At 40.7% G+C, this 134,943-nt stretch overlaps 6 protein-coding genes and 1 non-coding gene across 13 annotated transcripts; all 7 read right to left on the reverse strand.

Annotated features, from left to right (window-relative positions):
* Positions 1-5,683: 5,683 nt before the first annotated feature.
* On the reverse strand, positions 5,684-5,765 carry TRNAS-GCU. Its single transcript has one exon. It is a non-coding gene; the product is annotated as a tRNA-Ser (tRNA).
* Positions 5,766-12,678: 6,913 nt separating this feature from the next.
* LOC113881616 (pre-mRNA-splicing regulator WTAP-like) lies at positions 12,679-32,931 on the reverse strand. Its single transcript, XM_027524686.1, is given in 7 exon segments — positions 12,679-13,738; positions 13,741-14,719; positions 17,779-17,946; positions 19,709-19,814; positions 21,286-21,433; positions 21,952-22,400; positions 32,831-32,931. Coding segments are annotated over 3 exon segments (1,452 nt in total). The 5' UTR covers positions 17,872-17,946; positions 19,709-19,814; positions 21,286-21,433; positions 21,952-22,400; positions 32,831-32,931; the 3' UTR covers positions 12,679-13,358.
* Positions 32,932-40,464: 7,533 nt separating this feature from the next.
* On the reverse strand, positions 40,465-70,465 carry ZKSCAN8 (zinc finger with KRAB and SCAN domains 8). Its single transcript, XM_027524781.1, is given in 9 exon segments — positions 40,465-41,871; positions 41,874-42,186; positions 48,536-48,559; positions 54,929-55,884; positions 57,605-57,728; positions 58,057-58,148; positions 61,840-61,981; positions 62,629-63,140; positions 70,166-70,465. Coding segments are annotated over 8 exon segments (2,478 nt in total). The 5' UTR covers positions 63,046-63,140; positions 70,166-70,465; the 3' UTR covers positions 40,465-41,461.
* A 5,405-nt stretch (positions 70,466-75,870) lies between these two features.
* ZSCAN16 (zinc finger and SCAN domain containing 16) lies at positions 75,871-92,185 on the reverse strand. Of its 3 annotated transcripts, XR_003508112.1 has the most exons (6): positions 91,393-92,185; positions 88,595-88,801; positions 87,370-87,839; positions 85,752-85,890; positions 78,291-78,414; positions 75,871-77,408 (listed from the first exon to the last, which is right to left on the reverse strand). XR_003508112.1 is itself a non-coding variant. In XM_027524709.1 (5 exons), exons 3-5 carry the CDS (start codon positions 87,754-87,756, stop codon positions 78,401-78,403), a joined length of 540 nt encoding a protein of 179 aa, XP_027380510.1. In that variant the 5' UTR covers positions 87,757-87,839; positions 88,595-88,801; positions 91,393-92,185; the 3' UTR covers positions 75,871-78,400. The 3 variants fall into 3 exon arrangements, 2 of the variants coding, with proteins under 2 accessions (XP_027380510.1, XP_027380509.1); XM_027524709.1 differs by having other exon boundaries at positions 75,871-78,414; XM_027524708.1 differs by lacking the exons at positions 75,871-77,408; positions 78,291-78,414 and adding an exon at positions 81,317-81,973.
* Positions 92,186-92,266: 81 nt separating this feature from the next.
* Positions 92,267-101,363, reverse strand: LOC113881620 (zinc finger protein 239-like). Of its 5 annotated transcripts, none has more exons than XM_027524695.1 (3): positions 101,108-101,363; positions 98,182-98,317; positions 92,267-96,789 (listed from the first exon to the last, which is right to left on the reverse strand). In XM_027524695.1, exons 1-3 carry the CDS (start codon positions 101,144-101,146, stop codon positions 95,765-95,767), a joined length of 1,200 nt encoding a protein of 399 aa, XP_027380496.1. In that variant the 5' UTR covers positions 101,147-101,363; the 3' UTR covers positions 92,267-95,764. The 5 variants fall into 5 exon arrangements, with proteins under 5 accessions (XP_027380496.1, XP_027380495.1, XP_027380497.1 ...); XM_027524694.1 differs by lacking the exon at positions 101,108-101,363 and adding an exon at positions 100,753-100,878; XM_027524696.1 differs by lacking the exon at positions 101,108-101,363 and adding an exon at positions 100,678-100,780.
* A 7,424-nt stretch (positions 101,364-108,787) lies between these two features.
* ZNF165 (zinc finger protein 165) lies at positions 108,788-119,166 on the reverse strand. Its single transcript, XM_027524685.1, has 4 exons — positions 119,070-119,166; positions 112,426-112,908; positions 111,763-111,901; positions 108,788-109,769 (listed from the first exon to the last, which is right to left on the reverse strand). The coding sequence occupies exons 2-4, from the start codon at positions 112,834-112,836 to the stop codon at positions 108,862-108,864; spliced, it is 1,458 nt and encodes a 485-aa protein (XP_027380486.1). The 5' UTR covers positions 112,837-112,908; positions 119,070-119,166; the 3' UTR covers positions 108,788-108,861.
* A 6,070-nt stretch (positions 119,167-125,236) lies between these two features.
* Positions 125,237-126,178, reverse strand: LOC113881647 (olfactory receptor 1F12). Its single transcript, XM_027524722.1, has one exon. The coding sequence runs from the start codon at positions 126,176-126,178 to the stop codon at positions 125,237-125,239; it is 942 nt and encodes a 313-aa protein (XP_027380523.1).
* Positions 126,179-134,943: the final 8,765 nt, after the last annotated feature.

Consider the following 134,943-nt stretch of genomic DNA (forward strand, 5'->3'; position numbering starts at 1 on the left):
ATTTCTCTTGTTTATTTTTATAAGTATATTTAGCTTTATAAACAAATCCTTGGATACCTTTATATAATTTTAACTCTTTTCTAACTTAGTTCTCATTAAATGCATTGTCTAGTTCCTGCAGAGCAATATAAAATAATAGTAATCAGAATGGACATTTTTCTAACATGTTGCTAACTTCAAAGAGAAGCCATAAGATGTTTCCTCTGAAAGCAGGATGGTGTTGATGTAAGTTAGATATGTTTATCACAGTTAAGTAAGGAAATATCTATTCTTTTATTTAAATGTTTATCAAAATGGATGTTAACAAAATAAAATGCCTTTTCCATATCTAAATGTAGATGTTTCTAGTGAGATATGCTAATATGGTGAATTGTGTTTAAAAGTTTTAAAATTTTAAACAATTTTAATGCTCATCTCCATCTTGCCATAGAAAAAATTTTACTCCTCTAATGTGCTGCTGGATTCTGTTTACTCTGATTTTATTTAGGATTCAGCATAAATAAAAATATGTGGTTTTCTTTTTTAATTAATTGATTTTTGGTTGCATGGGTCTTGTCTCTACTCAATAGTTGTGGTCCACGGGGCCTTTGCTCTTTGGCATGTGGAATCTTCCCAAGACTGTGTCCCCACATTGGCAGGCGGATTCTTATCCACTGCACCACCAGGGGAGAACTAGGTGGGTTTTCTTATTGGTAATCCGTTTTAGTTTAAAGATCATTATTTGTTCCCCATCCCCATCCAAGATCGAATGTTCTCTTCTTTTTCTATATTCTAACAGTTTTAAATGCATTAGAATTATCTGTTCTGTAATAGTTTATTAAAATTCATCTGTGAAACTTATGTCTGATATTTTTTCAGGGTAGTTTGTTGACAGCTTTATGTCTTCAATTGTAACTGGTCTGTTCGGATTTTTTATTTCTTCTAGGGTCATTTTATATTTTCCAGAAATACACATATCCAGGTTCTTAAAATTACTCTGCATAGCGTTGATTAGGGTAGTATCTTTTAGTTTTACCTGAACTTGAAATTATGAACATTCTTTCCACACTGGACTGTGCCCTGCGACCAAGAGAGTTGCAGAAACTCTCCCCAAAGAGAAAGCGAACCTCTGGACTGAATGAAACTGGAGTGGACGGGGCAACGCATCTCCTCTAGACTCACACCGTTTCAATGCCCGCGCCGTTCCAGCCAGGTTATTTGAAGATTCGCGGGAGCTGGAGATGCAAGAGAATGAAGAACCCAAAGAACTGGAGCAAATAAGGGGGACTGAGAGAGCAGACGGCGCAGGTCAGGGGATTCCTCCAAGGCAGTGGGAGAGCAGGAGCCGCAGCCAAGGCTGCCAGTCCTTTTCACTTAAACATCACAAACACCACCTGATAACTGTCCTACTGTGTAACAGCGTTCTGGTCTTTGAATCTGACGATCGGAGTTCATATCCTCCATATCATATCTCGAAGCGACCTTTGGGTCCAGTTTAGCTTTGGCTCTCGGGTAAGTGACTAGGACGAGCTCGTTTCTGCGCCCCTCCCCCGCCAGCCCACCCCGCTTTTTATTTTTTTCCCCCTTTTTGAGTAACACCCCGTTCCGACATAACAATACGCTTAGTTTCAACGAGAGAGTTGTATTTCAAAGCGAAGGAGTTCTCAAGTCATCATTTAATGCCTCTTTCTGTGATTCCCAAGTGGCCCGAGCCCTGGAGAAGTCAGAAACGAGCATTTTCTCTTGGAAGTTTACAAATTCCTGGGGAGCCGGTGAAAAGGAAGGGTGAGTGAGATTTCCTGAGATGAAGACGCTCTCTGGCCTCAGAATCGTCAAGAACCCTCCTCGCCGCCCGCCGTGCCCTGAAGGCTGCTCACAGATGTGCAACCACTATCTAGGTTTTCCACACCTGTATACAAAAAAATTGCTCATTATCTGAAAGTCACATATAGCTGGGCGTTGTATTTCATCTGGCACCCTATCGCCTACCTCCAGCGGGGGGCGCTTTCTTCTCCGCGGGGCATGTGCGGGAAGCGACCTCCCTGTTCGCTGGGATAATTCTCGAGAGGCGGCCTTCGGTTCTGCTTTCCTTACCGACCCCCACCCCAACCCTAGCCTGGAAAGACCTCAAAGCAGCAGCAGGCAGAGAAGGCGGGAGCGCAAGTTCGTCCCCCTCTGCAGGCCGTTCTCCCGCGCCTCCTCTCTTAGGTGCTTTGGACTGGGGTTAAAAGGAGGAAATCTCGGCCTGCTTCCTCTCCGAAGTCTCCTGAAAGTCCACAGTCAAAGCAACCTCCCCTGAAAGAGTAAAAGCCTGTCTAGATGGAAAGGAAGAAAACCTACTCCGATTGAAAAAGGACAACAACAAAAAAAGGAGGAGGGTGGGGATGGCTGCTGTTATCAGGCTGGGAGGAAAGATACAGGTAATGCCAGCTACAAAGTAAACAAGAATCAGTGTTTTCTCCAAGATCAAGCAGCAACTGTGAAAAGCCACCACGGTCCGCTCTTTGAGTGATTACTGCCTTCTTACGATGTCCCAGACCCACTCGGCTACGTCCCATCTATTACTGGAATACCTAAAACCACCCTCTTTTCAAGACTATACCTAATCCCCAGATAATCTGCGCTTCTTCTAATCCCTCCTCAGAAATAGCTATCAACCCAGACCCGCTTCTCGCTCCCTTTAGAGCCTCTTTAGAGTCATCCGGGAGTTGGTGATGGACAGGGAGGACTGGCGTGCTGCGATTCATGGGGTCGCAAAGAGTCGGACACGACTGAGCGACTGAACTCAACGGAACTGAACTGAAAGTAACTAGGTTCTTAATAAAGGAGGTTTTCTCTCACTTCTCTTGTTGAGCGGTGTTTCCCGGAGTATCCTGTCGCTGTATTAATTCATTACACTGATTTTGTCAGGTTTGTTCCTGGTGGTCTTTGGCCGGTGTCTTTAACACCACCTTAGCTTGCTCTGTGAGTCCTAGCTGTGTGGGTAGAGGAGGGGTTAGAACAATTAATCCTGGCAGAGCAGGGAAAAAATCAGGATAGACACTCATGTTGATGCTGGAATGACAGGAGAAATGTGGGTCTTGAGGAAAAAAGATTTTACCAAGATGGACAGCAACTAGGATAACCATGTTTTAAAACAAAACAAAACAGAATAAAACTAGAGTTTCAAACTTCAGCATTTATCAGGATTACCCCAGAATTTGTTCAAGCACAAATTGTTGGGCCCCAGTCCTGGAGTTTGTATTTCTAACAAGTTTGCAGGTGACGATGATGCTGGTGTTGCTTGGGAGAAATACACTTTTGAGAACTGTTGAACTAGAGTAATCTCTTGGATTGCATAGGAGTTAATCCAGTGATCCAACATGAGACCTCTGATTCAGACATTTAAAATTTTCATTCTAATAAAACAATCCACCCTAAAACCACAGAAAGCTCAATTTCACCAGTCCCTAAAATCCATTAAATCATTAATCAGTCCAATTTATAAACTGCCACTGGACATCCAGAAAATCTGTAATAAACAAAAGCCACCAAGCTTATGAGAAATCAGGACTCCTATTTCCTTCTCACTGCGGGTGCTTGTGCTTCCATTTAAATGATCTGTGACAATGCTAGTTGAAATAAAAATTCCCCTTATAGGGCTGCAGGAGCAGATGTGGTCTGGTCTCCTTTCTACTTATTTGGTTGGGGGGCTTCCCAGATGGGGCTAGTGGTAAAGAACCTGCTTCCCAATGCAGGAAATGTAAGAGACACGTTCTCCATCCCCATGTTGGCAAGATCCCCAGGAGGAGGGCATGGCAACCCACTCCAGTATTCTTGCCTTGAGAATCCCATGGATACAGGAGCGTGACAGGCTACAGTGCATAGGGTCACACAGAGTCAGACATAACTGAAGTGACTTAGCAGGCACTGCTGCTGCTACTAAGTCGCTTCAGTCGTGTCCGACTCTGTGCGATCCCATAGATGGCACATGTGCATAAATTAATATAATCCCTATGGAGGAAATTGGAAAATATCTTACAAATGACTACACCCTAGAACACAGCTTATCTCCTAGACATTTATATTACAGCTATAGACACATATGCAAAATGGTGTATAAATTTAGATGCAGATATATTTACCTTTTAAAATAAGTAGCATTATATACATTGTCTTGCACTATGCTCTTTTTCATTGAACATTATATTTTGGATACATGCACTCATATGGTCAAAGCAGCACTATTCACAATAGCCAAGACATGGAAACCACCTAAATGTCCATCAACAGATGAATTGCTAAAGAAGATGTGGTACTTATATACTATGGAATACTACTCAGCCATAAAAAGAATAAAATAATGCCATTGGACCAACGTAGCTGGAACTAGAGATTATCATAAGTGAAGTAAGTCAGAAAGAGAAAGACAAATGTTATATGACATCACTTACATGTGGACTCTAAAATATGATACAAATGAATTCATTTACAAAATAGAAATGGACTCAAAGACATAGAGAACAGACTTGTGGTTGCTGGGGATTGGGGAGGGAAGGATTGGGAGTTTGGGGTTAGCAGAGGCAAACTATTATATATAGAAGGGTTAAAAACAAGGTCCTACTGTACAGTACAGGGAACTATATTGTGATACACCATAATGGAAAAGAATATATGAATAAAAAGAATATAGATATGTAACTGTATCACTTTGCTGTATAGTAGAAATTAATACAACATTGTAAATTAACTATACTTCAATAAAAATGTATCTTGGAGAGCTTAGTACTATATATGCATACTGTGTTTCTGGAATGACACATTGGGGCCAATAATGTCCTACTGGTGGGAAGGGTAATTGGTGACAAAATTTGCTATATAGATTTTTATAGTTTTTGAATCATATGAACATAATACTTACTCCAAAATGGCAATAAATAAAATAAGTAATAAAATGAAAAAGTACATTATATTTTTTCCTCCCAAAGTCTGTCAAGATGGAAGTCACAAGTAGAAACTGCATGTTACTTTGGGGGGGAGTGCATCACAGGGCATTCGGGGATCTTAGTGCTTTGAGCAGGGATCAAACCTGTGCCCTCTGCAGTGGAAGTGAAGAGTCTTAACTGCTGGGCCAACAGGGAAGTCCCAGATTTTTATGACCTTTTCTCAGGGAGAAATACTTAGCTTTAACTGAGAATATTGTAGTGTGTACTTTTTAGTTTTGTCGTATCTCTAAGAGATACATATTCTTCTTCCTTGTCAATGATAGGAATCCTTAGAAATGGTTGCTTTTAAAGTTAAAAGATAGTAGACAAAAATTCTCTAAAGATAAACCTGATAATGCCTTAAATAACCCATAATTTTGTGTACACTTCTCTATAAACAACTTTATACGCTCCTCTAAATTTATTAGGCAATGTTTTTCTATGGTCTTCAATTAATTCTTCAGTGATTTCCTCAGTGGAAAATCTCTGCTAAGCAAAACTTGGAATGAAAATTTCACGGGAGAATGGGAGAATGAAACACTAATCAAACGTATCATTTAACAAAGTTCACAGCTATGACAAAATGCTACCAAGGAAGTCGGGAACGGGGCGGGGCGGGGGTGGGGGTGGTGGGGTAGGTGGAATAGAAGGAATTAATTTACTTCACTCAACTGAATGAGTAACTCAGTTACGAATTACCTCGCCAAAACAAGTAACCACCCCTCACAAACTCAGCCAGTCGACGAGGATGGGATTCGAACCCACGCGTGCAGAGCACAATGGATTAGCAGTCCATCGCCTTAACCACTCGGCCACCTCGTCGCATGTTAAGTCTTCCTTTTTCAACATCTTCTGGCAGGCGTTTTATAGTAATGCATCTAATCGTTCTTTTCCCGGCTTAATCGTCACAACCACAGTGTGAGTTAGGTGTCTTAAAGTAAATTTCACAACGGACAGTAATTGACAGCGCTTGGAGTGGTGAAGTTACTTGGCAAATACCTGATAACAGGTAAAACCAAGCATAATACACGTTGTTGGACACAGGCCAACACTGTCTTGTCAACTCAGCTCTGCGTCCCCAGGGAAACACTCAACCGACTTTCACAAGGTCCCTCGACCGCTGCATTTCGCATTGAAGGGACAGATTTCCCCACCTCTTGATCAGAACTCCCAGGATTCCCGTTTTCTACGTGGTACCAGAATCCCGATTCCTTTCTATTTACTTTTGTGATATGCTCGCCAGCCAGGAGATGCCCTCATTTGTCTATTGTTTTACTCTCTTGGCATTGATCAGTCTGAAAAATCAGCAACGCAGGAGAACGTGTTTTGGAAAAAAAAAAAAAAGTAGAAAAGAGCGAGAGTCCTAATGGGAAGTCGTTTGCATCGTAGCACAAGATTGGTTTAGCCTGACTCCTATCAACCAACGGGGGGGTGGGCAAATAATCCCTGATGCGGGAGTCAAGGTGCAGGTCCCGGTTGTGGCTCTTTCCTAAACCCCACAGTGCGGGCCGGATTGAGTAGCCCCTAATGTCCCTTCTGGTTCTGACAACCTCTGAGATAAAATGACAATCAAGAAACCTTTTCCACTCATAGGAGTTCGTGTACTTTTAAAGGTGGCTTAACGGTAAAGATTCCGCCCGCAATGCGGGAGATGAAGGTTCGATTCCTGAGTCAAGAAGATGCCCTGGAGAACGAAACGGCAAACCCACACTTGCCTGAGAAATCCCACCGATAGAGGAGCGTGGCAGGCTACAAGCCTTGGGGTCTCAAAAGTCAGACACTAGACAACGAAAAACAAAATGTAGTGCAGAAGTTTGAAGGTTGAAATGTTCTTGTCTACCAAAAATGTTGGTCCCTTTTTCCTCTCTATTAAATTTCTTAGCTCAGCCCTTAGCTTTGTTGGGAGGAACTCCTTTCTCAACTGATTCACCGAATTTCCAAATGCCATTGATGGGCACAAAACCCTTAGAGGTACTTCATCTAAAATACCAAATAAAACCATCTTATTTATTCCTTTGAGTGGAGCGAGTAAATTGTTACCCTTTGTGTCATCGGCTACCACTCACACCTACCTTTCAGAGACTCAAAGGCAACCTTATTTCACACCAGTGACTTCAGAACTATTCCTAGTGGAAGCTCAGGGGTGAGGGTGGATTTCTGCTGTTAACTAAGAGTTTCACTGAAGTTTAACTTAAACCACTCTCCCTGCAGCAAGAGGTCAAGGAATGTATTTGTTTTGGTCTTATTACACCAATGTCAGTGTAAGTAAACAATAACTATTGTTAACAAATTTAATAACAAATATAAGCATTAGAATTAAGGTAACTAGAAAGCATATTTTTAATTAATTAAAACTTTTGGGTTGATAATCTTAGTTTTTTTAAACCATAAAATTATGGTATTAAATTAGTGAAACATCAAATTAGTTAACATTAAATTAGTTAACATCAGTGAAATGCTTAGAAACTTGTTTTACAAATAGTTATTGCTGTGTAAATCATTTGCTATTATGGTAGTTGTAATACTAGCAAAATAAATAATAAACTAATAATTACATTAAATTGTATTCAAGTAGAAAATAAAACCCAGTGGGGGGAAAACCCCCCAAAATATTCATGATGGAATTCCTTGGCAGTCTAGTGGAGAAAACAAAATGATCATTGTAAGAAAATTAACACACTGATGAAAATAAAGTGAGATGAAGAAAAAAAAAAAAAATCTGAAGAAACCATCTTCCCCCTACTAGACATGTCCATAAATAAATGAGCAGGACATATATTTTAAAATTCTGTCTCCTTTATGTATTGAAGTCTTGATGGGTAAAATGATATTATGCCTTGATTTTCTTTAAAATATAGGAGGAAAAAGGTTGGGAAATACATATATGTATATACACATACATATATATTTAGAGAGAGAGATTGGCAAAAATACTAATTTTTACAGTTGGGTGATGAACACATTAGACTACGTTATATTTTCTTTGTGTTTTTAAATGTCCATTATAAAAGTTATAATATATTTAACCTCACTTTATTGAATAAGCAAGAAAGAATTAATGCAACGGTCAGGGAGTCAGAGTCAGTCAGTTCAGTCGCTCAGTCGTGTCTGACTCTGTGACCCCATGGACTGCAGCACACCAGGCTTCCCTGTCCATAACCAACTCCTGGAGCTTGCTCATACTCATGTCCATCAAGTTGGTGATGCCATTCAACCATGCCATCAGGGATGACCATGCCATCCAACGGTCAGGGAGCGTATAAGTAAATAAGCAAAGACACATATAACTGTGTTGACAAGAAAAGATGAAGTAGGGGTTAATACCCTATTTGTAGGAAATTCCTTATCCATAATTTAAAGGCATGTAGGTAAAAGTGCGAAATTGAAAAACATCTGCGGTCCACAGGCTGACAGCTCCGTGAGAAGTACTCACCCGCCCGCATTCCCCAAACTTTTCCATCCAACGACAGTGTAGACTCCTCGCCAGCAAAAACCCCTACCCCTTCCCCGCCCCACCCTCCAACCCACGCTCTAAGCTTCAGCTTTTACTTATTCCCTGGAAGTGCAGACCGTCGGTCGTGGAGCATAAGTTGGTGGCATTAAACCTGTCATGCTTCTTATTGGGGGAGGTGGGGACCTCTCTCTAGGTTTAAAAAATTTTGGTTTCCACCTTCTTTATAGCTGGGTAATGATAATAATGGCAAACTCCTACACAGCTCCTACTCTGCGGAGCACTAGCCTAAGTGCTTTACACACAGTATTAAATAAGAGAATTCCTAGCAGATGCAAAGTTATAAATAGAATGTATAAACAACAGTCTTACTGTACAGCACAGGGAACTATATTCAATATCCTGTGATAGGGCATAAAATAAAAGAATATATGTGTGTGTAACTGCATTACTTTGCAGTACAGCAGAAATTAATGCAACGTGGTAAATCAATCATGAAAGTTACTCAGTCATCTTCGACTCCTTGTGACCCCATAGACTATACAGTTCATGGAATTCTCCAGGCCAGAATACTGGAGTGGGTAGCCTTTCCCTTCTCCAGGAGATCTTCCCAACCCAGGGATCAAACCCAGGTCTCCCGCATTGCAGGCAGAGTCTTTGCCAGCTGAGCCACGATCAACCTTACTTCAGTAAAATAAATTAAAAAAAAATTAAGGCAATCCCAGTACCGCCCTTTCAAGATGGGTGCCTGCCCAGGGTCCCACGCAGAGTTGCCCGGCCGAGGTTTAAACGGAGCACTCTTGTCTCCACAGCCCAATGCTGTTACCTCTCATGCAGTATTTCAAACGAGAAGGTTGCAAATTATTTCCCCTTAAAATCCAGTGGAGACGTGATCAAGTTTCATTGACTGGTTTGTTTTAGGCTTGACAAGCAAGGGAGAAGGTGAAACCAGTGGTGTCAAAAGTCTTCAAAAGAAACAGAACGCTGGAAAAACCAGAAGCCATTCTTAGGACCTAAATTGCCAAATACCAAACCAAAAGCCGGGAAACAAAATCTGCTCAGTGCGCAGGTGAAGTCTTCCCTCGATTTTCCTGGAGGCTTTTGAAGGATGTTGCTCTGGACTTCGGTTCTCTAGATGGGGAAAGCCGTGATTACAACTAGCTCTATGACGCGCTTCTCTTGGCTCTTCTATCCCTGCTCACAATCCCCACGTCCATTCAAATCAGCTGCCCAGAGTTGAACCTTTCCCATCTGAAAGAGAATCTTAGCTAATATTTCAAAACTGCCCTCTCTGCATCCTGGAGGAATCAGGGGACCAGGAACTGTTCACTTTCTCCAAGAACTGTGTCCCCAGGCTCACGGAGAAGAAAAGGCAAGGCGGTGTGAATTGTACGAAATTTAGGCTGTGGTAACACGGTTGCAACCTTTTCCGCTCCCACTGGGATGCATGCTTGAGTTTCTGAGTCTATAGAAATTCCAGGAAAGCAGCCTCTCTTTGGCTGTATACCCTCCCTTTCTGTCAGTAGGTAAACAAGCCACATAAACAAGGTGTTAGACAATACTGGGATGACAAACTCAAGGTTGGGGTATTAGGGTGGATAATGACAGGAAGAGGTTCCAACATTTTCCCATGTTAAGATCTGGATCCTAGCAGGGTCATAATTTTCACCCATCCAAGTAGCTTTCAGCCATTCCCAAGGCCACAGACCTTTCTTTCAGATTGCCCCCCTCCTGTTTCCAGACCAGATATTGGGAAAATCTGGTGGGGAGTGTGGCTGACTTTTCCTCTTACCAGGGAATCCTAAGAAGCTGGATGCAGTAAGAGTTTCATGGAAACTGGTCTAGTGCTGGAACACTGCCTGGGTATTGCTTGGACCTTGAGATTAAGTCCCCTATCCCTCTGCCAAGGGAGACCTTTGTGGTTGAAGGAATTGCTTTCCTAGAGTCTCTAATGAATCAATGCTCTGATGAATCAATCTTTTAAAAAAAGATTATTTAATAATTGAAGTACAGTTGATGTATAATGTTGCTACAGGTGTATGATACAGCAATTTAAAAGTTTTAAAGGTTTTAAAAGTTTTAAATTCCATTTATAGTTACTATAAGATATTGATATAATATCTTATAGTAATATATATCCTTGTAACTTATTTTATACACAATACTTATAAAATAAGTACATAAGTATCTTATTTGATAAGTAACTTATTTTTTATAAGTAACTTATTTATAAGTGTTATAAAATAAGTAACTTATTTTATACACAATACTTATAAAATCAGTACAATATATCCTTGTAACTTATTTTATACACAATAGTTTGTACCTCTTAATCCTCTATCCCTACATTACCCTTCCCTGCTTCCCTCTCCCCACTGGTAACAGCTAGTTTGTTCTTTATTTCTGTGTTCCTTTTATTATATTCATTACTTTTTTAGATTTCACATGTAAGTAATATCATAGTCTTTCTCTGATTTCACTTAGCTTAATATCCTTCAGGTCCATGTTGCTGCAAGCACATATCTGTTGATGCTTAGGTTGCTTTCATATCTGAGCAACTGTAAATATGAACATTGGGGTGCATGTTATGTTTTTGACTTAGTGTTTTAACTTTTTTCAGGTATATACACAGGAGTGGAATTGCTGGGTCATATGGTAGTCTTGCTTTCTCAGAGTCTGATGAATCAATACAGTACTTGTTTTTTTCCCTACATTTACTTTTAAAACAAATTACAAACATTCCTGAAATTTATCTTTATCATCACTTTAAAGAGAATATAAGCTAGCCTTCCAAGGGTTAAAAAACAGAATCCCCCTCAAATCCTTTTTTCCATTTTCTGGAAGTGACTAGTTATCCTTATTGAGGGTCTTCAGAATCCCTTACAAGATTTTACTGTCCATGGGTCAGGCTGTGCCTATCAAGGGTTTGTGTTGGTTGATAACCCAGTGCTGAAGGCTGGGAACCAATATTTTCACTGAGGTAAGATCTTTTGAGAAGCTACTTTAGATTTTGACACTGTACTATACAATTCAAAGCAATCTGGAGATTCAGTGCAATCCCTACCAAAATTCCAATGATATTTTTCACAGATATAGAACAAACAATCCTAGAATTCATATGGAACCAAAATAGACCCCAAATAGCCAAAGTGATGTTGAAAAAGAAGAATGAAGCTGGAAGCATCACACTTTCTGATTTTAAACTATATTACAAAACCATAATAATCAAAACAGTATGTTATTTGCATATAACAGACATACAGATCAATGGAACAGAGTCCAAAAATAAACCCATACATATATGGTCAATTTATTTACAACAAAGGAACCAAGAGTATACAATGGGGAAAGGACAGTCCCTTCAATGAACAGTGTTAAGGAAACTGGAACATAAGCAAAAGAATGAAACTGGGCCACTCTCTTACACCATACACAAAAATTGTCAAAATGGATTAAAGAGTTGAACATTAAGACCGGAAACGTAAAACTTCTAGAAGAAAACATGAGGGGTAATCTACTTGATATTGGTCTTGGTGATGAAAAATGCCAAAAAAAAAAAAAAAGACCACATTACATTAAAAAAGCTTTTGCTCAGCAAAGGCCTGGCATGCTGGAATTCATGGGGTCACTAAGAATCGGACACGACTGAGCGACTGAACTGAACTGAGAACTCAGCAAAGAAAACCATCAACAAAATGAAAAGGCAACCAACCTACATAATGGGAGACAATACTTGCAAAACCACATGGCTGATGGGGGAGTTAGTATTGAAAAGTATAAAGAACTTATACAACTCAAAAGAAAAAAAAAACAATTAAATGGGCAGAGGATCTGAATAGACATTTTTGCAAAGAAGACATACAGATGGCTGACAGATAACATGAAAAGGTGCTCTGTATCACCAATCATTAGGAAAATGCAAATTGAAACCACAATGATACCACCTCAAATCTGTTTGAGTGGCAATTACCAAGAGACAAGAAATAAATGTTGGTGAGGATGTGGTGAAAAGAGAGTGCTTGTACACTGCTGGTGGGAATGTAAATAGGTACTGTCACTATGGGAAACAGTATGGAGATTCATCAACATGATCCAGCAATTCTATTCCTTGGTATTTACCCAAATGAACAAAAACACCAACTCAAAAAGATACCTGTACCCCCCTGTTCACTACAACATTACTTACAATAACCAACAGATGAAAGCAACCTAAGTGCCCATCGACAGATAAATGGATAAAGAAAAAGTGGGTGTGTATACAGTTCAGCCAAGAAAAAGGAAATCTTTTTTTTTTTTTTTTTAAGGAGTTACAATAAAAATCTTTATTTAAGTTTGGTCAGTACAGGTAAGATATACTGTAGTCACAGAGCAATATGCATTAACAGGATACAACAATTCATAAAAACTGAGTAACTATGCACACAAATTTCTTAAACATTCAATCACCTAAAGAGAAAATGCATAGATGTATGGTGGGAAAAACTGTATCTAACACTGAAACTACTATAGGACTCCTTCAACAAGTCCAACTTTTAGTGATAAAACTACTGTACTGGGCAAACTTGGCAGTCATAAACCCACATCTACTCTGACAAGTCTGAATGGTGCATAAGCATAGTAACAGCATGAGTAAGAATGCCCTCACACAGCACAGGTTCTAGGGTAGACACAGATTCACACAGACATCACTGTGTTATACTTTAAGCAAAAAGTTCCATTTACAACTTCACATTAACTCATATAAAAATAACCTGACCCTACACAAAATGTCCTTTTAGCAACATTCAAAGTAATTAACTGTTACAATTTCCAAAGTGGCAGAAGCATTGAAGCAAAAAGGGAAAAAAAAAACCACCCACAAAAAAGGCAAATTGTGACAAAAGTATGCGTTAATTAACTGCACAGTATCCTCTTCCAAATTAAATGACACTGTATAAAAATTTGCTGGAAATTTTTTTGTTTTTTTACAAAACTGAACCCTGTACATTTACACTTGAGTTCAAGCCATTCTGAACGTGGCGGGAAGCCGCAGTTCGGTTACCTTTCCCACTCACGGGTTTCTCCTCTTGCGGGTCATGACTGGAGTCTGTGTCATTTGAGTGGTGTGTGAGAGAGTTTTCACTGCCCGTGGGAGAGTCTACACTTTCATACCCCGCACTGAGTTGGTTTACGTAACTACTACCTCCTCTGCCAGTTCTCTCCTCCGAGCTGCTGGAGGCCTTATTCCCATTCCCTGGAGAAGAAGGAAAGTCATCTTCGGCTGTGTCCCCCTCCCTGTGAAATCCAGACCCAGACGTCCTCTGCCGGGAGGAACTGCCATTACTTGGTCCGTTGGCCAGACGATGCAGTCTTTACCTGTGGCCTCTGCCTGTCCTACAGGCTCCGAAGATGTAGTCCTGCTGGTACTCGGGCCTGCGGCTTGAGACTGCTGCTGTTGGTACTGAGCCAACTGCTGGCGCGTCTCCTTCAGTTGTTGCTGAAGAACTAGAATGGTACTCTGCATACCCTCTACTTCTTCGTCAAGTTGAATGATGAAGTCATTCAGTTCATCCTGACTGCTTTTAAGCTCCTCCCTATATTTCTTCTGTAAAGCCAACTCTGCTTCAAGTTGTGCAATACGTCCCTGGGACAGCTGCCTTCCAAGCTCTTGATTCTCCTGGATAAGCATTCGACACTTCGCCATTAACTTTTTGCCTGTTTGGCTATCAGGCGTAAACTTCCAGGCACTCAGTTCATTTTGGGCTTGTTCCAGTTTGTCTTTAGTCTGTTCCAGTTCACTTTTCATTTTTAGGAATAACAAGTTGATCGCTGGGTCCACCATTGCTGATCTCAGTTGTGCAACGCTAGGCTGCTGGACTTGCTTGAGGTACTGGATCTGAGTAGTACACTCTTGCATTTCTTGCTCCTTGGTTGCTAGTCGCATTACAAGAATGTTTTCCCTGCGTGCAGATTCTTGCTGCTGCTGCTTTAGTTTTTCTTCAGATTCCCTTAAGCCAGTTACATCATTAGAGTTGAGATCTGTGTACTTGCCCTCCAAAGCTTGCACATAGGCTTCATACTGTTTCCACCTTAGAATTAATTCATCTCGTGCCATAACTTTGAAGTCTGTTTCACTCAGTCGAACCTTTTTGGGAAGAGGTTCTTCGTTGGTCATCTTGAATCCTCTCCAGACAGAGGCCGCGCCGGCGCCCACCCAGTCACATAGGCAGACCCCGCGCTGTCCTCTCGCCGCCCAGGCCGTCGGACCGCGCCGCCGCCGCCGGCCCCCGCGCTCCTCCTCCGAAAAAGGAAATCTTGCCATTTCCAACAACTTGAGGACATTATGCTGAGTGAAGTAAGTCAGAGAAAGACAAATACCATATGATCTCACTTCTACATGCAATCTAAAACAACAGGAAAAAAATAAAATTCACAGAGAAGAGGTAGGTGGTTGCCAGAGTTGGGGGAGAGGGTAGGGGTGAAACGGGTGAAGGCGGTCAAAGGCACAACCTTACATTATAAAATAAAGTCATCGGGATGTAATATACAACATGGTGACTATAGTTAATACTGTATTGCATACTTGAAAGTTGCTAAGAGGGTTGATCTTAACTGTTCTCATCAAAAGAAGAAAATTTTGTTATCTGTGTTGATGGATATTAAATGTTATCCATGTTGATGGATATTAATGGATATTGACTAGACATTTTTGTGGTGATTATTTCATAATATATATGAATATTGAATAATTTTGTTGTAGATCTGAATATGCAAATTACACCTAAAAAAAAGTGTTGGACTAGTGAGTCACACTTGACTTGGGCTTCAAGGACTGACACAACATTTAATAACTTTTAATGCTCCATATTTGCCATTTAAGAAAACACTGTATTTATATGAATAGGCTGGAGCCTGAAGATAGTTAAATATCATTGGCCTAAAAGAGAAATGATAGTTTTATTCACCTTGGAAGTGAGAGGTAGTAACTACAAAAAGAGACAAGGGGAAACATTCTCTGTGAACAGGAAAGTTTTGAGTCTTATTTTCAGAGGATTAAAGGCAGTAGAGCGAAAAAGCAACAGAATGACAAATCAGCAAACTAGGTAGCTTAAGAGGGACTTAAATAAACCAGTATTTTTACCATGGTTGGGCCAGATTTTCTTGCTTTTGACAGGGAATTCTATTGCCCTAAAAATATTATAAAATCCAACAGAAGTCAAGTGCAGTCACAAAACCGAGGAAATATTCTTCCAGTGCTTGAAAGCTATTACCAGCTTCAGCAAAGTTCCTCACTACATTGACTGAGGGAGATAGGCAGTGCTGAAGCTGAAGGAGATTTCAGTTGTGTTAATGTAATTTGTAAGAGATGGAAAATGCTGAAATGAAAGGCTTACTTTATCCTCTTCTCTTCTGTCCTCTGTTTGAGCTCAAGGAGCTGTGTTCACAATAAAAAATGTGTGCTCTGGGCTTTAGCCATGATGGCCACACTAGATTTTGATGTACTGTGGGCCCAAACCTTTATGCCCTCCACATCACTTAGAAGGTAACACATCTTTTTCCCATCAGGAAATGCTAGTTTGGGGGGGGCGGGTTGCGGGGAAGAGGTCACGATCAGGAAGGGTCTGCAGGTCACTCAATTCTGGTCAGAGGCTTGGTTAGGAAGACAAGGTAGTAGAGAAACAGACAGCTGATCTCACACATTCCAAGCTCTTGGATACTCCAGTGACTGCAACTGGTACCGTGAAAAGCAATTTCAACATTAGACTAGGGTAAGGCTACTCAGAAATCAAAATGATTTCAAAAAGCAAAACATAAAAACTCATGAATTCAGTATAAAAAATAATTTTTTAACAGAAGCCCTTATTTACCTTTTCATGGTGTTAACTGACACTTCACTGCATTTAACAAAGGTAGTAACAGGTAAATTTCTTGCTAATGTTAATTTTCCCAAATTCTCAACTTTTCCAGCATTTATGACTTTTAAACAACTTTTCAACACAGTATCTCTGACATTCTTTAAGTAATGAAGTTTAAGAAACATTTCATCTCAATTGAAAAAAATTCTGAATTCTACTTGAAGTTGTCACCAGACATCTTGGCAAGGAGTCATTTTAGTGGATTCTCTGGTGACTAATCAAAGCTGAGCTTCTAGGCTTTACCTCATTCACGCCACTGCTGAGGCTTAGCAGGATGTGGCCTCTCTGATGTTGGATTAGCAATGCTCTCTGCCTAATAGGCCTTCCTACACTATTTATATGTATAGGATTTTTCCTCAGAGTGGACTCTCTTATGTTTATTGAGATTTGATTTACAGCTGAAGTCTCGCCCACATTCAGAACATTCAAAAGGTTTCTCTCCTGTGTGGATTTTGATATGATGACTAAGACCTGTCTTCTGACTAAAGGCTTTGCCACACTCTTTACATTGATAAGGTGAATCCCCTGATGTTCAATAAGATGCTCTCCCCTTGTAAAGGCCTTGCCACACTCAGGACACTGGGAAGTCTTATCCCCAGTATGGATTCTTTTGTGGTTTCTCAGGCCAGTTAACTGTGTGAAGGTCTTCCCATACTCATCACATGTGTATTTTCTTAGTTTAGGACGGTTTCTGTGCTTTCCTCCTAACTTGTGTTTGTTAAGGCCTAAGTGTTGACTGAAGGCTTCACCACATTCATCACATTTATAGGGCTTTTCCCCAGTGTGACTCCTCTGATGTATGATGAGGGTTGAGTTCACTCTAAAGGTTTTTCCACACTCAGCACATTCATAAGGTTTTTCCCCTGAGTGAATTCTGTGATGTATTATAAGTTCTGAGCTTCGGCTAAAAGCTCAACCACATACAAGACATTCAAAATGTTTCTCTCCAGAGTGGATTCTCTGGTGTTGGTTAAGTCCTGCATACTGAGTGAAGGCTTTTCCACATACTTTACATTCATAAAGTTTTTCTTTACTGTGAATTCGCTGATGCTCACTAAGATTTGAACGCTGCCTGAAGGTTTTCCCACATTCACTACATTCATAAGGCTTCTCTCTGTTGTGCAACTGTTTATGTTCAGTGAGGTCTGCACTATGGCAGGTTTTCCCACAGTATATACATTCAAAAGGCTTCTTTTCAGTGTGGAGACTTTGATGTTTTGAAAGAATTGATCTTTGACTAAAACATCTGCCACATTTATTACACTGATGAGCCTTTTCTACAATGTGGATTTTGAGATGTTGAGAGAGGCCTGCTTTCTGACTGAAGTCTTTGCCACTCTTTACACTGATAAGGCTTTTCCTTGCTGTGAAGCCCAAATTCTGTACTGGAGTATGGTTTCTTTCCATTGTGGATCCTTTTGTGCATATGAAGGCCTCTCATCCAGGTGAAGATTTTCTTACATTCATCACATTCGTGTATTTTTCTCACCTGTGGCATCCCCATTCTGCATTTCCAAACTTTCACTAGGCTCATTGTCTCCTCTCTGTATGGCATGCTGACATATAGTTTCATGATGTCCATCCCTACACCATTCTGTTTCTTCACAAGGTTCCCGTTTCACTTCTAATGTCAAATTCTCAGTCCTCATCTCACCATCTGAAACAATATACCACACAATTTGAGGAGAAAAGGCAACTCAAAAATGATTTAACAGACAGAGTGCTAGGAGGGTTAATGTGTATTTCAGATTTAACAGAGGACTTTCTATCTTTATTTAGTGTCAGGGATTCAGAGAAATAGGTGAGCCAAGTAAAAGGAATGGGAGTAATACAGGTGTGGGAGTGAGATAGAATAAAGCATGGCTGATTTACCAATACAATATGGTAAAATTGATAGGATGTCACTTCTGTGATTACCCAAGACTATAATTTCTACCTACCATAAGACTTTCTCTATTGACACCCTTCCTTCCTGGTTCGCTGGCTTTGATTAAGAATGCCACCATACAGAGAAGCCCACGCGGCAAGGAACTGAAGCTGGGTTCTGGTCAGCAACCAGGAAGTAAGGAAGGCCCTCTGTCTGTGTGACTGACAGAGAACTGAGTCCTGCCAACATCCATGTGAGGTTGGAAGTGGATCCTTCCTCAGTCACAACTCAGGTGAGAACCTATCTTTGGCTGCAACCTTGTAAGAGACCCAGAAGTGGAGGATCCAGCTAAGCCACATACCCAGACTCTTGACCCATAGAAACTATGATATAATAAATGCGTGTGGTTTAATTGCTAACTTTGTGGTCATTAATCAAGCAGAGAAAAATTCAACTACACTAAATATACAAGAGACACATCTAAAATAAAATGATTGAGTAAAGTTATGAATAAAGGATGAGCAAGAGAAAATTGAGCAAATGCAAATAAGAAAGGCATCATGATCTCAATTTCAGAAAAAAGGTGAGATTCAAGCCAAGAGCATGAAATGAGACAAAGAAAAATATAACGATAAATAAACATTACAATTTATAGTGATCATGGATCAGACCTGAATAATTATATAGAAAATAACAAAGGAACAAATTTTCTAGAGCAGAAATTATAGATGAGATAAAGAGACAAAACAAATAACAGACTTTAATCATTCTTTCTGTCTAGAAAAAAACCACCAAATGGACCAAAAAATAAACATTCAGAAGATTTACAAGATTATTAAATCTATGGATAAACATGTATATGAAGTTCTGTATCTGGAAAATAGAACATCTTCTCAGATGTGCAGTGACCTTTAATGAAAACTAATTTTGGGGTCATAGGAAAACCATAATAAACGCCAAAAGGTGTAAACAACACAAACATTCTCTGATAACGATAAATCTAGAATTAGTAACAAAATCAGAAAATAAGCCCTCCCATCTGAAAATTTTATAACTTTCAATTCTTGGTTCAAAGGAAAAATACGTTTCAGATTTTCTAGAAAATAACTAAAACGCTACATTTCAAAACATTTGGGATTCATCAAAGCCAGTGTTCAATGAAATATTTGTAGCATCAAATATTTATATTAGTAATAGATATACAGATCGATACAGCCAGCTCAAAATTTAAAAAAGGACAACTAATTAACCAAGAGAATCTGCTCATTTAGGAACACTTTTCTCTCTTCTGTCTCATTCCCCCTGCTTATGCTTCCTGGGAACACTTCCGATACAAACTACTACAATCTAAAATAAATAAATTTTAAAAACAAGGGAGAACATAAGGATGGAATTAACTAAAGTAAATGCAGGGACAAAACATGATATAGAAAAATAATGGAACATTGTAGTGGTAAAACAAAACTGAATACACCAATATGAACTCATAATTTTTAGAAAAAAAAAAAGTACATCTAGCTCCACCCATAAAATGTGCTAGAAGTATCGTTACCCGAGGGAAAAAGAACACTCCCAGCATCCAGATTTTGTACTTCAATAGCGTTCTCCATTATGAAAAACTGAAGCTCCTTCAGAAAGGGTTGATACCAAATCTGGGTCTAGGGAAAGTAAAGTACACGGTAAGCATGGAATAATTAATTTTGTTCAGAAAGCAAGGATTCAAAATTCATAGGGTCATGGCAAAAAGAGTTAGGAACAGGGTGGAAGACATCCAAACTAGGCAAAGATGTATCAATCTGAGCTTTAAAATAAGTAATAACTGTGGTAGATTGAAACACACTGACTCAATGAAAATTACTAAACCCATAATGATATTATATTAACACAAAGAAAGTCCTAAAATCCCATGTTGTCATTTGAGGTGCCTATTAAACTATTCTTTGAATTTGAAAATTGGTAAATACAGGGGGAAAACTAAGCATCAATCTTGTCTGTCTAATATGAAGTGATCAAACAGACGATTTGATGATTTCTTCACTATAAAGAAGACTAACAGTTAATAACATAGAAGGAATGAAAGAGTCACAAAATCATTCTGCAACACTTAATAAAATGATTGACCCATAGAAGAATTCTCAAACATTTTGTATTTTGTTGCTGGGAAACGAGCCAATCACATACTGCCAAAGTGACACCACACAGTTATAAAGGGGAAAAATTAGCTGTTCAATGGAGGGATCATATTGCCATGTCTTTCAATCTTTTTTCCATTTTATGGAAATACAGCATACATGGGCAGCAAAATAAATGATTCCATGAGGAAGCAACCAGGAAGCTTCACAGAGTAAGAAACTGGCCCAGGGTCATGAAAATGTCTGGGCCATGAAAGGGAAAATGGGAAAGAGAAACTGTTCTAAAGTAAAAGAGAATTAAAAGGCACAACAACCAGATGTCTCACACAGCCATGGATTCTATCCTGGTTTGCACAAATCAGCTTTAAAGACATTTTGGAAAAAATGGACAATCTGAATTTGCATTGAGTTTAGATAACATTAAAATGTATTGCCAGGGAAAAGGGAAATTATTAACTGAACAAAATAGATTACAAAATAGCACATAGAAATGATCTCTTTTCAGTGAAAGGAATGTGTGTATACACATACATGCACATAAAAGATATTCAAATATATAATAAAAAGTCACTGTAATCTCTGGATGATAGAATATTATGCTTGTTTTCTTATTTTGCAACTGTATTTTCTAACTTTCTACAATGCATATATACTTCTCTGGTAATAATAAGAGGTAACTTTCAAAAAAGTCAATATAGTTTTACAATGTTAATGTCCTATCAGAGTCTACTTAAGGATGTAAGCATCAAAATACTTGAAAGTAACACTTGCTACAGACGATCTGCAGAAAATTCAACTACGGATATTTAAAATTAACATACTACAGAAGCTGTTCTGAGATGACTTATCACCTTTTAATCATTATTACCTAAAATGTCAGCTTTGTCATATCCTTTAACAACTCTCATTACAAGGAATTAACATGTCATACTTCACAAAAAAAACCAATGGGGGACTTCATTTCACTCCAAATTTCCTAGAGAAATTCTTGCCTCACCTGTTTCCTCTGATGGTTGGGGCTCAGGTCTTTCGCCCTTGAACTGGACTGCTGGGGGCTGAGCTCGGGTATATGAAGATTCTTCATCTAGTGTTTGAAGGGTCATTGTCTGCAAAAGTATCTTCTGTTCCAGAGAACAAGCTGAAACCTAGAGACAAGTGGCACTCATTAGGCCTGAATTTAACAGGAACTAAACCTCAGAGAGGAGTTTCTAAGAAACATCCCTGGAGAGACTAGAAGAGAAACCAGGGCATTAGGGTGCTAAAGGGTAGCCAGAAAGGTAAGTGATGCTTACATTTTGATCAGAAAGTCTGATCAAATCCTGTCTCTATCACTTCATTTATTGGCTATGTCTCCTCTGCTAAGTTACACAACCTCTCTGAACTTAGTTCCATGTGTGATACCACCTAGTTCTTTGTTGCTGTGAATGTTGAAATGACCAGTAGAATACACAGCATGATACTTACAGAATGCCTTCAGCATCTTTACTCCATCCCCGAATCTCCTGTTTCCCACCCTTCCCCTCCTTACAGGACTGGCTTAGGAAGAAGCTCAGTTCCCTGCTGAATGCTAGGTTTTCCCACTGTTCTCAGAGCTTCCACACTTGAGAAAGTTTTGCTCCCAGTTCCCCACAACCACATCACACTTGTCCCTTCCTATATGTACATTTCTCTTTCTTTCCAGATTCTCCAGTATGGTCACTGCCTCTTCCCCACTCTCTGGATGATGCTCCCGAACTGGGACCTGGAACTCCTGGGGCAGGATGGACAGGAACTGCTCCAGCACCAGCAGGTCCAGGATCTCCTTGGTGTGTGTCTCTGGTCTGAGCCACTGATGGCAGAGCTCCTGGAGCCGGCTCAGGGCCAGCCGGGGTCCAGGGGAAATCCTGGTAGCATAAGTGCCTAAACTTTATGGCTGCCTGAAGATCTCCCAGGCAGGAGGCTGGTTCTCTGGAAGGCTGAGACCCTGATTCCTGGGGTGGTCTTCCTCCAGCTTCACTGTCACCATCATAGGGCCCTGCTGACCCCATGGGGCTTGGAACAGCTGACCAGTAGACTTTCTTGTGTCCACAGCCATCATGCCTGGAGTTTCAACTGAAGGCTTCTGAGGGCACCCTGGGGAATAAGAATTAAGTGATAAAGTGATACATGGCAAATACTTCAAAGAACCCACACAAGAAAGAAGACGACCTGTAACCAAGATAACTAGTTTTATTAATTCACTAAATCCACAAATATTTTTTAGAAGCGTACCTTGCACAGAAACTGTTCAAGGTATTTGAAATGCATTAGCAGAGAGTCCATTCTAGTTGAAACAGTAAAATAAACACAACCAATATGAAAAGTGTATAATATGTGAAGGAGATAAGTAAAAATATATAATTGCCGGGGGTAGAGTAGAATGAAGACTTGCACTTAATGGAACATTTCTCGAAAATTCGGCGTTAAGTACATGGATGTGGCCCCAGCCTAAAACAAAAATTTCTAATCACTTGGCACAGTTTCTCCACATTTGAGTACATACGATCCAACCTGTGGGAAAGGAAAAGTTACGAATCACAGCCAGAAAATTACTAATGTTTTCGTGCTAATCTTGCAAAATAGCAAAATTCTACTTCGTTCATACAGTAGTGGTGGCCCTGGTTTCGTCAGAGCGTGGGAAGCACGGTTGCCAAAAAGGGGACCCCCAAACCCAGGACAGGGTCCTGTATGAGGGGCTTGGGGTCAGCCTTTCCAAAGTCTCTCAGACAGATGCCTGCTGCCAGCCTCTCCGGGCACCGGGTGTCCCCGGGCTGGAACCAGGGCCGGTGCTGGCTGTTCCAGGCAGCCCAGTAAGTCTGGGGTCTCACGGTGCTGAACCCGAGAACAAGGCGGAAGGACGCCACAGGACACTCACCAGACAGCAGTGCTGGAACTCGGCTCCCGGAACTGGACGCTCAGATGCGCCTGGCTTCCGGCGTCTCCAGGAGGTCACGTCCCTGAGCGTGCCCCCGTGACCTGCCTCCGCGCACGTGCCCGGCGTCTCCCGGTTACCTTGCAGTGCAAGGACACTACATGTTCGTTTCTAGCGGTTCAGGACTAAAGGCGTTGACGGATACCACTAAACCCAGTTACTGGAGGAGAAGGCAATGGCACCCCACTCCAGTACTCTTGCCTGGAAAATCCCATGGATGGAGGAGGCTGGTGGGCTGCAGTCCATGGGGTCGCTAGGAGTCGGACACAACTGAAAGACTTCACTTTCACTTTTCACTTTCATGCATTGGAGGAGGAAATGGCAACCCACTCCAGTATTCTTGCCTGGAGAATCCCAGGGACGGCGGAGCCTGGTGGGCTGCCATCTATGGGGTCACACAGAGTTGGACACGACTGAAGCGACTTAGCAGCTTAGCAGTTACTGAATCTCTGAGAGTTAAAAAAAAAAATAAAGTTTTGGACACTCGCTCTTGTGAAACCGGCAGGATACGTTTCTTAACTGAAAGTGTATGGGAAGAGTGCTTGGTGACGACATAGAAAAAAATGATTGCCCTCTTCCTTAATGGAGGTAGGCCATTGGCAGTCGGCATCGCTACCAGTTTGTCTCCCTTCTGCCTTTTCCTGGGTGTTTTCATCTCCTCTGTCCTGCGCCCAGAACAGGGCTTCCCTCAAAGAGGGAACTGTGCCTTCCCTCTAAGGAAGGAACATGATGGCTATCCTTTAGGACCTCGTCAATATGCTGAAACCAAGAAGAAACACTAAGAAAATAGAGATGGTAGAGAAGAAATAAGTACAGATGTGGGAAAGAGCTTGGGCCAGAAAGCAATGGAAATTTCAGAAGGCAGTGGGAAGTTCAGGAGTTGGGGAAACCATCCTAGAACAAGAAATGGAAAAGAGGTTTGTGAATTGAACTAGTTCAGTTCAGTCGCTCAGTCGTGTCCGACTCTTTGCGACCCCATGAATCGCAGCACTCCAGGCCTCCCTGTCCATCACCAACTCCCGGAGTTTACTTAAACTCATGTCCATCGAATTGGTGATGCCATCCAACCATCTCATCCTCTGTCCTCCTATTCTCCCCCTGCCCCCAATCCCTCTCAGCATCAGAGTCTTTTCCAATGAGTCAACTCTTCGCATGAGGTGGCCAGAGTACTGGAGTTTCCGCTTCAGCATCAGTCCTTCCAATGAACACCCAGGACTGATCTTTAGGATGGACTGGTTGGATTTCCTTGCAGTCCAAAGGACTCTCAAGAGTCTTCTCCAACACGACAGTTCAAAAGCATCAATTCTTCGACCCTCAGCCTTCTTCACAGTCCAACTCTCACATCCATACATGACCACTGGAAAAACCATAGCCTTGACTAGACGGACCTTTGTTGGCAAAGTAATGTCTCTGCTTTTGAATATGCTATCTAGATTGGTCATAACTTTTCTTCAAAGGAGTAAGCGTCTTTTAATTTCATGGCTGCTATCACCATCTGCAGTGATTCTGGAGCCCCCCAAAATTAAGTCTGACATTGTTTCCCCATCTATTTCCCATGACGTGATGGGACTGGATGCCATGATCTTAGTTTTCTGAATGCTGAGCTTTAAGCCAACTATTTCACTCTCCTCTTTCACTTTCATCAAGAGGCTTTTTAGTTCCTCTTTCTGCCATAAGGGTGGTGTCATCTGCATATCTGAGGTTATTGATATTTCTCCCGGCAATCTTGATTCCAGCTTGTGCTTCTCCCAGCCCAGCATTTCTCATAATGTACTCTGCATGTAAGTTAAATAAGCAGGGAGACAATATACAGCCTTGATGTACTCCTTTCCCAATTTGGAACCAGTCTGTTGTTCCATGTCCGTTCTAACTGTTGCTTCCTGACCTGCATATAGGTTTCTTAAGTCAGTTCAGGTGGTCTGGTATTCCCATCTCTTTCAGAATTTTCCTCAGTTTATTGTGAGGAGGCTGGCAAACAGCAGTTGGCCAGAGGCCATCCAGATAGAGGAGATCACCAGCAGGGCACAGTCTGCATGAAGGCTATCAAAGGTCTGCTCTGGGACTTCCCATCATCAAGCTGTTGACTTTAAGCAAAGGATATTACCCTCCATAATGGGTGGGCCTCATCCAATCAGCTGAAGTCCTTGAGACAAAACTGAGATATCCTCAAGAGGGAATTTTGCCTTAAAACTGTAACATAGGAATCCTGCTTGCATTCCCTGCCAGCCTACCTTATATATTTTGAAATTAGTAGTTCCCCAGTTGTCTGAAAAAGAAATGCAAAAAAGCAAAATGGCTGTCTGAGGAGGCCTTACAAAAAGCTGTGAAGAGAAGCGAAAAGCAAAGGAGAGAAGGAAAGATATACTCATTTGAATACAGAGTTCCAAAGAATAGCAAGGAGAGATAAGAAAGCCTTCCTCAGTGATCAATGCAAAGAAATAGAGGAAAACAATAGAATGGGAAAGACTAGAGATCTCTTCAAGAACATTAGAGATACCAAGGGAACATTTCATGCAAAGATGGGCTCAATGAAGGACAGAAATAGTATGGACCTAACAGAAGCAGAAGATGTGAAGAAGAGGTGGCAAGAATACACAGAACTGTACAAAAAAGATCTTCATGACCCAGATAATCACGATGGTATGATCACTCACACTCACCTAGAGCCAGACATTCTGGAATGTGAAGTCAAGTGGGCCGTAGGAAGCATCACTATGAACAAAGCTAGTGGAGGTGATGGAATTCTAGCTGAGCTATTTGAAATCCTAAAAGATGATGCTGTGAAAGTGCTACACTCAATATGTCAGCAAATTTGGAAAACTCAGCAGTGGCCACAGGACTGGAAAAGGTCAGTTTTCATCCCAATCCCAAAAAAGCCAATGCCAAAGAATGCTCACACTACTGCACAATTGCACTCATCTCACATGCTAGTAAAGTAATGCTCAAAATTCTCCAAGCCAGGCTTCAGCAATATGTGAACCGTGAACTTCCCGATGTTCCAGCTGGTTTTAGAAAAGGCAGAGGAACCAGAGATCAAATTGCCAACATCCGCTGAATCATTGAAAAAGCAAGAGAGTTCCAGAAAAACATCTATTTCTGCTTTATTGACTGTGTCAAAGCCTTTGACTGTGTGGATCACAATAAACTGTGGAAAATTCTGAAAGAGATGGGAATACCAGACCACCTGACCTGCCTCTTGAGAAACCTGTATGCAAGTCAGGAAGCAACAGTTAGATCTGGATATAGAACAACAGACTGATTCCAAATAGGAAAAGGAGTTAGTCAAGGCTGTATATTATCACCCTGCTTATTTAACTTCTATGCAGAGTACATTATGAGAAATGCTGGGCTGGAAGAAGCACAAGCTGGAATCAAGATTGCTGGGAGAAATTTTAATGACCTCATATATGCAGATGACACCACCCTTATGGCAGAAAGTGAAGAGGAACTAAAAAGCCTCTTGATGAAAGTGAAAGAGGAGAGTGAAATAGTTGGCTTAAAGCTCAACATTCAGAAAACTAAGATCATGGCATCCGGTCCCATCACTTCATGGGAAATAGATGGGGAAGCAATGGTTGACTTTATTTTTGGGGGCTCCAGAATCACTGCAGATGGTGATTGCAGCCATGAAACTAAAAGACACTTACTCCTTGGAAGGAAAGTTATAACCAACCTAGAAAAATGGTTGCTCAGTTGTGTCTGACTCTTTGCAACCCTGTGGACTGTAGACGACCAGGCTCCTCTGTCCATGGGATTTTCCAGGCAATAGTACTGGAGTGGATTGCCATTTCCTTCTCCAGGGGATCTTCCCACCCAGGGATCAAACCTGGGTCTCCCACATTGTAGACAGACGCTTAACGGTCTGAGCCAAAGCAGAGACATTACTTTGCCAACAAAGGTCTGTCTAGTCAAGGCTATGGTTTTTCCAGTAGTCATGTATGAATGTTAAGAGTTGGACTATAAAGCAAGCTGAGTGCCGAAGAACTGATGCTTTTGAACTGTGGTATTGGAGAATCCCTTGAGAGTCCCTTGGACTGCAAGAAGATCCAACCAGTCCATCCTAAAGGAGATCAGTCCTGGGTGTCCATCGGAAAGACTGATGTTGAAGCTGAAACTCCAATATTTTGGCCATCTAATGGGAAGAGCTGACTCATTTGAAAAGACCCTGATGCTGGGAAAGATTGAGGGCAGGAAGAGAAGGGGATGACAGAGGATGAGATGGTTGGCTGGCATCACCGACTCAATGGACATGGGTTTGGATAGACTCTGGGAGTTGGTGATGGACAGGGAGGCATGGCATGCTGCGGTTCATGGGGTCGCAAAGAGTCAGACACACCTGAGCAACTGAACTGAACTGAACAATTGTCTGAGTCAATTCTTAAAAAATATATATACATATATATATATTTTGTCTGAGTCAATATATATATATATATATTTTTTTTTTCTGAGAATATTGACTAAAATACCAAAATCCTACTAATCCTTAATGTCCAACAAATGTCCACCTTTATATACTTTCCTAATTCTCCCAGGCAGAATTGTTTTTGATTTGTCTTTATCTGTCCTTTTTGTTTTGTATTATAATTATTTTTTCTTGTATATACGCTTAAAATGCATGACACATTTGTAGGCAATAACCATTCTTTAAACACAGTATAAATATAACACATCTTTTGTAAAAATGTCCCTAACTCTAAGGTTAGGAAGGCCACAAAGGTCAAATTATTGATATTTAAAGTACGTTTTTAGTATTTGTATTTAAACTAAATCAAGAAATACAAGTATCCCCTGCCTTTTGAAAATCTGCATTATGCCACTTTGCCTTTACAAATAAAGACCTACATTAGTATCTGCTTTTGCTAAATAAAGCTGAAGAGGATTTTACCAAAAAAAAGTGAAAAGTGAAAACAATGTTGAGCATTTGCGTTGCTGCCCATCCTTGTAGAAAGGCATCATGCACCTCAAGCAGCAAGAGTGATGTCACTGGCTCCTTCTCTGGGAACTATACTCAGCATCTCAGCATTAAGCCACTATAGCTTTGAACTGTGTCTGTGCCTTACCTTGATTCTGTCCATTTGTTAGCAAGATGTGTCCTAAGGTAACTCCCTCTGCTTTATGCCATTTCAGCTTATGAAAAATTTCATAGCTCTCAGGTATTTCCTACTTGAGCCGCGAAACAAGGCAGAATAAAATAGAAGTGGTATGATGGTAGTAAGAATGAACAACTAGCACCTCCAGAGTTTTTCTTGGGTGGCTATTTACTTATACCATCCTCATAAAAATATGAATATAGTAAATATCTCACATTTATACACTTTCTACCTTATAAACTTTCCAGTTTCTCAAGTCCTCACAACAGTGGAAAGTATATTTCATTCAAAGAAGACAATACGAATGTTTTTTAGACTGCCTGTTCCAAAGGTTGCAAAGTTAAACCAAAGCATAGTGAGGACATAAACATCCAGATGATTATGTGTGAAGGACAGTGATGGAGCTGAGCTTGAGATAACTACTGGTTTTTAGCATAAATCAGAAAGATGTAGGAAAAGCAGTACAGATACTCTGCTACCTGATGTCTCTTCAATCCTACTACCAACATGGAATCAAGTCCAACTGTCATGCTGGATGGTCAAAGGTATTTCTGAGATTTTTTGCTAGAGGTAACTGGAGGAGTGGGTATCACTGGGATTCAGAAAGAAAGGGAGAAAAAAGAGGACATATCAATAAAGAGTAGAATTTGAGGGCACAGATATACATTTTAACTCTTTCCTAAACACTATGCCTTTTTTCTAAGTTGACAAAGGGAGCAGCAAGGCCTAAAACTTCATATGCTGCCTTGACATCTTTGAGCCTCATGCATGTGTACTCAGTCGTGTCCAAATGTTTGTGACCTACGGACTGTAGCCCACCAGGCTCCTCTGTCCATGGGATTTTCCAGGCAAGTATACTGGAGTGGGTTGCCATTTCCTCCTCCAGGAGATCTTTCAACACAAAGATCAAACCTGCATTTCCTGTATTGTCAGGTGGATTCTTTCCCACTGAGCCACCTAGCCCTCTTTGAGCATCAGAGGGACCAAAAGCCTAACCATCAATTCCTCCACTCTTGCTGTATATGCCTCCCACCCAGCAGGAAGTGACCCCACTTGGCTAGTTCCTCATCAGCTGGACTAGCTACACTCTACTTGGTTCTCAACCTACTGGGTTTCACCACCTTGCCCACCCCCACAATGAAATTATTTAAACAAGCCAACCACATCCTCCCAAGGAAACCAGGCATCACCTCATCTTATTACTATGAAGCCTGTATTGCAAAGCTCCTGTTTGTTTATTCTGCTCCCAAGTGGCCCTCCTCCCCTAGGCTGTGAGTACACATGACTAATAAACTCTTGTCAATCCCGTCTGTCCAGAGTCAGGTGTCATGTGTTTGGCCATCCCCAGAATCTTAGGGTGGGACTTCCTCTCTCACCAATAGGGTGAAGAGGAGGCAAACAGCAAGCTATGTCATTGAGTAGTTGCTTTTAAACTTAACTTACCTAGTTAAATAAGTACCTAGCTTACCCCTAATTTAGGTAACTTTAAAAACAATGTCAGTCTCCTCACTCATCCTGCTAAAGTTCTCCTTTGCACTGTATACACACTTAACAGTCTCAGTGGTCCTCCGTTCAAAATATGAGAGCCACTGTGTCATCAGGATATTCAGGGTATGTGATGACAGTGACTTCAAGGAACAAAAGTGCTGAAGGACCACAAAGGAGAAGGATCAAAAGAATGGGAGAAAGAAATAGCAGCATCCATAAAAGACTCAGCCCAAAATGTGGTCTGCTCCAGTGACAAGCTACCAGCTTCTTTCAATCTGATGGATAATACCAAAATGTCTTCTAGTTTGACTACCTAGAATAACAATGATAATGAAGACACCACATCCCCAATTTCTTCAATTTATTACAAAATGATTAGGTCTGTATTCAGCATAGCTTTCAAAAGTGTTCAGTAAGGCCTGATTGAAGGCTTTCTTACACTTAGGATATAGACACAGACTTCTGCCCTCTGTGGATCCTCTGATGACAAACAAGGTTTGACCTCTGAATGAAGGCTCGGCCACGCTCCTCACACTGGTAGGGCTTCTCCCCAGTGTGGATCCTCAGGTGTTGAGTAAGACTGGTGCTCCCTCGGAAAGTTTTCCCACATTCCTTACACATGTAAGGTTTTTCTCCATTGTGACTTCTCTGATGTTCCATGAGTCCTGACCTCTGAGTGAAGGCCCTCTCACACTCATTACATTTGAAGGGTTTCTCTCCAGTGTGGATCCTCAGATGTCCAATAAGATGTGAACTTTGACTAAAGCATTTTCTGCACTCTTTACACCCATAAGGTCTCTTTCCAGTATGGATCCTCTGATGAAGAACCAGGCTTGTGTTTTGACTAAAGGCTTTCCCACATTCATTACACTGATAGCATTTTATTTTATTATGAATTTCCTCATGTGAAAGAAGGGCTGATTTATAACTGATGGCTTTCCCACATTGATTGCATTTATAAGGTTTCTCTCCAGTGTGAATTCTCCAGTGTTGAACAAGCCCTGAGCTCTGAGAAAAGGCCTTGCCACATTCCTTACACTTGTGTCGTTTTACTCTTGTGGGGTTGACCTTTTGGTGTTCTGATTTACCCCTATATTGAAAAGTTTCTCCACACTTTGGATCCTGGAAAGAATCCAGTGAATTCCTTTCTGCAGAAATCTGCTTTGGGGCAAATTCACCAGTTGTATTCCTGGCCTTATCAGCTGAAAGAGCAAGTCGATTATTTAAGAGTTGCATATCCCACATAAGGGTTTGAAAGTAAGGTTAGTAATAATAATTGATAACATTACTAAATGCTTATTAACATCAAGGATTATGCTAAATAATCAAGAACTATCATCCTAAGGGTTTGACAGTTACTGTACTTATAAGTCTTAGAGAATAAAAATAAATAAATAAAAGGCTTTTGGGCCTCAGTCCAGATCTAAAACCTCAGAATGGCAGGAATGAAATGTAAATTTCCCAAGAGTCTTCAAAGGGTCCCTAATGAACATACCCTCTTGTATTCATCCCTTGTGTAGTCCAACCCCTTCCCACATAAGATCTAGGCTGGCCTGTGACTTGCTTTATCCAACAGAATATGGTGAAAGTGATGATATATCAGTTCAAGGACTAAGATTCTAAAAGATGCTTTTGAGATCCCTGAGTTACCATGTTAAGAAGTCTAGTTACTCCACTAAAGAGATACATGGAGACTGAGAGAATGAGATAGCCTGAGGCCCATCCATCTCATAATCTTGCTAAGCCCAGTTTTCTAGCCATCTCCTGATCAGCTATGAGATGTGAGTGAAGTATCTCGAGCATCACAGTCCAGGCAAGTCCTCAATACCTACAGCTTCATTTGATATCACATACAGCAGCAGAACCACCCTCTTAATCCCAATCAATCCACAGAATTGTAAGAGATAACATAATGGTTGTTCCTTTTAGCCACTAAGTTCTGGAGTGGTTTGTTCCATGGAAATAGATAGCTAAAACACCAAGTGATCAGTCAGTTTGTGGTGATGCTCACAGCAACACAATAAGCTAGGTAATAGAAACAGAAACTGAAACACAGAAATTAAATAACTGGTCCGTGATCACATGACTAGCCTGGCCTGGAGTTAATCTGAATCTAAAGACTGTGCTCTTTATTTTTATTACAAAAAGAATAGATACTCAAGGTAAAAATTTCAACAGTATAAAAGGCATAAAAGTAGAAAGCCCAAATCACAATTCCTTCTCCATCACCTTGTGTAATCACTATAACCTTGTTGCCTATGTAATAAATAGCCTATTTTAATCTAATGACTGTTAATTTCTTACTGCATTTATAGAAATATTTTTCCTTCAGTATTTTCACACAATGGCCAAAAGATTTTTACATAAAGACATCCACTGATCATTGTTTAAAATAACAAAAATACTGGAAAAAGTCTAAATGTACATCAGTAGGAGACAATTAATTACAATACATGTATGCAACAGAAAACTAAACATTAAAAAGAATAAAATAACTCTACTGATAAGATTGGTGTGTGAAAGCTTGATAAAGGAGATAATTAGGGGACTGGGCTCTGGATTGGCTGGATTGTATACGAAAGGCCCACAGTTGTTAATTCTTAGGAATGGAACTTTTATTTTCATTTTATATCTTTCTACAGTACTTGACTTTTTAAAATATAAACTACCATTATTGTTCTATAATAGCTAATTAAAATATATAATACTAGGGCCCATTGTGGTAAATCTATGGTAGATCTGGGCATCAGTATTTCTTAAACAGTTTCATAATGATTTGGATTCACAGAATTGTAAACCACTATAACAGCCCAGTTAAAAAATACCACATAGCCCAATTCAAAGTGAAATCAACTCTAGATATGCTCACTTTGTAAATAACCTTTTGGTGTTAAATTTATTCTGCTATTTCTAGATAACACTTTTTTCCCCCCCACCAGAAATACTACTTTTAGCAGATGCTATACTCAGTGCTTCTAAAAGATCACAAAGATTCATGGTGTAAAGATTACCATTCTCTTGCAGAGGAAAGTGCTCCCAAGGATCACACTTTAGCTGGACGATCAGTGACTGATTTGTAAGGCTTGCAGGTCTCACTTCCTTCCAGAGCGCTTCTTGTTTGCAACGTGCACTGGCTTGGACCTAAGGACATACCAATAGATCTGGTTTTACGAAAGGACCAGAAAGATGGCAATAGCTAACTAAACCTCAGAGTTTGATTAAAAATACAATTTCATACAAGTATAGAAAGTAGAATAAAGAAACCAGTGTCTTAGTCAGCAGAGTTTTAAAGGGAAAACAGAAAGATAATGCTTCAGCCCAGAAAATAATGGTCATAAGTCCCTCTCCTCTTGCTTACTCATGGCCCCTGTCTTTGCTGGTAGACCCCTGGTGAGCTCACAAATGAACAATGGATTACCCTTTTCCCACCTGTTGTTCTTTGCCTTCAAGTTCTGTCTCCAGATTTTCCAGCACAGTCACCACTTCCTCTCTACTCCTTGGATGATACTCCCATACCCTGGCCTGAACCACCTCTGGCAGGATGCTCAGGAGCTGCTCCAACACCAGCCGCTCCAGGATCTGCTCCTTGCTGTGCCTCTCAGGCTGCAGCCACTTTTGGCAGAGTTCCTGGAGCCATCTCAGTGCCTCTTGAGGTCCAGGGGCCTCTTGATAGCAGAATTGTCTGAAGCGCTGACAGAGAAGCTCCTCATAAGTGTGCACATTCCCTAGACGTCCAGGCTTCTGCTCCCAAGTATGGTTCTCCTCTTCCTCTACCTTCACTATTCTCAGACCCTCTGGTTCCTCTGGAGTGTGGACCACAGGAGTCAAGACTGGATCTTCTCTCAACTTGGTAGACATCTTAGACTGCAACGGCTCAGGATAGGATTCACTTGGCTTACATCCCAGGAATCAGGAAGAACCTTAGAATCACATAACTCCTGTGGGAGAAGAACCCACTATTAAAACAGCAAAATAACCAGAGCAGTCAAGAACCTATGTTATTAGTAATGCAGACTCACTGCCAAGGTGATACTCCTGAGTAGTGAACTATTGTAAGACAATATTCCTGAGACGCACAAAAACAGATAATTATTGAGACAGTGCACTTTGCTGCTGATATACAAAATGCGACATAAATATTAGTATCAGAACTTCTATTATGGGAAATAAGGCCACATTCTTAGAATTTAAAGACTTTTTAGTTTATAAAAACTACATTACAGGAAGAAAAGCACATGAGCCAGAGGCTGTGGGATCACCATAGGCCATTTGCTAAGGCTTTCTTCCATGAATATTCATAACCTACCATCCCTTCCTAGAACTGCTTCAGCAGGAAGGGATGGATTTTGGGACACTCCTGTAGAGTCAAAGCACATGAGCAGAGTCAAAGTTATTTTTCCGGTAAAACCTTTATCATCTTTAGAGGAATCAAGTTACTTACACAGATGAGTAAAACACAAGTTCCATAAACTGGTTATATTCTTCGTTCAGGGAGTAAAGCAATAAGCACCTCACCGTCGGATGAGACACCCCCAGCATCCATAGTGTATGAAATAATGAGAATTAGCAAGCAAAATCTGAGTCGTTTGTGCTACACTATAAAGTTAAAAACAACAACAACAACAAAAAAAAAACAGCTACAAATCCGAATCTAACGATAGAGACAAATCGTCACTGAAGCTCATTACCAAGCACCGTGTACACTTGTTGGGGGGAGAACAGGACACCCACGCTGCAAAGAGCCCTCCCTGTCCCACTTGTGCCCCTCGGGACAACAGAGATTGGAAATTCTTCAGCTTGGCTGGGGAGAAGTACGACCGCTCACCCGCAGCTCAGGGGATGGCTGGCGCTCCCCAGAGACTAGCCCTGGCAAGTAGTTAAGAGAAAACTGTAATCACCATCTCGCCGGACCAACCAGGAACCAGAACCGCAGAGCAAAAGGCGCCCAGAACCACGAGGCCGCTTCCGATGCCCGCCTAGGAATACGGAGGCGTGGTCCTCTCTATGATCTTCTTGATCGCGGGTTTTGCTACCTTCTCCTGGTTCGGCCAAGGTGGGGGCAGCACTTGACTCTGGCAGTTTGAATTTTTACTCCCTTCTCTCTCCCACTGCCTCCTGAAGAAATCCGAGCCGATGCATAAAGGTTAAATCACCCACAAAGTTGCTGCGGGTTAGCTACCAGCCCTTTTTGTAGTGTATTTATTATTGATGAGTGAAAAGTTCTTTTTACATTCTGGGTATGAGCTGTTATATGAACACCAGATACTGGCTCCCACTTCCCTTTTTATTCCCAGTTATGTCTTTTTGCTGAAAAATAGCTTTAAAAAACGTTATAGTTTTTAAAGAGTACTTTTAGGTTTATAGAAAAAGCTTCCCGTGTGTCCCCTCCAAACCCCTTTCCTGGCTACATACAAACCCTATTATTAACATCTTGCATTAGTGAGGTATCTTTGTTACAGTTAGTGAGCCAATATTGATCAAGTATTATTAACTGAAGTCCATAGTTAATATTAAGTTTAATATCAACTGTGTAGTCCATTCTATGGGTTTTGGAAAATATACAACATGCATCAACTGTTACAAGTATCATACTCAACAGTTTAATTGTCCTAAAATTTCCCTATGCTCCACACATTGATCTTTCCCACACTCCCCAACCCCAACAGCCCCTGATCTTCCTACTGTCGCCATACTTTTGCCTATTCTACAATGTCATGTATTAATAGTTGGAAAAAGTTTGTAGCCTTTTCAGACTGGTCCCTTCACTTAGCAAAATGTATATAACCTTTTCCCGTGAGTTTTCTTCTTTCTGGCCACACCATGCAATATGTGGGATTTTAGTTCCCTGACCAGGGATCAAACTCAGGATCCTTGCACTGGGAACAGGGAGTCTTTACCACTGAACTACCAGGGAAGGAAGTCTCTCACCATGGATTTTCATGGCATGATAGTTTATTTCTTTTTACTGCTGAATATTCTATTATCTGGATGTACCAGTTTGTTAATTCACGAAACTACTAAAGGAAACCTTGCTTGCTTCCACGTTTTAACAATCATGAATAAAGCTTCTAAGAACACCCTTGTGCAGGTTATTTTGTGGACATGTTTTCAGTTCATTGGGATAAATACCAAGGAGTGAAAACTGCTGAGTAAAAGAGTATGTTTACTTTTGTAAGACACTGCTGAACTGTTTGCTGAAGTGACTACCATTTTGGATTCCCACCAGGAATGTATGAGAATTCGTTGCTCCACATCCTCATCAGCATTTGGAGTTGTCACTGTTTAGCACTTCAGCTCGGAGAAGGCCATGGCACCCCACTCCAGTACCCTTGCCTGGAAAATCCCATGGATGGAGGAGCCTGGTAGGCTGCAGTCCATGGGGTCACAAAGAGTCACACAGACTGAGCAACTTCACTTTCACTTTTCATGCATTGGAGAAGGAAATGGCAACCCACTCCAGTGTTCTTGCCTGGAGAATCCCAGGGACAGGGGAGCCTGGTGGGCTGCCGTCTATGGGGTCGCACAGAGTTGGACATGACTGAAGTGACTTAGCAGCAGCAGCAGCACTTTAGCTATTCTAATAGGTGTGTGGTGGTATCCTAACTTGCAATTTCCTAATGACATATGATTTGGAGCATCTATTCATGATTATTTGCCATTTGTGTATCTTCTCTGGTAAAGTGTCTGTTCAGATCTTTTGCCCATTTAAACAACTGAATTATTTTCTTATTGTTCAGTTTTAGGAGTTCTTTATATATTTCAGATGCCAGTATCTTTTCTTTTCTTTTTGGCTGCACTGCATGGCATGTGGGGTCTTAGTTACTGGACCAGGGATCAAACCCATGCCCCCTGTGTTGGAAGGGTGGAATCCTAACCATTGACCACAAGTTAAGTCCTCCAGGTTTTTTTTTTTTTTTTTTTAATCTATTTTATTATAGTTGATTTACAAAGCCATATTTAGTTTCAGGTATACAGCACAGTGATTCAGTTATATACATATCCATACAAAATAATGTATATAAGATATACATAGGGTTTTGTTCCAGTATGGATTTTCCAGTGTATAAGATAAAGTTTTTAAGTGAAGGTCTTCTCACATTTTAATATTGATGGGTTTTCTGGTAATAAACTCTGGCTTCCAAATGAAGGCATTCCCCCACTCACTATATTCATAATGGTGTTCTCCACTGTGGGTTCTTTGGTGAGTGACCAGACTTAAAACACAATGAATCCATATACTCTTGAACACCGCTAAGTTTTCTCTTCAGTGTGGATTCTCTGATGTTTAGCAAGGCTATCACAGAACTTAAAGGCTTTGCCACACTCATGACACAAATAAGGCTCCTGTCCAAAATGAATTTGCTTACGTTTAATGAGGTATAAGCTCATATACGGAGAAGGCAATGACACCCCACTCCAGTACTCTTGCCTGGAAAATCCCATGGACGGAGGAGCCTGGTAGGCTGCAGTCCATGGAGTCTTTAAGAGTCGGACACGACTGAGCGACTTCCCTTTCGCTTTTCACTTTCATGCACTGGAGGAGGAAATGGCAACCCACTCCATTGATCTTGCCTGGAGAATCCCATGGACAGAGGAGCCTGGTGGGCTGCCGTCTATGGGGTCACACAGAGTCGGACACGACTGAAATGATTTAGCAGCAGCAGCAGCAGCAAGCTCATACAGAAGGCTTCTGACACTGAAGATATCCCTAAAGTTTCTCTTGTCTGACAATATCATTCCAGTGTCTGAAGATTTTGCCACATTCTTTATTCTCATCAAACTCTTCTCAGGATGGCTTCTCTGTTGTTTAATGAGACTTGGATTACACAAAGGTCATTCCAAGTTGAGGATCTATAAGGCTTTCTTTAACTTTGGACATGCTGGTGCTTGGTCAGGGCTGCTGGGGTGCCAGGGTTCATTTTATTAGGGAGGGGGTATTTTTGAATGACTGATTTCCACTCCCTTTACAATGAGTGGCTGCTACTTTTATTACAGTTGAAGTTGGAAACTCTACACAAGCTGAACGGAGAATTTCCCACACCCGGAGCATTGACAAGACTGAGTGAAGCTAAAGTCACTCAGTCATGTCTGACTCTGACTATACAGTCTGTGGAATTCTCCAGGCCACAATACTGGAGTCAGTAGCCTTTCCCTTCTCCAGGGGACTGTCCCAACCCAGGGATTGAACCCATTTCCCACATTGTGGGCAGATTCTTTACCACCTGAGCCACAAGGGACTGAAATTCAGAGTAAATTCTCCCAGGTGTTCTTAGGCCTTTTTATCTGAGTACTGTTCTCCCTGGTTTGAGGCAAAGTAAATTGTGTGTCCACAAACGGGCTCTTCCCTCACTTGGGTAAATTATTCAGAAGCTTATGAACTTGTCCAATGTGGAGCCCCTGATGATGCTCCCATTTGATCTTCTGAACATCTCCTTCTGTGTTAGACTTCTGGAAAATTCTGCTTTGAAACAGACTCCTTGTTTAAGGCCAGGAGTTACCATCTGAAAGAACAGGTTGATCATGATATTAGCACCTTTTCCCAGAGCAGAAAAAGTGTCAAATGTAACATATATGAGAGTAGCCTACAGAGAGAAGTTACAAAAAACAAAACTCTTTCTGTGCTTAAGTTCTAAGTAAGAAAATACACTTGCTATTCCTTTAATTGCAGCTTTTCAGTATTTTCTTCTGTTTCTTGGGTTTATTTTACTGTGCTCTAAGATCTCAAAATGGATGTTTAGAGCAATTTTCTTTTTTTCAGCTTTGCTTTTAAATATAGCATCTAAACTTTTAAATGAAATAATTTAACCTAAGGAGCCTGAAAAAGTACCTGCAACAGATTAGATAAATGCAAACTACTCATTATTAGTATTATCACTAATGTAAAGCAGAAAGGAGGAACTGGTGCAGAGACTCATTTATTCAAGAGCTCTTGTGAACATAACAATACATAAAGTAGTAGATTAAAAAAGAAGTCATCACATAACAAAGCATTTTACAATCTATTTGGAGAGATTATAAAAATCTCAAAGCTGTAGGGGATATCAGAGAATACCTGGCCTCTCTCCTTATTTTTAAGGATGTAAAACTGAGACCCAGCCAGGTGGATTAGCCTAAGTAATCCTAAATGGATTACCTCTAAAAGTTACTTAGAGATAGAGACAGGTTGAGACTGCTGCTGCTGCTAAGTCACTTCAGTTGTGTCCGACTCTGTGCGACCCCATGGACGGCAGCCCACCAGGCTCCCCCGTCCCTGGGATTCTCCAGGCAAGAACACTGGAGTGGGTTGCCATTTCCTTCTCCAATGCATGAAAGTGAAACGTGAAAGTGAAGTCGCTCAGTCGTGTCTGACTCCTAGCAACCCCATGGACTGCAGCCTGCCAGGCTCTGCTGTCCATGGTATTCTCCAGGAAAGAATACTGGAGTGGGTTGCCATTTGCTTCTCCAGGGGATGTTCCCAACCTTTTAAGGCCCACTGTAGTATGTAAACATCTTTCAGATTCAGGTTGTAGCACAGCGGTTAAGAGAAAAGATTGTCAAGTTAAACTTCTGGTTTCAGTTCCCTGCTCTACCATTTCTAGCTGCATGACCTTGGACAAATTACTTAATGTCTCTGTTTCTCAATTTCTTTAGCTGTAAAATGGGAGTATAGTTAAGTCCCCTACATACAAATGAGTTCCATTCTAAGAGCATGTTTCTAAGTCCAGTTTGTTCTTAAGTCCAACAAAGTTAGCCTAGGTATCCGACTAACAGTCGGCTATATAATACTGTAGTGTAATAGGTTTATAATACCTTCCACACAAATAATACATAAAAACAAACACAAAAAATAGAACATTTTAATATTATAGTAAAGTATCTTGAAAAGTACAGTACAGCAACAGTTACATCACTGTTGCTTTTATGCTTGCTTCTGGACATTTTGGGCTTGAAATAAAGATACTATATTACTGTACTCTATACAGTACTGTAAAGTACACAAAAGCATAACCACTTGTAGAGGATGCACATACATGACAATGTACATCAGACAGGTGAACTAACTTACATGACTGGGAGAAAGTCAATGCTTAGGTAGGTTGATAAGGAGTCCAGGCTCCCAGAGGAGGAGGAGGAGGAAGGGGAGGGGGAGGGGGAGGAAGAGAAAGAGGTCTGGAGTTCTTGAGGAGTCATGTTTCTCCTTGAGAACCTTCTGACTAATCCTGTAATCTTAAAATGTAAATTGTGGGAGTGGGTCTAGTAAGACCTTTCTATTGTTAGTTCTAATCCTGTCATCTTAAAATGTAAGTTGTGGGAATGACCTTTACAATATTGGAGACATTCTTTTGATTTACTGTAATAACAATTGAAAAAGTATATAGCTCTCTTGCTAAGACTAGTGAGGGGGCACTCTCTGCCTGCTTCTAATGTCTATGTCAGAAGCTGTCTCTGTCCTTTTTCTCTGTAATAAAACTTCTGCCACACAAAAGCCCTGAGTGGTCAACCCTGGTCCCTGATCCTGAAGCTAAATTTTCTTCTTCAGAGATCATGAATCCAACACCATTCACTGTAAGCTATCAACTGGACATGTGCATGCATGTTCGAATCTTTGAAAGTTCGCAACGTGAAGGTTCATATGTAGGGGACTTACTATATAGTAGTATGTATGTCATATCATCATGTTTTTATTGAGAAAAATACACATATAAGGCACTCAGAGAAAGCCTGGGCACAGAAAACATTGCATAAACATTGGCCAATATGGTGGATACACTATTTCAACGATAGATTATATTACTTTCCTTAGGTATTCCCTGTCCTCTATATAAGCTTTACTTTTTTTCGACCATATGGATGGGGGAAAAAAGCTTGGTTAGCTGACTTGCTTTGCCTAACAAAACCTAAGGGGAATGACATATGCTCCTCCTGAGTAGATGTTTTTAAAGTCATCATGTGGTCCTACCTGTTTTTCTTTTGCCAAAAAGTATAGCATATTCAAGGCAGAAATATTCTTTTGGCCTGGATCCTAGAGCAGTGAGAATGTGTTGCATTATAACACAAGCAAAAACGAAACACAGTCAAGCCTTTAATTACTTACTGCAATAGCATTAGCAAGAGGCCCAACAAGAAAAAAGTGCTGGCTCCTGCAGTGCTTTTTATTCTCATCCATGGAATAGCGGCAGGCAAGGGTCATGTGAAATCAGGACAGGTGTGGGGATTGTCTCACTGCCAAGACAGCACCAAAAAAGACTCCAATATTTCCAGATTCAAAGAGGACATGTTAGTCCCCACCAACCAACATCACTTCCAATTTCAAAATTTAATGTTTCATCTATAAACTGGTACCAACAATAACAACAAAATGTTTGCACATAAAAAAAGTAAAAATTATGTTGGAAATACTGAGGTTGCACTTACTAAAACACAACAAACTACATTATTTACCTTATGATTTGTAAAGCTGCATTCTCAGAAGTGGGTATGATTATAGAGACTCAGTCGATCATTATAATGGTGAAGTCATTTTTCACTGACTTCTCATTTCTCTGGTATTCCAAGAAATTGAAGTGTCAACTAAAGCATTAACTTTTGTCATACCCTTCTTGTGGTGACAACTTCTGACTTGAAAAAAAAAAAAGGCCTTTGTAATGTCTTCACCATGTAAGTCATTGATCACACTTTCCTTTAGCGTGTATTTTCTGGTGTTTAGTAAGATTAGAGCTCCCACGGAACGCTTTCCCACACTCATCACACTCGTATGGTTTCTCTCCAGTATGGATTCTCTGGTGATGAATAAGCGTTGAGATTTGGCTGAATGCTTTTCTGCATTCTCCACATTTATAGGGCTTTTCTCCAGAATGAATCCTCTGATGATTAATAAGGGCTGAGTTCACATAGAAGGCCTTCCCACACTCCTTACACTCATATGGCTTCTCTCCTGTGTGGATTCTCTGATGTTTGATAAGGGCTGAACTCACACTGAAGCCCTTCCCACACTCATCACACTCATAAGGTTTCTCACCAGAGTGGATTCTCTGATGTTTGATGAGGTCTGAGCTCACACTAAATGCTTTGCACATTCATTACATTCATAGGGTTTCTCTCCATTGTGGATTCTCTGATGTATAATCAGGTGTGCCCTCACACTGAAAGCTTTCCTACACTCATTACAAGCATAGGGTTTCTCACCAGTGTGGATTCTTTCATGCACAGTGAGAGCTGAGCGTACACTGAAGGCTTTTCCACAGTGATCACACTCATAGGGTTTCTCTCCAGTGTGGATTCTCTGATGTCGAACAAGGCCTGAGCTCTGAGCAAACTTCTTTCCACATTCACTGCATGTATACCGTCTTTCTTCTGCAGACCTCGCCTCATGACTTTCTAACTGGTCCTCATACCAGTTATAAGAAGCTTTTTCATTCTCAGGAATCTGTAAAGTATACCCATTATATGTGCTGGGGACCTTCTGGTGTGGATCCATCCTTACAAAAATCTTCCCTTCAGAATTAACACCTTGTTCATACCTTTGGCCTTGATTCCTGAAACAATAAACACACCTTTCAAATGCGATTTATTCCCTGCAGCTAAAGCAATATGACTTGGGTTTGATTCCTGGGTGGGAAGATGCCCTGGAGAAGGGAATGGCTACCCACTCCAGTATTCTTGCCTGGAGAATTCCATGGACAGAGGAGCCCGGTTGGCTACAGTTCACGGGTTTGGAAGAGTCAGATATGTCTGAGCAACTTAAAAAAGCAATATGATGTGATAAAGACTTAACTAGGACTCTCACACATGTTCCACAAACCTAGGACACACTGATCAAATGTAGTCAAATCAAATGTTTAATTATTTGGTACTACCACTAAACTCCTGGAATGAACACCTGACTAATATACTATTTAAATATATACTTTAAAAGGGCAACTCAAACACGAAATCTGGGCTGTAAGTGAGTATATAAAATAACATAGTTTCTACTTAAAAAGACTTTTTGTCACATTTAATTAAATTGGGAAACAAGATAGGAGTTGAAGAGATTTGCAGATAGTAGAACAGATGAAGGAGCACAGGAATAGAGAAGGCAAAAAATTAGAAATTCAACTGATATTGAATTAATTTGGGAAAACAACAATAACATCATCATTGTTTTACCACTCACAAGTCCACACTATTTGTGTTAGAAGAGAGATATGGAGATTAAATAAGCTCTGTCTACTGCTACCACTATTACTGCTGCAGCTGATGAGGCTACGGCAGAGAGTATTTTAGCAACAGGGATGTTTTGTTTCCTCTGGAATTGTGACAGAATAGATCCTCCATCTCTCCAAAGAAGGGTCCATTCCATCTTTGTAATTTAGACCAATGTGTGGATAACTTGTTGTATTGTTCCCACTCTCTTATACCCTGACAATACTTTATCAATTCTATCTCCAAACTTAATAAAACTTTTGCTTCAAACTCAAATTCCACAAATTATCACCCTCTGCCTTTTTCCATTTTACAAGTTGTTTTATGTGTCAATGTCATAAGTTGACAGTGTGAACCCTTGATAAGAATGGCATTTCACCTCTGTGGTCTTCCTCCCCCAAATCTGTAACCTCAGTATAGTAATGACAAAAACATCAGTCAAATTTCAATTGAGTAGCATCCTACAAAAAACCTGACAAGTATGCCTCAAAAATGTCAAGGTCATCAGAACCAAGGGAAGTGTGAGAAAGTGTCACAGCCAAGAGGAACATATGGAGACATGACAATTAAATGTAACATGGTATGCTGGATGGGATCCTAGAATAGAGAAAGGACATTAGGTAAAAACTAAGGAAGTGTGAATAAAGTATGGCCTTTAATAATAATAATATGCAATAGTAACTCAAGAGTTGTGTTAAATATATTACATAAGGTAAGATGTTAACTATAGGGAAACTAAATGTGGGGGGATATAAGAACTCTCTGTACTACTTTCACAATTTTTCTGTAAATCTAAAATGACCAGATCTCAGAATCTACTCCAAAAGTTTTATTAAAAAATTTGTCTATGTTTTTGAACAGGTAATATACAATTCAAAAGTTAAAATGATCTAAAAAGTACAGAGAAAACTTGTTTCCACCTTGATTCCCCCTCAGTTTGCCACCTCCACAGGTAGCCAATTTTATTAGTTTCCTGCATCTTTCTAATGTTTCTTTACACAAACATGTATATTTTAAGCCTCTAACTTCCTTAATTCAGATTCAAGACCTACAAACCAGTCACAAGTTTATTGTCACATGGACACTACATTCTACATGGCTTAGGAACTGTGCCATTTATTTCTAAGTGATGCTGTTTTATCAAGTTTCTCTGAACAGTAAGTAGCTCTTTGGCAATACTGAAAAAGGCTCACTTGGTGCATAGTTCACAAACAAATGAACCCTTGCCCAAAGTCCAGAAATGTGGTTACCATGGAGCATATGGTGCAAGCTGCTTTGTCCTTAGCAAAACATGGAGAACTCCTAGTCCTATCCAAAGCCCCTTTGGTCTGTAGCTTGCTCACACCTGAATTAGACTTTCCTGTGGCTGCTTCAGTGCGCTTTTTTCCTCTGAGCCCCAAATTGCTGACATTGACTTAAGCAACTATAAAGGACAATATATACAATACTTTTCTGAATTATCTTAAGGCTATAATATGTATAAAGTACCTCTCTGATGTTGTTATCAGTTACTTTAACATTTTTAATGTCAAAGAAAAGGTATCAAGAAAAAAGAGGGACATTTGCTCTCATCTTTTAAACAGAAGAAAACGGCTGGAGGCGGAGGGGAAACGCAATGTAGATATCAAAAGAAAGGAGCTTTCATGAATGTTCAGCTAAACTGAGTTTTTTTTCTTTGAGGCAAATGAAAATATTTCAAGAACATCCAAATAAAACTGTCGAGTGTCGGTGAGCTACTGAAGTTATCACAACAAAGCAGAGCTGGGGACACAGGGTCAAGAGAAAAGGTCTCCATTCTCCGACTCCCCTTCCTCGCACCCCAAAATAGGGCTTTGCCAGAAAAGCGAGAAGGGGCACTCCAGCGACTGTCAGTCCTCCGGGACTCCGAGACACTGTAGGGGAATTTCCAGTGCCAGTATGGCAACGACCCAGAGGACAGGGAGGAGGGAAAGGACAGAAAAAAAGGACGAGGGAAAGGAAAAGGGAGTAAGAGAGGTGTGTGCGAAGAAGAGGCAGAGAGAGGAGGGGCGGCAGAGTGAGGGGCAGGTCTGAGGCAACCAGGTGGAGAGCTTAGTAACCACCCACCTAGGGGGCCCTTCGCCCAAGAGCTTACTCCACACCCAGGAGAAAGTCGAAGAAGTCTCACCCGGAAAACCGTGGTTTGACGAACCAAGGGGCCTTTGATGCCTGCAGTGGCCTCCAGAGGTCGACTTCCGCAGAACCCCGCCCCAGACATCAAGTCGTCCGCTCTAGGATCCTGGAGGCTTCCCTCTCAGTGGTTCGTGAGAGGAATCTCTGAAAGGAGCAAGAGAGGAAACGATTCTATTTATATACAAAAAAAAAAAAGCATTTTAGGCTTTTTAGCTCTTTTAATCCTGGGTAGCACAGTGGTAAAGAACTGCCTGCCAATGTAAGAGACGCAAGAGACTGGGTTCAATCCCTGGGTGGGTAAGGTCCTCTGGAGGAGGAGAGGGCAACCTGCTCCTATATTCTTGCCTGGAGAATACGATGGACAGAGGAGCCTGGTGGGCCACAATCCATGGGCTCGCAAAGAGTGGGACAAACCTGAGCTACTGCGCACACACAGACACAAACTTGCAGGGCAGACATTACAGTCATCCTCTCATGTATAAGAAATCTGAGAAACAGATAAATTTTCTGAGGTTGGGCAACTAATAAGAGAGCAGAGATGAAATTTGAACCTAGATCTGTTTAGTCTACTCTTTTCACTTGCCACCCAGGGCAACCAGTGAATGGATCTTCAAGGCTTAGGTCTCAGAAAGTAATTCTTACATTGGTTTGTAAATTTAACACTATTCCAATAAAATATGAACTTTTTAATAAGTAGATTTTAAAGTTAATATAGAAAACGAAACAAGCAAGACTCTGCATGGAAAAGCTGAAGAAGGGCAATGAAGGGGCAGTTGTAAGGCAAGTGCAGAGAAAAAGAGAGTAAGCTGGGAAGTCAGGCAAGAAGAGGGAAATTTATTAGAGGGAAATGACAGAGTGACTGGCCCTTAAAGAGAACCAGTGTCCTCCCTTTCTGACAGGGTCTCTCTTATACCCTGCCAATGAAAAATTCTCTGAAGGGATGGTTAATTTTTAGCCTGTAGTTGAGTCCTGTGGTCATAGCCGGAGGTCTGGAATCTGGTGGTCTCATAGCTTTGAGAAGGTAGGCGCCAGTGAGAAATCAGTATGTTGTTTGGGCAATTTGGTCAGTCTCAAGGATCACTGTGATTTTATTCTTTGTTTGTGAGGTCAACATAATGAGCCACCTTAATAATGAGACCCTATGTGGGCCCTATCAGCAGTTGCTCTAAAGAATTTTAAACATGTATTACAAAGCCTCAGTAATTAAACAGTGTGGCACTGGTGAGCAAGATAGATGTAAGGGAGATGTTACATCCAGATCTTCAGAAAACTGCAGAATGTCAAAGTTTAACACTTAACGATTCTCCAGTAGGGAGATTACTATAGGAAGAAGGGCCCCTATAATTAATATTTCAATGGTATATTCCTGGCTAGGATCTGGACAGTGGTTCTCCTTCTGTTGCCAGAGTTGACGTTTACTGATAGAGCACTTCTTTACTGTGTGCAAGATATGGGACCTAGAAAAAAACACGTGAAATTATGAGAGAATCACTGTATAAGCAAATAAATCAGCAGAGTAGGGCAAGTTCCAGGAAAGTAAGGAGAGGAAGAAATAAGTACAACAAATATCTAGATAGCACTTCTTATGTATTACATAATGTTCATGCAATGTAAAAGGCAGGTGCTTTTATCATCCTCATTTACAGATGAGGAAATGGAAGCATAGACAGTCCAACTTTAGACTTGCATGCCTAAAACGTAGGGAAAAGTAAGAATCACTAACAGGCTAAAAGTTTTAAGATAACAATAAATACCTCTCCTTTGCTGCTCTATCTTCTAGGTTTATCCAACTCCCTCTTGAGGTCCTCCAAATTAGCCACCTTCCCAACCCTCTCCCACCACCCGCTTCCCACAATGTGGCTCCCATTCCCAGACCTGGTATTACTCAGCAGAAGAGTCAGGAACTGGGCTCAGTCATTGTCAAAGGAGCTGCAGGAGCCAGCTCAGAGCAGAGTTTTCTAGTAACAGAATCCTTGGAACCAACAAAAGCAGCTCTTCTAAAAATTCAGACAGGCAGCTTTCTTGTAACTGGACAGTCTGCAATTCAGTAAGATTCCTCGCGAGGGCCTCCCTTTTCTGCAATACTTCTGTAAAAGAAACATTAATTTACTCAAAGAGAAAGCAGACTGCCATAGCTGTTACGCTGTTAATTACTGTGGGTGATGGAAGGGGGGTAAAAAGCCATGTCAAATAAGGGGCTAACTTGCAAAGGGCTATCTGATCACAGACTGGGATTAGCATGCGCGGCCCTGCTCCACAGGAATCTCCTTGGGAGCACTACTGGGAGAGCAGATGGAGAGGTGTGTCAGGAGAGAACAGCACCGCCCTTGATGGAAGGCGGGTCTGCCCTTTTTTTCCAGGTGTGGACGGAAAAATTACTGCTAAAGGGGAACGCCAAGCTGAAATAAAGATGTATTCTGCATTCTAAGGGAAATATGGACACAGAATGCAGTTGTGGACGAGGAAACCTTCTAAATTCAGATCTCCTAGTACTTATTTCCAAACATTTGCTGTTTCTCCCTTTTGTTTGGGATGGCAAGCTGAGGGATTTCGTGGTCATTGATTCCAAATGTACCAGGTGTACACGTTGTTAATGTGATTCAATAAAACTCTGAAGACCTCAGGAAAGATTGGAGTTTAATCCCAAGAGTAGTTCCAAATGTGTACTCCAGCAGCAGTAAATCGTTAAGAAAAACCCTTCCCCGGGAGTTTGCATCTGGGGTTATTGCTCACCGTCCCGCCTCTCGAGGTTCACGCCCACGATCCACCCCGGCCCGCCCAGGGAGAGGGAATCCAAGGGATTGCACCTGAGCAGTGCCCACCACACTACAGTCCAAGAGCAAAGGACCCTACTGCAGCCAGAGAAGCAACCAGCTCCGAGAATTCCTCGTGGGCGGAAGTCTCTCAGCACTTCCGGGGCGGGGCCTCACTTGCATCCTGACTGCCAGTCGTGGGTTCGGGGCCTGGCTGCAGGTTTCGTTCCTGCTTATTTTTGTGAGAGCACCTAAACCGAGTTTTACCAAGATTCGCAATCCCTGCCTCACCCGTCACAAAGGTGATTTTTTACTTCCTGATTTTACCCAGGGTAGAACCAGCCTTGAATATTGGAATTTAAAGACTTCAGCTGGGAAAGGACATCTCCAGTGTTACAGGATTCCTAAAACCGACACACTGGACGGCAGGAGCTCCGGTTTTCATCGTTAGTGTTCTGAATGCCAATGCTGCACATCCTATGTGCTTTCTCCAAGATTACGGGCCGACCTGAGAGAGCAAGACCTTCAAAAATGGGCTGCAATAATGCAAAATCCCTTGGACTACTCAGGCGTTCATTAAAGAACTCAGGACACCAGTGTACTGGTTTGGACATACAAGCTGATTAAAAACACTACAAGAGGCGGCACTAAGTATGAATACATTCTATGGCACTGTATGAATCAAGAACATAAAACAAGGGTCATAACTGGTCAAAGAAGCAAAGCCTCCGGAAGCCTGGATTCTGTTTCCACCTGTACCATTAACTTAATGGATCACCTGGTGCAAGCCACATGACCTCTTTAGGACCTTCCCTTACAGAATAATGGACTGGAAAATGATTTCAAGTCACTTCCAAACCTAGCATTCTACAGACTAATTAAACACATCCGAGCACAATTATTTCTTTGATGTATTACATACTTATTTTTCTAACTCTGGGATTGATCCTTTTAACATCTATCAAAAGTACCATTGAGTTGCAAAAAGAGACTAGTTTTTAAAAAGTTGTCTTTTACACTACTTAATTTCTTAATTGTATTTCTGACTAGCCATATTTCCCCCTACATGTGTCTTCTTAAGCAGGATTAAGAGTATGTTAAAAACTTTATGTGGGTCTGCTTGGGGTTTCCTTAGGAGTTAGCAGTCATTCCTGTCTAGTGGCTGCCCAAGGGGTGGTTTATGGTCACGTGTTGTCCCCAAAGCTAAATCTTTGATTTGTAGGCTCCCTGCTAAAGAGATAGACCCCAGTGTTTTATCTTTCATTTTATGGGAAAAAACAAAATACAGAAGGCTAAAACTAGACTTGTACTCCTACAACACCTTCCACTTTGGAAGGCAGATCTGATGCTGAGAGCAACCTTAAAACATACATGTATGTTGCTGTGAACTCCAAACATTAAGGCTTTCATAATATTACAGATTATAAAATATATAAACAGATTCTCATAAAGCTTGGCATAGCTGATTTTTCTAATTGTAAAAAAAATCTAGTATTTTCTCTCCCTTTTGCTATATACCTTAAATATACCTAGACCAGGGTTTCTCGGGCACTATGAAACATATAGAACTTGGGTATGTTTTCTTTTGTGGGGGCTGTCTTGTGCACACAGAACGTTTAGCAACATCTCTAGCCTCTATCCATTAGATGCCAGTGGTATCCCAGCCATCCCTTGATAGTACAACCAAAACTGTCTCCAGACATTGTTAAATTTCTCCAGTTAGGAACCAATGGTCTACCTGAGACACAAAAAGCCTATTTTCAAGCACTTTTGCAATGATAAGCAGTAATCTTTAGAGTTTCCTATTTTCCTTCTTAACCAACAAACAAATCTGAACAAATGAAAAGTTTCACATTTCAACTTTTCACACATACCCTAACATTAAATTTTTTTGTCTTCCATCTTCAATGCAGTTATTGATGTATAATGGAAATGGGTCTGTGCATAAAATGAAGAGACATATGTCCTTGAAAGCAGTGTAAATATTTCTGTAGATAGAACACCATAAATAATGCACACAATAATTTGACAAGCATTTATTAAACGCCTACTATGTGCTCAGCACTGTACTAGGCACTAAGGGGTGCAGAGATACAAATGTAAAAGTTATTATTCCTGCCCTCAAGGAGCTTACAATTTAATTTTGGAAATAAATACAAACATGAAACTACAATACAGAGTGCTAGAAAATAATTACAAAACAACATATTAGTAAGTGCATGGACCACACTACAAACTTAAAGGATCAGTGCTGAGGCAGCACAGAGTAAGGGAGGTCTCAGTGAGGTGAAATCACCAGGGAGAGCTCACTCAGAAGATATAATGGAAGCTAGGCTTTGAAGGGAGTAATGAACATGAGCTGGGGCCAAAGAGAAATCTAAGCAAAAGGAACAGCATGAAAAAGGCACAGAGGCAAGAGCTTTATAAGAGACATCAGTGGAAGGTCACAGAAGTGTGAGTATGATGAATCAAGGTGAATATGCTAGAGAGAAATGAGGCTCAGGTGGATTAAACATGAGGACAAGGTAATAGAGGACAAGGTTCTATCACTGCTCTGATAGGAATTACCTGATGTGAAAATTATCTTGATTATCTTGTGAAATGAGACATCAGAAAAATGGAGTTTGAGGAGGACAATCTTGGAAGCAAACAAGGTGGGGATCTTGGGAGCAAGGAAACTGAAAATTAAGAATTACAATACCCTGGGCCTCAGATGATATGGATCTGCAGAGAAGGATACGAAGAAATGGCAGAAACATGGGAAGGAAAAAAAAAAAAAATTCAGCCTCAAGGAGAAAACTAAGAATTGGAATAACTTAACAAGATATTGGACATGAACAGTGAAAACCAGAAAAAGACTAAAAGACCACTCCAACTCTGGGATAAGAAATAGGAAGGGTGGTAAGTCTGTTAAGGATAAAGATGTTAACCAAAGATGCCTATTTAAAAGGAAAATGGGGATACAGTAATGAGTTCTGTCTCCAAATACCAAGTTATATAAGTACCCGTGGAAAAGTTCACAAGTTAAGAGACAACCCATAGGGTAGAAAATATTAAGTTACTGAAATATAGAAGTATAAATAATCCAAATGGATAAAGAGGAGTATAGAAAAAGTAGTGAATAAAATTAAGACAAGGATATTTTTTTCAGTGGACAGGAGGAAAAAAAGATGCATAGAGAAAAGCTAAAAGTGAAGAAAAGCGACCAATTCTCAAAGGAGAATTCCCAAGATGCAGGGTCAATTCAAAAATTATGAAATATAAGAAGGACAAGAACTGCGGCATTTCTGGCAATCCAATGGTTAAGACTCTGTATCCACTCTGCATCCCAGGGGGCACAGGTTCAACCACTGGTTAGGGAACTAAGGTCCCACGTTACCTGGGTTGACCAAAAAAAAAAAAAAAAAGGATAAGAGCTAAGAAAAGGCATTAATATTTATCCACTGGTGATTCTGAGGACATTTCAGTGGAGTGAGTACAAAAGCCAAAAACGAGTTTTAAGAATGCATTAATAAGGAAATGGGGTTTAACAACAGACGACATGTTTGAAAAACCATGAATGATAGAATAAGAAGAAAACGGTAGTTGGAAATGAGCACTAAAATTGAAGCTTTTACACATCTTATGCTGTAGGTGAACTTACTGTTGTCATCCTAAATGTCCATTTGCTTGGGCTAAGACAAGGATATTTCATTTTCCCCCATAATGCCACTTTCCCTGGGGCAGTTTAAGGAGAAGTATATTTTGAGTTATAAGTTACTGCTTTTCCTCCCAAGTTTTAAACATGTTTTACTTGTAGAATTTAGCTTTCTAATACTACAAAGCACCAAAATTATCAACATTTAAAGATGATATACTAAACCAAAATGACATTTTCAACCAATTTTCCAGTAATTGTAATGGATTTGCACTATACTGCATATTTCCTTCCCCAGTAACTTTTCAGCTAAGCCTCAGTTTCCTCATCTATAAAATGGAGGATATCATAAGATATCAAAATATCTATCATAAGCACGAGAAATACATAACTTAGGGTTTGGCACACAGTAAGTGCTCAATAAATAAAAGCAATAGCTAGACCCTCAGAACCAAGAATAAAACTAACTGTTCTATATGGTAATCAACCACGACCACCTTACTCAATGCAAAAAGTCTTTGAAACCTAAGATGTCTCTCCTAGGACCATGTTGGATGGCAACTGTTACAGAAGAACCACTTTATTATGCCAGGTCTTAAAAAGTTGAGGATGGGAGAAGAAAGTACTGGTGAACAGTTAATTTCAGATTACAAGTATAAAAATAGAATCTGCAGGATAAAGGAATTTAGTGCTGTCACTCATAGTTAGGAGCTCAAAGTAAGGTCATACAGACGGATCAATGCTAAGAGTGAAAACTGTAGACCAAGAAAGGACTTCTACTTATGCCCACAAAGAAACAACAGCCCTTTTCTGCTGTCTTAAACTATCTGGCTACATCTATAGGTGTGCTGAATCAGCCTTGACATATATCGTTCTGTCAAGTCATAGTCTTTTCTCACATGCATTCCAGTATAATACTCATCTTTCTGGTCATATTTTCTTTTCTCTAAATTTCTGCCAGATGCTCAGTAATTCTAAGAGTTAAGTAATCTGGCTTTACTTTACTTTGAGTAATTACATTACTTTGAGTAATGTAAAGTGATGTTAGCTGGTACATCTACAGTCATTTCAATACCACGGTGCTCTGCTAACAGCTTTCACTGGAAGACTACTGTTCCTCTGAACTATTTGCGAGGACTGTGTGCATACATGCACATGCATACACACACTCTCCCTCTGACAACGTACCCATCTTGTATAATATTTATACACAGGTAACATTGGCCTCAGGCAGAATTAGTATTTTACGGAAAGTAAGGCACAACTGAAGCAGAGAGCAAAGATCTAGAGACAACTAGATTTGTTTCTGGTTTCTTGTAATTTCAAGTACAAAGGAGTTAGGAATAGTAATCTATAGGCTAAAAAGAGGGAGAAGCAGAGGGAAAAGAGAAGAAAATAAAAGATAAGAAAAGCATTGTTTTGAAAAAGTTAACCAAAGAAACCAGGATGACAAATGACAAGTGGATATCAATGGTTCAGTGAAATAGGTGTAGATAACTCTGATGTGATTAGTAATCAATATGTGCCATAGTGGGGTACAGAAGGGATGTTACAGAGAAGGAATTTATGATCCAAAAGGCAGACCTCTATGATGTATTATTTTATGACTGACTTTTACAAACATCAATCATAAAACATTATTAGTAAGTGCAGTCCTTGTTCAGGATAGTCACAGTGTGAAAATGTATAATTTCTCTTGGAACTTTCATTACAAGTATGAAATTACTTTCATTTCATTTCATATTCTTCTGAATAAGATTAATGGAATAAATTCCCATTCTGAAAGATGATTTTGGAAATAGCTAAAAGTTACTCAATTCCAAATACGGTGAATAAGTGCATAACCAGATGGTCAGACATGAGATGAAATTCGAAGAGTAACAGAGTGTTTTTCTTGAATGGTGTATTAAATGGGAATCTTGAGTGTGTTCCAAATATCTAGAGGAATGGTAGTACTGGGAATAACAGTACTACTAGAATAGCTAGAACTGCCCAATTTAAAAAGACAACCCAAATTTGGATTCTTCTGTAAGTTATTGGTGGTAATTTTAAACCAGCCTCATTACTTTATACAGTATCCCTTGGTATACTGAAAGCTTCAAATATGAAATATAGTGCCTGGTGATGATGAGTTTAATATTGTGTCTTTGCTGGATTATAGAGGGAATGTACCAGAATTCAGAAGAAAGAGGAATTGTTAGGTGAGATACTCAACCAATGAACACTGAAGATATGTAAAGCTAACGGCAAGAAACAGATAAAGAGTGAGTGAGGTGCTGAGGCCATCTAAGGAGGTGGGTTCAAGGTCAAGCAAGAGTGGCAGACCATCCAGTCAGGGGGTCTGTACAGACTGACAGGAACCTGAGAGAACAGTACTGTGATGGACCAAAAGAGATGAGTGTACATTCTTTGCAGGATTTTTAAGACTTCTTCAAGCACCTGTCTTTTTCCCCCATGTGATGTCTTATTGAGGATAGTATAAATACCTATTTGTACCACAGTGTACAGTGGGAAGGTGGAAAGGAGAGTCAAATTACCAAAAGGTATAGCCATCCAAGCTCAAGAGCAGCTGAGCTGCTGCTGCTGAGTCTCCACTCACCTCTTTCTCTGCATCATTCCCACAACCATCACTAATGCGTCCACTTCCTTTGCTGACACAGGTACTGGGGCTGGGGGTGGTGAAGGATACGTATGGATGCTCAGGGACTCAGGGGAGTCAGTGAAGGTGATATATGAAGAAAAATGCTGGAGTGCTGTTAAAAATATAGCATTCTGAGTTTGCATGGGAATATGGATTTCCACTATCAGGAGCATTAGAATAAAATAAAATGTACACTTAAGCATAAATACATTAAGTGTTTATAAAAATTTCCCTAGAACTAGGAGCTCAGAAAGTTAAATATAAGTGTAAGTCTCATACAGAGGCTGCTTCAAACTCTAAAACAGCTTCTTAGATCAGATTAGGAGCACAAAATGCACCTTTAGGGGAATAAATGGGAGACAGGGATCACAGGAGATCGGAAGAAGCAGAGGAACTAGGAGTAGCTACTCTCAAACCTACAGCTACTCACCAAAAAGACAAAGTTAAGTGCCTCAAGCCACACAAGCAGTTTTCTCTAATGCTATTTTAAGCTTCTAAAGGATCAGACCATCAGGAGCTCCATTCTATCAGACACCTCCTAAGATAGTCAAGCTAATTAATTTGTATCAAGGCACTGGACCCAAACTACTGAAGAGCTATTCTAACTTTGCCACCCCTATCAATCGGACCCTAGATAAGGTTGTAATATGTTGAACTTTCTGCCATTTTTTTTTTTTTTTTACAGTGAAAGACCTCTCACCAGCACACGGTTCCTCTAATGTTGAATTAACGCCCAATCTATGACTCAAGTTTTTCCCTAAACTCCTGTGGATTCAGATTTTTCTCCACTGTGGATTCTTTGATGTCGAATAAGACTTGACCTCTGAATAAAGGCTTTCCCACACTCATTACATTGATAGGGTTTCTCCCCTGTGTGAATTCTCAGATGCTGAATGAGGCCAGTGTTCCCATTGAAAGCTTTCCCACATTCTTTACATTTATAGGGTCTTTCTCCAGTGTGGATTCTCTGATGTTCAATAAGGCCTGACTTTTGACTGAAGGCCCTCCCACACTCATTGCATTTGTAGGGTTTCTCCCCAGTGTGGCTTCTCTGATGGCCAATAAGATGTGAGCTCCTCCTGAAAGTTTTCCCACACTCATCACACTCATAGGGCTTCTCCCCAGTGTGGATTCTCTGATGTCCAATGAGGTGTGAGCTATGACTGAAAGCTTTCCCACACTCATTACATTCATAGGGTCTCTCCCCACTGTGGATTCTCTGGTGCAGAATAAGGCCTGCACTCTGACTGAAAGCTTTCCCACACTGATTGCACTGATATGGCTTCTCCCCAGTATGGATTCTCTGGTGCAGGATCAGGCCTGTGTTTTGACTGAAGGCTTTACCACACTCCTTACAGTGGTAGCGTTTTACTTTGTTGTGGATATCCTGGTGGGAAAGAAGGGCTGACCTGTAACTGAAGGCTTTACCACATACATTACACTGATAGGGTTTCTCCCCAGTGTGGATTCTCCAGTGACGAACAAGGCCTGAACTCTGAGCAAAGCTCTTCCCACATTCATCACATTTATGTCGTCTCTCTTGGGTGGGATTTCCCCGCTGCCTCTCTAATGAGCCCAGAAGGTCTCGGGCTTCTCCAGGCTCAAGACCCCCGATAACATCCCCGTTGCATTTGGCAGCTGTCTCTCCATGTGGCTGGATTCCAGTAGATATTACCTGTTTTGAAGTTAATTCCCTGTTCTCATTCCTGGTCTCACCACCTGGAATAAAAATGTAATAAACATCAAGTGAATGTCACTTCCTAGTCTTTATGCTAGGAAAAAGAAATCAAATAGAGGAAAGAAAAATACACATGGAGGTTAAGAATAAATGGAAACTTCCATCTGTCTCCAAAATGCCTTCATTAATATGGGGAGAAAGGAGCAGGGACAAACTGAAGTACCACATACGCCAACTACGGAATAACTGCCATCAAGAAACAGGGTTGCTGGAAGGAGAACTAAAGTAGAGAAGGGGGTCCCCTGAGGAGAAGCAGAAACTGGGGAGTGAGAAGGAATATGGAACTACAAAAAGATCTAATGAGTGGAGTAGGAATGAAAAACGCCCCAGTCATTAAAAGGGAGGAGCACAGTGGGTCTAAGTATGACATGGGAGATGTATATGAATGCAGAGAGCACCAAAAGATTTCAGTATCCAACTGGCAAAGAGACCAATACCCAGTCTACGGCCATACTACCCTGAATGCGCCCGATCTCGTCTGATCTTGGAAGCTAAGCAGGGTTGGGCCTGGTTAGTACTTGGACAGGAGACAAATACTCAGTTACAAACTGTAAGATAAGTCCTAGGTAAGAGAGTAAAAAAGTTTCCTTTTATTTTTTAAAATTAATTTTTTCTGGTTATTTTTTTATTGAAGTACAGGAAATTCATAATATTGTTTGCTTCAGGTGTATGGTAAAGTGATTAAGTTACACATATATGTGTATATATATACTCTTTTTAAAATTCTTTTTCATTATAGCCTATTATAAGATACTGAATATAGTTTCTGAATATTGTTGTTTATCTATTGTATATATGGTAGTGTGTATCTTAAACCCATATATCCCATATTCTTAATTTATCCCTCCTCCCACCTTCCTCCTTGATAAGCGTAAGTTTGTTTCTGTTTTGTAAATAAGTTCATTTGTACTATTTTTTGGATTTCACTATTTTTAGATTCTCTGACTTACTTCATTTAGTGTGATGATCTCTAAGTCCATCCATGTTGCTGTAAATGGTATTATTTAATTCTTTTTACAGCTGAGTAATATTCCATTATACACACACACCCCCACCTACCCAACCTCCACATCTTTATTCATTCATCTGCTGATGGACACTTAGGTTGCTTCTAAGTCTTAGCTATTGTAAATAATGTTGCACTGAATATGGCGGTGCATTTCTTTTTAAATTAAAGCATCTGTCTTCTCTGGATATACATCCAGGAGTGGGATTGCTAGATCATATGGTAACTCTATCTTTAGTTTTTTAATGAACCCCATACTATTTTCCATAGTGGCCACAAAATTTTCCTTTCAGAACTCCAGAAGTCTCAATATTTTCTCTTTCTGTTGGATCCTGAGTTTAAACTCAATGGAATGATGCTAAAGCTGAAACTCCAGTACTTTGGCCACCTCATGTGAAGAGTTGACTCATTGGAAAAGATTTTGATGCTGGGAGGGATTGGAGGCAAGAAGGGAAGGGGACAACAGAGAATAAGATGGCTGGATGGCATCACTGACTCAATGGACCTGAGTCTCAGTGAACTCCGGGAGTTGGTGATGGACAGGGAGACCTGGCATGCTGTGATTCATGGGGTCCCAAAGAATCAGACATGACTGAGCGACTGATCTGATCTGATCTGATGTGTTTCAGAAAGCTCAAAGCTACTGTACACATAAACAAAAGATCTTTAACAATAACAACCAGAGCTCTCCTTACCCAGGGAGAACATGTTTCTATAATTCTCTGGCCTGTTATCTCTACTCGGATCTTTCTGGGATGAATCAAGAAGCCATTCTTCTCGAATTAGGGACACAGCCATGTCTTCAATCTTCTCTAAAGTCTGAAACAAAACAAGATGCTCATTTGGGGACTGGGACTGTTCCACAGCTTAAACCCAGAGTATCAGAGAGACCCATCAGGGGTGGAGAGGATCATGACATGAGAAAGTACCATGTAAAGGGATCTGCGAAGTTGGCTGGGAAGAGCAGGAAAATGCATCAGATTTACTGGGGGTGGGGGGGTAGAATCAAGGATCAATCTGTCTCTATGCATTAGGATGTGGAGCAATTTCTTAAGTGAGTACTGCTACAGACAGTCTAGACATGGGGTAGATGCCACAAACATTCTGAGTAGAGCTATGAGGTTTCAGTGAGAAGAAGCACACTCACCTGGAACCCTGCTGTAAGCAGTGTAGCTGTCATCTCCTGGTCTCGAGGACTTCCTTTCTGGGAAGGGGTAGGACTCTGTGAAACTGATATGGCTGAGAGGAGAAAGGAGATACGAATGAGACCAGCCTTGTCCTATGGTTATAGGAACCAGCACTAACATATTCCAAAATTTTGTATATTTCAGCAGATATGCATGCCAGAGATTTTGCATATGAAATTCTGTTAGTCTTCGACTACGTGTCCATACCTATGGTTGCCCACAAAACACCTGTACTTTGATGGTCCACTCAGCTTGAAGCTACCTGTCAAAAATAGAATGTTTACTGGTTTCCTAACAGGAATTGCTTTACAATTTCTTCTCTACCATCAAAGCTATAGTCCATTCTTGTGCTTGTACACAGTATTTCTTTAGGTCCTAATCTTTTGTCAAACTGAATATGGGAACAAATCTATCTCTACTAACTCTATCACTTTTTTGAAATGTCTACCATGACTGCCAGTATCTGCTTCCTATAGATATCAGACAGGGTAATAAAAAAATCAAAATGGACTACTGTGTCTTGCACAACAGGTATTAGAATTTTACATAAGAATTGTTTTAGAAACATTAAAAATCTAGTAATTTAAAACAAACTATGAAACCACATAAATAAAAAAATAAGAAACATAGTGCAAGTATGATATGAGACTAGAACATCTTGTTCTATAAAAAAGTAAGAAAAATCACAAAAATTATGGAGAAAAGTCAATAGGACGCAGGAGTGAGATGGAAGAGGCCTCCTATAGCCAACCCTGAGACAATTTAAGCATCAAAATAAAGAGAATAACAGAAAGAAAAAAAATGAATTTATGAGTACATATTGATAAATAAAAAATGAGTAAAATAAAATGGGGGAAGGAGGGAACACTCTCCATTACAGTAAACAAATAAATACAAAAACATTGTACAGGAGGTAGTGACCAAAACCATCCCAAAGAAAAAGAAATGCAAGAAGGCAAAATGGTTGTCTGAGGAGGCTTTACAAATAGCTGAGAAAAGAACAGAAGTGAAAAGCAAGGGAGAAAGGGAACGATATACCCAACAGAATGCAGAGTTCCAGAGAATACCAAGGAGAGGTAAGAAGGCCTTCTTCGATGAACAATGCAAGGAAGTAGAGGAAACAACAGAATGGGAGACTAGAGATTTCTTTAAGAAAACTGGAGATATGAAGGGAACATTTCATGCAAGGATGGGCATGATAAAGGACAGAAACTAATAGCGGCAGAGGAGATTAAGAGAAAGGAAGAATGCACAGAAGAACTATACAAAAAAGATCTTAATGACTCAGATAACCATGGTTGTGTGGTCATTTACCTAGACCTGACAACCTGGAGTGTGAAGTTAGGTGGGCCTTAGGTAGCATTACTACAAACAAAGCTAGTGGAGGTGATGGAATTCTAGTGAGCTATTTAAAATCCTAAAGGATGATGCTGTTAAAGTGTTACACTCAGTATGTCAGAAAATTTGGAAAACTCAGCAGTTGCCACAGGACTGGAAAAGGTCAGTTTTCATTCCAATCCCCAAGAAGAGCAATGCCAGAGAATGTTCAAATTACTGGACAATTGTGCTTATTTCGTATGCTAGTAAGGTAATGCTTCAAACTAGGCTTCAAAATCCTTCAAACTAGGCTTCAGCAGTATGTGAACCGAGAACTTATAGATATACAAGTTGGACTTAGAAAAGGCAGAGGAACCAGATATCAAATTGCCAACATTCACTGGATCATACAGAAAGCACAGGAATTCCAGAAAAACACCTATTTCTGCTTCCTTGACTATGTGAAAACCTTGGGCTGTGTGTATCCGGCAAGCTGTGGAAAATTCTTAAAGACATGGGAATACCAGACTATCTCACCTGTCTTCTCAGAAACCTGTATATGGGTCAAGAAGCAACAGTTACAATCTTACATGGAACAACTGACTGGTTCAAAATTGGGAAAGGAGTATAACAAGGCTGTATATTGTCATTGTTTATTTAACTTATATGCAGAGCACATCATCTGAAATGCCAGGCTGTATGAATCACAAGTTGGAATCAGGATTGCTGGGAGAAATATCAACAACCTCAGATATGCAGACGACACCACCCTTATGGCAGAAAGTGAAGAGGAACTAAAAAGCCTTTTGATGAAAGTGAAAGTGGAGAGTGAAAAAGTTGGCTTAAAGCTCAACATTCAGAAAATGAAGATCATGGCATCCAGTCCCATCACTTCATGGCAAACGGAAGGGAAAAAAGTAGAAGCAGTGACAGATTTTCTTTTCTTGGGCTCCAAAAATCACTGCAGATGGTGACTGCAGCCATGAAATTAAAAGATGGTTGCTCCTTGGAAGGAAAGCTATGACAAACCTAAACAACATATTAAAAAGCAAAGACCACTTTATTGACAATGGTCTGTATACTCAAAGCTATGGTTTTTCCAGTAGTCATGTATGGATGTGAGAGGTGGACCATAAAGAAGGCTGAGCGCCAAAGAATTGATGATTTCAAATTATGGTGCTGGAGAAGACTCTTCTAAGTCCCCTGGACTGCATGGAGATCAAACCAGTCAATTCTAAAGATCAACCCTGAACATTCACTGGAAGGACTGATGCTGAAGCTGAAACTCTAATACTTTGGCCACCTGATGTGAAAAGCCAACTCACTGGAAAAGACCCTGATGCTGGAAAAGACTGAAGGCAAAAGGAGGAGAAGGGGCAATAGAGGATGAGAGGGTAAGATGGCATCACTGACTCTATGGAGATGAATTTGAGCAAACTCCAGGAGATACTGAAGGACAGGGAAGCCTGGCATGCTGAACTCTATGGGGTCACAAAGAGTTGGACATGACTTAGCGACTGAACAACAATGATAGAAAATAATCACTTTAGCAATCATTGATTCAATGAAGGAGCATCAACAAATACTAAAACTAGTGTTTCAGCAACACAAGTTTGATGAAGACCAGGGTATTTACTGATACACAGACTCAACAGTATATCCCCAGAAATTACTTATTAATTACAAAGGGAAAAACAGTAACAAAAACCTAGCAAGGACAACCTTAAAAAAGTCATCGAAAAAAACACTACCAACAATAGACAAATTCCTGTCATATTCCTGAGAAGGATACAAAATCACTTGTGAGGTGTTCCTGCCAAATAGGCACAATTTGAATCTAAATAAGAGAAAACATCACACAAACTCAAATTGTTGTCATTCTACAAAATAATTGACTTGTACTCTTCACAAATTCAAGATTATGGAAGGCAAAGAAAGGCTGAGGAACTATTCCAAGTAAAAGGTGAGTAAAGAGACAGGATAACTATTTGCAAAGTGTGATCCTGGACTAGACTCTGGAAAAACTTTGGGACAGCTGGCAAAATATGAGTGTTTTATAACTGTGATCAATTCATTGTGGTATCTATGAAAATGCTCTTGTTTAAGAAAAGACATACTGAAGTACAAATAAAATGGCATGGGATACCAACAAAATCTAAAAATGCCTATGCCTATGCAGTAAATACACTGTGGTAACAGAAACATACGAAGCTATAAAATCCCCAAATTCTTTCATTTGTTCTTGAATTTACCACTGGGACTGACAGTCTGTATTTGAAGCTTAGATGAAATTTAAATCAGATCTTATGACCAGTCTGTAAACAGCAGATTCTAGTTCTTGGTTCAAGGAACTAGATAGGTGTCCTGAATGTACTTTCTTTCCTTTTCACTTCCTCCCTCCTCAGCAGTGAAATCTGGCTCCTCACCTCTATCATGTGGCCCTTGGAGAACTGCAGATTTGTGCTGCATTGCCACAGGTTGGAGCTGAGTATCTGGAGGCTCCGGTGCAGATTCTGAATGCATCAACTCCTCCCAGAGTACCCTATGTCCATGTGGACGAGCTGGGACCTAGAAACAAGACAGTTGCATTACAAGGAATCCCTCTGAGAAATGAAGTGAACAATGTAAGAAAAAGCACATCTAAAGGAATACATATGGGGGAAGGAAAAAGCAGAATCTTAATTACTTCAAAGGGGCAGTAAGGAACACAAACATGCTGATTCGCACAGAAAGGCATCATTTATGCTTAGCACTGAAGAAAAAGATTTCTGCTGATGCCCTCCTTGATGCACAAAATGCTGATACTTTGTACTCTCAAGAAAGGAGAAGAATGATAAACAGCAACTTAAAGCAGTACTCTTCAGCGGAAAAAATTTTTGATAAGAAACTAGGAAATCTGAGTTCTGGCCTCAGATCTATCTTTAGTTATTTGGTTGCCCCTGGAAAATAAGTTCTCTATGCATCAGTTTCCCATCTGGCAAACAGAACAATAATACAACTGCAGGGATGTTATGAGGATTAAAAAAAAATGGATTTATATCCTTTACAAGAATAAAAAGAACTCTATAGATAGAAGCCACGCCACAATATAACTATTTTCATTCTCCTATAACAAAACTCATGCTCAGCATTTATTCTCCCACTTTGTATCAACGTCCCTCCACCCAGCTCCCTGGACTCTCACAGTCACAGCATGCCCACCTCCTTCTACGTACCGGCCGTCCCAATATATCAATTTGCCTTTCCAAATCCTCCAGTAGGGTCACCACTTCCTCTCCATTCTCTAGCTGATGTTCCTTCACCAGAGTCTGGAGCTCCTCAGGCAGGATGGTCAAGAACTGCTCTAGCACCAGCAGCTCCAGGATCTGCTCCTTGGTGTTCAAATCTGGCCTCAGCCACTGATGGCAAAGTGCGCGGAGTTGGATCAGAGCTTCTCGGGGTCCTAGTGTCTCTTGGTAGCATAACTTCCTGAAGCGTAGGCGGAACAGCTCTTGGCCAGGAGGGTTATTTTCATGTAGACTTGATTCCTGGTCCCAACCATGATCTTCCTCTACCTTGACAATTACAAGGTCCTCTTCAGGAACCTGGTCTGGTGGGGATGGGGCTAAAGACTTTCTTGATTCTGCTGCCATTTAGGGCCAGAAAAGCTCAGGAGACTCGTTTCTACTATGTTTCTTTATCTTCTTAAGAGAAGAACCTTCTGAGGGCCTCTTCTTTAAGGGTACTTCTTTGGGGACAGAAAATGACAAATAGTGTAAAGGCAAGCCAAAGGTCACAATAATTTACTGAGATATCTTAACAAGTTCCCTACCATGACATGGATGTCATTTAAGTGATCCTCTCCAGAAATAACTCCTTGCCTTCTTAGCCTTCTGCCATGCCAATTCCATCTGGGAATTCCTTCTGCTTTCTCTCCTGGGGATGTGGAACATGGCTAAACAAAGTCAGGAAACCATGTAGACTGGGTCTAATTGAAATTCCATATTTAATCTCATCTGACACTCAGTGCTACTGATTTGATTCCTTTCAGCATTTGCTATACCAGCTATACTGTTTTGACACACTGCAGCTCTTAACCTGCCCCTCACTCTCAACATGAGACTAATTTCCACATAATATAGCTAAAGGTATTGTCAAGAAAGGTCCTAACACTTTCCTCTTCTCCACTTAACATTCCTTATCCCACATGTACTCCACCCCCAACCCCACTCCCAACCCCCTGGTCTCCACACTAACTTCCACTATGGACTTTATTTCAAGCTTTGTAAAGTCTTCTCTAGGGCACAGGTTCTGTACCTCTAAGGAACCTGAATGCCCTATCAACACTTGCAACCCCCAAACCTAGTCCCACAAACTAATGACACACAATGTTTTAGAAATAAAATTATACAGTATGTAGCCTTTTGAGTCTGGCATATCTTCTAGCATATTGTACTTGACTCATCAACGTTAGTATATGTATCAGTTTACTCCTTATATAGCACAGCATGGCAAGCATTCACCAGTGGACTTCCTATAACCATTTGCTTCAGTCGTGTCTGACTCTTTGCCACCCCAAGGACCATAGCCTGCCAAGCTCCTCTGTCCATGGGATTCTCCAGGCAAGAATACTGGAGTGGATTGCCATGCCCTCTTCTAGAGGATCTTCCCAACCCAGGGATAGAACCTGTGTCTCTTACGTCTCCTGCATTGGCAGGCGGGTTCTTTACCACTAATGCCACCTAACAAGCCCTCTTATTCCTTATATGGATAAATGTTCATCCATTCTCTAGTTTAGACTATCTCAGTTGCTTCCAGTTTTTGATGATTACCAATAAGGCCACTATAAGTATCTGCATATGAATTTTTGTGTGAACATTTCTCCTGGGTAAATATCCAGGAAAAAAAACTGCTGGGTCATAAGGTAAGTATATGGATAACTTTATGAGAGACTGCCCGACTGTTTCCCAAAGTTGCTATAATACTTTGCATTCCACTAGCAATATGTGAGAACTGCAATTGTTCTACATTCTGACCAGCATTTGAAACACACACATACACATATAGATAGACACATACACATAGATTTTGGTATTCTAAAAGACATAGTGGTATTTCATAAGGTTTTAATTTGCATTTCTCTACTGACTAATAATGCTGAGCATCCTTTCCTGTGCTTATTTGCCATTCATATAATTGGTCCTTCAATCCATGGGTTCCAACGTTCCTGGATTCAATCAATCATGGATCAAAGATATTTGGGGAGAAAAAATTCCAGAAAGTTCCAGAAGGTAAAACATAAATTTGCCACACATCACCAACTATTTACAAAGCATTTATATTTTATTAGGGATTGTAAGTAATCTAGAGATGATTTAAAGTATACAGGAGGATATGCATAGGTTATATGCAAAGACTATTATATTTTACATAAAGACTTGAGCATCAACAAATTTTAGTATCCAAGAGGGTCCTGGACCCAATTCCCCATGGATACCAAGAGACAACTGCATCCTCTTTGACTTTTTCCTATATTTAGAATTCGATTTTTAAAAATAATTGACTTTTGAGAATTCTTTACATATTTTGGATATAAGTCCTTTACGAAATATGTGACTTGCAAATATCTCCCCCTTTCCATTCTTTTAACAGTGCCTTTTTAAGAACAGAAATTCATAATTTTTTGAAATTTAATTTGTCAACTTTTAGGGATTGTACTATTGTTGTCATATCTAAGAAGTTTTTGCTTAATCCAAGGACACAAAGATTATAGTTTAAATTTTTACTTTTAGGTTTATAATCGCTTTTAAGTTAGTTTTTGTTCAGAGTTTGAAGTATGGATGGAGGTTCATATAGGTATCAAATTGTTGCAACACTATTTGCAGAAAAGATTAAACTTTACGTATTGAAGTATCTTACGTCTTTGTATCTTTGTCAAAAATCAATGGACTGTGTGTGTGGATCTCCTTCTGGAATCTCGATTTTGTTCCACTGATGTATATGTTATTCCTTTCGCCAATACAAACTGTCTTGACAGTTGTGGCTTTTTAAATCTTAAAATAAATTACTAAGAGTCCTGTAACTTTGTTGTTCATTTTCAGAATTATTTTAGTTTTTCTAGTTCTGTTGCCTTTTGGTATAAATTTTATAAATGTCTTCTAAAAAACAAAAAACAAAACTCCTGGAATAGGATTTGTGTTGATTCTATAGTTCAGTTGAGAGACAAGTGACATCTAAACAGTATTGCTTCCCATCTCATAAACATGGTATGTCTGTCTATTTATTTAAGTTTTCTAATTTCTTTCATTAGTACTCAAACTACCTATTCTCAAAGGACTGGATAAAATGCTTTCTTCTTTAAAATCCTTTCTTAATGATTCCAATTGGAAATGATTTCCCTCTTAGTCTACATATCTGTTACACAAGTATCACTTCAATGTTATTTTTGCCATAATTGTGTATTATTAGTTGCAAAGGAGTTTTGACTTTCTAACTTGATTCTATATTTCCTATGAGTAGAGATCTTTATCTTTTATCTTATTGATAGAATGGAAGAAGATTAGAGGACTATTATTTATAATACTCAACACAGACTGTATTTGTATTTGTTGAGCAGTTAAGTTTTACATATAACGCCTGAGTCTTTACACTTATTCAATGACAGGGGCCTGTTTCTTTGTGGGATATATATCTATGGCTTTCACCTTTGGTATCTGGCATCACTCTTGCCTGCAGTAGCAGTGGTAAGTGATCTTTCTGCCCTGTTATGCTTTTCTTCATGTTCCATAAAGCTGCTTATTGTGGGTTGAATTGTGTCCCTCCAAAAAAAAAAAAATGTTGAGGTACTAACCCTTGGTACTTGTGAATTTGACCTTATTTGGAAATAGACTCTTTGCCGTTTTAATCAAATTAAGATGAGGTTATATTGGAGTGAAAGTGAAAGTGAAGTCGCTCAGTCATCTCCGACTCTTTGCGACCCCATGGACTGTAGCCTACCAGGCTCTTCTGTCCATGGGATTTTCCAGGCAAGAGTACTGGAGTGGGTTGCCATTTCCCTCTCCAGGGGATTTTCCCAACCCAGGGATCAAACCCGGGTCTCTGGCATTGTAGGCAGACGCTTTTATATATTGGAATAGGGTGGCCCTTTAAGCCAATATGACTAGTATATTTATAATAAGAGAAAAGACATGGAGATTGACACATACAAAGAGAAGGCCATGTGAAGACAGAAGACAGTCATGTAACTAGGGCGGTAGAGATGGAGTTATGCAGTTTCAAGTCAAGGAACGCCAAGGATTGTCAGTAACGATCAGAAGTTAGGAGAGTATGACCCTGCTATCACACTGACCTTAGACTTTGGCCATCGTAACTATGGGGAATAAATTTCTGTGGAAGCCATCCAGTTTGTGGTACTATGTTATGGCAGCCCTATCAAACTAAATACACTGCTAGAGAGACTGTCTTAACACATACGTAATACAACTCACCTCCTTAAAATCTTTCAATAAGGAACTTAACTCTTCAGCATGGAATGTAAGGCCCTTTATGATATGTAAAACTGTCTTGCTTTATCTGCTATAAACTTTCCTTTACAGGGCTTCCCAGGTGGCTCAGAGGGTAAAAGCATCTGCCTACAATGTGGGAGACCCGGGTTCGATCCCTGGGTTGGGAAGATCCCTTGGAGAAGGAAATGGCAACCCATTCCAGTACTCTTGCCTGGAAAATCCCATGGACAGAGGAGACTGGTAGGCTACAGTCCATGGGGTTGCAAAGAGTCGGATATGACTGAGCTACTTCACTTGCACTTTTTTTTCTTTCTCCTTCATACAGCCTTTTCCAAATGTGGCCTTCTCCTATCCCCATTCTGCTGTAGAGCTCTTTAGCTCAGTGGTTCTCAATTCCTCCCATATCCCAGATATTTAGCAATGTCTGGAAACATTTGGGAAGGGATGCTACTAGTAGCTAGTAGGTAGAGGCCAGAGATGTGATTAAACATCCTACAATGTATAACATAATTCTCCATAAAAAGAATGATCTGGTTAAAAGTGTCAGTGTTATGGCTGATAAACCCTAGTGTTGCAGAAATCACTGAACTCTAACTTGAAAGTCTCAGCTTATCTATTACCTTTTAAATCAGGTCTTCCCTGTTGCCCCCACTCCTCAGCTGCCAACATCCCCCACCCTGGAAGATTCAGGTGCTCATTTTTGCCAAGTTATTTTTTGCAAGGTGTCCGCACAGGATTTATCACATTGTATAGAATATGTACTGCAAATGTCTGCCCATGGTCATGGTCTTTGTGACAGTGATCTTTTTCTTTGTATCTCTTTGTAACTTATATTACATATTTGTAGGCCAGAAAGATCACAATGGCAACACTGTGGACAAGGGCCTGGAGAAAATATAACTGAAGGCAGCACTGTAGAGAATAGAGAATAGCATAACTAAAGGAGGCATATCCAAAAGCAATTGGCAAGAAATGCTAATATCAAGATAAATTCACAGACCTGTAGTCCATCTAGGGAAAGAAGACGTCGGCACTTAGAAATCAGATTACATATTGTTACTGACATGAGTCTTCAAGTCAGTGTCTCTATCTTTCAGGCATCTGAGGCCAAGAGAGTAAGGTAGGGTTGGCTCAAAGTCTCTCAAACTAATGAAACACAGCGCTTCTTTCCATAAAAAAGCCCATACGCACAAAAGTTTACATTTTCAGTGTTCGTACATCAAACATCCTCCAAAGAACTCCAAGAAGGTTAAGAACCCCTATTTAGAGAATGTGGACAGAAAAGGAAGAGAATTTGAAAAATTATCTTTAAAATCAAGACAGACTGGTAACAACAGTTTGGTGAGGAAAGTACAGATGAAGAAACCAGGGAGCAAGAGATAAAATTAAATATGGTGATTAACAACAAAGGGTTTAATTCATAGATAATAACTTTACAGAGAAGTGGGGGAATTTTCTGGTATAGAGATTTGAGGGAAGAATGAAATCTCTGTCTTAGCAAAAGGCTGAGATTTTGTGGAGGGTTTGAGACAAGGGGTAAAGAGAGACACTTTTGTTTTGAACACACAGGACCAACATCCATGGTTTTTAAAATAATTCACTTAAAAAGTCAATAAAAATTTAATAAATCCATTACTATGGGACATGAATTCTAAGCTCTAATTGTTTTGAATGCATAGTCATAGTTTTAGGAAATTTAGACAAATTTCCTAAAGTCAAGGTTCATCTTTAACTACTGAACTACTGGCCACCTTCCACCTTATAATCAATACTCATTAATATTAGCTATAAAAAGTTTCAATGTTAAGTGTGCATCATTCAAGAACTTTACATTGTTGATATTAAAATAGTAGTATAGTACTAAACGATATTTTAAAAAGTCTCAACAGTGAAACTTATGGGAGTCATCTGTTAGGTTTGTTCATATTTCAAATCATATCAACCAACAAATCTTGTCCATTATCCGTTTGATTATTCTTTTTAGTAGCTCATTTTCCTGTTTTGGTCTCGTCCCTCTTTAATCAGACAGTTTTTGAAAGTTACAGCCTATAACCAAGTACAAAGATATGTACTACAAAATTAGTCCACTATAAATATAACACCTTCCTCTCAGTTTTGTGTATATGCCCCTGTACTTAAATTAAGTTGGTAAGCACCGTGTGGATAAAGACTGCTTCTTACATCCTCTTTTAAGAATACTTCATCAACTTTATTGATTTAGGAAATTAAAAAAATCTTTAAAGCTTCTTCTCATTTTTAATGCAATAATATTGTGAACTACTGAAGACATGTTTTAACACCATTACCTTTTTAATAGATGAAGAAAGAATGCTTTCTTCCTTTAGACTAATTTGTCTAATTTGGGATGTTTGGGAGCTGAAATAAAACCAAGCAAAGGTATTTTCCAGGCTTTAAAAATCAAGGTGAAGCAAACACTGTGTTTTATAGGTATCTCAAACTGTGTAAGTTGAATATTTTAACATCCACATTTTACACTTAACTACAGCAGAAATTCAAAATATGTATGCATTTGCTAAAACTATGATTACTGCATAAGTATACTTAACTTGAACTAATCAAACAACAGAAATATGTATTTTTTAGAGGTGGTAGTGACAAAAGTTATTCATGAGTCACCTGAATTTCAGAAATGGGGCCCCTCCTAAAGAGTTTTCAGGCATCTGCTTCAACTAGCTTTAATAAACAAAGTATTCTGAATAAGGTTGAATTTTATATTACCGCAAAGTTGTCAAAAACTGTTTCGTTGTACATTATCCAGTCAACACACTGTCATTTTCTGAATACACTACAGAAAGCAAAACAAACTAAGCAGGAAAAACAGGTTTCCAAGGACAACTGGGGTTTCCAAAAACAATATATATATATATATATATATTTTAATGACAATTGTGACGGAAATGCAAAACTGTTAAATAAAAACAATTCAAATAGTGGACAGTGGTCAATAAAAGATAACAAAGGGACAGTTTTCTACTTTAAGACAAATAAGACTGACTGCAAATAACACCACAAACGATTAGCGATGAAGAAAGCGTATCTTCACTGAAGGTTCCTTAGGAAAAAGTTTGGGCACGCGGACTCGGCCTGCGCTGGCAAGCAAAGCGACCCTTAACCGACCGAATCACCCCGGGGCGCAGACCTCGGCTCAGGGCCCCTCTCCAGACCCCTCAGGCTTGTCCTCAGCTGCGGCCTGGTCTGGCCACAAAGCGTTCCTGTTTCCTCCGGCCCAAGGCCGGACTGTACTCACCGTGAGTTCCAGGGGCGGCCCGCGGTGGGGAAGGATGCTACAAACGGTGGACAGACCCACAGGAACGGCTGCAAGAAGAGAGGTGCGAAAGCAGCAGCCGGCCCAGGACCCTCCAGCCCCTAACTTCCAGACGTGAAGAGGCACACCGCCGGCCAACATGCATGTTGCCCCAAGCCACTTCCGGGAGCTCTCTAGGAATCCTGGAGGTCTGAAAGCTCTATGGTCGGACCAATGAGCCAACTGGGCCACCACGCCCCTCACAACCGAACGCTAGGCCTCGCTGTCTTTTTGCGTCTACGCGTCGCAGGATTGCGCGCGGCTCTAAGGCGCCGGGAAAGTTGTGATAAATAACGGACTGTGGCGTCACTTCCGCCTCGCGCACTGGGGCCAACGACCCCGCTCCGCACACTCGCTGCGGACGTAAAGGTCCCCCGGAGAGCTGATCCGAGGGCTTGCGGAGGCCAGGGCTGGGAGCAGGCGGTAGCTGGGGTAGCGGTGGAGGATGCACGTCAAGGATCCTTATGATGCTAAGTAACTAGACTTGCGTTTGGCCGGGTTAGATATCCCTGCACTTTATTGTTCTCTCTCCATAAACATATCCAACCCTCCCACGTAGACTGCAAATTTCTTGAGGAATTCCAGTTTATCATGGTTCATAGAAAATATGAATTCTTTCGAGTCTTTACATATGTTCCACCCTTTCCTATTTTAATGAACTACAGTCTCTTACAAAATCTGCTTTGCAGTTTAGCTTTTTTAGTACTGAGTTAAGTTTAGGATTAACTTTAGGGGACTTCCCTGGTGGTTCAGACGGTAAAAGCATCTGCCTACAATTCAGGAGACTTGGGTTCAATCCCTGGGTTGGGAAGATCCCCTGGAGAAGGAAATGGCAACCCATTCCAGTATTCTTGCCTGGAAAATTCCATGGACGGAGGAGCCTGGCAGGCTACAGCCCATGGGGTCGCAAAGAGTCAGACACGACTGAGCGACTTCATTTAAGTTTAGGATTATGACGTAATCTATGACATAAACTTAAGTTGTAGACCCTATTTCCAATACCACAGATTTAGAAAAACCCCAATTCAAATCCATGTTCTTTCCTTATACACCCTTACAATTTTAACTTTTTAGACTACATAGGATTTGGGGGCGGTGGTTGTGGATGCTGGCCTAAAAAATCAAACAGCCAATTATTTTAACAGCAAAATGGGTTTGTGCAGGAAAAGCAGAGAATTGCTATTTGGGTCACGCAAAGCGTGGTGTTTCAGAGGCAAGATCAAGAAACAAAGGGAAGATCAACTTTATTAGTTTGGGGGAGGGCTGTCTTGAATAAAAGTTCGCTGGAGAAGAAGGAGGTTATGGCCGTTTCTTATTAGCTTCAAGCGGTGGTCAGTGCGTTGCCACTGGGGCAGGGAGGGCTCTTCTTAAAAGCAGGTGATGAAATTCCCTTGTGAAAAATGTCCTCTCGTATCAGAAGAAAAGTTATATTCTTGTCATAAATAAGTTGTGACAGACAGACTTTTATACAAAGAATTCCATATAAGCGGAAACGGACCTTGTTAAATATTTATTTTCCTTATTCTTACTGGTTATGCAGGCTGTAATACTAGTACATGGGTGAGAGCTCTCCTTCAGGGCTTCCTGACTCCATTTTAAAGGAGGTTTTCCTTGATTTATTTTCACATGAAAAATGTCTTACTTTTGTTGCTGTTTTGGTCCCCCGTTTTTATTCCTTTAACATTTTTTTCTAACTATCCATTTATGCTGGGTTTTCAGGTGCCCCTCCAATCTTCATCTTAATTTTCCCTCCTTATCTGATCCTGCTGATAGCCACCACCACCAATGTTTCTATCCAGTCTCCAACCTTAACTTAAAAATATCTTGTCTGTCCTCAAGACTAAGCCTTAGTAGTTTTGATTTGCTTGTAAGAGTTTTGTCAGCTAATCATCACAATAAAACAAATAACAATAAACACAGAAGTTACAGTGTTTCAACTCTTTCAAAACACTTTGGTTATTTCATAGTTTTTGCTTCCCACCAGAGATGAAAACTGAAAATAACTGTCAACAGATTAGAACTATGCTGTTTCGTTTTTACATTAAAAAACAATTTTTTAAAATAAAAGTTGTACACATAGGTAGTAGAAATGAAATAGTGTTGTAACCTAAGCAAAGATTTCTCATAAGGCACTAATAATAACAGATAAAATTGCTAAATTTGACTTCATCAAAATTTAAATTTTCTGCTCAGCAAAAAGCACCATTTAGAAATGAAAAATGGAATGGAAAATATTTAGGATGGAAATATTCCATTTAGAATGGAAAATATTTTTTCAATACATATTTCTGACAACTGGTATTCAGAATATATAAAGAACTCTTACAGCTCAATCATAAGAAAACAATGGTAAATAGGCAAAAGTTATGGACACACACTTTACCAAAGAAGATTTATGAATTATCAATAAGTTCATGAAAAGGTACTCAAAATCATTATTCATCAAGGGAATATAAAATTAAGACCACCACACATCGATTGAGTTCAGCTCAGTTGCTCCTTCTCCTCCTGCCCCCAATCCCTCCCAGCATCAGAGTCTTTTCCAATGAGTCAACATCCATTAGAATGACTAAAATGAAAATGACTGACAATACTGAGTGCTAAAAAGGATATAGGACAGCAAGGAAATCCAACCAGTCCATCCTAAAGGAAATCAGTCCTGAATATTCATTGGAAGGACTGATGCTGAAGCTGAAACTCCAATACTTTGGCCACCTGATGTGAAGAACTGACTCATTGGAAAAGACACTGAAGAAAGATTGAAGGTAGGAGAAGGGGACAACAGAGGATGAGATGGTTGGACGGCATCACTGACTCAATGGACATGAGTTTGAGTAAACTCCAGGAGTTGGTGATGGACAGGGAGGGCTGGCATGCTGCAGTCCATGGGGTCGCAAAGAGTCAGACACGACTGAGCAACTAAACTGAAGTGAGGATATGAAGCAACTGAACTCTTATACACTGCTAGTGAGAATGTAAAATGGTACAACTAGTTTGAAAAATAGCAATTTTTAATAAAGTTAAATAATGCCTACATTATAGCCCAGTAATTTCACCCCTGGGTGTTTTTACCTAAGACATAAAACCATAAGTCCATAGCAGCTTTATTCATAATTCATAATTATTCATAGTAGGCCCAAATTAGTTCATCAAAAGGAGAACAGAAAATCAAATACTGTTATGATCATACAACAGAAACTAAACTGATCATACAGTCAGAAACTGAAAGCAGCTACTGATAGATAAGGCTTTCCTGGTGGCTCAGATGGTAAAGAATCTGCCTGCAATGAGGGAGACCTGGGTTTAATCCCTGGGTTGGGAAGATCCCTTGGAGGAGGGCGTAGCAACCCACTCCAGTATTCTTGTCTGGACAATCCCCATGGAAAGAGGAGCCTGGTGGGCTATAGTCCAAGGGGTCACAAAGAGTCAGATACAACTCAGCAACTAAGTACAGCACTGATAGATGAACAACATGGATAAATCCAAAAATATTTGTTATGTTGGTTTATTTCTTTTTTTGGAGCAATGGACCAAAAAAAGTAGAACAACAGACAAAGGCAGATAGACCTTCCATTAGTCCAACACTCCTAAAGGAACCCTCCTCATCCTTCCTTTTGAGCCCTCTTGGCTTCCCTATTTTATACTTCCAGGCTCCTCCTTTTGGTTATACCCAGTGCAAAGTAGGGCTTGTACCCACCACCAATAAATGAAAGGGAATTCCATTGGGCATATACTCAAGGCTGAGTGACAATTATGTTATATGACAGTAAGTTCTGTTGTTTATGTCTTCCCATAATTCTATCTGTTATAATCAGATGCAGAATATTCATGAATCCTTAATTGGCTCCTAATGTCCTAAGGTTTCTCAAGAGGCAGGTCAGGTGGTCTGGTATTCCCATCTCTTTCAGAATTTTCCAGTTTTTTGTGATCCACACAGTCAAAGGCTTTGGCATAGTCAATAAAGCAGAAATAGATGTTTTTCTGGAACTCTCTTGCTTTTTCCATGATCCAGCGGATGTTGGCAATTTGATCTCTGGTTCCTCTGCCTTTTCTAAAACCAGCTTGAACATCTGGAAGTTCACGGTTCATGTATTGCTGCGGCCTGGCTTGGAGAATTTTGAGCATTACTTTACTAGCGTGTGAGATGAGTGCAATTGTGCGGTAGTTTGAGCATTCTTTGGCATTGGCTTTTTTGGGATTGGAATGAAAACGGAGCTTTTCCAGTCCTGTGGCCACTGCTGAGTTTTCCAAATTTGCTGACTTATTGAGTGCAGCACTTTCACAGCATCATCTTTCAGGATTTGAAATAGCTCAACTGGAATTCCATCACCTCCACTAGCTTTGTTCATAGAGATACTTTCTAAGGCCCACTTGACTTCACATTCCAGGATGTCTGGCTCTAGGTGAGTGATCACACCATCATGATTATCTTGGTCGTGACAGAACTGGACATGGAACAACAGACTGGTTCCAAATAGGAAAAGGAGTACGTCAAGGCTGTATATTGTCACCTTGCTTATTTAACTTATATGCAGAGTACATCATGAGAAACACTGGGCTGGAAGAAGCACAAGCTGGCATCAAGATTGCCGGGAGAAATATCAACAACCTCAGATATGCAGATGACACCACCCTTATGGCAGAAAGTGAAGAGGAACTAAAAAGCCTCTTGATGAAAGTGAAAGAGGAGAGTGAAAAAGTTGGCTTAAAGCTCAACATTCAGAAAAATAAGATCATGGCATCTGGTCCCATCACTTCATGGCAAATCGATGGGGAAACAGTGTCAGACTTTATTTTTTGGGGCTCCAAAATCACTGCAGATGGTGATTGCAGCCATGAAATTAAAAGACGCTTATTCCTTGGAAGGAAAGTTATGACCAACCTACATAGCATATTCAAAAGCAGAGACATTACCTTGCCAACAAAGGTCTGTCTAGTCAAGGCTATGGTTTTTCCAGTAGTCATGTATGGATGTGAGAGTTGGACTGTGAAGAAGGCTGAGCTCCGAAGAATTGATGCTTTTGAACTGTGTTGGAGAAGACTCTTGAGAGTCCCTTGGACTGCAAGGAGATCCAACCAGTCCATTGTAAAGGAGATCAGCCCTGGGTGTTCTTTGGAAGGAATGATGCTAAAGCTGAAACTCCAGTACTTTGGCCACCTCATGCGAAGAGTTGACTCATTGGAAAAGACGCTGATGCTGGGAGGGATTGGGGGCAGGAGGAAAAGGGGACTACAGCGGATGAGATGGCTGGATGGCATCACCGACTTGATAGATGTTGAGTTTGAGTGAATTCCGGGAGTTGGTGATGGACAGGGAGGTCTGGCGTGTTGCGATTCATGGGGTCGCAAAGAGTCCGACCTGACTGAGAGACTGAACTGAACTGAATGGCCTAAGGTTACTTGGGGAAGTCTCTGGTCATTTGTATCCACTGTGTACCTAGGACCCATGTACAGGAGTTGAAATGTCTCTGTGGTTATTTTGTAGCATATCTGTGAACTCTCCTGGATGTGTCTGGGATGGAGTTTAGAGATCAAATTGCATCCCTTTCAGCCAGGCCTCCCCTCCAGTTACTCATGTCTAACTTCCTACCTATCATGTTGAATAAAAGTAGCCTTGTGTGAGCATTTAAGTAAAATTAATATCAAGATTAATATCTGTGGTGACAGAAGATAAAAAAATGTTTATTATGGGTTGGCGTTGTAGTTACATGGTTGCACATATTATAAAAATTCATTGAGTTGCACATCTGATTTGTGGATTTTGCTAATAAAAAGACATTTTAAAAAAGTAAATAAAATTAATAGTACTCTGAGGCTTACGGTGTGATAAACACAAGGCCTCACTCTTCCCTTTTGTTATCAATATCTATTCCCCAGAGGCAACCACTTTAACTCCTTCCGTTTACTTTTTTATTAACCTCCACATTTAAAAATAACATAACACTACCATTTCTTGAATTTTTCAGGTACAGATATATTATCTATTGACTATGAAAAATAAACTTTTAACCCTTTTAAATCACTACTAGAATTAGCCACACCAGGGTTTAGAACATATTTTAAACTTCCTGAGTCACTAGGTCCAACAGCAATGAAAGACCCACCAGAACACAAAAAAATGTTAAGACTCTGGTCACTCATACTTTCCTTGTTTGTATAAGCAGATGACATGTTTCTAATAAGACTCCAAACATTTTCCACACCTAGGGCCTCAAGGTGTTCCTGCATGTTCCATAGTTGCTCTACATTTCAGTTTCAGAAGCATCACTTCATATAGTGTACGGAATAGCATATTCTCAAATATTTTGGTCTCATGACTCCTTTTATATTCTTAAAAACTAGTGAGGACTCCAAAGAGTTTGTTTACATGGGTCATATAAAACAAGATTTTGCTGTGTTGGAAATTAAAGCTGAGGAATTAAAGTTTTTCTTTAAAGTAACAGTAAGGTACCCATTACATGTTAGGTAACATATTTTATGTTACTTTAATATTTTATGAAGTTTATCTGTATTTTCCAAAAAAGTAAAAGGGGTGGAATCATTTGACATTTCTGCAAATCTCTTTAATGTCTGACTTAATAGAAGATGGCTTGATTCTATCTGCTATTTCACTCAGTATCACACTTTTGCTCATACTGACCCTTCTGGTAGAAGTACATTTCCTACTACTCTGCACTTAACTAAACTCTGTCCATTCTTCAAGGTCTGGCTCAGATTTTACTTTAATCAGAAAGCCTTCTCTAGGAATCCAAAAATGAGGTGTGTAAAACAGCGAAAATGAGAGAAGGTACGGAATAGAAGAACATTACTTATTTCAAGTTCATGTTGGAAAGATGACCTACTTCCTTTCCCTCTCAAGAACCCACTTAAATGACGGAGTTCTTGGATCCCTCAGACAGTTCTCCGCTTCCTCCACCCGGGGTCCTAAGCTCCTTCCCTGGCCACCCTCAGTGCTTCTGGATCCGGGAAAGACCGGCCCCTTTCCTCGCGCTCTCACGCGTCCTGGCCACTTCCGGTAGCTAAAGGTTCCAGAGCTCCCGGGGCCGGCTTCTGCGGCCAGGTAAACGGCACTGTGAGCTGGGCCCAGTGCCAGGGGCTGGAAACAGCCGGGAGACGAGGGCTGGCGGGTGAGTGCCCAAGTGAGGGCGACGCGGATGATGTTCTCCGTCGGGTGGGACCGTCCGGGCTGGAATTGGGTTAGGTATTTAAGGAGCAGTTCAGAATTAGGGTAATTGTTAGCATTACGGGAAAACACATACACAACAGCAACAGTTGCTGCAGTGAATTCATGAAGATAAAATACCACTCAACTAGTTTAAGCAGCTTTGAGGGGAAGAAATGCTGAACATGATGCATTTTGATGAACAAAAAGACTTAACAATAGTTAAGAATACTTAAGTATTATTGGCCTAGCCTAATACTAACAGTATTTACTATGTGCAGGTACTGTTCTAAACCCAAGACATTTGGTCCCTTGTGTAATTCCTACTTTTTGAGGTAGACAGCATGTTACCACTGTTTTACAGATGGGGGATATGAGGCACAGAAAATGGATATGCCTAGGTCATATAATTAGAAACAGGAAAAGCAAAGATTCATACCCAGGCAGTCTTCTCTTAACCTCTGCTCTACTGCCTTTCACTGATAACCTGATTTTACCAGTTTAGGAAATGTGCAATCCAGAAGAAAGTTTGTACTGAGACATGTTATTATAGCAGTGTTCTGAATCAGGTTTGTTGACAATTTCTGTCTAGACAAAGAGCTTAACAAAGGGTGCCTTCCACAGAGAGTTTTAAGGAGAAAAGTATACAGATTTTCATTTCACAAATTAATTAGGCCCCTACACAATTTCAGAGTCCTTTTTCCTGTTCCATTTCTCTCTAGATTCTTCTCTGTTCTTATTTTGTTTCTACTAAGTTAAATCATTTGAAATTGCTGATATTTGACTGTACAAAAATGGAATTTCAAATGTTTAACCCAGTATTTAAACATCTTCTTGTGTGAGAATTTAGGGGGTGTATACCATTTTCTTTTAGCAAATTGTTCTGGCTTTATCTCCAAAATATACCTTGAATCTGTTTATTTCTCTTCATGTCCACTTTGGTCAGTGCCACTGCCTTCTCTCATCTGGGTTACTGCAGTAGGCTCTTGACTGGTTTTCTTACTTCTTCTCTTTCCTCACTCTTGGTTCCCTAAAGGGCCAGAAGGGTTTTTTAAAAAGATAAATCAGATCATGTCTTTCCCTTCCAGTGGTGCCCCATGCTTAGAATACATATCCCCTGCTCACCTCTTTAGCCTAACTTTATACCACATTTCTTATAAGCTAGTGCTTTAGACCCAGTGACTTTCTTTCATTTCCTGTAAACACATCAGATTCATTCCTGCCATACAGGCTGTATTAGTTATTCGCTTTTCCTGGCATGGTCTTCTGCAGAACTTCCCAAGGCTGGACATTTATATTTCAGTTAAAATGTCAGCTGTCCGGAAAAGCCTTTTCTGATTACTTGTAGTAGTCAGTCACTCTGTTTCAGTTCATTGTTATATATTCCACATACCATTAATGCTCTTTGATATGTCTTGTCTCCCTTTACTGTAATGTAGGCTTATATAAGTAGGGATCTTATCTTGCTATAGCCCCAATACCTAGAAGAGGGGGTTGGAACACAGCATGCACTAAGCAAATACTTATTAGATTAACGAATAAAAAGAAATAGGTATAGTCTTTGGCACAGCAGAACTTAGCTGTACAGAATTGAGGTGGTTTGGAATACAGTAGTGAATTGGACCTGCCCTGAGAATGAGATCTTGATCAATGTTTTCCAATAAATAGGAATGTAATGTGATCCACCTATGTAATTTTAAGTTTTCTAGTAGCCACATTAAAAATGTTAAAAGACAGATGAAATTAATTTTATTATATTTTATTTAAACCAGTATGTCCAAAATATTATTTTAAAATCTAAATTTAAATGAAAGTTAATACCTTTTTTCATTCTAAGTCTTTGAAAGCCAGTGTTTACACTTATTACACATCTCAATTGTTATTAAATTTTCATTGGAACTACTTGATCTATATTGAGATGGCATAAAATTCAGTGGAAAAAATAGATTCCTATACACAAATTACTCTAAACATACTTAAAGGTTTTCCAATATCTGAATTGAGTATCAGTTTTTAAATTTAAATTAAAGTGAAAAAAAATTTAGTTCCTCAGTTGCATAGCCATCTTTCAAGTGCTAAATAGCCACATGTACGTAGTGGCTAATGTATTGGACAGCACAGATAGTTAAAGGATAAAATGTCTGTTCATTGTTGGGTCAAAAGGGGCAAAGGAGAGGGTAGTATCAGAAGTATGGTAGAGGGAAGAAGGTCTAGAAAAATGCAATTGTAAGCTCTTTATACAGGTCATATTTGAGGACAGATTCCTCTGATGCTCAAAACTAAGTGAGGTATGGCTTCCTAAAGTAGACTACTTTAGCATGTGTGCTGCATAGATTTTAGGTATTCTGGGAATCATTTTGTGGGGTAGAAAAATGGTCTAGCAGTGCTGGTCATATATATTTCTAAATTGAATCTTATATGATGTGGGACAGTCATGGAAATCAGATTATTTTCCTACACAGCAGTGATTCTTCAACTAGGCTGGTGGGGTAGGGGAAAGGTTTTGCCTTTCAGGGAATATTTGCATCTCTTAAGAAGTTTTTGCTTGTCACAAGTTGGGGCTGCTGGTGGCCTCTAGGGGTAGAGGCCAGGCAAACTGCTAAACATCCCATAGTGCAGAGACAAATTCACAAGGAATCGTCTGGGTGAAAATGTCAGTAAAACCAAGGTTGAGAAACTGTGCTCTAGAGGATTTGAGTAAGAAAGACTTAGAGATCTATTCTTTTAGAACCTTAATCTCTCTTGCGATATTACTAAGAGGAGAACAGGTTGTTTTGAAGCATTTCAAAGTTTCTAGTAGGTTTTCACTGTTGATGGACTTTTTGGTTAGACTATAAATAATTTCATGCTCAGGATGAGACTGTGGACTCAATAAAGATAACATAAATAACATGTGCATGTATGACTCAATGACCTTGGGATAAGCTATCTGTTCACCTTTGCATGACTTGTGACATGTGCCCCACTGTTTCAAATATAATTGATGTCAATATTAGAATTGTCACCCTTTTCTCTTCCCCATCACCATCTCTTATCTTTGTTCCTTTCCTTATACCTTTATTCCTTTTTTATCATTCTCTTTTCATTCCATCCCTTTCTGTTCTATCTTGTTTCCTCTCTCTTCACCAATGCCTGTGCATACCTCTGACATCTCCTCCTCCCCAACCGTCAACCATTTCTTCCCTTCATAGCTATTGCTTCCCCATTCAGAATCACCAGTTTAACCACCACCCCCACCTGTGTCTGAAAGAACTGTCCCCATATTCCCTTTAGGTGCCTCTTAACTGTCACTGTCTGTTCTACTAGTTCATGAAAACTACAAGTTCTTGCCTCCCTCCAAAAATGATGGGAGAAGTGATACATGTTTCACAACAATTTGAGAAACTGCCTTCCATGTTTAGGGTTCTTTTAGAAGAGATGCCATCATTCCACGATGGCTTTCTGCTAGAACCCAGTGATTCTGGATTACAGTGTCTAACATATAACATCTTCATTTCCAGAAACTGTGGCTGTGATTGGACTCAGAGCTCTTCTTTCCAAATGGTTGTCTCCTCATCAATTTTTTGTGGGTTTCTACAGACTTACTAGGGCACTGACTAATCCTTCATGGTACTAACAACTTAGATCTCCTTTAATACCATGCCTCCTTTGCCTTATGGCAGCAGTTATCTCAGGTCCCACTGGACTTTCTTTTATTCCCACTATCACTCCAGGCTGTCTCTGCCCTGAAATCTTTCTGTACCTCCCTGACTCTTATCCTTGCCCTCTGGTCAAGATCAGATGTAGACACTGTGGTAACAATCTGGAATCAGCAACAGACTGAAAAAGGGTAGCATGGTCTCAATGCTCCAAACTACTTTTCACGTTAAGACTTTGAGGGTGTACAACTCTAAGACAAATTTAGAAATAAAAGGAAATTTTACTCAGGTAGATTCTTTGGTGCCAGAGAAATTTTTAATGATGATTGAAGCTTTGCCTACATTTAGGATACTCAAGGTCTCCAACGTAGATTTCTCTGATAACTAATTTGGCCTGAGTGGCTAAAGAACTTTTGTTACTTACACCATATTAGTAGAGTTTATTTGCTGTATGAATTCTTTGATGTCTAATAAGGGCTGAACTTACACGGAAGGGCCTCCCACACTCATCACATTCATAGGGTTTTTCACCTGTGTGGATTCTCTGATGCTGAATGAGACCTGTGCGCCCACTGAAATCTTTCCCACATTCTTTACATTTATAGGGTTTCACCCCACTGTGTACTCTATGATGTCCAATGAGATGTGAGCGTTGAATGAAAGATTTTCCACATTCATCACATTTATAGGGCTTTTCTCCAGTGTGTGTTCTCCTGTGTTTACTAAGGTCTGAGCTATGACTGAAACTTTTTCCACAGTCATCACATTTATAGCATCTTCTTTTCCTCTGTTGCCACTTGAAAATGCCCTCACTTTCAAAAGCATCTTTGGATTCAGGATACTGAAGAATATCTTTGTTAAGTCTGTCATTTATCTTCCCAAAGAATTCCATGTCTTTGGATTTATCTTCCTTCTGGGACAACTCTTCAGTGTTAGTCTTGGTTTCATCACCTGTAACAAATGTACAGTATACAAATAGGTCCTATTCTAGGTTTGAGAAGCAAGAAACCCATGGAATAAAGAACATGTAAATATTAAAAATGTTATAAAAATGAAAAATCACATACAATGCACAAATTAGATAAATGGCACCATCAAAACATATATGGGCAATATAGGGAAGAAATTTACAAAGAGGCCACTAAGAATGACATCAGAATTATTATTTGGGAATAAACTAGGAGGAAAAGAAAAAGCAAAAATGTGGACAAGGCAATCACATGCAAACGCAGAGTGGTAAATGGGAACTCCAGATACACCAATGATAATTAAGAAGGATAAACAGATTAGAAAACAAAGAAGGTGAGGGAGGTACTTTGGGAGAAATTTAAGGAGTCTGAAACATAGGTAGTAAGTGGGAGTAAAACCAAGTAAAAGTGATTGGAGAGGGTAATGGGATGAGGGATTTGAGAGGAATGTACTGAGTAGGAACCATCGAGGGAGCAAAGTGTGCATAAATAATAGCTAAAAGCGGAGAGAAAACATGGTCAGGATAAATAGAGGGAGGAAGATAAGCAGGAAGTGACAGTAGATGGTCTGGCATATGTTCTGGGTTGAATCCTTTCTTCTGAAACTGATGTCCTCGCTATCATCTCGTCTTGTCTAAATCCTAGCTTGGTGGTTCTCAAACTTTATTGTGCATCAGAATCATCTGGATGGCTTAACAAAACAGATCGCTGGGCTCCCTACCACCAGGGCTTCTGATCTGATAAGGCTGGAGTGCAGCCCAGGAATTTGCAGTTCTTGGTATGATAGATACTGCTGGTCTAGAGACCACACTTTGAGAGCCACTGACCTACCTATTATTCAAGGTCCATCTCAAATGCTGTCTCCTCCAGGAAGTCTTCCCTAACCTCCTAAATTGGATGTGCTCTTTTCCCTCTTCCTGATCCCATATCCTCAATCCCAAGCTTAGCATGGAACTTGACACACAGCAAGTAGTCAATAAATTTTATAAGTAAGTAGGTGTTTTAATGATTTGGAGGGGGTAATCCTATGTGGTCTAATGTTGGATGTCATCTGTTTGGTTATGCTGAAACCTCCATCTCAACAGGTCTAGGAATCCCAACTGTGCAACAATCATTTAATCACATGGTTTACAGTGGTCCACTCGGCATGACGGGAGAAACAGCAAGAACTACCAGAACATTTCAGTGCCTGGGCTGGGTATGGAAAACACTGGCTCTGGACTGAGTGAACTCCACTTTTCACTGTCATCACAATATCCTCTTGCTACCAAATCTTCCTCAAATTTTACCTTCTTCTTTACAATACATATTTTTAATCAGGCAATAGATTTTTTTTTTTAAGTTTGATTATTTGCTCTAAAATAATATTGTTTTGGAATCTAAATACCATTTTATCTCTGGCTAGAATAAAAGGACTGGATTAGAGCCAGAAGGTCAAGATTTCAGTCCTGGCTCTACTGAAAACTCTTTAAATGTTGGCAGATCATAACCATTTGGTTCCATATCATCTGTGTACCCTCCTCCTTACCTATTGTTTGATTAGATGAGGAAATGTATGATAAAGCATGTGGAAAATTATAATGTGTGGCAGAAGTATTGCTAAGTTAGTAGGTTAATGATCATTAAACAAATCATGGAAATTAGAGATACCACCATACCATTAAGAAAGTGTTTTCAAACATCAACACCTTGGCTCAGTTGCTGCTTTTACATACTGGAGGCACTGACAGTTGGTTTTTGGTGGCTTACTGATGAAGATGAGTTTTTTTTTTTTAAAGAACACAAAGAGTTTGCACCTGTGGTCAGTTACTACCTTCAGAGGAATCTACCAGTCTTTAGGATGAATCTCTCTCCCATGACTTCAAGAAAAGTCTGGAGAAAATCCCTCACCAAGACTTCAAAGAATTACAAAAAAATATATAGGGTTAGCAATTCAAATTATAACCCTCTCCATTATATCTGCAATTAAACAATGTAAAGAAAATTGTATGGAAACTGTCAAATGTGAACTTTACTCATCTCAGGGACCTGCAGTTTACTTGGCCAACTGGAGTTTCAGGGCTCTGTTGATGTATCTTTTCCAATTGCCAGCTAATCCCAGGCTAATATGATATAAGGTGATCCTGTTTCAGAGACAAGATTAGGACTATTTCATTTTTGCATCTTCTGCCAGGGCTATTCTTCCAATTTTATTTTGGTACATCCATGAATTGCCTTATCACTCCAGATGAGCCCAGTCCTGCTGGTCACTGGGATGAGGATATGTCCATAAAAATCATCTGATTACCATATGTACAACTTGGTTGACAGTATAGAGGGAAAGGACAAGGTTAAATGCCGAGTGAAGTGAAACAGGAACAAAGTTAGGGAGACTATCACTTCTACCAGAGAGGCAGTGTTGTGGGTTAATAGCATATCCAAAAAGTTTCCTTTGAAATACCTGACAATGTGTTAGAAAGAACTGCAAGACACTCAGTTCTCCAAGTTCTCTCATATATGAAGATAATTCTGTATTAAATGACCTCACTTATAATTCCAAGTTATGTTTACAGAGGTGAGTTTCATTATCCTAGCCAACAGATAATATTCATAATCTTGCTGATATGGATAGAATGAAAATTTTAAAACAAGATCCTGCATAAAAAGGTCTATTTAATAATAAACTTATTTTAAAAGACACTGGCTTTATTGGGTTATTACTATGATGGTTTTAAAATATTGTTCTGGACTAGTAGGCAGGAGCCCCAGCTCTCCCTGTGACTCCTATGGAAACTTGGAAAAGTCATAGCCACTGTGGGTATATCTGTTCAACTGTAAAATGAGGATTTGGACCAGATATTATATTATTTTAATAAAGTTGAGAGGCATTTCTTCAAATGTATTTCCTGTGATTTCTACAGGGTTTGTGTGTGTGTGTGTGTGTGATAGTTGTTTTGTTCTTCCCTTGTCTGTTTTTTGGTGGGGAGCCTGGTTGGGGGGTATATAGATTAAAAAAGTTGCCAGGGTGGTACTTTAGAAAAAAGTCATATTCACACTGTTCAATGCAGACAAAATGGACTTCCCTAAGAATCCACAGGCCTCACAGGATAGCTAGATTTCATGAGGCATCTTTCAGCTGATTAGAATTAGAAAATGCAATTCATATTTTAACTGCATAGTATTCCCTTGAAATGGAATATTTTGGTAGCAGCACATACGTAAACCTCTACAATTTTAGGTATAGTAAGTGTGTATTTTTCTGGACTTACACTAATGAGAAGCAGAGTGAAACTGTCCAGAAGTATTTGTATAAAAACATAAGGAAAGACCATCTAGAATTTAAAGTTTTGCACAGACAAGCCATTAATCATCATAATAATAACCTGTGTTATACACAATAGAATTTAGCATGTTGACATGTTAATTATTATTGTGTACTATTTTATAAGTGCATGTCCTGTCATCTCCCAAAGGTGAGGAGAGAAACTTATTATATGGCTTCTTACAGAACATAAGTGAAGATTCCATAAAGTTAAGCTTACTAAAGCTTATTAAAATGGTCTGAATCTTTCAGCTTCTACCTCCTGAAACTCCTGCCCATAAGACTCATTAAAAAATAGCACCTAAGTCTAATGATAAGGTCAAGGGAGGAAGGGAGATAAAATCTTCCACAATGAAGTGAAGGACAAGCAGAAAAACTTAAAAAGGAGAAGAAGAAAATGAAGAAGCTCATCTCTAAGGAACCAGCTCTTCCTTCATATATACAAACGCCTGTACATTACCATTCCTTTGCGCCTCCCCAGATTTCTGCTCCTGACAGGTCTTCTTGGGATGAAGCTGGATAGTCAATGACTCATGTGGCCTTCTCAAGGGGGCCAACTTGTCCAAAAGTGCGTCCTGTCTTTCTGAATTGCCTGGAACCTGGGAAAAATGAAGTATGTTTGGTGTGTAAAGTAGATTTTGTGAAAGAACAGAAAGAACTTCAGAGCTAGATCAGAAGAAGCATGTGCCAGGAACCAGGGCCACAGAAAAGAGGACAAATTATCATTTAACTGCAAATGGCAATAATGACTAAAAACGAGACAGAGGCTAATCTACACTTCAGGACACTGGAGAGTAAAATTCAGTGTCTCTAACAGTGATCTGCAGAGGCCCAGAATCATAGTCTTGGGACTTGAGATACCTTAAATATCATTGAACTCAACTTCCACCAAATGGGGGCATTCCTTCTATAACTAGGAGAAGGAAATGGCAACCCACTCCAGTACTCTTGCCTGGAAAATCCCATGGATGGAGGAGCCTGGTTGGCTACAGTCCATGGGGTCGCGAAGAGTCGGACACGACTGAGTGACTTCACTTTCACTTTTCACTCTCATGCATTGGAGAAGGAAATGGAAACCCACTCCAGTGTTCTTGCCTGGAGAATCCCAGGGAGAGAGGAGCCTGGTGGGCTGCTGTCTATGGGGTTGCACAGGATCGGACACGACTGAAGCAACTTAGCAGCAGCAGCAGCTTCTATAACTGTGTGGTCCAGGATGATAGCCACTAGTCAAATGTGGTTACTGAGCACCTGAAATATAGCTAATACAAATTGAGATATGTAAAATACATACAAATTTTGAAAACTGAAAAAAAAGAATGTAAAATACCTCATGTTTAATATTGATTGCATGATTACATATTTTTGGTAAATATATTTCACAAATGTGGCTACTAAAAATTTAAATTACATATATGCTCATATTTAATTACCATATATTAAATGTATATTTAATTATAGGTATTAAATGTGAATGGGTCACAGACAGTGCTGTTCTGCAATATCCTTGTTATCTACTTGAACCCCTCCTCGAAGGGGAGTTTTTTATTACAAGGTAGCCTATTTTATGTATGTGCTGTGCTTAGTCGCTCAGTCATGTCCCACTGTTTGCTACCCCGTGGACTGTAGCCCACCAGGCATCTCTGTCCATGGGGATTCTCCAGGCAAGAATACTGGAGTGGGTTGCCATGCCATCCTCCAGAGAATCTTCCCAACTCAGGGACTGAACCCAGGTCTCTCCTGCATTGCAGGCAGATTCTTTACCATCTGAGCCACCAGGGAAGCATTTTGTGTATAGGTAACCATGAATATTAGAAAATTCTTTGTTTTCCTCTGACACCTATTTGCCTTCCTATAGCTTCTCACTGATCCTAGCCTTCCAAACTGACAGAATTGGCCTAGTGTCTCTTTTTACTCAGTCACACTTTAGTTATTTGACACGGGTAGTGCCAGTCCCTAAGCCTTGTTCTTCCCTAGGGTAACATATTAAAATATTTTCAGGTATTCTTGCATATGCCTTTTGCCTCCGCTGGGTGCATATACCCTGAAAACTCATAGGCAAATGATTACCGCCTTCCCACCTGCTTTCGAGGTTCATCAAGCTCTCTCTCCAGATCCTCCAGCACAATCACCGCCTCCTCTCCAGTCTCTGGATGGTGTGCCTGCACCCATGCTTGCAGGTCCCTGGGGAGAATGCTCAGGAATTGTTCAAGCACCAGCAGGTCTAAAATCTGCTCTTTTGTGTGGCATTCTGGCCTCAGCCACTGGCGGCAAAGGTCCCAGAGCTGGGTAAGAGCTTCACGGGGTCCAGGTGCATCCCGATAGCAGAGCTTCCTGAAGTGCTGCCTGAAGAGTTCCCTTCTGTGAGGACTGGACTTTTGTGAGATGGAGTCCTGTCCCCTGTAATGGTCTTCTGCATTAACTATTAGAAGTCTTTTTTGTTCTTCAAGTTCCAGAAATGTGGTCATTCTGGGCTGTTTTTCAGGAGATTAATCCTCTATCTGGGACTGAGTCAAGGGGAATCTCTCAGAATCTTGTCTCAGAGAAAAACCTATTGCCATAGAGAAATGACAATAACTGCTGTGAACACAAACACTAATAAAAGGAAGCTACCAGAACTGAGTAAACAATCTGTTGCTCAGTCATGTCCGACTCTTTTCAACCCCATGGACTGTAGCCCACCAGGCTCTTCTGTCCATGAGATTCTCCGGGCAAGAATACTGGAGTGGGTTGCCATTCCCTTCTCCAGGGGATCTTCCCTACCAAGGGATTGAACCTGGGTCTCCTGCATTGCAGGCAAATTCTTTACCGTCTGAGCCACCAGAGAAGCCCAAACAGTCTGATATGAGGCTGTAAATAAGAACACTGAAGCAGGAGCATGAATTTGAATCTGGGCTGTTGTGTAATTTAAAGAAAGTTACTAGATCCTCATCTGTAAAAATTCTCAGGTTTCTCATAGGGTTGATGTGTAAATAAGTAGGCAAAGCCCTTGGCCTGGCAGCAAGCATTGAGTAAACGCTGAGTATTTGTTAAGAGGCTTTTTCATTCCACAACCTGAGGTGGACCGGTCCGTAGGATTCAGTGGTTGTGGGGGTACATGCTCCAATTTAGGAAGAGGGTTATAAGAGTACCCTCGCAGAGCAGCTCACAATCAGTGTTCCCCTTTAGCTCCGTCCTCCGGGCATGTAAGCCCTAGTCCTCCCTCGTAGCTGTTTGAAGAGGCAGCCTGGAAGGGGGAGGTGTGGGGAGGGGGTTGCTGCCTACAACTGTGCCCTGTCCCCTCCTCAGGAGCCGGGAGAGACTCACCTCACGCCTGGAGAACAGCTAGCGTTCTTTGGGGCGGCACGAACAAAGACTGACTGACCAATCGACGCTCCGCTGCTTTCAGCCAGGCACTTCCGGGCCGCTCTAGGAAGCCTCGCCTCGGTGGAGCTAGTCAGTTCTAGCTCGCGGAGGACCCCACTTGTGAACATTTGATTTATGGGACTTCAGCGCTGGCTGAAGTTTTCTTTGCTTTAAAAAAAAAAAAAAATTCCCTCTCAAATTTTTTGACTCAATTATTAAACAATATGAATATGTAATGCATTCACAGCGTTCAATATTTATAAAGAATTATGACCTATAGTGGAAACGAATCTGAAAAATAATGTGTGTGTGTGTGTATATATATATATATGTAAATAACTGAATCACTGCTATACACCTAAAATTAATACATTGTAAATTACACACACACACACACACACACACACACACACACACACACACGGCAGCAGTTCTGCAACTTTTTTTTCTTCTACTAATTGATTCTGGATTTTGTACATAAAAGACTTCTTTCATTTTGCTCTTTTTTCTTTTAAAGAAAAATAATCACATAGGGTTCAACTATGCCATAATTTATTAATAATGACCCTGTTGGTGGTTATGTAGGTTGTTTTCTTTTTCAATAAATTACTCTGCACATAACTTCTTGTGTATAAGGGTATATCCATAGTATATATTTCTAGAGCTAAGAATTTACTAGAGCACAGAGTTGGAGCATTTGTATTTTTGTTACTGCCAAATTACTAATCTTGGAACCCACTTGTGATGTTAACCTATACTTGTCAACATAATGTTACAAAATATTTTGATCTTTACTAATATGATGGGTAAGAAAGCTTAGGTGTTTTTTTTCCTTCTTCTCTTTCTTTCACAAATATTGCTTATTCACCTACCACGCCAGGCAATCTTCTGCAAGCTGGAACTTTAGTTTAAAGCAGAACAATGCCTTTGACTTCATGGAATTTATAATTCGGGGGATGGGGGGGGGCGGCAGAAAGGATGGGGAGTGAGGCAGGCAATAAACAAGAAAAATATATTGTTAGGTGGTAGATGTTAGTACTCAGGAGAAAATAAAGAAAATATGGAGTTTGGGATGAGAATGAAGTAGTAATGCAATTCTAATAGGGTGGTCACCAAGGACCTCACCAGTACACTGACTTCTGAGCAAAGACTCAGGAAGATGAGTAAATGAGCCATCAGAGGCAAAGGTGTTTCTGGGAGAGGGTTAGAAAATGCAAAGGCTGAGAGTGAACTGTGTTTGAAATAATCTAAGAACAGGAAGGAGATTTCTGTGTCTGGAGCTGAAGGAACAAAAGGGTGTTGGGAGTAAAGAGAGAGAAATGTGATTGTCGGTGAGTCTAAGGATATTACTTTGTACTCCAAAAGGAGAAGCCATTCAGAATTTCTGAGCAGAGGAGTAGCATGATCAGACTTAGGCATTAAAAAGATTTCTCTGCCTGCTGTCTTAAAGATGAACTTGTAAGTGTGAAACTACTGCTACCTTGGAGTGGGGAAGTGTGGCATAAAGACCCTAAAGACAGAACTGAAAAGTCACGAAGAGAAAGATAAATAGAACTGGTGATGTAAAAATTTAGAATTTTTGAATGGGGGAAAAAAAACCCTAAAATATAAGCTCAGTGTGTGTGTGTGTACACACACACATATATATATAAATATAATATGCCACACATCTCAAAAGACACAGGGCTGATTTTCCTAATAAGCAAAGATCCCTGAAAAAGAAAAGAAAACAAGCCAATAGAAAAATTGGCAAAGGACATAAGTCAGCATTTTTAGAACAGTTTTTGATCGACAACAATGACTGTTAAAACGTATTCAAAATTGATAAAGAATTTACATTAAAACAATGAGATTTCTAAAATCCTGAAGATTATGAAAGACAAAGATTGATAATATTCAATATTGAGAAGTATGTGGAAATAGAGGCACTGTCAGTTGTATATTTTTGGAAGGCAAGAGCTGTTAAAATTAGTATGTCCATACCTCTTGATCCAGCAACTTAGCTTTGAATTATCCATATAAAATAGTTTTACAAACGTTTGAACATCTACACAAACATTTTTTATATTGGAAAACCCAAACATCTAACATTTGGGAATTTTAATTTCTACATGCTCAATCATTTTTAAAAGTAAAAACTACAAGATGCTAAAGGCATATGAGTAAACAAATAAACAGTATATGATCTGATCATTTTTGTAAAATAATCATCTTCAGTGTGTTCTCAATGATTATCACTTGGGATAAACTTACAGAGAACCAGCACTTTTTTTATATACACTATATTTAATTTTTTTTATAAAAGCCTAATACTAGTGTAAACAGAAAAAGATAATTTTTTAAAACCTTATTTTTCACAACTTACAAATAATTTTCCTGTTTGCAATATCTCTTTTCTCTGAAACTCTGTCTGATAAGTTATTCTGTAAAAGAACGTAACTCCTTTAAGATGAAAATCAGATCCAACTTCCCTGTGCTTCTGAAGGGTAAATATAAGTAATCAAGTAAACCTAGGTGGAACATTTAGAAAGGGTGTAAAATGAATTATCAGGTAAGCTTTATAAAATTTAGACAAAGGATAACCCTTGCTTTGCATAATATGTCTCGCATAGCCAATTGAGCAAGTAGAAAACCTAGAAAATGCTTAAGTATTTTTGTTTCCCCTTCAGTGCATGACGGACTATTAGCATGTCTCTCCTTCCTTATTTAATGTTTGTTCTATCAAATTCTTTTACCAGGTTTTCAAACACAAACCTCACCTCAGGCCATGAACTTCCTGAGTAGGTCTGAGTATTCTTCAGATACCCCTGGCTTCAGTCACTCGTCAGCTTCAGAGAATCAACTCACCAGTCCTTTGGAGCACTGGCTGTGGTTGAGTGGTTGAACACCAAAATGAGGCTTCCATCCATTGTCACCGATATCCTGTTAAAATCCTGTCTCTGCTGTTGGCTTAGGTATGTCCTTCCTCTATTGGGATAAAGCCTCTCTGACCTCTTTACCAAGACATAAGCAAACAGTTTCTGTATGACAAGGAGAGCCTTCCCTCTTCCCCCTCTAGTTTATCTCCCAGAAAGACTAACAAACAAAACAAAGCAAAATAAAAACCCAGAGAAAACAATAGTTGACAACTAAAAAAAAATCAGTACTTGGTAGATATATACACTCACTTGCTTTCACTGTTTAAACAGAAACAAAATGAACTAAGAATTCAACTCAAGAAATCAGAAAAAGAACGAGGAAGAAACCCCCAAGGAAAAGGTTAGAGAAGAAATGAAGATAAAAGGAGAAGTAAATGAATTAGAAAATAGAAAAAAGTCATGTTAATAAATAAATCTAAGAGTGAAATCATTGTAAACAAGCCCATAAAAACAACAAACCCATGGTAAATCCAACTGAGAGAAAAATTATCAATGTTTCCTCATCAGATAATATCAGTATCTCCTCATCAAATAATAGCAGGTGAGGAAATAAGTATGCTACTGAAATTTTTAAAAATCTTAATGAAAAACCATTAGTTCCAAAATTCATTCAAGAAATTTATAAATCTAAGTCAATACTAAATAACTGAAAAAAAAAAACCAAACAAACAAAAACACAAACACAAAACTATTAAAGAATCATCTCCAGGAAGGCTCAGATATTCTGTAGCACTTTAATTTTTTAAAAGTTTACATGTATAGATGAATTCTAACTTTTCCATTTGGAATATAAAAGAAATAGAAAGAAAAGGAATCTATTTTCATCACCTATATGCAGTTACTGTTGACATTTTGTTGTCATTTACTTCCAATTTTTGCTATTTTAAATGTTTAAAATAGTTGTGTGATCTTATTCTATAAACATTTTAGTAGGCTGCTTAACTGTAATAAAACTTTTCATTTAAAAAATTATATGTAGACATTGTTTGAGATATAATAGTGCTTATAGAAGAGATGGAAAGTTTACATGAGATATATAATAAGGTGCCTGGTACAGTGTCTGGGACACTGGCGTTCAACAAATGGTGGCTACTATCGTTACAGTTTGTGAAGGGCTTTTCCTTTTCCAGATATTATTTAATTCATAATGGGTATTACTCTCAACATGCTTTTTCCTCCTTAATGGAATAGGCAAGCCTGGAGGCAGTAGGAGTGTTAAGTGGCAAGATCCTGGATATTGTCTGAAAATAGAGTCAAGATAATGATTTGTGGTTGGTTAGGTGAGGGAGAGGGGCTCCCCTGGTGGCTCAGAGCTAAAGAATCAGCCTGCCAATGCAGGAGATGCAGGTTTGACCCCTGAACTGGGATGATCCTCTGGAGAAATGGCAATCCACTCCAGAATTACTGCCTGGAAAAACCCCAGAGACGAGAGCAGCCTGGCAGGTTACAGTCCATGGGGTCCCAAAGAGTTGGATACGACTTAGTGACTGAACAACAATGCATCCCAGAGAGGCCAAGTATTATTATTGGTCTTCAAGAGAATCCTTCTGCTTTGTTGGTTTTGCTAAGAAAGTACAGTCCAGGCTGAGCAGAGTTCAACAAGTTGGGGCTTAGAGTGTGGTAAAGAAAAGAGAAGTGTCTCATGTCTCATATCTCAGAGACCCACACAGGGCCAGGATCCTGAGTGATTCGTAAAGACATTAGTGAATACAGGTTCAGTTCTTTCATATGAGGGATTTGGCCTACATGGCATGGAAATAAAGGATTGATTATTACTCTAAAGTCACTGGGAGATCCATGATCAAAGCAAGTACACCAGCCTCTGCAAATCCTCAATCTCCCCTTCATGTTTCTTTACAGATTGCTTTTTCACTTATGTTTTCATTGCTTCCATTTCCTGTTTGAAATTTTTGTAAAGTCTCTGACCTTTCCTCTTTTCCCGTAACTTCTCTTTGCTGCTTTCCTTCTCTCAGTTTATCCCTGTCTTTTCCTTTAACTGCTTTTTCTTTTCACCCCTCCCCACTTGCCCATTCAGACCTTAACCCACTGCTTTCCCACAGCTGCTTCTATTACTGAATGCTTCACATTTCAACAGTTCTCTTCCCCAAATGATCTCTACTTTTGGACCTGCATTTTTTCAGTTTTTCACTTAAATGTCGATTCTCTTCATATGTGTTTTTGTTTTTCATCTCACCTGATTAACTGGTCTCTAAGAATTTGGTTTGTTGTTTTTGTTGTTCAGTCGCTCAGTTGTGCCTGACTCTGCGACCCCATGGGCTGCAGCACACAAGGCCTCTCTGTCTTTTACCATCTCCTGGAGCTTGCTCAAACTCATGTCCATTGAGTCGGTGAAGACATCCAATCATCTCATCCTGTCATCCCCTTCTCCTCCTGCCTTCAATCTTTCCCAGCATCAGGGTCTTTTCTGAGTCAGCTCTTTGCATCAGGTGGCCAAAATATTGGAGTTTCAGTATCAGTCCTTCCAATGAATATTCAGGGGTGATTTCCTTTAGGATTGACTGGTTTGATCTCCTTGCAGTCCAAGGGACTCTTACAAGAGTCTTCTCCAACACCACAGTTCAAAAGCATCATCAATTCTTCGGCACTCAGCCTTCCTTATGGTCCAACTCGTACATCCATACATGACTACTGGAAAAACCATAGCTTTGACTAGACGGACCTTTGTCAGCAAAGTAATGTCTCTGCTTTTTTATATGCTGTCTAGGTTTGTGATAGCTTTTCTTTAGAAGCTATTATTATTGACTTTCAATAGATTACCTATGCCGCTGCTGCTAAGTTGCTTCAGTTGTGTCCAACTCTGTGCGACTCCATAGACGGCAGCCCACCAGGCCCCGCCGTCCCTGGGATTCTCCAGGCAAGAACGCTGGAGTGGGTTGCCATTTCCTCCTCCAATGCATGAAAGTGAAAAGTGAAAGTGAAGTCGCTCAGTCGTGTTTGACTCTTAGTGACCCCATGGACTGCAGCCTACCAGGCTCCTCCGTCCATGGCAGGAGAAGCATTTTCATTTCCTCTGTCCATTTTCTAGGCAAGAGTACTGGAGTGGGTTGCCATTGCCTTCTCTGAGATTACCTATAAATTCTATCTAAAGAAAAATTTAAAGTGGCTTTCCTCTACCTTCAGGTGCTCAAAAGTTACATTTTAAAATTTATTATTTAATCTAAATCTTCAAACTGTTAGCAGAAAATCTTCAGAGAAATCTTATTTGGGAGGCCAATATATAAAACTAATTAAAGTGAAGCTGTTTTGTTGGTAAGGGACCTAGAGCCCTGAAGCCTCCTTGAGAAACCCTTAAGGCAGTGGTAGGGGTCACACAGGCAAAATGAACAAAGGGAGGTATGTAAGACAGTAGGAAGCTGTGCGGCAGTGGGGACCATGTCTCGCTAGACAATAGTCAGCTTTAGTCAATTGTTCTCACATGGGAATCTGGTGCCTGTGTTGCCACATCATGCATTTTTCTAAGAGAATCTGGAAAGTCAGATTTTATGTAAAATCTCTTTAAGTAGTGGCAATAATTTTATATTACCAAGAGATAATCATACTTTGTGAGAAAAATCCATGCACAGGCTAAATAGAACTCATTGGCCTGTTTGCTCTCTCTGGTTTAAGATGTGAAAGGTCACTGGGAAATTGCAAGATAAATCTTGCTCCACCACCCCTAACCTATCCTACCCATGCAAGTCATAGTTCATTCTAATATCACAAAATGGCTTTTGTAGTACACAATATTTTTAGGGTATATAATTCATAGGCTAATACATTTTATCAAGCTAACCAAAAACTCATTTTTTTTAAAGTGTAGATCAGATATTAATTCTAAATTCATACTTTAGCCAAAAAAAAGGGGAAGAATGGAAAGGGAAGGAGAAAAGAAACAGTAGTAATCTCTAAAATCTCGTTATATGTCTAACAGAACATTTAGATTGCTGGAGCCACTTGCTTCAGAGAAGAAAAGTTTCAGAATAATGAAATGAACCCTTCCAATGTCCTAGTTCATCACATGATGTGCTTAGTGGCAGAACATCAGTGTCTTGTTTGGTAAACCGTCAGGTGCTTGTCTATTGAAGCTTCTATAAGTATTTCCGAGTGACTGCTGAAATTGAATAGTGATCACAGAGTTCCCTACATCTAGCTGTGCTTTTTTGATGTCCCATAGGAATGAGCGTAGATGGAAAATTCTACATAACTCTGGACATTACCAGGGCTTCTCTTCAGTGTGGATTTGCTGATGTACAATGAGGTGTGAGCTCTGCCGGAAAGCTTTTCCACACACATGGCATTCATATGGCTTCTCTCCAGTGTGGATTCTTCGGTGTCCCAGAAGATGCGAGCTATAGCCGAAAGCTTTCCCACACACATCACACTCATAGGGCCTCTCTCCACTGTGCATTCTCTGGTGTCCAACAAGAGCTGAACTATGACTGAAAGCCTTTCCACACTCATCACATTCATATGGTTTCTCCCCACTGTGGCTTCTCTGGTGATGGAAGAGGCCTGAGCTCTGGCTGAAGCTTTTCCCACACTCATTACACTGGTATGGCTTCTCTCCAGTATGAACTCTCTGATGTTGTATCAGATGTGAGCTCAGACAGAAAGCTTTCCCACAGTCGTTGCACTGGTATGGCTTCTCTCCTGTGTGGGTCCTCTGGTGTCGAATAAGGCCCGAGTTGTAATGAAAAGCTTTCCCACAGTCATTACACTGGTATGGTTTCTCTTCTGTGTGGGTCCTCTGGTGTCGAATAAGGCCTGCGCTGTAATGAAAAGCTTTCCCACACTCATTACATTGGAAAGGTTTTTCTCCAGAGTGGATCCTTTGATGCTGAACAAGATGTGCCCTGTAATAAAAGCCTTTCTCACACTCATTACACTGATGTGGTTTTAACTGGCTATGTATTCTCTGATGGTCAGTAAGCTGTGAGCTCTGAATGAAAGTTTTGCCACATACATTACACGAATAGGATCTCTCTCCAGGGTGGATTCTTTTATGTCTAATGAGGCTTGACTTTAGAGTGAATCTTTTCCCACATTCATCACACTTGTATTTCCTCTCATTTGAAGTGTTTCTCTGATATCTTTCCATCCATCCTTTATGTTCTTGGGTTTCTCCACATTCAAAAGCCTCTCCATTGATTTGGTCTGATAACTTTTCTTGGGATTCCGTATCTACAGTAAGTTCCTGCTTTATATCCAGTTCTTCTTTCTTTATTCTTATCATATCACCTGAAGTAAAAAACACGGTATTCAAATGTCACTGAAATATATAGGAAATAAAATGAAACATTTATTAGACATAAACAGCTTCAATATACTAACAAAATGATTTCACAACATTTGAAGAGGAAATTGGGAGATGGCAAAGGAAGATTAGCAGCCACTGGATGGGGAGGGAGTGATTCAAGAAAAGAGTGGAGAAAAATCAGGGAGGATGAAGAGGGATCCAATGAATAATCACTGTAAACAGTAGAAGAAGATCTCAGATAAGAGTGGGTTCATCAGGGAGGCCACAAGTTGGGTAGAGAGGGATGAAAGAGCAGAAACTGTGGCAGTAACAAAACAAGACAGGAAGCCAGCAGTGGCAGGTATCAAGATGAAACCATGAAACAACTTTGTGCACAGTGTGCTGAGGAATAATGGGAAGACCTTTAGGAATATTAAAACATGAGAGATCAGCCAAAGAGAAGTATCACACATCCAAACATGCAGAACAAGGAGATTAGACTTTAGACACACAGGGTAAAAGAGACAGAAATTGCTTTAGCTCCCAGAGACATTATTACTCTTCTTACAAAGAACACTGGAATCTGTCAAACCTGAAACTACACTCTATGGGTTATTTGAGACTGAGATTCTCAAGAAAACAGCACTAACACAGAGAAGGTTCTTTAGCAGACCCTAGCCTCCCATCTGACCTTATCTAAGGAAAGCATGATCCCATAATTCCTTTGCCTGTCTTTACTACAGAAGTTCCTCTGAGTAGAGTCCCAACAACCCCTACTCTTTCAGGGTGAGAGATGTGGCCACTTCCTCAATGATCAATAGTTTCTGAAAAATAGGTGAGAGATTATCCCATTCAAGCCATGTTCTCCCTGCAGTAATCACATTTTTAGGGCCCAGAGTAAAGGGCAGAATTTATAACCATGTAGAAATGATGCAGGGAAAAGTGGTTTGCTTTGTGTGACAAAGGTGCTAAATGGAGGAAAGGACAGCTTGGAGACAGTCACACTGGCCATCTTTCAAACCCACCAATTTCCTTCCCACTTGATTTTGCACATGCTCTTCTGGCCTATAATGCTTTCTACCTCTACTATTCACTTGGTTGATTCCTATTCTACTTTTAGGATTAGTTACTGTGTTATTTTCTTAAAGAGACCTCTGACTTCTCTCCCCATATACAATCTATCACAGCATAGTTATTTGTGTGGTTATTTGTTTAATGCCTCTGTCATCAGATTGTTGTAAGCTCCACGAAAACAGATCATGTCCACTTTGTTTATTACACCCAGTGCTTTGTACAGTGCCTGGAATATAACAGGTACTTAATATACATCTGCTGAATAATGAACAATTCTATGGTCTTCAGGGGAGCTATATGACCTACGTGTCAACACTAACCACAATCCTGTTGGTGTTGAGGGTCCTGAAGCTGGATTTCCATGGTGTGAGGCTGGAGATATGCTGCTTTCTTAGCTGGATCCAGAGGTACCGATGTCTCAGAAAGCACTTCCTGTGTCCAGGCGTGGGTTGAAACCTGAGGATAAGCAAGCTCATTTAGGCAACTGAAGGGCCCAAAGAGTAAATGATCCCCAGAAATCCCAAAAGGGACCAGCCTGGATGCCCACTTCCCAACTCTGTCCCCACTGAGCACAGGGCCCTTTCCTATCTGCTGGCCTGATTAATCTAACTTCCTCTCCAGATTTTCCAGCATAGCAACTGTCTCCTCCCCACTCTCTGGACTGCTTCTGTATCCAGTCCTGCAGTTCCTCAGGCAGTATGGTTGAGCTGTGCCAGCACCACCAAGTCCAACGTCTGCTCCTTGGTGGGTATCTCAGGCCTTAACCACTCATAGCAGAATACCCAGAGCTGGCACAAGACCGCAAAGGGCCAAGGAGTCTCTTGGTAGCAGAACTATGGGAAGCGGTGGTGGAATAACTCCTGGTTGTTTTGGCTGCTCTCTTTTGGGCCAGATCTCTTATTCCCAGCATGCCCTTTTTTATTAGTTACTTCAAAGAGCCCTTACTGACTCTTCAGGAACCTCTAGTAGGAAAACAGTGGCCATTCTTGCTCCAATGGGCCAAGAGGAGGATTGTTGCTACAAGTGTTATCCTTTAGGGCACACTCCTGGGGTTACAGAAACCACAATTAAAATTAAAAAATAGGAAGGCTGATTCAACATTTGAGCTCACACACTAAGTTTAATCTTTCTGTTCTAGAAGAAAAAGGAAGCTCAACCCCAAATTAAAGAGAATTCAATAAAGAAAATGTAAAAAATAAAAGTTTAAGGCAATTCATACCTTTTTCTAAATAGGAGAAGGAATGTTTGTCAAGAAACAGCATTTTTGACAATACTGGGAATATTGTTGGATGCCTTATATCCTCCAAATAACAGCAAAACAATTAGTTGATATGACCAAGCTCAGTTTATTCTTATGAGAGATGGAGAGCACTTTGATAGTCTTGCTAGTACCTCCTAGGGGAGAAGGCAATGCAGAATATTTATGAGGTTTGGGGGGCTTACAGCAGATCTTTCAAGGCAGGATAAGGATTGGGCAAGGATAGTAATACAGTAGTATAGGTGAAGATTTTCAGTTGAAGGTTTTGAAAAGTCTAAATCCTATATATTGAAAGTTGAAGTGTTTGATGTTCACATAAATGGACTGAGGGGCAAGTTGTTAAAACACATAATTATCAGCAACTCTTTTCGGGCAAGTAAAGTTATGTTGATAAAGAAACAGAATAGTGAAGTCACACTTAGGGAAGACAGTTGAATACTAAAATTATGTTAGTGTAGGTAGCAGGCTGTGTGGGTGTAGACGCTTTCAGTTTTTCATGTAATAGACTTAAGCAGGGCCTATGGGTTTAGGGAAATGTGGACTAACACTTGATTAGCGGTGGGCAGTGATTAAGAGCATAGGCTTTGGATTCCAAAAGACCTCGGCTTGAATCCTGTCATGTTTTCTAATATGTGGTAGCTTAACATCTCCAAATTTTTCCCTTCTGTAAAAATACCTTAGAAGCTTTTAAACAATGTTTTATTTTGAAATGTTAAACTTAACTAAAAATTTTTCAAAAAAGGTACACAACGGTCCCTATAACCCTCACTCAGCTTCCCCTAATATTAACATCTTATATAACCACAGCACAATTCCAAAACCAGAAAAATGTTACAATGCGATTAACTAAACAGCAGACCCTATTATATAGCGTCTTTTTGAGAATAAATTAAATTCAGTGCCTGGCACTTGGTAAGACCTCAGTTTAGAGTGCTGGAGTTACCACTGTGACTTGGTCACCCAGCCGCTGGCTCCAGGCATGACGCCTCGAGCTGAGGTGCACTTCTAGGGTTCAGGACACATAACAGAGGACCACGCAAGGAGGCCCTCTAGTGCCTTCTCTGCACCTAGCATCTTTTACTCACTGGGCAGCTTTGGTAAACACCTCCACTTTCCCAGCCGTAGGAGAAAGACTGTTTCAGGAATAACTCAAGATAAAGGATATGGAGCCCGCTTACAAGTGTTGTCTTCTACTAGTTTAAATCTTCGAGCGAATAAGACAATATAGTAAGTTAACCAGCCAGACTACAAACCCCTTTCCAGTTTACCGCACCGGCACATCACGGTGGCCCAGCCTCGGAAAGTGTTGACTGTCTGTGTATCCTTTAAGCCACAAGGACCTGGCTGATCATAAAAGGCTTCCGGGAGTAGGCGGCCGAGTTGGACAAACGGATGGCCCCCATAGAACTCGTGTTAACATCAGTGAGCCAGAAGTCCGAGTCTTACAAACTTTCTGGAGCGCCGGCCGGCAGCGGGGCGAGCTCCTGTGGAGTCTCCGCCGGCACTTCCAGCGCCGGCAGAGCAAGGCAGTGACTCCCCCGACCCGCGCCCGACCGACCTGGGGGTCCCGCCGCGACGTCCGGCTGTCTTCCCGCCAGTCTTATCCCGGCCCAAGGGAGGCGGCCGCACTTACCGATCCTGCACCTCGGAGCCTCAGACCTGCCGCCAGCGGAAGTGCGTCCGCGAACCCTGCCCGGCCGTGCGCCCCCGCTTCCGGCGGCTTCGGAGGAAAGGTCCGAGCCATTTAGTGTGGCCGAGACCCGCGCGAGGTCTGCACATGGGGACACCCATGTCTGTGGCGTTTTGATTCATAACTCTCCTCCTCTTAAAAAGAGGATCTTAACGCCAGCTCCGCGGCTTTGAGTTCCTAGGCCCTGTCCTGTTCGGGGCGGCGGGCGGGGACATTCCCAGGCGTGCTTCCCCTCCGACCACCACTTCTCGGTTCCTATTCACTGACCCGAGTACTCGCGTCCTCCCTGCCAGCCTACCTCTCTCGACAGCATCCGCCACTCCGTCCCGACCTCCATCAACTTGAATATATTTACCAGGCAGACACATCGCTCAACCAGAATGTGTCCGCAGCATTGCCATCAGCACAATCGCTCAGTCTTGACCCGCAAGGAGAGGAAAGGAAAGAAGGATTAAGGCTGATTGATGAATACGGTGTTGTTCGTTCAATTTACAACCCGGAAACAAGCAAAGAGCAAAGTGATCTGCCCAAGTTTGCACAGCCAGGGACAGGATGCGCACCACGCATGCGTGACCCAGACCTGTCTTGGGATCCCTACAACGTGGCCACAGTGAGGGCTGCAAAGCCAGAGACCACTGCTGCTCAAATTAAAATGACAGTTTTCAGGCTTAATGTGTGACATTTAAAAATGAAGCTGTTACAGGGCTCTTTCAGCTGTATGCAATGTAATGTTGCTTAGGAGCTGTTCAGTACTATAATAGGCACCAGGAGTACAGCGAAAGTATATGAAGGAGATGTTCTTGGCCTAAGAAGCTTACAGTCCAACTGGGGACACGGACTAGCTAGTGCTTAGAAACCTCTGATATGGAGTTGGGCAAGTTGTATTGGAATCCTATGTTCTCCGGATTATTAGCTGAACTTTAATAAACCCATTTCTTCTCAAATTAGAGATACTAGTAATTCGCAGGAGTACTGTTGTCAGGTTGGTTTCTTTCTCTGGACGGACTAAAGAGTTCAAAGCAATAGGCAAGTTACAGCTCAGTTCAGCTCAAGCAGATAGATGTTTTATTAGACACAAACTCTCAAAACACAGGAGCAGGTCGCCTCCACATACTCCTTATGTATTAGCTGTTCAGTCATGTCTGACTCTTTGCAACCCCATGGACTGTACCTGCCAGGCTCCTCTGTCTATGGAATTCTCCAGGCAAGAATAATGGAGTGAGTTGCCACTCCCTTCTCCAGGAGATCTCCCAGACCCAAGGATCTAACTCAGGAATCTGCACAGCAGGTAGATTCTCTACCATCTGTGCCATTAGGGAAGTGCATATTCCTTGGCTTCCCCTCTTTTGTATTTCCTGTCTCTTCTTTTGGTTATGCCCTGTGCAAAATAGGACTTGTACCTGCCACCAATCAATGAAAAGGAATGCAAATAGGCATATGCTCAAGGTCAATTGACATTTGCAAGTTATATAACAGTACATCTGTTTTATCTGTCTTCCCATAATTCAGTCTGTTATAATCAGATGTATATATGTGCAGAATATTTATGAACCCTTAATGGGCTGTATATTGTCACCCTGCTTATTTAAATTATATGCAGAGTACATCATGAGAAATGCTGGGCTGGAAGAAGCACAAGCTGGAATCAAGATTGCTGGGAGAAATATCAATAACCTCAGATATGCAGATGACACCACCCTTATGGCAGAAAGTGAAGAAGAACTAAAGAGCCTCTTGATGAAAGTGAAAGTGGAGACTGAAAAAATTGGCTTAAAGCTCAACATTCAGAAAATGAAGATCATGGTATCTGGTCCCATCACTTCATGGCAAATCGATGGGGAAACAGTGGAAACAGTGTCAGACTTTATTTTTGGGGGCTCCAAAATCACTGCAGATGGTGTTTGCACCCATGAAATTAAAAGACGCTTACTCCTTGGAAGGAAAGTTATGACCAATCTAGACGGCATATTAAAAAGCAGAGACATTACTTTGCCAACAAAAGTCCGTCTAGTCAAGGCTATGGTTTTCCCAGTCGTGATGTATGGACGTGAGAGTTGGACTGTGAAGAAAGCTGAGCGCTGAAGAATTGATGCTTTTGAACTGTGGTGTTGGAGAAGACTCTTGAGAGTCCCTTGTACTGCAAGGAGATCCAACCAGTCCATCCTAAAGATCATTCCTGGGTGTTCACTGGAAGAACTGATGTTGAAGCTGAAACTCCAGTACTTTGGCTACCTCAGGCAAAGAGCTGACTCATTGGAAAAGACCCTGATGCTGGAAAGGAATGAGGGCGGGAGGAGAAGGGGATGACAGAAGATGAGATGGCTGGATGGCATCACCAACTTGATGGGCATGAGTTTTGGTGAACTCCGGGAGTTGGTGATGGACAGGGAGCCCTGGCGTGCTGCGATTCATGGGGCCCCAAAGAGTCCGACAGGACTGAGCCACTGAACTGAACTGAACTGAATGGGCCCCTAACTGCATAAAGTTTCTCAAGGAAGTCTTTATGGTTAGTTTGTATCCACTGTATACCTAGGGCACTGTGCAGGAATTGGAAAAATCTCTGTGGTTATTTTGTAGCATATCTGGAGCTCTCCTGGGTGTGTCTGGGAAGGGGTTTAGAGGTCTCTACAGGATACTTAACTGAACTGAACAGGATACTAGTTTGTATCCTTTTCAGCAAAGGCAACCCTCCTGTCACGAATTAGGAAATATTACACTGCAATGTTACAATGCAACATGTAGTAACATGCTGTTTTCATAAGAATTACAATAAAAACCATTTAGTAATTTGATTTCTTACCTTTAGGCAAGAATCCTTATTATTTTATTCTAGGCAGTGAGTGAGTGAACTCCTTGAAACTACCGGAAAAAAGTCAGACTCTTCATTTTTGTTATTCCTGCACCCTTGTCTTAAACAGAGTGGCAATTCATTTGTTGCACAATAAAGTTTAATTGTTGTGAGTGGCACAGAGAATGAGTGCTTCAAAACTTCTTTGGTAGACAACACAAAAGGTTTCTTTAAGAAAATTAGGACCCCAGGGAGAGAACAGAATCTTCTGGAAAAATCCAACAGCTGATGGGCTGTAACTTGTACAGAATGCTTCCACTCTGCAGGCTTTTTCAGTTGGTAAATGGAGTAGGAAATAAGTGTTGGGGGGAAATTTTTTCTTTCTACATTTCTAAGTTCTTTGGTTGGTCTTATACTTGACATAAAACATTCTCAGGAGAAAAATCAAATTTTGTATGTATAGGAGCCCTGAAAAAAAGAGGGGCTTATATGCCATCCTGACTTAATGAATGGAATAGGGGTCTGGGCTTCAAAGGGCAGGAGGGTAATTTACAGGATAAGAAAAGCAGATGTTTGGTAACTCAGTGTTTGCTGTGCCATATATATATATAGGTCTTTCAGATTTAAAAACTCATCTCTGGTAATAACTCTTTTTTTTTTTTTTTTTTTTAGCATAAGCTCCCTATCTAAATTCTTTCAAGTAGTTAAGGGAGAGGTAAAAGTATTTCCTGAGTCTTCCAGGTTGATAGATTTCAACTCAAAATAATTCACATTCCAAAGTGGCACAGGAGAAGGAAATGGCAACCCACTCCAGTACTCTTGCCTAGAGAATCCCATGGACAGAGGAGCCTGGTAGGCTACAGTCCATGGGGTCACTAAGAGTCGGACATGACTGAGCGACTTCACTTTCACTTTTCACTTTCATGCATTGGAGAAGGAAATGGAAACCCACTCCAGTGTTCTTGCCTGGAGAATCCCAGGTACAGGGGAGCCTGGTGGGCTGCCGTCTATGGGGTCGCACAGAGTCGGACACGACTGAAGCGACTTAGCAGCAGCAGCAAAGTGGCACATTTCAGAGTAGTCTTGTTCTCTCATTCATACTCACTTTGAGTCTTGCTGAATTCCCACAAATTATGGGTCCACTGGAATTCTGTGCTCATGGGGGATTACAAATGCTACATGTGAATGGGGGCAAATCCTCTGCTCAGGCACATGCTCTGTTGTCCTACAAGTTAAAAGATAAAGTTAAGAATTTCAAGACTGTGACAACAGGGCATTAAACCAAGCTCATGACTTTCTGAAAGCAGGATATTTCTGAGCTCTAAGGCACTGTGTGACTGCATAAGTCAGCTTTGAAGCTAGTACCACACATCTAGCAGACACAGTGGGGAACCTTACAAGGGAGAAAATTGTGGAGCAGGCTTCAAAGAGATGGGTGACAAATGTGGGAAAAATTTCACCTGGAATTCACAGGTTCTGGTTACAGCCTGGAAACAAGATATGGTAGGATTGTGATAGACTTAATGAATGAACTAGAGTTAATACCGTTGAAAGACATCTTAGAGAACAATTCCCAGGGCACAGAATAGAGAAAGAGTGAACACAGTCTTATTCCATCCTCAAGAGGAAGTAAAAACACAGTGACTATCATATCCAGTCAGGGTGAGTAGAGACTTGCATTCTGCAACCTGCTTCCATGGTAGTATGGATGCTTCTCTCTCTGGCTAGGACTTTCATTCCCTCATGTTCCCCTATTTAATCACACTTGCGGTCCTGTTTCATCAAGTTCTTTCTTTAAATCCTCCAATATGATCACTGGCTCCTTGTCATCCTTTGGCTGATGTTCTGACATCCAGGCCTGGTGCTCCTGGGGCAGGCTGATTAGGAACTGCTCCAGCACTAGCAGCTCCAGGATCTGTTCCCTGGTGTGGCATCATTCATTGATGGCAAAGTTTCCAGAGTTGGTTCAGAGCCTCACAGTGTTAAGGTGCCTCCAGGTAACAGAAATGCCTAAAGTTCTGACTAGCAGCTACCTCCTGGTTGTTACATTTCCTCCCATGTTGCCTATATTCATGGCCCCGAGTGTTGCCCTCTTCTTTCACTGTCGGAGACTTTTCTGTTCCCTTTGATATTTAATAGAGAAGACTGCAGCCAATGCAGCTTCTCTTATTGCACAGGCTCTAGGGCATATAGGCTTCAGTAGCTGTAGCATGTAGGATTGGTAGTTGTGGGGCACAGGCTTAGTTGTTCCGTGGCATGTGGGACCTTCCCAGACCAGGGATTGAACTGGTGTCTCTTGCATTGCAAGGTGGATTCTTAACCACAGGACCATCAGGGAAGCCCTGGTGCCATTTCTAAGGTGAAATACATCATTATTAATTTAGAGAAATGCCTACTGAAATCTTTAGCTGAGGTGAAAGACTAGTCATCTTGAAAACCACCGAATGAACCACTAAAATGTTAATTCAGTGAACCATTAAAATGTAAATTCAAAAGGAAAACTGACAATTCTGGTGAACTGTCACATGTGACAGAAAGCATAAACTAGGTAAGACAGACACTACAACTTGTAATATGGAAACAATGTGAAGCTTGGCCACAAGTGATGAGATTAAAAATACCAAATCAAGCATGTTGATGTTCTCCACTACAAATAAATCTACAGATAAGATTTCTGATCATGATCAGTAAGTGATCAAATTATGTCCAGATGTTTGCTAGCAACATAAACAGGTCTGCATGCTTGTGTGTGAATACACACTCCCCACTGACAAGGTGCCTCTGCCAACATCACTGGAAGACAGAACTTCCTATAGCCGTTGCTGGAGGGAGAGGAGGACAGAAGCAAAGGAGGAGGGTCTTCTTTCCTTCCTCTCCCAGGAGCCTCTGCACGTGTGCATGTGTGTATGTGTGTGTGTGTGTGTGTGCGTGTGTGTGTATGTGTGTGTGATTTGGGGTGGTGGGTGGGAAAGCGGCTGTGTATTCAAAGTTTCGGCCCCTACCTACAGCTGCTGGCCTCATCTCAAAGCATCTTATAGCAGCCCTGAGGGAAGTTAAACCTTGGGAAACAGGCTCTTACCCCTTTCCAGGCCTGGGCCTGGCAAGCCCGCCAGAAGCCTGCTAACCCTGGGCACAGTGGCTACTGCCTGGCCTCTGTAGGAAGAAGCTCTTGGTGGTTGTTTCCTGGGGCCTCCAGGGCAAAGTCAGCCCAGGCTACCAGGTCCCCACTGCCACCATGATTTTGAAATGTATCACCAATTAGTCTTCTAAAAGGATGATATAGAAACCCCTTCCCCCCAGCTTTGAAGTTGTGTTGCTATGCGGCAAGACTTGTGGGATCATAGTTCCCTGACCAGTGACTGAATGAGGCTGCCCCAAGTGACAGCACCCAGCCCTAACCACTGGACAGCCAGGTAATCCCCCAGTACTGTATTTTCTGATTTTATATCCATAGTCATATTGTCATTGACATAGTCAAGGTTAAGAACTAGGGCTCTGGAATAATATATATGTTTATATCCTGCTTCCACTGTTTACTATGTATTCCTGTGTCTGCTACTTTACAGCTCAGTTTTCTCAACTATAAAATGGGAAATAAAATAGAAAATATAACCACATGTACAGTCATGTGATAGGATGCATCAGCATAGTGCCTGTAAAAAGAAATTATGAGTTCAACATTACCTTAAAACAAAATACTGGGTTATCTAGATCCTATAGTTCAAGGTCATTGAAACACAATTGCTATTCTTATAAAGCCTCTTTATGGAAAATTTTGTTCTTTAGATTATCATATTTCTAACGTAAAGGTTCTGTTTCTAGTTAGTTTTCATATAAAAACATGAAATTTAATATTTAGACCTCAAATGTTTTTATTTCTCACATTAGTGAAAAGGTACCTCATCAAACAGGTAAAATAAGTAAAGCAGGATTCACCTTTATATCCTGAAATCATTGATAGAGCTCCAACTTGTTGCAGATTCCTCTCCACTCTTTTCTCAGATACCAACCCTTTCTATACTCTCCTCCCGGGCTTTTCTGGAGAGAGCAGCTAGCTGCAATGAAATAGTTTCAGGACTTAGTTTTGTAGTACTAACTTCCTCAGCCCTCTTCCACAGTTGTTAGTAGCCAGAAAACCCTATTTCTGCCAAGAGAGCTCCCCAGAACTACACTATCCTCCCACTCCAGGAAGGTGCCCCAAACCTCCACAGCATGGCAGTAAAGTCCTGGTTATGCTACTGTGTATGTCCTCCAAATTAGAAGGTTTAGTTCAATTTGAGCACCTTTCCTTACCTCTAACCCCAGCTCTTGCCTAATTTGTTTCTACTCCCTCCCTGTCTTCCTTCAATCTCAGGATTATGGCCTCTGTCCTCCAAATTCGAAGGTTTAGTTCAATTTGAGCACCTTTCCTTACCTCTAACCCCAGCTCTTGCCTAATTTGTTTCTACTTCCTCCCTGTCTTCCTTCAATCTCAGGATTATGGCCTCTTGCTTTAAGTGCTCTTCTGGTTGTGTGCTTCCTGGCATGACCGCTGGACATAGAGTCTGGCTTACATATTGGAATGCCACCATTGCATACCTCCTCGTTTTTGACATGACTAATTTAGTTTTGTTGTATCTTCATTTTTTAAAGGAATACTTTAAAAGCACTGTTCTGCAGTACCTTGCTCAAACTATTCCACTTTGAGGCTTGGCCTACCTCTTCTCATGGAGAATCATTAACTAGAGTTAATAATAATGATCAGGCTCTCTTTACCTGAATCTTCTTTCCCCCACACTGTAATTCTGGTTATTTCCCAAGAGTCCTCTTTTTCTATTTTCATTGCCATAGACAAACTAATTTATTTGTTATTGTTTTGTCTCTAAGTTGTATTTGACCCTTTTGCGACCCCATGTACACTAGCCCACCACACTCCGCTATCCATGGGATTTCCCAGGTAAGAATACTGGAATGGGTTGCCATTTCCTTCTCCAGGGGATCTTCCTGACCCAGAGATTGAACCTGTGTCTCCTGCACTGGCAGAAAGGTTCTTTATTACTGAGCCACCAGGGAAGCCTGACTTATTTATTAGCCTCCCCCAAATTTTGCTCTTCTGGTTTGACTTTAGCAAGCAGACACATGGCAGTAAAGATTATATGCAGAACAGCAAGCTGAAAATGAGAGAGAAAATAAAGTGATACTGGTCTTTCAGTCATTCATCTCAACTGATATTTATTATTTACTCAATATTTTTCCTGTTCTATTTCCTTATGAATTTAAGTTCTTTACATGAATAGGTTTTCCCTCTTGTGAATTCTCTGATGTTGACTAAGGTGTGAGCTCTGACTGAAGGCTCTTCCACACTCACTGCATTCATAGGGTTTCTCTCCAGTGTGGGTTCTCAAGTGTCGAATAAGGTGTGAGCTCACTCTGAAGGTTTTCCCACATTCACTACATTCATAGGGTTTCTCCCTGGTATGAATTCTCTGATGCAGGATAAGATGTGAGTTCAGGCTGAATGCTCTCCCACATTCTTTGCATTCAAAGGGTCTCTCCCCAGTGTGAATCCTCTGGTGTCTAATAAGATCTGAGCTCCCCCCAAAGCCTTTTCCACACTCATTACATTCATAGGGTCTCTCTCCAGTGTGGATTCTCTGATGCCTAATGAGCTTTGAGCTGTGTCTGAAAGCTTTTCCACACTCATTACACTGATGGGTCTTCTCGCCAGTGAAAACTGCTGCATGTTTAATAAGGTTTGGGTTCTTGAGAGACTTCCCATATGGGTGAATTTTTTCTCCAGCATAAATTCTCTGATGCTTAATAAAATCTGAATTCCATTTGAAACTTTGGTCACAGGTACTGTGTTTACAAGATTTTTGGTGTGTAAATTCATTTGAGTTCAGATTTAAGTTTCTCTCACAGCCATCATGGCTTATTATTTCGCCTCTAAGTGTATTTTTGTGGGTGAGGATTTTACTGAAAGCAGCATCCTGAGCAGATGATGATTTCTGAGACTCCCCTGAGTCTTTTTCCTGCTGCCTCTTTATCTTGCCTGCAGACTTACAGATGTCTTGAGGCTCAGCAGATCCTTCTGACACAAATTCTGAAATTCTTCCTGATACAATTTTCTGCGATTCCATTTTCTCATAAATGTCCAGCTTTGGCATGGATTCACTGTTTTCACTCTTGTTATCTAAAAAAATGATGAAAAAATAAAGAGGAAAATACCTGTTTGCTGAACTAAAAGAAGGTAAAACTTTGAGATACACCCAAGATAGTGACAATAATCATAGGAGCCAAATAATCATAGTTACATAGTAGCCATTATTTGGCTACTCTAAAAACGTGACCTTTCAAATGAGAGGAGTGATGGATGAGGATAGAAGAGAAAGAATAATTGGTAAAAGCATATATATGCAGTAGTTGGCAGAGAGAGGAAACAGACATGTGAGATGAGCAGACAACAGTAGAGAAGACCAGGAAGAGGATCATCACCAGCAAGAATGGAGGTGGGGGGAACAAAGTAAGGAGAACTATGAAATGTGACTGAGAAGGATCTTGGGGAAGTTTAGGTCTATATTTCTACTGTTAGAGGGTGAAAGGGAGGCACCATATTAAAGAAGGTATATGAAGACATAGATGCATAGAGAAAAATAAAATTATAAAGACTCTGAGGTATGCATATGTGGTGGGGAAAACCTCCATCCATCTATTATCCAATCCATCTTTCCATTTCTTCTTCATCTTTCATGGATAGTCAAATTCTTTCATTTCTGCTAAATGTCCCCTATATACCTCCCTTTCTTTACATTTCTGTTACTCCAGAACCTCACCACTTCCGATTCAGATAACTGTAACAGCCTCCTTTTGTTTCACTCAGAGCTATTCTTCCTCGTTTATTGCTAAGTTGCTTCAGTCATGTCCAACTCTGTACGACCCCATAGATGGCAGCCCACCAGGCTCCCCCGTCCCTGGGATTCTCCAGGCAAGAACACTGGAGTGGGTTGCCATTTCCTTCTCCAATGCAGGAAAGTGAAAAGTGAAAGTGAAGTTGCTCAGTCGTGTCTGACTCTAGCGACCCCATGGACTGCAGCCTACCAGGCTCCTCCGTCCATGGGATTTTCCAGGCAAAAGTACTGGAGTGGGGTGCCATTGCCTTCTCCGGCTATTCTTCCTAGTCATCCTAAATACCCTCACCAGACTAATCGTCACTAAACCTTGTCATTCTTACACCCTACTTAGAAATCCTAATCTCCTCTACAACACATCTGAGCTCTTCAGACTCATTTATGATCTAGTTCTCACAAATCCTACCTTCTAGCTCATCAATCTATACTGTACTCATGACTCTATATTAAACCATATTAAACTGGAATTAAAGCTGCCCCTCTTTTTATAGGGTTTCCTTTGTCTAGAATAAGCTAGGATAGGAGAAGGGGTTAGGCAGTACTGGTCTTAGGATGGGAAAATTTACAGTTTTAGATGAGATGGATGGAAATGTTTCCAGAACAAACTCGAAAGCAGAAATTGGGTAATCTTAAAAATTACTGTAATTTATTCTTAGGTTTATTTTTGGGACCATATGCACCTAAAGTGATACTGAGTCCTTGAACCTTTTAAACAATGAGTTTTAGAACAGCAAAGAGGAGTCTATGGAGGTAGTCAGCTCAAGTATGGCCAACTTTCTATAAAAGCATGAGGGCTTCATGAAACCAAAAGTAAAATAAAAAGGCAATAATATGGATCTTGTTTTATGTATCTGTGAATTATATTCTATTTATGAGTGTATCATCACATATTTGTCTTTTTTCCTATCATTATATCTCTTTCCTATTAACATGTTTATTTCTATGCATGTGTTTCTTTCACTTTTGCTTCTTTTTTCATTCCCTGACATTTTCTCAACCCATTCATTTTCTTTCCGTTAATTAGCTCATAACATGAAAACATCTCATGTTTTAGAAATATTCTAAAAGAACAAATGAAAAAGGAGACATTCTGGATAAAAAACAAAGTTCTCTCTCTCTTATTTTGGATGGCCAATGACACAAAAGGAAAAGAGTTCTCTATTTCTTATTAAGTAATAAAGGAAAGGACCATCTACAGTTACTAAAAATAGTCTGAGAAGGGAGGTTTACTGTCCTAGCACTTCAGGGACATGCATCACATAGAGTATTGCTCCTTACCACAGTCCAGTAGGAGCTGGGGTTCTGAAGAACCATGAAGGGCCGTGGTGTCCACTGGCTGGAACGGGACACTAAGTGCTGGCCCAGGAGATGCCACTTTTCTCCTGAATGGTTCTTGTCCATGTCCACAGACTGGAATCTGAGAAAAACAAAGTACATTTGGGCTTATGAGAGAATCCCAGTTGGAATTAAACATCTTCCCAAACCAAAGAGAATCTTGCAGAGTTATACAAAACTGGGGAAGGAAGAATTAAGTCTGCCTCAATTGTAAAAGGTAGCATAGTACCTAGCAGAGAGGGAAGGAGCCATAAATAAACACTAAACTAAATAAGAGTTCCTACAAAGCTCACTTTGGGAGCCTGGTGCCTCAGATGGTAAAGGGTCTGCCTGTAATGCAGGAGACCCGGGTTCAATCTCTGGGTTGGAAGATCCCCTGGAGAAGGAAATGGCAACCTACTCCAGTACCCTTGCCTGGAAAACCCCATGGACAGAAGAGCCTGATAGGCTACAGTTCATGGGGTCGCAAAGAGTCGGACACAACTGAGGGACTTCACTTTCACTTCTTTTTCATAAAGCTCACTAGATATTCAGTCTCAGGTCCTTTTCTCCCTATGTGGGACTCCATCCATCCTGGAGGTCTTAGATCCCCCAACCCCTTTGTACCTGGAGTACAGCTTCATCAGTGCCTCTCTCTAAATCTTCCAGTAGGGTCACTGCTTCCTCTCCACTCTCTGGATAACGTTCACGCACCCAAGCCTGCAGATCCCCTGGCAGGATAGCCAGGAACTGTTCCAGAATTAGCAGCTCCAGGATCTGCTCCTTGGTCTGGGTTTCTGGCTTCAGCCACTGACAGCAGAGCTGCCGGAGCTGGCTCAGTGCGTCTCGGGGCCCGGGAGAATCCTGGTAGCAGAACTGCCGGAACAGCCGCCGGCAGAGCTCCTGCCTGAGGGGATCATTCCTCTGTAAGCAAGCACCCTGCCTCCAGACAAAATCTTCCTCTTCCATCTTCACTATCAGAAGTCCTTCATCCTCCTGAAGGTTCTGAGCTGTAGCTTTCTTTGATTCAGTTGCCATCTTGAAATAAACTGTATTATCAGAATCCCGCTTCTGCTCTGTGAAGAGCCTTTTTTAGTTTTAAGAACTCTCCTGAGGGATTAAAAAGATTACTATTACTGTTCAGGAAGACAAAAGATCACATCACAGAAACAGTCATTCTCCATTATACAAAAATTGGCTGGGCATTTAAAAGCACTGAAATACCTGTTTTGTGGACTTACAACTGTTACATAATTTCCACCTAAAACCAGCTTAAAATTTAATTTTAAAAATAAGATAATTTAAATTACAGACATTAAATATAAGACAGTATAAATATAAGGCAACTTTGTCACATGCAACTAAATTATATATTACTCATAAAGAAAATAACCATCAAAAAAGAGAAAAATGACAGAAGTGCTCAGTAAGTTGGGGATGGAAAACAGCACAGTAGGTTTCAATGGTCAGCAAAAGCTTAATTAAAAAACTAACTTCTGATGAATGGATAGAATTTGACTAGGATGTTGGGAGAGAGAAACAGGAAATTACAAGCAAGGAACACCTTGAACAACTGGTTAATGGTAGGAACACAAGTGGGAAGGCAAAATGTCAGTAGGTTTGCATAAATAAATTATAGAGACAAAGGTTCTGTTGAAGGAAGCTTCAAATGTCAAGCTCATGAATTCAGTTTATCTTTTACGCACTGGGGAGCCAGTGAAAGCTTCTGAGCAGAATGGCCTGATAAATGCTGTTTGTGGAGATAAATATATTGTTCATCTTTAGGATGGACCATAATAGGACAGAAATATAAAGAGGCAACTGCCCTCAAAGTGTGGGGAAAACACAGGCTTAGAATGTTATAATTATTCAGAACACTGAACTAGGATTACTAAGACATTTCTTAAATAATAAAAATCAGGCAACTTTCCTTAAAGGCCGAGGTTAACAATTTCAGTGTAATGAGCTTCTTCTCTCAAGTTCTTAGATAAATCTGTTTCCTTTTGTCTCAACAATTCTCTCTGCCTTCTGAGTTTAATGGCTCAGTCCGTGTCCTAGATATTGAGGCCTATTAGATTACCAATAAAGCATAATAAACTGCACCAAGACCTGCTTATCAATCTTTTGTGAATCTTATCGTTAGATATCAGTTCCTCAAGTCCTAGCAGCACTTGGGAATGGTCTGTTTTGCATCTGAACTGAAAAACTGAATAAAGTAATTCAGAAGTGAAGCCCTAGTGAAAGGCAAATATCCATCTTTCAGGTCCTTCTACTAAACATTTCACCAAGCTGACTACTGATTGTTGCACAAACATATACTTTATTAAGACCTTATAACGGCAAAGCATTGGGCTAGAAGTTATATGGCAGTGATTTCTAAGAAAGTCTGAATTCAAACTGGGCTCACTGCCTGTCATGTGAGAACTTTGTTAGAAACAGATTCCTTGGCCTTCTGCCTATGGTGATGCTGATCTGGTTAATACGGGATATGCCAGGATTTTCTGTATTCTGATGTACAGATATAAGGAATTTTAAAAATAGTGTTTGAGTTTCCAAGGAGTTTGCAAAAGAGTTGGAAAGAAATGACACAAAACACATATGGATATGCAACATTTAAATAACAAAACCTGCTTCACATGACACACACTGAAAATGTTTGATAAATGTTGAAAGCTGATGTACTGAACAGATTGTATGGTAGAGACACTGAATAGCTTAATAGTTCCGAGGTAGAGGGAGAATGTGTGTGTATGTGTGCAAATATTTCCTACAGGTAGTGGGGCTTAACCCGTAACAATAAAGGATAAGAAAAATCCAGAAAGGCAAAAAGGAAGGGAGAGTAAAGAGCTGAGAAAGTGTGAATGAACAGCAGATTGATAGTGAGACCAGCTTACAGGGTGTAACTGGAGTGACTAAGAATTCTAAAACCTCTGAGAAAGAATTCACTAACTTGACTTTGAGTTCTAGGTTCCTAACACATAACATCTGTGGATAAAACACATATCATCTTGTATTATTTTCAATGTTTTTTTATGGATTGGAGCCCCATGAAGTGAAGGACCATGCATTATTAATATTTATTCTTAAGTTCTCACTTTTGTTGATTTATTGGATAAAAGGGGAAATTAAGAAGTTTGAGTTTCCTATTGCTTTGTATATTGCATATTTTAGATGCTAATGAGACGTCCACTTAGAAAAACATTTCCAAAAGATATTAAGAGATTTAATGGAAAGAAGTTAGGAATGGAAATACAAGTTTAGATAAGATCCATGGAAAGGGAAGTTAAACATAAAAATTGAGGATAATTCTCCGAGAGTATGAAATGAAGCTCACAGGCTCAGACTGAATCTTGGAAAACAAGAGTCTGAGTGGGTGTAAACGAGGTAAAAATTTAGCAATGACAGAGGAGGAAAGTGGGAGGGGGGTTTGGAGCTATGATGTATGTTTCAATTCTTACTAATTTATTGGGACATTCTTTTGATATAGAGAGCTAATTTAACTTCTTGTTATGTTTTCTAGACGTGTTAACTGTTTACCAGCTAGTGCTGGATCATCAAAAAAGGAAAAGAGTTCCAGAAAAACATCTATTTCTGCTTTACTGACTATGCCAAAGCCTTTAACTGTGTGGATCACAATAAACTGTGGAAAATTCTGAAAGAGATGGGAATACCAGACCACCTGACCTGCCTCTTGAGAAACTTATATGCAGGTAGGGAAGCAACAGTTAGAACTGGACATGGAACAACAGACTGGTTCCAAATAGGAAAACAAGTACGTCAAGGCTGTATATGGTCACCCTGCTTATTTAACTTCTATGCAGAGTACATCATGAGAAATGCTCAGCTGGAAGAAGTACAAGCTGGTATCAAGATTGCCGGGTATCAATAACCTCAGATATGCAGATGACACCACCCTTATGGCAGAAAGTGAAGAAGAACTAAAAAGCCTCTTGATGAAAGTGAAAGAGGAGAGTGAAAAAGTTGGCTTAAAGCTCAACATTCAGAAAATGAAGATCATGGCATCTGGTCCCATCACTTCATGGCAAATTGATGGGGAAACAGTGGAAACAGTGTCAGACTTTATTTTTTTGGGCTCCAAAATCACTGCAGATGATGACTGCAGCCATGAAATTAAAAGACGCTTATTCCTTGGAAGGAAAGTTATGACCAACCTAGATAGCATATTCAAAAGCGGAGATATTACTTTGCCAATAATGGTCTGTCTAGTCAAGGCTATGGTTTTTCCAGTGGTCATGTATGGATGTGAGAGTTGGACTGTGAAGAAAGCTGAGGGCCGAAGAATTGATGCTTTTGAACTGTGGTGTTGGAGAAGACTCTTGAGAGTCCCTTGGACTGCAAGGAGGTCCAACCAGTCCATCCTAAAGGAGATCAGTCCTGGGTGTTCACTGGAAGGACTGATGCTAAAGCTGAAACTCCAATACTTTGGCCACCTCATGCGAAAAGTTGACTCATTGGAAAAGACCCTGATGCTGGGAGGGATTAGGGGCAGGAGGAGAAGGGGATGACAGAAGATGAGATGGCTGGCTGGCATCACCGACTCGATGGACACGAGTTTGAGTGAACTCTGGGAGTTGGTGATGGACAGGGAGGCCTGGCGTGCTGTGATTCATGGGGTCGCAAAGAGTCGGACACGACGGAGCAACTGAACTGAACTGGCCTAATACTTTATGGGCATTATCTCATTCTACAACATATGTTACCCCTTCAGATAGCTGAAAGTTTTGTCTTCAGATGTTTAATCACTTCTTATCCACTTAAAACAGCCCACAACTCTAGATAAAAATAATCTAATTTGCAAGGATTTTATATATTCTCCCTAAAGCTGGGTTTCAAATGTCTTAATAACCTCAAACTAGTAAACATTTTTTGAGCATCTAGTGCTTTACAATCACTGTGTAGGAGGAGCGTTACAAAGACTAGCTAAGCAAGTTCAGTTCAGTTCAGTTGCTCAGTCGTGTCCGACTCTTTGCGACCCCATGAATCACAGCACGCCAGGCCTCCCTATCCATCACCAACTCCCGGAGTTCACCAAAACTCATGTCCACCGAGTCGGTGATGCCAGCCAGCTATCTCATCCTCTGTCATCCCCTTTTCCTCATGCCCCCAATCCCTCCCAGCATCAGTCTTTTCCAATGAGTCAACTCTTCACATGAGGTGGCCAAAGTATTGGAGTTTCAGCCTTAGCATCAGTCCTTCCAAAGAACACTCAGGACTGATTTCCTTTAGAATGGACTGGGTAAATCTCCTTGCAGTCCAAAGGACTCTCAAGAGTCTTCTCCAATACCACAGTTCAAAAGCATCAATTCTTAGGTGCTCAGCTTTCTTCACAGTCCAACTCTAACATCCATACATGACTACTGGAAAAACCATAGCCTTGACTAGATGGACTATGTATGTTATATGTTGTATGTATGTTTGTATTTGGCAAAGTAATCTGCTTTTGAATATGCTATCTAGGTTGGTCATAACTTTCCTTCCAAGGAGTAAGCGTCTTTTAATTTCATGGCTGCAATCACCATCTGCAGTGATTTTGGAGCCCCCCAAAATAAAGTCTGATACTGTTTCCACTGTTTCCCCATCTATTTCCCATGAAGTGATGGGACCAGATGCCATGATCTTTGTTTTCTGAATGTTGAGCTTTAAGCCAACTTTTTCACTCTCCTCTTTCACTTTTTTTTTTTTCCCCCTCTTTCACTTTCATCAAGAGGCTTTTTAATTTTTCTTCACTTTCTGCCATAAGGGTGGTGTCATCTGCATATCTGAGGTTATTGGTATTTCTCCCGGCAATCTGGATGCCAGCTTGTACTTCTTCCAGTCCAGCGTTTCTCATGATGTACTCTGCATAGAAGTTAAATAAGCAGGGTGACCACATATAGCCTTAACGTACTCCTTTTCCTATTTGGAACCAGTCTGTTGTTCCATGTCCAGTTCTAACTGTTGCTTCCTGACCTGCATATAGGTTTCTCAAGAGGCAGGTCAGGTGGTCTGGTATTCCCATCTCTTTCAGAATTTTCCACAGTTTATTGTGATCCATACAGTTAAAGGCTTTGGCATAGTCAATAAAGCAGAAATAGATGGGAACTACCCCACGCCCGAGGTCAGGGGCGGCAGCCTAGAGGAGCTAAGTAAATATATAAACAAATATTACAACAGAGTAAGGAGTAATTTAGGCTTCCCTGGTGGCTCAGACGGTAAAGTGTCTGCCTGCCCTGCCGGAGACCCGGGTTCGTTCTGGGTTGGGAAGATCCCCTGGAGAAGGAAATGGCAACCCACTTCAGTACTCTTGCCTGGAAAATTCCGTGAACTGAGGAGCCTGGTACGCTACAGTCCATGGGGTCGCTAAGAGTCGGACACGACTGACTGACTTCACTTCAAGGAGTAATTAGTTACATTGGAGGTTTGGTAAAGAGAGTAAGGAGTAATTAGTTACGTTGGAGAACTGGTAAAGTGCTGGATGAATAGTAGGTTCTTGTTGGATGGGTAGCTTCCGGGTGTGTACGATGAGTTATAAGTATAAGGTGTGGGGGGCTATACCTCCAGTAGAGGTCACAGAGTGGAACAGGGGATTCACAGTGCGTAATGACGAAGGCTCTCACAGCCCCTTATGTTTCTCACACTGAGGCACTTTCCGGTCTTCCAACTAACTTTCCTGTTTTGCTGTCTGGTCTCTCATTCGAAAACGCGATACTCGTTTCAATATTAGTTTCTAGGCATCCGCAGCACACAGGAAATGCACAGGAAATACTAAATATTTACTGTGTGAATAAATTTCTTGAGGATGCCGGAGCTGTCCCACTTTTCGTACAAAAAGGCGGGTTACTTCTCCCAGAAGGAGAGCAGGAGTCTGGGGCGGACCCTGGGACAGTTTCTTCTGGCAGAACGCAGTCGACCCGAGACAGATGCCACCCTTCCCCGCCTCGCCCAACTGGGTCAGGCCACTTCTTTTCCCAGTGACCCCAAAATCTCAGCCAGCCGGAAGGCCCGCAGTCCCCCAGACCACGCCTTCGCAGCGCTCAACGATGACGTCACGCGCGGCGGGGTAACTATGGAAACCCCTATCCATTCCAGATATAGGCCGGCGCAAACGCTTTCCCAACGCCAAACCTAGTTCCACATTTCCTCGGGATTCCTCTAAGGTCCCAGGCCCAGAGTGTCACAGGGCTGTTGCAATCCCGAAGGGAACATGATAGGGACTGGGTGTTTAAAGGAGACAAAGGACCGGACACCTGGGTCCCCAGACCCGGACTCACCTCTTCCACAGGGCTGGTTCCGATCGGACACTTCCGGTGGAAGGACGGCGCTGCACGACTTTTCAAGGCTTCCTTTCACAGAGACTTTTGAGGCTGCGCAGAAGGAGACGGGCTGACTTTGGACTGCACTTCCCAGAAGCCTTCGGGTATCCTCAGGGTCTGGGACTCCATTTCCCAGGCGTCTTCGCCAGTCTTGGAGCTCTCGGAGCTTGGAGGGGATGTTTTTTCTCCTTTTTGTAGCAGTAAGCTTGCCTTTACATCTCATGTGAGCCTCATCCTTAACTTTTTAATGGGCCCATTTCAGTCTCAGTTCAGTTCAGTCGCTCAGTCGTGTCCGACTCTTTGCGACCCCATGAACCGCAGCACGCCAGGCCTCCCTGTCCATAACTAAGGAGTCTACCCAAACCCATGTCCATTGAGTCTGTGATGCCCCATCCAACCATCTCATCCTCTGTCGTCCCCTTCTCCTCCTGCCCTCAATCTTTCCCAGCATCAGGGTCTTTTCATATGAGTCAGCTCTTCGCATTAGGTGGCCAAAGTATTGGAGTTTCAGCTTTAGCATCAGTCCTTCCAATGAATACCCAGGACTGATCTCCTTTAGGACATTTCAGTCTAGACCCCGAAATGAAAGCTCACGCAGCAGGGAAACGGTTCAAACGGTTCAAACTTTGGATTTACAGGAAACCTTTTTTCCGAATCCTTGTTTTATCCCCCCGGCTGCAACGCAGATACATCAAGTCTATAAGAACTAGAATATGACAGTAACTTAACTTTTACAACAACTCTTTCTCTTGTTTCCTTCTGTATCTCCTGTAATCTGAGTTAATCACTATTACAAATTTTGTGTCTAGTCTCAGTGAACTCTGGGAGTTGGTGATGGACAGGGAGGCCTGGCGTGCTGCGATTCATGGGGTCGCAGAGAGTCGGACACGACTGAGCGGCTGATCTGATCTGATTTATTGAAAAGATAGTTCTGTTTGGTGCATACTCATGAACGAAAAGTATATGCTTTTAATTTTAGTTGGTTTTGATCTAAAAGGCATTGTCTCAAAGATACTCTGATATTTGTTTCTTTTCATTCAATATGTTATTAAGATATAACCATATTGTTGAGTTAAAGTCATATTCATTACTATATAATATTCCAGTTGTGAGGATGGCACTGTGTATATATATATATATATATATATATATATATATTTAAATCAGAATATGGCTATGACAATAGTAACAAGTTTGTTTTATTTTTTAGATTTTACATGTGTGATATATACAGATGTATATTTTGCATACATATTATATATTATCTTTCTCTGATAAAAGATATATATTATCTTTCTCTGTCTGACTTATTTTGCTAGCATAGTTCTCTCCAAGTCTATCTACCTTACTGCAAATGATAAAAAAATTTCATTCTTTTCTATGGTTGAGTAGTATTCCATTGTATTTGTATAGTCTTTATATATTTATCTATTGATGTGCACTTAGAAAGCATCACTACAAACAAAGCTAGTGGAGGTGATGGAATTCCAGTTGAACTATTCCACATCCTGAAAGATGATGCTGTGAAAGTGCTGCACTCAATATGCCAGCACATTTGGAAAACTCAGCAGTGGCCACAGGACTGGAAAAGGTCAGTTTTCATTCCCATCCCAAAGAAAGGCAATGCCAAAGAATGCTCAAACTACTGCACAATTGCACTCATCTCACATGCTAGTAAAGTAATGCTCAAAATTCTCCAAGTCAGGCTTCAGCAATACGTGAACCGTGAATTTCCTGACGTTCAAGCTGGTTTTAGAAAAGGCAGAGGAACCAGAGATCGAATTGCCAACATCCGCTGGATCATTGAAAAAGCAAGAGAGTTCCAGAAAAACATCTACTTCTGCTTTATTGACTATGCCAAAGCCTTTGACTGTGTGGATCACAATAAACTGTGGAAAATTCTGAAAGAGATGGGAATACCAGACCACCTGATCGGCCTCTTGAGAAACCTATATGCAGGTCAGGAAGCAACAGTTAGACCTGGACATGGAACAACAGACTGGTTCCAAATAGGAAAAGGAGTACATCAAGGCTGTATAATGTCACCCTGTTTATTTAACTTCTATGCAGTGTACATCATGAGAAACGCTGGACTGGAAGAAACACAAGCTGGAATCAAGATTACCGGGAGAAATATCAACAACCTCAGATATGCAGATGACACCACCCTTATGGCAGAAAGTGAAGAGGAACTCAAAAGCCTCTTGATGAAAGTGAAAGTGGAGAGTGAAAAAGTTGGCTTAAAGCTCAACATTCAGAAAAGGAATATCATGGCATCCGGTCCCATCACTTCATGGGAAATAGATGGGCAAACAGTGGAAACAGTGTCAGACTTAATTTTTCTGGGCTCCAAAATCACTACAGATGGTGACTGCAGCCATGAAATTAAAAGACGCTTATTCCTTGGAAGGAAATTTATGACCAACCTAGATAGCATATTCAAAAGCAGAGACATTACTTTTCCAGCAAAGGTTCGTCTAGTCAAGGCTAGGGTTTTTCCTGTGGTCATGTATGGATGTGAGAGTTGGACTGTGAAGAAGGCTGAGTGCCGAAGAATTGATGCTTTTGAAGTGTGGTGTTGGAGAAGACTCTTGAGAGTCCCTTGGACTGCAAGGAGATCCAGCCAGTCCATTCTGAAGGAGATCAGCCCTGGGATTTCTTTAGAAGAAATGATGCTAAAGCTGAAACTCCAGCACTTTGGCCACCTCATGCGAAGAGTTGACTGATTGGAAAAGACTCTGATGCTGGGAGGGATTGGGGGCAGGAGGAGAAGGGGACGACAGAGGATGAGATGGCTGGATGGCATTACTGACTCGATGGACGTGAGTCTGAGTGAACTCCGGGAGTTGGTGATGGACAGGGAGGCCTGGCGTGCTGCGATTCATGGGGTCGCAAAGAGTCGGACACGACTGAGCGACTGATCTGATCTGATTGATGTGCACTTAGGTTGATTCCACATCTTGGCAATTATAAATAATGCTGCTATGAATATTGAGGTGCATGTATCTTTTCTAATTAGTGGTTTGTTTTTTTTTTTTTGATTTGTTTGTATATAAATCCAGAAGTGGAATTACTGGGTCATATGGCAATTTTTAGATTTTTGAGACGCCTCCATACTCTTTCCCACAGTGCCTGCACCAGTTTACATTTACACCACCAACAGTGTACAAGGGTTTTGTTTTCTCCACATCCTCATGGTTTTGTGCAATACCACATTCTTTTGATTTCTGCAGCTTTGTAGTTTTTTCTGAAGTCTGAGAGGGTTATGCCTCCAGCTTTGTTCTTTTTCTCAGCATTGCTTTGGCACTTCCGGGTCTTTTATGGCTCCATATACATTTTAGGATTATTTGTTCTATTTATATGAAAAATTTCATGGGTAATTTGATAGGGATCACATTAAATCTGTAGATTGCTTTGGGTAGTGTGACCATTTTAATAATATTAATTCTTCCAATCCAAGAGCATATGTTTCCATTTCTTTCAGTTTCCTATATTGATAGTCTGCTTCTCCAACCCTTCCAGCAATTTTATGAATTCCTGATGAGTTCATAATGAACAGTACTTCTTCATTAAGCTTTCTATTTAATTAAGAATAATTGATTTCTTATTTGCAACCAGTATATCTGGTACCCACAAAGATCTCTCAAGAGACAGGGAATTGTAAACTGGTTGATTTTTGCTGTTGCTTCTGTCTTTGCATGAGTGCTATTTGCATTGATCTTTACATGCTCCAACAAATTTTTCTGATCTATCTCTCATCATAAAGGAGTAAAAATGACAAAGGTAATTTATAGAAGGTCTTCTTATCATAAGTAAATACATGTTTATAGCAGGATGTCTTTTAAGAAAAAAACCTGTATCTTTAGCTCATCTTTATCTTTTTATCTTTATTTCTGTCTCTCAGTGATCACATCATAAAAATGATTGAACATTTTTAAAAACCAGCTTTGAGGAAATATTTTGGATGGTATGACTTAAAATATGGGACTTATGGCCTATGGAACAATGCTCTTTGCAGGGCTTTGGGGAACATTATGTACACAGAAAATGTTAAATCAGATATGATTTTTAAATAAAAATTCACAAGGGCATATGCTTTCTATTACTGGCAGGGTCTACTCATATAGGCAACTCTATGCATATCTCAGAGTTAATAACCACACAAAGTTTTAAAATTTAAATTGATAATTAATAGCCACCCAGGTAATTTTTTGTAGAGCATCATGAAGATATATAGGTATACACGTAGACAACAGATATAAATCTTACTTTTAACACAAAGGAATAAAGACTGATTATAGGAAATGCATGCAATATAGCTGTAAAACATGAATAAAACATTGGGATGAGAAATAATCCATCCCCCATTCTCACCAATCCCAATATGGACCCTACACTGCATTAAGGTTAATTTATTCAATACATTTGCTCATACACACCGTGGTCCTCCTTACCTAAAGTTCTTCCTCATATATTTTGAATATTTTCATTATTCCTTTGTAAAACTCATCTGTGGTTAAGACCCAGATTAAAGTACTGTCTTTTCACTGAAGCCTTACTTGACCTCTTTATTAATATCTTTGTTTTTCTTACCTCAACTTGTAGTCATGGTTTGAAACTTTCATTACATAGCCCATTTATTCTCTACTGTTTTTCATGAATGACAATGTAATTACCTATTCCTGTCTACTCTAGGGCAGTCCTAGGGAAATTTTATGTTTTCCCCATGGTATATTCCTGCATTAATCCTAGACATATGGGATGTCTTAATGATTCATTTTAATGCTGATTGCATATTTGTATTGTGATTTTCAGAGACTTAAATATTTGCCCACATTATTAATATCTTAGGGAACTCAAGTGGATAAGTCCTATGATCATGTCATTCCTAGAGTTTGTAGCAAAGTGAGGTAGGTGTCAAGTTTAATTAGGTATTCTGTAGTTCAGTTCAGTTCAGTTGCTCAGTTGTGTCTGACTCTCTGCAATCCCATGGACTTCAGCGCACCAGGCTTCCCTGTCCATCAGCAACTCCCGGATCCTCCTCAAACTCTTGTCCATTGCATCGGTGATGCCATCCAAACATCAAATCCTCTGTCGACCCCTTCTCCTCCTGCCATCAATTTTTCCCAGCATCAGGGCCTTCTTAAATGAGTCAGTTCTTTGCATCAGGTGGCCAAAGTATTGAGAGTTTCAGCTTCAGCATCAGTCCTTCCAATGAATATTCAGGACTGATTTCCTCTAGGATTTACAGGTTGGATCTCCTTGCAGTCCAAGGGACCCTCAAGAGTCTTCTCCAACACCACAGTTTAAAAGCATCTGTTCTTCAGTGCTCAGCTTTTTTTATAGTCCAACTCTCACATCCATACATGACTACTGGAAAAGCTATAGCTTTGACTAGATGGACCTTTGTTGGTAAAGAAATGTCTCTGCTTTTTAATATGCCATCTAGGTTGGTCATAACTTTTCTTCCAAGGAGCAAGCATCTTTTAACTTCATGGATGCAGTCACCATCTGCAGTGATTTTGGAGCCCCCCAAAATAGTCTGTCACTGTTTCCACTCTTTCCCCATCTATTTGCCATGAAGTGATGGGACCAGATACCATGATCTTAGTTTTCTAAATGTTGGGTTTTAAGCCAACTTTTTCACTCTTCTCTTTCACTTTCATCAAGAGGCTCTTTAGTTCTTCTTCGCTTTCTGCCATAAGGGTGGTGTCAACTACATATCTGAGGTTATTGATATTTCTCCTGGCAATCTTGATGCCAGCTTGTGCTTCATCCAGTCCAGCATTTTGCATGATATACTCTTCATATAAGTTAAATAAGCAGGGTGACAATATACAGCCTTGACATACTCCTTTCCTGATTTGAAACCAGTCTATTGTTCCATGTTCAGTTCTAACTGTTGCTTCTTGACCTGCACACAGATTTCTCAGGATGCAGGTCAGGTGGTCTGGTATTCTCATCTCTTGAAGAATTTCCCAGTTTGTTGTGATCCACACAGTCAAAGGCTTTGGTGTAGTCAATAAAACAAAAGTAGGTATTTTGTAACAGCTTTTCAATTATGATGAGAATGAAAATAATGATCTCATTAGGATTTACCACCTGTTGAACTCAGCCAGAATGAATCACTGGGAGAAGATTTTGCTCTGGCCTAAAATCTTCTTTAAAGCCCCCTTTAGCTCATTGTTCCTTAGACTGTAAATGAAGGGATTGACCACAGGGACTATGACCATGAAGATTATTGATGCTGCTGTGTCTTTTTCAGTTGAACTGTTAGATGAGGAACTCATATAGACCCCTGTGATTGCTCCATAGAAAAGAATGACCAAGGCAAGGTGAGATCCACAGGTGGAGAACACCTTGAATTTTCCTTTGACAGAAGGAATTTTCATCACAGCAGAGATAATGAGGCTGTAGGATGCCAGGATACACACTGAGGGTACCACAAAGATTAGCCCCACCACAGCAAGAACCAAGAACTGATTAAGACTGGTGTCAGAACAGGATAGAGGGAGGAGAGCATTGATATCACAGAAGAAATGGTGGATGACATTGTTAGAGCAGAAATGCAGACGGGTCATCATAAGGGTATGCAAGAGGGGGTTCAAAAAGGCAATCACCCAAGGTCCACCCACGAGGGAGATGCAGAGGTGCTGGGTCATAATGGTGGAGTAATGCAAAGGGTGACAGATGGCCACATAACGGTCATAGGCCATCACCGTGAGAAGGAAATTGTCCATGTTGGCAAACATCATACAGAAATACATCTGAACCAGGCAGCCAGGATAGGAGATGGACTGAGTCTGTGTTTGGATGTCCAGGAGCATCTTGGGTACTGTAGATGAAGGAAGGCAGAGGTCCACCACAGACAAAGTGGCGAGGAAGAAATACATGGGAGTGTGGAGGCGATGGTCTGAGGAAATGGCCAGCAAGATGAATATGTTTCCAAACAGCCCTGCTAAGTAGAGACACAGGAAAAGTGCAAAAAGCAGCTCTTGTTGCTCTGGCCAACTTGAGAAACCCAGGAGGAGAAATTCAGAGATGCTAGTTTGGTTTTCCCTTTCCATTACTTGAATGTATCTGCATGAAGACCAGAGGATGACTTTTTTGGGGGCTGCAACTTGCGGCATGTGGACTTCCCCGACAGAGATCAAACCCGTGCCCCCTGCAACTGGACCACCAGGGGAGTCCGAGAGGATGAAATATTTCTGACAGAAAAAAAAAGTTCCCTTCTCATTTTTTACATACTCACCTAGTCTTGTCTCATTTACTAAATATTTTCTCTTTAGGCCATCCTATTTCCTCTCTGATGCTCTCTACCAAGCCTCAGTGGACTTTGTGTGTTACTCACAGTCATGTCCGACTCTTTGTGACCTCATGGACTGTGGCCTGCCAGGCTTCTTTGTCCATGAATTTCTACAGGCAAGAATACTGGAGTGGGTTGCCATTCCATTCTCCAGGGGATCTTCCCAACCCAGGGATTGAACCCGTGTCTCTTGAATTGCAGGCAGATTCTTTACCATCTGAGCCACGAGGGAAGCCCGAGGTCAGTGGACCTTAGGCATGACCATCCATTTCTTCAGTTGATTTACTTACTGGAACGTTTCCTCCTCTGAGGTTTCTGAGGATCTCTGTATATCCCCCCACCGTAGGCAAAGGCTCTCTTCCTACTTTCCATGTTGATAGCAACTGTTGCACATTCTCCATTTTGTGTGGCTACCTGTCAGCTGTGTGTTAGAACATATCTGTGAGTCTGACACACTAAAGGACTCCATGCCAAACATGGAGATATAAATGATGAATGTTTTACAGTTTTTTGTCCAATCCCATATGAACCATTGTTCTTGGAAATAAGTCAGACATCTACCATTTAGGATTCATAAGATGTAAACAAACTATTTTATCTTTTTAAGATAAAAAGAAAAAATATAGTAATGTGCTTGACAAGTGTAAAAAGTTAAACCTCAAAAAATGAGTTTACCTGAACACTGTGAGAAACATAGGAAAATATTTATAAATAATTTTAAAAGTTATATAACACATGTAGTTATAGAATACACTGTTCTTCTTTAGTAGATAAGGCTAAAGAGGAGCACATAGAAAAAGTTATGCCCAAATGTGGCTGATTTAAAAGATTCCCTTTTAACAGTTTTGTAATATTTTTACTATAACTACAAAAAAAAAAGGCTTCATGTTTATAAAGTGTTGTTAATATTTGTGCTCCTGCATTTCTTGGAGTTGTAGAAAACACGAAATAATAGAAGACAAAGCTCCTAACCCAAGAAACTTGAAATCAGTTTGTGGATGGAAAATACTGTCATTAAATAATTAATAAAATTAAATAATTGTCATATAAAATACTTCAGAGGACAAATGTTCACATATACATGTGAATAATTTCAGAAGAATGGAGTACTCTCCAAGAGACAGAAAAAATCCTGGAGAGTGTGGGCTCTGAGGTTGGCCACGGTGAAACGAGACCCCAGGTCACGTAACCTCTCTAAATCTTAATTTTCTTATATATAATAATGGCACCTACCTTAAAGGTTGTTGTGAAAATGAAATTAGTTGGTGTATGCAAAGGTTTTAGCAAATAGTGATTACTCAATAAATGCGAACTATGGTTGACAGCCAAACTAGGGGTAAAGCAGGTTTCTTTCTTGTCTTCACAATGGCGATTTTAAATCTTTCTTCTCAAACTTTTTACTCCAGCACGTCCCTTCACATCAATTACTTCACTTACTGTCATTTCACAGAAAATAGAAGCCACTGCTAGATGGATGTGCCTGACTTCTTGACACGATGCAGAAAACTTGTCTGCATCTCCGTTTATCCTTCCTTTCCCCCTTCCCTCCTTTTACAAAAAAGCGTTATCTTTCTTTCCTGAAAAGATTGATACCTCCACATATGTACCCCGCCTTTCCCACTTCTCTTAAAACTCCCTTCTCTTTTCTATAACTTCAGTGTTCTCCTGCTCTGTTGGACTCATACTTTCAGCTTCAGTTTCTTCCATCTTCTACATCCCTTTCCAGATCCATGACTACTTCTGGCTTCTTCCTGACTCTCTCTTCCCTGACTCAACCCCTCACATAACTGACTTCCTCACATCCTACTTATTTCACATCTCATGTCATTCTGTCTACTGCCCCAGGAATTCCAATGAATTGCTCTGCCAAGTCTTGAAAGAATTCAGTGGACACTTCTCAGTCCATGTGTTTTTAGACTTCTTAGAATTCTCTCCTAGAGAAATTCTATTCCTCTTTGAATTAATTTTCAGATTTCCTCTAATCTTTCTGGCTATTTCTTTCCAGTCGTTTTGCAGAATTTACTTCTTTTGACAATCCCTGAAATATTGGCATGTCTTTGGTTTTCATCTTACGCCTTGTTTTCTTTTCATCCTACAGATATTTGTGGATGAGTCTATTCACTCCCATGGGTTTCATACTATCTGTATGCCAATCTCTCCCAAATTTGTTTCTCTAGTGCACCTCTCATATTCAGGCTCATATTCCCAGTGCTCTTTGAATGTCAACTTGGATATCATAGACACTTGTATCTAAGATTTCCCAAACTGAATCCATCAAATTCTCCTCCCTGCTTGAAGACTGTTCCTCTCTTCATGTACCTTTTATCAATAAATAGTACCACAGTGTATCCAGTTATTCAAGAAAAGAAAACTTGGCAGTCATCCCAGGACTTCTACCTTTCGTTAACCTGTGCATCTAATCAATTCTTAAGTCTTGTTGTTATTGCTTTTGGGGAAGAAGAACCTTATTATTAAATAAATATATTTTTACATCTACCACAAATTAACACACTGTTTTAGGCATTGAAAAACAGTGGTGACAAGAAAGGCATGGTCTCTACCCTTAAGGAGCTTTCAATAAAAGCCAGAAAATTTAGAATTATCCTTGAGTCACCCAGCGCATGACCAAGCTCCATTGATTCTCACTTTTCGCACACTCATACTCCTTTTCTTCATTCCTAATTATACTGCCGATGTCAGACTTTCATCATCTCTCATCTGAATACACTTGTAATAAACTTAAAATTCATTTTACTTCCTGTAGTCTTCCTCCTTTCAAGTTTTCTTTCATATTTCCTAATGAATACCACTCTAATGGCAGAAAGTGAAGAGGAACTAAAGAGCCCCTTGATCAAGGTAAAAGAGGAGAGTGAAAAAATTAAGATCATGGCATCCAGTCTCATCACTTCTTGGCAAACAGGAGGGGAAAAGTTGAAATAGTGACAGATTTTCTTTTCTTGGGCCCCAAAATCACTGTGGATGGTGACTGCAGCCATGAAATTAAAAGATGGTTGCTCCTTTGAAGGAAAGCTATGACAAACCTAGATGGCAGATTAAAAAGCAGAGACCTCACTTTGCTGACAAAGGCCAAATAGTCAAAGCTATGGTTTTTCCAGTAGTCGTGTACAGATGTGAGAGATGGATCATAAAGAAGGCTGAGAACCAAAGAATTGATGCTTTTGAATTGTGGTGCTGGGGAATATTCTTGAGAGTCCCTTGGACTGCAAGGAGATCAACCAGTCAATCCTAAGGGAAATTAACTCTCAATATTCATTGGAAAGAGTGGTGCTGAAGCTGAAGCTCCAACCTTTTGGCCACTGGATTTGAAGAGCCGACTCACTGGAAAAGACCCTGATTTTGGAAAAGATTGAGGACAGGAGGAGAAGGGATTGACAGAGGATGTGATGGTTGGATGGCATCACTGACTCAATGGACATGAGTTTGAGCAAACTCCAGAGATAGCAGAGGACAGAGGAGTTCATGTGGTCACAAAGAGCTGGAAACAACTTACTGAGTGAACAACAACAAAAGAATTATCTTTCTAAAACAAAAATTTCCTCACTTTCCCTTCTTAAGAACTTCTAGTTGTTTTCCATGGCCTTCAGCTCCAATTCCAAATTCCTCATTATGGCATAAAAGATTCTTCATAATCCTTTTCTTACCTCTCTAGCACTCTCTCTTGCCATGCTCAATTTCTCGTCCTTAGAATTTCCTAACATACAGTGAAAGTTTATGTCTATCTGGCTTTTCTTGTCTTGAAATTCTCTGACTGCCCCAACTGAAATTTTCCTCAAGATATTCTCTATTCCATTGCCCTTCATTTTTCTTCATGTCATTCATTACTATTAAGAATTTTATTATTTCTTAAAAAATAATTTCTTATTGATTTTCTAACTGCATCGATAAAATAGATGATTTATAAGATCAGGAAATTTGTCTTTTTTTTTTTTTTTAAATCACTATGCCTCCTGAAGGCATACTGGAGGCAATCAACATGTATTTGTTGAATGAATGAATATACTTCTTAAAGATTTAGGAAGTTCTTTCATATATCAGATAGAAGTATGTGTTCTCAATGCATATTTTATAGTGACTTTTATTTATATAAAATATACACTATTCAAATATATATGGGCTTCCAAGGTGATTCAGTAGTAAAGAATCTGCCTGCCAATGCAGGAGATGTGGGTCGGATCCCTGGGTTGGACAGATCCTCTGGAGGAGGAAACGGCAGCCCGCTTCAGTATTCTTGCCTGCACAATCTCATGGACAGAGAAGACTGATGGGCTGCAGTCCATGGGGTCCCAAAGAGTTGAACATGAGTGACCAATACACACATGTAAATATATATGTGTTGTACTTAGTTCAGTCATGTCCAACTCTTTGCGACCTCATGGACTGTAGCCCACCAGGCTCCTCTGTCCATGGGGATTCTCCAGGTAAGAATACTGGAGTGGGTTGCCATGTCCTCCTCCAGGGGATCTTCCCAAGCCAAGGATGGAACCCAGATCTTCCACATTGCAGGTGGATTCTTTACTGTCTGAGCCACCAGGGAAGATCTATAAATATAAATAATTATGTATTTGTTCTTTTGTTTTTGTGATTCTTTTTCACTTGTAAGATACTTTGGAGAGCATGTGGACTGGATTTTATTCAGATTTTATATTTGTATAGGGAAACTCAGTTTTATAAGCCAATACTTATACTTGCCTATGAAGACAGACTGATTTTGGGGTAGAATGAGCTGCATGCCAGAGAATGCAAGACAACACATCTCTGATTCTACTATTGGTATTTAACCCACCCCATTGTCTTATGTCTTAGCCAAAAGGATGAGAGTGTGTGGCAGAAACTAAAGAAAATGGAGGGATTCTGTTAAACTAATTTTTTAATGATTGATTAATAAAATTGAATGGAAAGAGAGAGGTGTTCTACATACAGATAGGCAAAATGGAGAGAGGCATTGGTGCTTTGGACTCCAGAGAACACAGAGCTCATGCAAGAACTTCTGGGGAATTGCCAGAAATAATTAAAGCAATTTTCCTTAGACTGCAGGGATTGTAACAGTAGATGAAAAAACAACCTGTTGTTTATTATCACTCTTGGGCTTCAGGCTGATACAGTTTCAGGAAACACAGGATAGAGTTGTATCATATCACTTGGCATTGCTCTTGCCACATAGGGGGCATTCAACAACGTTCACTGGAAAATTGTTCTCTAATATCTGTGGAGATTACAGCATTTCACCATGGAATATCAAGTGGGCAAAGATGGAGGGGAAGGCAGGCTCTGAGCTTTGCAAGAAGCAGAAGGAAGAAAATTATTAAAAGTCTTTCTTGGGAGGTTTCTTCTCTCTGTAATTTCCCTCACCTCTACATCTGGCTGGCACAAAAGAAATCTCTGCTTTTATCATTTGCCACCGTTTCTATCTAGAGTCCCCAGAAAGTTCTCACATGAACCCTTTTCCCTCACCCTGGTGGATAGAACCCTCTATTTTCTTTCCCTTCTGATCTAAGTCGCTCATCACTACTGTTCTGCCAGTGCCTGCTTTGACAAAAATGATGCTATGTCAGGCACCAATGCTCTCAGAGCTGCCAATGTGACTAATGTTGATGCAGCCCTGAGTTTTCTGGGTCCCCAAACACCAATGACTTTCACCACTTTGCACATAAAGTGTAGAAGGCCTCTCTACCTTGACAGTAGCTACTTCTAGTGTGTAGATCCTTCTCTTCAGCTTAAAGAGAAATCTCCAAGAGAAAATGGCCCTGTGATTATCTCCATCCTTGCATCAAAGTCCCTGCCCTTTCACTCAGGGGTCTTTGAGGGGTGGTGGGGGATGGCCAGGTGAAGTAGGGTTAGTTCTTGGGCAGAGAAGATATGAAAATTTAAAATTTAATCTATTTCCAATTCAAGCTGTGTGGACTGAGCAGCAAAGGAAACCTATCTTCAGCTTGGGAAGGAAAAAGTAGATTTGCAGAAAGAGATAGAGTCACATAGTGCTCATTTTCAAGTCTGACTCATTTCTTAATGGCTTTGACCAATTAAAGTTTATTGCACTTACCAGATGCTCATATTAGTAACCTTCTGGGATGAGACTTTTTCTTCCAAGTCAGCCTCCAGGCTAATAGGAAAAACAAAAACAGGAGAATGTTGCATTTCCCGCCCCCCCAGATGTATAAGGATGAGAGATGGAATGGTTCTTGCGGAACATATGTCTGGCTTAGTAAGAATTGCAGTGACCACAATGTGGGTTTCCCTACATTGAAATTTATAGCTCTTTGTAGACTATGGGAACCCAATCTTGACAAGCTCCCTCCACTCTAGAAATAGTTACTTATCCCCTTGTGGGTTTCCCAGTGGCAACCCTGGGGATAATGTACCTGACAGACAATTCTCCAGGAGATTCAGGGAATTATAAGACGTGGAAGTTGTTAATAGCCTTTCAGGAAGGATTGTAACACATCATTCCCTGAAGAGGCCCCGAGACAACAAATATCAACTATTACATGAATAACAAATAACCTTTTCTGGCATGAGTTGACATTCACTAAATATAGGCTTTATCTTCCCTGCCTGCAGCACTCTGTCAGCAATACTGACTGTCCTTGGACTTAAAATTCGTGATCTATCAATGTTGCCTGAGATAAAAAAGGACCCATCTGGGGGCAAAGGAGGTGAGACATCACATGGTCAGGACTCACTTGTCTTACCAGATATCCATCCCTGCGAAGCACTCAGCTAATGTAACAGTGGAATGGTCTCTCTCTCTTTTTAATTTTGTTTATTTTTGGCTGTGCTGGGTCTTTGTTGCTGCACGTGGGCTTTCTCTAGTTTCAGAGAGCAGGGGCTACTCTCTAGCAGTGGTATATGGGCTGCTCACTGCAGTCATTTCTCTTGTCATGGAACAGGGCTCCAGAATAAGCAGGCTCAGCAGTCGTGGCCACAGCCTTAGCTGCCCCATGGCATATGAGATCTTCCCAGACCAGGGACTGAACTGGTATGTCCTGCATTGGCAGATGGATTCCTAAGTACTGGACCACTAGGGAAGCCCCTGGAAGGGCCTTTTAAAGCCTCAGGTAATGTGTGAGCTTAGAGGTAACACCCAGAAATGTGTGGATGCTGTACTCCAAGAGCTGTATATGCACTGAAAAATGACCAACATACAGCTGTGTTTTCCCACTGCTGTAATGTATGTGGGTGTTCATTGCTCTGATGCTTTCTCATCCTGGCCCTACCCTGGCCTCTCCTGGTGGCCCTCTCCTCAGGGGATATAAGAGACAGGACTGTTCTCCCTCTGCACACAAGTAAGAAGAGGCTGAGATAATGAGTGTTGGGAGAAGTTATCCTCATCCTCTTGGGAGAAATAAGCAGGAGCCACGTGCCTCTTCCTTCCCAAGATTCTCCCTTACTAAACATGTCAGGTACTGTTTTCAGGTATTTACATAAATTAATTTAAATCTCATAAGAGTCCATGAGATAGGGACAGCTCTCAAGCCCATTTTGCAGACAAGGAAACTGAGGTCTCTGGGAGCTTGACTTACTGTCAGTTGGTTGAGCCATGATTCTAATGAAACAGTCTGACCACTGAGTCCGAGTGTGTACTTACTCTGTTGTGCTGACTCCCATAGACTGTCCACCTGCCTCACTAAGGGTCACCTCCTCTGGGCTCTGACAGCTTCCCTTCCCCTCTGGGCTCTGAGACTGGTGGGGAGTCTGTTGTGTTTCCCACACTCACTACAGATGGTCCCAGGGTCTGAAGTGACAGGAGAGTTGGGCCTATGTTGGCTGATGGAGTGTGTTCGCTGGAGTTGGGGGAAGTGGGGCTCACATCTGGGCTGTGGGCCATCAGTGGTGTTTGCATCTGGGTGTGAGCTGGGCTCTCCAGATGCTGAAGGGGGAAGACCAGCAGGTGCCGTGCAGGGTTTCCTCATCACTGTGCTATTTCATAGCCTGAAACACAGCCTCCCGTGGACCTGAGGTCCCAGGGGTGTTCACTCTTCCCCTTCCCATCTCACTGCCCTGACTGCTCTTCTTCCAACTGACTCCCTGGGAACATCTCTCCAAGGAGGGGTCTGGCCACACCCCTGCTCACCAGCACTTCCTCCCACCCTGCCTGCTGCTCCCTTCCGGGGTCTCCTGGATGGAGCGAGAGGAAAGCAACTAGGATAGCCTGAGAACTTGACATTATGCTGTAAAGAGAAAGCAGCGTGTGTGTCTTCAAGAAAGGCAAGGGCTGCCTGAGGGAAGAACACTAAGTGGCTTCCTCTGAGCTGTTAGACTGGAGGCCTTAGTATTCTGCTGGATGTTGGTAGGGGGCTGACCTCAGTTTCGTGAAACAAAGATGTTTCCATCCCAGCTGCTTCCTTCATCAGAGATTGCAAGCAGGGAAGACAAGTAGAAAGTCAGCCAGCAAGATGGGGTTTTGTTCTTCTGTGATCTAATCCCAGGAGTCATGTCCCTGTTGCCATATTCTACTGGTCAGAAGCAGGTCACAGCTCCCACCCACACTCAGGGGAGGAGAGTCCA

This window comes from Bos indicus x Bos taurus, chromosome 23, assembly GCF_003369695.1.
Source record: "Bos indicus x Bos taurus breed Angus x Brahman F1 hybrid chromosome 23, Bos_hybrid_MaternalHap_v2.0, whole genome shotgun sequence".
In the NCBI taxonomy this organism is placed as follows: Eukaryota; Metazoa; Chordata; class Mammalia; order Artiodactyla; family Bovidae; genus Bos; species Bos indicus x Bos taurus.

Excerpts from the sequence above, each read along its gene's own strand:
- ZSCAN16 (XM_027524708.1), bottom strand. The coding sequence starts at position 87,756 with ATGACCACATTTCTGGAACTTGAAGAACAAAAAAGACTTCTAATAGTT. Across the intron at positions 85,891-87,369 it reads TTGATGAACCTCGAAAGCAG|GTTCCAGGCAATTCAGAAAG; the intron begins GTGGGAAGGCGG and ends CATTTTTCCCAG. Across the intron at positions 81,974-85,751 it reads TGGGGAGGCGCAAAGGAATG|GTGATGAAACCAAGACTAAC; the intron begins GTAATGTACAGG and ends CATTTGTTACAG.
- LOC113881620 (XM_027524694.1), bottom strand. The coding sequence starts at position 100,863 with ATGGCTCGGACCTTTCCTCCGAAGCCGCCGGAAGCGGGGGCGCACGGC. Across the intron at positions 98,318-100,752 it reads GGCTCCGAGGTGCAGGATCG|GTTTCAACCCACGCCTGGAC; the intron begins GTAAGTGCGGCC and ends GCTTATCCTCAG. Across the intron at positions 96,790-98,181 it reads TCAACACCAACAGGATTGTG|GTGATATGATAAGAATAAAG; the intron begins GTTAGTGTTGAC and ends TTTTTACTTCAG.
- ZNF165 (XM_027524685.1), bottom strand. The coding sequence starts at position 112,836 with ATGGCAACTGAATCAAAGAAAGCTACAGCTCAGAACCTTCAGGAGGAT. Across the intron at positions 111,902-112,425 it reads CTGATGAAGCTGTACTCCAG|ATTCCAGTCTGTGGACATGG; the intron begins GTACAAAGGGGT and ends TGTTTTTCTCAG. Across the intron at positions 109,770-111,762 it reads CCAGCTCCTACTGGACTGTG|ATAACAAGAGTGAAAACAGT; the intron begins GTAAGGAGCAAT and ends TCATTTTTTTAG.
- LOC113881647 (XM_027524722.1), bottom strand. The coding sequence starts at position 126,178 with ATGGAAAGGGAAAACCAAACTAGCATCTCTGAATTTCTCCTCCTGGGT.